We start from the raw sequence: 144,179 nt of genomic DNA, 5'->3' as shown, positions 1-144,179 counted from the left end.
CTTTTCTGACAAATTCCCAAATGCTCCCAGTGCTGCTAGTCTGCAGACCAATCTTTAAGTAGCAAGGCTTTACATCAAACTGATAATGCAGGCAATGAAATAACAAATCTTTTTTTTATCAATAACCAGAATCCTTACCTTAATCACAGTGGCAAACCACTTCTAGCAAATGTATCATGGTGTATATAAATGCTATGTATTTACATTTGCATGTAGTTGAAAAAGATACTGGATTATAATTGTCAGCACCTAAATCTAGCACTGGAGTATCATCTGACGCCAAATATGATTCTATCCTACATGCAACTTAAATACAACAATATTTATTTTTATATCAAGCGTATGCTTTACATGATAGGTCTGCCACACCAAAACTTTAGGCTGAATCTAAAAAAATGCTACTGCCAGGAGTCACATATTCAAAGGTATCAGTTTGGTGGTAGTATATCTATCATAGTACCTTTCAAATTCTTCATATTGTGTTTCTGTGTACAACAAATCCAACAGAATCACCAAACCCATTTTATTTTTGATTCCTGTTACTTTACCCCCACATTACAAGATTGCAAGCAGGTTTTTTTTGTTTGTTTGTTTTTGGTTTTGCTTTTGCTTTTTTGGTTTTTGGGGGTTTTTTGCAAGCAGGTTTTTAAATAGCATCTGCCTATCAGACTCTAATAGCTCCTACCTTAACACTAAAATATATCTAGAATATTTTATTTCTGTTATAATACATAAACTACTTTTTAAAACACAAAAACTCACACCACTACAAAGATCTAAAAGTGGCAGTTTATTCTAGTAATTGGGGAGATTTTTCTCCTAACTAAAAGGTCAAAGGAGTTCAATTACCACAATAAGTAGATGGCTACCATGATTCTCCTCAATAATAATGGCTTACTATGTGCCACACATCTGTTTTTGTTTTAAAGATTTATTTATTTAATTATTTGAGAGAGAGAGAAAGCAGGGGGAAGGGTAGAGAGAGGGAGAGAGAGTCTCAAGCAGACACCCCACTGAGCATGGAGCCCAACAAGGGGCTCGATCTCATGACCCTGAGATTGTGAGCTGAAACCAAGAGTTGGACTTCCAACTGACTGAGCTACTATGGTGCCCCAATGCATTTGCTTTAAATACTATATGTCTATATATCTACATATTGATAGGTACAGATACAGATAGATATATATTCTGAACTCTCAAAGAAATCCTACAAGAGAGATACCATTTTATATCTGAAAATACTGAGATACGGAGAAGTTAAGTAACTGACACAGATCAAAGAGTTAAGAGTGTTGGAGCCATGATTCAAGTCTAGATTTTTAGGATCCAGATCTTTGTTTTACCCACTCTGTTATAATGCCTTCAAGAAAGAGAGCAAACCCCTTCATTTGAAAGAAGATTGGAAGATACCCCAATCACTCTTCCACCTCTCCACCCTCACTCAGTAAAGCAGATTCTTTAATTTTCAGAATTTTAAGGAATTGTCCCTATCTAGGTACAAGGGATGCTTTTTGAGATGATCAAATGGCTTACCTGCTTCTCCACCTCCAGTTTTTCTAATTCCCTTACAAAATTTCAATTCCAAGTGGATAGGAGTCAGAGAACAGTCAGTTGGCCACAGAATGCCTAAAAATATTGGAGCCAGCAATTCTCAGATAGCCTGAGTATGGGCAGAGGAGTGGCCCCTCAGCCCTGAGAAGCAGAAGGTGGGAACTGTTGTTCTGAAGGACTCCTAATTGGAGAGAAGACAATAAAAAGAGGAGGACTTATTCCTCAGGAGTTCTGCCAAATGAGGGAAATAGGAAGTGTCTGATAACTGAGGAGCTTAGTTTTCTCTGCAGCATCTGCTGCATGTGGAACTTTTAGCAGCTGAAGTCTGCATTGATTTTTGTGGTCTGGAGATACTGTGGAAGAGTACAAAATTACCACAGAGAAATGCAAACTTAGTGGCTGCTGCCAGAAAGAATTCTAAGACATGCTTAGGAAGCTAAACTGTGGTTCAAGGCCCCATCTTGGTGTGTTGGTGCTGAGAGTATCAGAGTCAAAGATCTACAGGATTCCCATTGAAATCAGGAACTAGCCATTGCTGATAATAACTCATTGTAATCTAGATATAGAAAGTATTCTCACTGTGTTAAAAGGTTATTTTAGGAGCTCTCGATAAAGATCATTCTAAGTGGTAAAACACTAGGCCCCTGATCATTAGAGACAGAAACAAGAGATGCTCACTATCATTGCTATTTTTAACAGTGTTCTGGAAATCTTAGCCAATGCAAAAGGAGAAGAATAAGAAACAACATGTGCATACATATTGCAAAGGTAAGGAATAGGAAAGAGAAAACTGTCCTTATTCGAAGATAAGGTGATTAGAGGGAATCTTCATAAATCAATAGAAAAACTATTGAAACTATTAAGATAGTTCAGTAAATTAATATATTTAAATAAAATTTTCAAATCTGTGTATGCTGCAAACTATGAAATAAAAAGGCAAATAAGGGGGAAACAAGTATTACAAGCCTTTATACATGAAAAGCTTTTACAAATGAAGAACAAACCAGATCATGTTAATAGCACAGGCAAAGTAAGCAAGTATAAACAATGCACTTGCGTATATAAGAAATAGAAACAAATACCTAAATTTTTAAAAAGATTTTATTTATTTATTCATGAGAGACGCACAGAGAGAGAGAGGCGCAGAGGGAGAAGCAGGCTCCATACAGGGAGCCTCATGTGGGACTCGATCCCAGGACTCCAGGAACACGCCCTGGGCTTAAAGGCAGGTGCTGAGCCATCCAGGCATCCCTATATATCCAAGATTCAAAATACACAACAGCAATACTAATTTAATAAAATTAAAGACTTTGAAAGATTTTATTTATTTGTTTGTTTATTTGAGAGAGAGAACAGGAGGGAGGAGAGGGTAAGGGGTGGGGAGGCACAGAGAGAGAGGGAGAAGCAGCCTCCTCCCTGCAGAGGTGGGGAGCCCCACAAGGGCACTTGATCCCAGGACCCCAGTATCATGACTTGAGCCAAAGGTAGACGCTTAACCATGTGAGCCACCCAGACACCCTAATAAAAATATTTTAAGAGACAAAAACATTTGTCAAAATCTATAGAACATACAACATTGAGAGTAAACCCTAATGTAATGAATTTGGGTGATAATGATGTGTCAATATATGGTCATCCATTTTAACAACTGTACCACTGTGGTGCAATATGTTGATGGGGAGGAGATTATGGTGTGTGGGGACAAGAGGTACTTTCTGGAAATTCTGTGCTTCCTGTTCCGTTTTGCTGTGACTCTAAAAACAGTTTATTAATTTTAAAAATATAAAATGACCAAAGTACTTTTGTACGCTGCTATTCAAAAGTAATTTGGCATTAAAAATGTTAAAGATATTGGAGCCTATAATCTTGCTTCCAGAAATGAATTTAATTTGTTAAGAATTAGCAAAGATTTCCATATATAGATACTTCTATGATGATAAAACAAAAAATCTATAATGATAAAAGCAAGCAACAAATAAACAGAACAAAACTTAATTTTCAGTAAGGATTCCAGATTAAAGGAAGTGCATAGTCACTGAGGCAAAAGCATGCCTGGAATATTTAAAAATTTAAATGCTCAAGATAAGGACACTTGGGTGGCTCATTTAAGAATCCAACTCTTGGGGACGCCTGGGTGGCTCAGTGGTTTAGCGCTTGCCTTCAGCCCAGGGTGTGATCCTGGAGTCCCAGGATCAAGTCCCACATCAGGCTCCCTGTGTGGAGCCTCCTTCTCCCTCTGCCTGTGTCTCTGCAGGCCATGCTCTCAGTGTCATGAGATGGAGCCCCGTGTCAGGCTCTGTGCTCAGTAGGGTGTCTGCTTGGGATTCTCTCTCCCTCTCTCTTTGTCCCTCTCTCTGCTCACACACAGGCTTTCTCTCTTTCTCTCTCAAATAAATAAATCTTTTTAAAAAAATTTTAAATGCTCAAGATAAAATGTCACATAAACAAAGGAAGATGTATGTGGTTTTACTCTTTACTCTGTAAAAACATAAATACATAAATATGTCTTCAAAACGATATGGAAGTTCACTAATATATTAACATATTATCTCTGGGCGGTGACATTTGAAGTGATTTTAATTTAGTTTTTTTTCTTTTCTATCTGTTGAATGTTCTTCAATAAGCATATCTTACATATAGAATTTAAACACAAAACAAATACCTAAAATTATTACTCAAGGCTAGCTCAGTATTCAAAAACCAATGCAAACAGTCTTAAAAAAAAATAACCACGTGCTTATATCAATACATACAGAAATGTACTTGCCCAAATTCAGTAGCTCTTCATGATAAAAACCCTCAGCAAACTATGAATAGAAGGGAACTTCCTCAACTTGATAGGAGACATTTACAAAAAAAACTCCAGGAAACACCACATTCATGGTGAAAGACTGAGTACTTTCCTCGAAAGAAGAAGGCAGCTGAGATACCTACCCGATTTGCTAACAAGAGGTAGTACAATGCCTTGCTGCTGTAAGTGTGGACCAGGGACGAATAGCCATGGGCAATGCGTAGGAGTATGTGAGGAGTGTAGAGTCTCAGGCCATGTCCCAGGCCTACTGTGCCAGAGCTTACAGTGTCACAAGGTCTCAGGCAGTCTGTATGCCCACTTCAGGTGGAAAAACCCTTGAGTACTATACCAGGTGTACTTTGGAACCAGACAGACTTGAGTTTTGTCTCATCTCCCCTACTATGTGGCTGTGGGCGAGTCACCTAGACTTCCAGGGTCTCCGATTCCTTATCTGCAAAATATAGAAAATGATACCTCCCTTGCCAAGTGGTCATGAAGATAAAGACAAGGGACCTGGTAAAATAATGTTCCCAAATATGCTAGCATTAAAACTATTCTTCCAAGAAGCCCAAGACATATCTGCCATTTTCTTTGTAATAACCATAGTTTGCTAGTGGGTAATGAGCACAAAGGTGTAAATGTACAGAGAGAAAGCTAACGTTCCCAAAACAGATGGAGAAAAAGCAAAAACAAGAACTCAGTTCTCCTGAATGCCAGACTATCACAGACCATATTTGACTTTGCTGGGTCCTCATCACAAAGCTCACACTCCTTCCCAATCCCAAACCATTTACCAAATTGCTAAATTGCATATTCCTCGCCATAATATCACAGCCATAGGTCATATTAGCCTATGCATACATAGACATGGTACTATTGTCCTTTCTAAAGGTCAAAGTGAGAACTAAGTAGGACAGCTCTCTCTGCAATCTACCTTATTTATCTTTCCAAACTTTGCAAAAGAAATTCCTCATTTCCATTGGGTAGATAGCTATTGGTTTGCAAACTGGCCCCCCTACATAGGGAGCAAGGAGAGACTGAAAAGCAGACCATTCTAGACTGGTGGGTGCCAGTTTCCATAAGAAAGGGGACTTACTTCCAAGGCTTGTTTATGGTGGCTGCAAGATGAGTAGATCTCCACAACCCCCTGCCAGAATCTTAAAAGTTCATATAGAGGCGTGAATGGGGTCAGTCATGTAAACAGTCCTGAAAGTCTCAACAGTACCTTACTCTCTCAAGGCTGTCCTCAAAACAGCTCCCAGTGTGGAAACAGTGAGTGGGGCATACGCTCCAAGGATGAGGAGAAGACTCTGATTACCTTATCCAGCTCAGGGTCAACCTGTGGTCACATCCTCTTCATGACCTCCTCCAATGAAAGCTCTGAAAAGAAATGCAAAAATATTTTATCAGAACGAAAAATGCAAAGTGGCAAGTGGCAGAGACCTGTCCTAGAACTCATTTCAGCTGTAAATAGAAATGAGAGGATCAAAAGAATGAATTTCATTGTTCATATTGATCAACAGCTAAGAATTAATGAGGCTGGGGATCCCTGGGTGGCGCAGCGGTTTGGCGCCTGCCTTTGGCCCAGGGCGCGATCCTGGAGACCCAGGATCGAATCCCACATCGGGCTCCCGGTGCATGGAGCCTGCTTCTCCCTCTGCCTATGTCTCTGCGCCTCTCTCTCTCTCTCTCTGTGACTATCATAAATAAATAAAAATTTAAAAAAAAAAAAAAAAGAATTAATGAGGCTAAGGAGTTGGAACAGGACTTCTTACTCTTAATTCCAATATTTCAGGAACCTTACAGTCATCATGTGCTCTTTATATCTGATTTATTACCTTCCTGCTGCTATTTTAGCCAATGTCCCTAATGAGGATATAGGACATTTGGTCACCAGTCATCTTTGCATAAAGTTCTCATGTCCTTACTCCATAATCCCTCACCTTTCTCTTCATCAGCTTCGCTAAATTTCGTCTCATGAATAAGCCATTTTTCCTGTTGCCTTTCATTCATATAAGATACTAAATGTATGCCCTTCTCTTTGTATTCACCTTAAGTCCCTTCCATCCTTTGTCAAGACTCTGCTCTGGTTTTCTGAAAATGTTGTTTCAAGAAGGAGCTGTCTAGCTCTCACCTGCTGCTCTAACCTTGTGCCTCTCTTCACAACATTGGGGGATGGCCCCCTTAGGGTCTAATACCAGATCCCTCGCAATCCCAACAGGTGCCAGGGCCCTTCGTCACTGTTCAGTATACTGCACTGCCCCACACCAATCCCAGATGGTGCCTAGCAGCACCGTCCACAGTGACAGGAGAAAAATGAGGGCATTATAGTGAGTTTTCATAAAACTTCATTAATTTCCATGAAACAGTTGCTTTGTTTTCTGAGATTTTATCTTTCTTATTTCCGTTGTTTCAAATATTTCTTCTTTGTTAGAAGAAATATAATAACATCCTCTCTCCCCTCCCCCCTTTATTACCTGGTCTTACTTTGCAAAACTAAAATGCTCACAAAGCTAAGTTTCTTCATCTTTGTTACTCTTTGCTTTTCACTTCTCTGTGAAACCTCAGAGTCCTGAAGGGAGAGGGTAAGAACACACACCTTGACCTCTGTGGTCAGAGCTGGGTAAGAATCCCTGCTCTGCTATCTACTGAGGAAGTAACAAGAGGCAAGTGATTAAACCTCTCTTAACCTTTCATATTCATGTTATAGTGGAGATGACAGTCAAACAAGAAATAAGTAAGATAATATATGCCAAGTGCATAACATAGTACCTGGCGCAGAGTAATGAATCAATAAACAGTAATTACAATTATTATTATACTTCCTTGAGAGTTATTTGGCCAAACATTTAAGACAAGCTGCCATCTGTTGTCAAGGCCCCACTTTCATTTCAGGAGAGGAAGACTAGCATCTGGTCAATTGCAAGATTTCGTGTTTGAAGGTCAGTCCTATAGGACAGGGCTTTGGGATTGAAGTAGGTCCAGTGCATTAATCATGTTTTTTATTTTCTATATTTTATGATTCTTTGGCATCTTGGGAGCCCTGTGGACCAGAGGAGGGACTGCTCCTCTCAGGGTTAGCTAATTCCTAGAGATAGCATATGAGTTGCCTAGGAACTTGCTTTTGATACACAAACCAAATGATACAAAACCCATAACCCTAATCACCTCTTTAAATGAACTTTCAAACAACAAGGCAGTACTTCTCCTGCCTGAAATCACGTTAGGGTCAGATATTAGGAACTAGAAACCACCCCTATAACCCAGAGCTCACTGAAATTATTCAAACTATTCGATCCTAAACTGTTTACCATGTTCCACTTTGCCTTTCCTGCAGAGATCCAATAAAGTCTGGTGGCAGTGCTTTGCCCTTGCCTCCTCTGCCTCCCAACCTACTGGGCATGGGGTACTTCCCTATATGGCCCTACGTGCTATGGCTCCATTTCTAGGGACTGTGTGTAGATGCTTCTTCCTTGATGGCAGCTGTCTCTTGATCTGTTGGCCCCGCCACACCTGATTAAAACATATCTAGGATATATTTTAATGCGATCAGCAAATCAAAACTATCTCAGATGATTTTTTTTGGCCTAATACCCTCCTTAAACCATAAACCTTAAACCTTCATAAACCAAAATGTCACCATCAGAGTACAAATGTATTCCTTATGATAAACATCTCCCCACCTCCACTCCAAATCTACTTGGTACTAGACATAAGTCTCCACAATTACTAGAGAACTGATTTGGCTTCCCAAAGATAATTTCCAGGATTGATCATCTACACAGAAAGTTGGGTCAGGTTCACACCCACTGTTGCAGGATTTCTCTACCTTGAGTACCCATGGTTCTTGGTCAAAGTGCTTGGAAGAATGAAGAGATAGGCCAAAGAGTGATGGGCAGCAAAGTTTTGTTTTTTTTTTTTTAAGTAGACTGAGTTTATTTATTTTTTTCATTTACATTTTTAAATTTAAATTCAATTTGCCAACACCCAATGCTCATCCCATCAAGTCCCTCCTCAGTGCTCATCACCCAGTTACCAACCATCTCCCCACTCACCTCCCCTTCTGCAACCCTTTTGTTTGTTTCCCAGAGTTAGGAGTCTCTCATGGTTTGTCTTCCTCTCTAATTTTTCCTACTCCAGTTCCCCTCCTTTCCCTTATAATCCATTTCACTATTTCTTATATTCCATGTATGAGTGAAGCCATATGATGATTGTCCTTCGATTGACTTACTTCACTCAGCATAGTACCCTCCAGTTCCATCCACATCAAAGCGAATGCTGGGTATTTGTCTTTTCTAATGGTTCAGTAATATTCCATTATATATATATATATATATACCACATCTTCTTTTCCATTCCTCTGTCAAAGGACATCATGGCTCCTTCCACGATGTTTGGCTATTGTGGACATCAAAGCAAAATTTCTTGAGCAAGAGTACAAAGCTCACGGAGAAGGAGGGTGCCTGAGAGGGTGGCCCTTGGAGTTTCTAAATGTAGGGGATTTTATGAACTCTTTCACAGAAATATCCTAAGCAATCAGGGTGTGCTGAGCTGTGCCAGTTAGTGCTTTGGTCACATATCTGTCTACCTACTAGGTGAATGTCTACGTGCTTTAAGTGCCCCTTGCCCAGGATGGTGAAAAATGCTTTGTGGTTAATTGTTTTATTTTAGAACATTTTGCAGATGTTATTTCTGCAAAGGCTCCAAAGCAAAATGCTAGTGAGGTCCTGTCTCAGCTGCAAAACGGGATGTCAGTGCTGTTCTGGTTTAGCTGTCCTGACTCCATATTTTCTTGTTGGGGACCTTGCCCTTGACTGTCTAACTGTCCAACTCACTTCTAATACCACCTCTGAACTGCAATAAGAGGGTATTCACTTCAGAGAGTTTTGAACCCCAGGCCTCAATGATCTTTCCATTGTCCCTTTATTTTCCTGCATTCAGTCAATAACAATGCAGAACAAACAGCACACAGAGTTAAGAGAAGTCTGGTCACTGGTTTAAATACAGGCCACAAAGAAGCAAAAGTCACAGCTTTTCTGGGAGGAAACCCGGTTTCTTCTTTCTTTCTTTCTTTCTTTCTTTCTTTCTTTCTTTCTTTCTTTCTTTCTTTTCTTTCTTTCTTTCTTTCTTTCTTTCTTTTCTATGCTTTGATGATAAACAAGATTCCTTTCAGTTTTTAAGTTATATGATTTGATGCCTACTACCATCATTTTATGTTCTCACCACTTTTTATAGTTTGCTGAAATACCATTAAGAGGTATGAACTGACAAATGGGGCTGGGCAAAAGGTGTGTATCCATTCCATATCAGAAATAACTTGGGGAAGTCCCAAAACTTAGGGCTTTGTTTCTTCCTGTATCAGTGATTCCCCTAGAAAAAGTCTTCTTGGCCGAAGTAAAAGTTCCTTGTAACCACCTAAGAAATTGCTCACCCTCCGGAGAGTCTCCCCACCCTCCCGCAGCCATTGAGGATGGTAAAATGGAGCACAGAATCCTTTCCTTTCTTGATTCATCCTGGACATAGACCAGAATAACCTGCCAGGAGACCCCAATAAAAGGAATGCCTTTACAAACACTTTGCCTTCCCCTTCATTTATAATTGAGGTTGCTCTTGTCAATAAAGCTTTCCAAAGGCCATTCACCACAATACTCTTAGACAAGTATTTACATTCTTTCCTCCTCCCCTATCAAAAGCAAGGCTACTTTTGTTACCTCAAGAAATGAATAGGAGTAGAAGCAGACTTTAGCTTTTCTACCCTGCAATGGTTTTAAAAGCTACCTACTCAAAAAAAAAAAAAAAAAAAAAAAAAAAAGCTACCTACTCTAACAGAAATACATCGTGGACAATGAGAACTTGTCCCACTTTTTCCTCCTACTGTAGCTCTTGTGATGTGGTCTAAAGGAGTTTCTGAAACAGGGGTCCTGACGTCCTTTTGCTCCTTGCTTCCCCTGCTGTGGCTATTCTGTTGAGCATTCCATGGTTGGTTGTTTGGTGACAAAATAAGAAATTACTGGACTTAGGCTCAGTTTTGTTTCCCTCCCGAACATCTGTTGTTCTTACTGGGTTCCTAAGCTTGTGTTGGCATTTATGAAAACGACCTTTTGTGGACTCCTGTTTTAAAAAGTAGCATGAAACAGCTACACTAACAAGCACATTCCTTGTTTTCATCTTGTCAGTCCTTATCACTGTTTCCCCCACATGCACAGTCGCCAAATACTGAAAGTAGCTCTTTTCTATACTTGTAATATTTACTTGATTTTTCCTCAGAACTTATGCAAATAGAGATTAATTGTACACAGACTACGTAGATCATTTTTTAATTAGCAGAGTTCGCTGTGCTTAGAGAATATGGTGATTAAAGAGGACAGCAAAATGGCTAATCTATCATAAAATTTATAAGTTCCTTACCCCCAAAATTTCAACTTCAGATGCCTTTATTCATTTGAATAATCCAGCCTTGCAGTAAAAGACAAAAAGGTAACTAATGTGAGCTAAAGCCCCATATTTGCATTAGCATCAGTCAATGGAGGAAAACAACATAACCTATTTTTAATTACATTCAAGGTGCTCATCCTATTAATCTGAAAATTAAACATGCTAAAATGAATTCCATTGATGAACTACTACTTTCTAGCATATTAGAAAAAGAAATAAAAATCACTCTGGATATAAAGCAATGTGCAGTGGGTGAACCTTCATACAAACTCTTGCATGGTGGTTTCCCGGGAAACCAAAACTCTGCAGATGTACAAACTAAAATGCAGATGTGTGCGTTTGAAAAAACTATATCCCATTTTCACTCCTAATGAAGCCAATTTATTTTCAGTTATACATATAATACAATATTCCCCTAAATTGGAATAAAAATCTGATCTCCTAATCATAAACATTGAGGCTATTTGAAAGTTAACATTTATTCAATCAAATTTGATTTTTAAACCCATATAATATGTGATCTCCACAGACTGGCAACTAGTGAACCACTAGGTAACCCTGTTCTTTGGTATCTCACCAGGGGCCCTGCTGAATCATCGCCTTACAGGTCGTGTGCCAACTCTGGAACAAACACAAATGTATATTTCCTTTCCAAATGCCCCACTTCTGCCAGAAAACTAACAGATGCACCAACAAATGTTGCAAGTCTGCCTATTAAACATGGAGCTCATTGAATTTCTATTGCATTTCTCCAGCACAAGTGCATTTGGAGCAAAGAAAGAAATTAAAATGAAGTCAGGTGTCATTCAAGAAAATTACAGTCCCACGGAGGATAGTTTTGAGTTGCAGCTTTGAGTTGCCATGCTGTGCCTTTCACAGCTGCCTACAGTTCTTGTCATTAATAATCAGTAAATAAGATCTGCAGGTGGGCCTGGAAGGCACCCCGAGCCAAGAAGATGGTAGTTAGGGCTTCTGTCTCTAAGATGGGTGGCCAGGCTCATTTGCACAACCCAGCTTATGTTTCCGCACAAAAGTGCAACCCTACTTAGCATAGCTTCAGGGAAGCTGCCACAATATAGGGAATGCTAATTACTGTAACCAACTGGCAACGATGCATCCAAAATTAAATGGCCTGTGACTGAGCAGATGAACAATTTTTATGGCCCAAAGATCAGGGAACAGGGATAGTTTGTTAAATTAACTGACAGCCTCTTTGGTCTAAGTAGGTGAGTTGAAGTCATTTGAAAGCCGTGTTTGCACGCAGTTACATACCAGAGTCTCTCCTGCGTAAGTACAGTTCCCCCTGCAGTTTTATGTGGGAGTATGGCTACATTTAGTACATAAAATTCAAAAAGTTCCCCAGTTCAGTTCATAAATGACCAGGAGAAGCTATTCTGAATCCCTGTGGGATTGATATTTCACACACAAGGGTTTGATCTTTTAAAATTCACCTGAAACTAATTCAGTAGTTGCACAATTTTTTTTAGTAAACCCACAGAACCCTGCATGAACAAAAGCCTTTAACTTCTAATTTCCAACATTCATCACACTTAGAAACCGAGCCATTTCACTAGCATATCACAAGTTGCTGTTATCGTAAATTCATTCCCATCTGTGAATGTAAATCTAAAAATCTTCCTCCCCCCAAAAATAATATAGAGATGACATCACAGTCTCTAAAATTTCCAAAGCATTGTTTTTTAGCAAACTACACTTTTTCCTATCACAATGCGAAAGCCAGGATTTCTCCGCTTCGGCACTGTCGACATTCTGAACTGGTTAATTCCTGGGGTTGGGGATGGGTGGGGTAGGGGGGACAACATAGTCTGTGCTGTGTGCTGTAAGATGTTTGTCAGCATCCCTAACCTCTACCTACTAGATGTCAGTAGCAATACCCCCACTCCTCCCCCCAAGTTGTGACAATCAAAAATATCTTCAGGCACTGCCAAATAAACTCTGGAGGGTAAAATCACTTTCCCCCGCCCCGTGGAGATTTACTGCCCAATGGTTCAACAAACATTTATGGAATGTCTTTGCTATTATACCAGCCTCTGCACAGGGGGTGGAGGGGGATGGGTAACAGGTCAAGAAATAACTTGAGTCAAAACATGACACAGCTGTGACCTGGAGGAGTCTAGTTTAACCAGGGAGACAGCCACATGAACAGAACATTTCCACAATATATGATAGGGTAAAAATAGAAGTACACAGTGCCTTGAAAGGCAGAGGAAAGGCAACATAACTCCTGAGGGTTCTGATGCGATTTCCTAGAAGAGCTTCTGAATTAGGGCTTGAAGAACAATTTAAAGTTGGCTAAATAAAGAAAGAGTATTCCAGAGGGCACTCTGTATGAGTAAAGACACAGAGGCATGAAGCATTAGGTATATGCAAAGTACTATATCCAGTTCTCAGTAGTTCTATTCATTGATATTACAGTTTTAAAAATACATCAAAAAGAGAGACAGAAAAGAAGAAAGAAAGGAAAAGGAAAGAAAGAAAAGAAATGATGCTGAGAAGTAAGAGTAAAGTGTATTATGTGTTTTGGTGTTACAAGAAAATTCTTCCGAAGCATCAATTCAACAAACATGAATTTCCTGTCAACTAGGAATTCAGAGATAGACATGAGACTCCCTGCCATATAGATACTCAGCATCTGGTGAGATATGAGAAGTACAGGCATGACTCAAATATGTTCTAAACCCCAAATTAGAACACAGCTCTCTGAACTATTTTTTATTTATTTATTTATTTATGATAGTCACAGAGAGAGAGAGAGAGAGGCAGAGACACAGGCAGAGGGAGAAGCAGGCTCCATGCACCGGGAGCCCGATGTGGGATTCGATCCCGGGTCTCCAGGATCGCGCCCTGGGCCAAAGGCAGGCACTAAACCGCTGCGCCACCCAGGGATCCCGAGAACACAGCTCTCTGTGTGTTACTCTGGTGCCTAGAATCTTTTCCTTGTATATTGAATTTCACCAGGAAACAGTAAAATTGCCAGATTTCTATGACAACCTTATAGAGGAATGTGAAGAAGCTGAAGATGTACAGCCTACAGGAAACTTACAATTTGGTTGGAAAGAAAAAATTCATGAAAAGATAATAAATCATACAAATTCATGAAAAAAATGCCAAAGAAGAGGCACAGATTCTTAGAGTAGCAGAGGAGGCAGAAATAATGGTAGTTTTCCAAGGTCAGGCAAGAACTTGAGGAAGATGTGGGATTTATTCTGACCTCAAAATATGGATTGTGTTAAAAGAGCAGAAAAAGGAAAAACATTGTAGACAATGGGAAAAATATAGCAAGTACGATCCTGTGCCAGGAAAAGATCCTGTGCCTGGCACTGTGAGGACAGTGAGGAAACTTAATCTGGACAAGGCAATGAATTCCCATAGGAAGGAAGAGTTGAGAGTGTTCAGCCCCAAGATACAGAGGACGGGGGTGGGGGATGGTAATACAGTTAGGGGGTGCTTGGCATTTAAGTCTATCCTTGGAAGTTGGACAGAATGTTGATAAATGTTAGAAGATGATACATAGACAGTCATGAGAGGTGGGAAAGTACAGTGACTTTCAGTGCTCTAGTTTTGGCTCTGGATAGTCTCACTTGGTGGATAAATGGGATGTCCCACTTGTCTACAGTTTTTTGTATTTCATGATAAATGCCATTTCTTTCTTAGCATTACAAGAAGGTTTGTATTTCGTTAGGAAAAAATAAAATAAAAAGCCATTCTTTGACATGTATTATATCTCTGCAACCAAATGCCAAACCTCTAGGAAATGACTTCTGCTATTCTCCGCCACTCCTTCTGACTTCAATAAAATGACATCCATTTTTATCAGCCCCACAAAATAGCGAGTAAATAATGCCTTCCAACCACAGATGCCTCTGCCCCACACCCCTTAGGGACTCTGTTGCCTGCAGCCAATAGACTTAGGTGCATTCCTGCCTAGAGCAGGTAATAATCCAGCCCTGCTAGTTAGCATCCTGCAAGTTAACTCCTCCTCTTCCTGGGGTGGGTGTGGGAATCTCATCTTGCTTTCCTATACTTTCTCTAGAAGCACATAATCTCAATTATAAAAGGTATGAAACTGGTTATAAATTCTTCCCTCCTATGACCCTTTCATCCCAGCACAAAGGCCAGCTTTCATATTATATAACTGACCAAGCAAACAAGTAAAGATATTTCTCCCCAGTTTCCAAAATTTCAGTGTACATAAGAATTGCACAGAGACCCACAGACTAAACATTCAGATTCATTAAGTATGAGGTTGGAATTATCTGCTTTTACTTAGACGGTTCTGCTATAAGAACACATTTTTAGAAACAGTTCTTAGAGGATCATGAAGTATAGTTTTTAAAGTATATTCCAGGTAACTTTCTGGAAATTAAGATCAGTTATTCTTGGCTTTGACTTTCAACCTTCTCCAAGTAAATAAATAAATTTATTAGGCAAAAAGTAACCTTGTTGCCTCTGAAGTGTTTGGATGATAACTCAAATATATCAGGAGTAGTCAATACTTGGAAGTCATTTGAGGTGGCCTTTGAGGAAATCTACCACCAAAAGTCACAAGGTTCAGATTCAAATCTTCCTTTTCTAACCTAAGTCACATTTTACAAGGGATGCAAGGGATTTCAAGAAGACAGTTGTCAAGGACTCTGCTTTTAATGAGTAGAAGAGAAACTCCCTCAAAATCCTTTGGAATGGGTTGAGTGCCATTCTTGGGTGAACTGAAGATCTCATGATAGATAGTTCCCATAAAATCTCCACCTTACCCAGCCCTCCTTCACTCTATTCCTCTACTCTTTGCCACAAAAACCATGGAATCACAAAAAGGAAGGGGATGCCTGAACTAAACTCAGGAGCAATTTGACCCAATATGGCCCTGCTCAAACATCAGCCACAGTGAGCCAGAAGAATCCGCCTTACTCCTGCATTGGAAAGAATCAGGAAGATGGGGAGAAGGAGAAAGCAAAAACTTCATCAAAACTAAAAGCTTTTGCTCTTAAAAGATACTGTTAAGAAAATAAAAATAGAAGCACAAACTGGGAAAAACTTTGCAAACTATAGATGGATCACAACTTGTATCTAAAATATGTAAGGAACCTACCTTTACAACCAAAAAGAAGACAAGCATCTAACTTTTTTAAATGGGCAAAAGATTTGAGCAGATACCTCACTAAAGAAGACAAACAGATAGTAAATAAGCACATGAAAAGATCCTTCAGGGAAATATGAATTAACATGACAGCAGATACCACTACACACCGATTAGAATGACTAAACATTTAAAGCCTAACCATAAAAAATAAAAATAAAAAAATAAAAATAAAGCCTAACCATACCAACTGTTGGAAAGGTTGTGGAGCAACTGGAATTTCCATACACTGGTGAAGGGAATGAATCACCTCAGACAACACTTTGACAATTTCTTTTTTTTTTTTTTTAATAAATTAATTTTTATTGGTGTTCAATCACTTTGACAATTTCTTAAACACAAACAGATTAATAAACTGAAATCTGTCTATTGCAGAAGGCTGGCTGCGTACACAACAGTAGCATGTAAGACTGAAGAAACTCAAAATGGAGATTCCAGATCTCCTTGTGAAGCAAAAAGGATAATCTGCTGGCATATTTCCTCCCTGGGCAAGTGAAATACAAGAAGTTAACCAGCACAAAGAGCCTTGCCTCCTAATGTGTGCCTCAGGTTTGGCCTGAAAAGCCTGATGGCCAGTGCTTAGCCTTGCAGATTTCACGTCACTTCTCCTGGTACTGTGCCTGCCTGTCGCTAGCAGCAGCTTGCCGGCAGGGGCTGTCCGTTGCAGCTGTTTCCCAGCTGTTTATAGCAAGCTACATTGCTTCAGGCTGAGCTTCTATCCAGCCACCTGGTCTAATTTTGTCCATCTACCCTCTACAAATCTAATCATGATTGTTTAAGTTGTGATGCTATTGGGAATACCTGATAAAGCCTGATAGTCTCCTTGAGAGTTGCATTACAGTTTGGAGGCCTCCAGAGGGGAGGTAGGCATTCCTCTTGGCCTAAACTTGCTTTAGGATTAGGTCATGTGGCCCAGGAGGCAAATCCTGGCTCCTAACTCTACATCTTCGGTTGATTCCAGAGCCTTCTGAACCCTCAGATTGACTCTGGGGGCAATTCTGTTTATCCATTTCTCTGTTCAAAGGGCATATATCCTTTTATTCCTAAAATGACCAGGATCCTACTGAGAATGAATGCTATAATCTCATTCATCCTCATCCTAATTCACCAAGACCTCTCTTTAGCAAATCTGACCATTTTTCAAAACCCAGACCGAATAATACCTGCTCCAGGAAATCCTTCAATATTCTAGCCTATATAGAGCCATCTCTCTTATTCCTGACAACCTGCAGCTTGCATAATATTCGGCCTTTTTATTCCATTTTAATCCACTTTATACACTGTTGATATGTTGGATTTCCCAAAGCATAACTCTGATCATACGCTTCCTCGCTCAGAAAAACTACATAATCCTACAGAAAGCTTACATTTTCCCAAATCAGCATCGGGCATATGCTTTTGGAGTACATACATTTTTATACACTGTATCTAAAAAGTTTTAGACACACAGAAGCATTATAAAATTAGAGCAACTCAGTGACATCTCATTTAATACCACTAGGTCAGAGAAATTCCAGCACTTGCCCCTAACTAATGTCAAAGACACAACCTTGAGGAGGTCTAATTCTCAATGTTGTGCTATTTCCATTAAGCCACGTGCAGCAGACACTCAGAAATACTTGCTGAACCATATAGATTCTGTGACACTTGGCTTAAGGTTCAAAAGGCACATAAATTGAGGTTCCCAAGTCCTCAAAACCTCTTGCGAAGTTATAGCGAATGTAAACTCTAAGAGGGGGGAAACTTTGTGTCTATATTACTCTTTCCTGTGGACCCAAACCTAGATCTGTGCCTGGCACATAGTATGTGTTTAACTTGTTAAATGAATGAATGAACTTCAGCTTTCTCAAAAGTAAAACAGTAACAATCTCATAGGTCTGTACCATAAATTAAAGGAACAGAACTACTAAAGCTTTTGACCCTGACTAAAATCCAGTAAGCTGGCCATTATTACTATCATGAAAACAAACGTCTTAGCATTCCTTCATACTGGAGCTGGCTTAGAGGAGAGGACTCCAAAAGAAGGGGTCGTATAACCTGAACACTCAATCTTGGTTACTATAGTTTGCAAATCCAGAGAAAATTAGAAAGCACATTCTGACAAATGCTGGTTACCCTGAGATGTCTCTAACAAGCCAAGCCTTATCACCAAAGATCAGAACTTGGAACTACTAAATACAAACAGAGCTACAGAACAAAAGCTAGAGATCAAAACAGTAAACCAGAGAATGACAAGGGCTTGCTGATGACATATACTAACATATTTTCTTGATCTTTTTCTCAAACAAAACAAAACAAAAAGTCACCTTTTTCCTACCAAATGCCTAAAAAATTTAATGTAAAGGCAAACATATTAATAAGCTGGTAACAGGGCATCTGGGTTATATTCTTTTTGTATTAATGTGATGTTTTGTTAAATGACACATTTAGACTCACAGATAAAGATCAGTTATGAAATCAAAAGTGCATGTTAATGCACTTTTCACAAATATTCACACACAGCAAATTAAAATATAGTTAATTAGCTATTAGGTCAAATGAGAGTAACAATGTATAGCACGGAGGGATAACCAATATTCAAATAATATAATAAAATATAATTAACACTAATATTGACCTTGACATAATTTAATACAGCCTTGAGGATACCAGAGGCATCTCGAGATCCTTCAGAGTCACAGAATCATCATTAAGAATTCCAATTATAATTATGTGGTATTGATACTGGTTTTCTGAGATCTCCAGTTGTTTGAATTCTGCATAACAGACATTTGTTATATAGGTACATACAAAAGCAGGTATGTGGAGGGGGTGTACATGTGTACACATACAGCATGAAAATAGTGTGTATACAGAACACTGACATTTCCTTCCTGCCTTGCTTTCCTTTTCTAAAACATTGCCTCCATTTTTTCCTCTAAAAAGCACAGCATACCCTATTTTCCACCAGTTTAAAAAAGGGCTTTAGTCAGTAATTAAAAACGTTTTCTGGGGCACCAGGGTGGCACAGCTGGTAAAGCATCAAGCTGATGATTTCACCTGGGGTCAGGATTTCTGAACCCTGAGGTGGAGCCTCCCTTTCCCCCCCACCGCTGGGGCTCTGCACTCAGTGGGGAGTCTGCTTTTCCCTCTCCCTCCTCCTCAGCTCCTCCCCTCACAAGCTCTCTTTCTCCCCCTCTCTCTCTAAAATAAATAAATAAAATCTTTTCAAAATTTTTTTTTCCATTTAGCACATGCATTGACCTCTACAGACTCATACTCTCATAGTTTTAAAAGTTTACTTTTAGGGGCACCTAGCTGGGCTGGCTCAGTTGCTGGAGCTTGTGACTCTTGATCTCAGGGTTATAAGTTCAAAACTCATGTTGGGTGTAGAGATTGCTTAAAAATAAAATATGTTCAAAAAATATAATAAAAGTTTATTTTTAAATAATGACTTTGGGCCCTTGGAGATCCATCCAAATAATGATTAAAATAACAAAGTCGGGATCCCTTGGTGGCGCAGCGGTTTGGCGCCTGCCTTTGGCCCAGGGCGTGATCCTGGAGACCCAGGATCGAATCCCATGTCGGGCTCCTGGTGCATGGAGCCAGCTTCTCCCTCTGCCTATGTCTCTGCCTCTCTCCCTCTCTCTCTCTGTGACTATCATAAATAAATAAAAAATATAAAAAAAAATAACAAAGTCATGACAGGGCTATTCAAACATCATTGAATTCGGGGCACCTGGGTGGCTCAGTGGCTGCCTTTGGCTCAGGTCATGATCCTGGGGTCCTCGAATGGAGTCCTGCATTGGGCTTCCTTCAGGGAGCTTCCTTCAGAGCTTCTGTCTCTGCCTCTCTTTCTGCATCTCTCATAAATAAATACAATCTTTAAACAAACATCATTGAATTCAAATTTTATTTTTAACTGTACGTTGTTTTCATTCAACAAGATTATGTCTTCTGGTAATTCCCTGTCCATTATCCACCTACTGCATTGGTTTCTCAGGTCTCTATAAACATTCTACAACTGAGTTCTCTTAGCTCATTAATCTTTTAGGTATAGATTTTAAGTCAGGAGACAAGAGCCATTCATTGAAAAGTTTGCATATTCAAGTGTACCAAGATATATTCTTCTTTACCAAATAAATTCCACAACAACACTGATTGTGTTGAACAAAACCCCCTGATTTTAACCAGCTTTTCCCACACTTAGTTAATTATGACAAATATAAACCTAACAGTTTCAGAAGGGCTAATTCTGCTAGACATTGAATATCCATGTTAAGATCACAATACTGAATCTTGAGTAAACTTCTAAAATTCAGTAATTGCCTCTATCCCACTTCCCACCTTGCTGTCCAATTAGAAATCCTGGAATACTCCTCATTCCCTTCCCCTACCACACAGCCAAAGTTTTACATGCATCCTAATAACAGAAGGCTCTCTTTTGTCCACCAGTTCCTCTGCACACACTGTCCCCACTGTTCTGAGGAATCTTTCTGTCCCCTCCGACTACTGGATAATCCAACTATTCTTTCCCAGGGATGCAAAAGCTTACCTGATCCCTACCTTGACACAACCTTCCTCCTCAGGGTCCCCACAGCACTATGTAGATCTCACACATGCCCCCAGAATAAGTGTTCTATAACTGGTAGCTGTTACGGCTATATTATCTCATTATATTTTGATCAAGTTTTAAATGTATTTCTAGCACCAGAATGATTTAAGCTCCTTGAAGGCAGATACCATGTATCTCTCAGTTTAATATCCTCCAGGTATAACACATGCTTTCTTGAACATGGTTCAAGACATCCTTGACAAACTATTGTTGAATAAACAGCCACTGGAATAAAAAATTAGAAAATCTATTTATGGCATTTAACATCTATGTGGTTTTGCTACCTCTCTGAACCTCAATTTTATGACTATAAAACAGGAAGAATGGCAGGCTCTCTACCAGGGTTGTTGTAAGGAACATATAGTATGTAGACCAGAAATGTCTGCTGGACTGAAGCACCATTCTCATTGAGTTACTTTTTGTAGCCCTGCTAGTTATGTATCTGAGGAAGAAATTGCAATAAAAGAACTTTCCTGGGGCATCTAGGTGGCTTAGTGTGTTAAGCATCTGCCTTCAGTTTGGGTCATGATCCTGAGGTCCTGGGTTTGAGGCCTGTGTGGGGGCTCCCTACTCAGTGGGGAGTCTGCTTCTCCTTTTGCCCCCCACCAAGTGCCCTGCCACTTGTGTGTTCTCTCTCTCTCTCTTTCTCTAAATAAATAAATAAATAAAAGATAAAAGACCTTCTCCTTTTGCTTCTCCTCAATTTTTGTAAAACCACAGCAATGAGGTTGAGACTATTTTCTGAAAACATATAATGTCTAACTTTATGCTTTGATGAAGGGGTAAGAAGAGGAGACAATGGAGGCAAAGAAGCCTCTTCTGGAAGAGGACTAGAATATTCATTTCCCCCAATTTTACCTTTATCACATGATCAGTTGGTTAAGCATCTGACTCTTGAGATCAGCTTAGCTCTTCATCTCAGGGTCATGAGTTCAAGCCCTGTGTTAGGCTTCACACTGAGCATGGAGCCTACTAAAAAAAGAAATACTTTTACCATTACCACATGCAATATAGTGAGGTTTTTTTTTGTTGTTGTTCCATTGTGTGCAACTGAAAGTTTCTTAAAGTGTTGGTTACAACCAGGACAGATAGAGGTGAAGGGAAAGAGATGGAAAAAGGGGAGAAAGGATAAATGATTGAGGCTGTGGCAGCTAGAAGGGGCAATCACAAATCTCACACAAAAGATTCAGTAGGTTTACCCTGGCTGGAGGTAGAGAGAGTGAAAGAGTGTTTTTTACACTTTGGTTGCCCTGTTCTTCATAGACTAATTGATTCCATGACCCACTAATGGGGATGTGACCCATGGATTGAAAAGAACAAAAACAAAAATTTTACAGGACAATACTGCCTGTAGTGCCAGGAATTCATATTCTATGATAAATCCTATCATTATTTTGGGCAATATGGAACTAATTACATTGCACTGTATTTTGGGCTAAAAGAATTAATCTGCCAAAGGTAAATATTCAAAATCCTCCACAAAATTTGTGATACTCTATTGGCATTTTTTCACTTTTTAATAAACTGAAGAATCTTAAAAATAAATAAAGAGCAGAAATTAAAGTTGCCCAGCCTCTTGACCTCTGAATGGTCCTTCCTATTCCCAGTGACTTTAAGCAAAGAAACTAGGTCACACTCAGAAAGTTATGCTTGCACATTTGACATACCTGTTAGAAGAAGGTAGACGGTCTCCAAGGCCCACAGGAGCAGAGGTTGGCTGCAACTAATTAGTCATAATGGCATATCTATGAACAAATGGGTCACCAAAGGAGGAAAGTGGGGAAACCACCAACACAGAGATCCCTGGAAGCATATGTGTGTACACACGCACACACATCCCCCCCAACACACTCTCACTTTTCTTATTCTTTAAAGGTAGACATGTTGGTTGCAGACTGGGTTCTTTGGGAAGAAGACTCTGAAACAGTGCTGAATGTGCAAAAGTTTTGTCAGGAAGTGCCTTTGTGGTTGACACCTCTGGACAGGAAGGGAAAGAAGTAACATTAGGCAAAGGAAAAAGACAAGCTGGCGTTCAGGCCCATCCACATCTCTCCCATTTCACGAGAAGCTCTAGAGTTGAATTACCCAACAGATGTGTCCTTCATTGGCTAGGCCTTTATATCCCTACCTCCATCAGCTACCAGATGTGGGCCAGCCTAGGAGGGACAGGATATTGGTTGAGATGGTTTTCTGCAGCAGAGGCAAACCCTAAAGGGACTGAGAACTGAAGGAATTTGCGGACAATACTCTCAACTGAATCAAGATTTCCCTAGGGGCACCTGGGAGGCTCAGTTGGTTAAGTGTCTGCCTTTGGCTAAAGTCATGATCCCTGGAGCCTGGGAATGAGCTCTACATCAGGCTCCTTGCTCAGCAGGGAGAGTGTGCTTCTCCCTCTGCCCCTCCCCCTGCTCATGCTCTCTCTCTTTCTCTCAAATAAATAAATACAATCTTTTTTTAAAAATTCCCTAAAAGGAGAACGGAGTGGTTTATCTCTGTGTCCACTACACACGCTGTCCTGAGAAAAAGCTAGCCTGTGTTGGATGTACAGACATAGACAACACATGGAGTCTAACATAACGTGTCAGTGAGGTTGGGCTGGGATTTGCACCTGTTAACAACAGTAACAACAACAACAACAACAACAACAACAAACTTCAAAATCTCAGTGGCTTATAACAGCAAGGACTCTCCAGCTCATGTTTCAAGCCTATTGGACATGGCCTGAGGTTCTGCTCTATGTTGTCTTCACTGTGACCTAGGCATAGGGCACAGCTGCCCTTCCAGTACCAGGGCAGGGGGGAAAAGGCTTGAGGAAGAAAGCACAGCTTGTTGCTCATATAGCTTCAGTTGGGGGAGAGATCTCTATCACTTCTACTTACATTTCATTGGCCAGGAAAAATCTGGCCCGATCAAGCCCAGCTTCAGTGGAACTCTAAAATATAATCTCACCCAGACACCAGAGGAGAAGCCGATTTTGGTGAACAGTTCTACAATTTACCACAGTTACATTCATCTCAAGGAACACTCTGTGAGACTAAGAACAATACCACAAATCGCCATTTAAGTTTGTGAAATACAGAAATGGTGTGTGTTATCATTAAAAGTCTGTATCTGCAGAAAGAGAGGTAGGAGATTTGTGTGAGGCTCTTAAAGAGGCCATGAGAGCTGTGGCTCTCAGTACATTTCTATGAAATTGAATTGAATTGAGGTTTTCCTTTGAATTTAGTTCATTGTAAAGATAACCTGAAGTAGTGCATCTACTAAAATATACAGCATAATGATGCAAGCTTTGAAGGGTTTTTTTCATGTTAAATTTTTATGGTTAATAAAATTAATTATTTTTTATAGATTAGAAAAAAGCACAAGGAAAAATCATAATTAGAGTCTAAATAAGTACAAGTAGGAAAACATATATATCAGTATAACTAAGAAGAAAAAGTGTCTTAGTTGGCTCAGGATGCCATAACAAAATACCATGGATGGGGTAGCTTAGTGGCAAATATTTATTTTCTCACAGTTCTGAGACTGAAAGTTCCAGATCAGAATGCCGGATGTGGTTGGGTTCTGATGAGAGTTATGAAAGTTCTCCTCCTGGCTTGCAGATAGCCTTTGTCTTTTTTTTTTTTTTTTTTTTTTTAAGATCTTATTTATTTATTTGAGAGAGACCTGGAGAGAGAGAGCACAAGCTGGGGGAAGGGCAGATAGAGAGGGAGAAGCAGACTCCCCATGGAGCAGGGAGCCCAGATCAGGGCTTGATCCCAGTGATGATTCGAGCCAAAGGCAAACACTCACTGGGCCACCCAGGCACCCTACAAACAGCCTTTGTCTTTATGTGTCCCTACTTGGGGGAAGGGAGGGGAGAGAAAGAGAGAAATGAAGATAGAGAAAGAAATAAATTAGGGAAAGAGACAGAGATACAGGGAGACACATAGATCTTTCTCTTCCTACAAGGCCAGAGTCCAGTGGGATTATGGTCCTACCTTTATGACCTCATTTAACCTCAATTACCTCCTAAAGACAATATTTCCAGATACAGTCAGATTGAAGGTTCAGGCCTCAACATACAAATTTTGGGAAGACACAATTCAGTCCACAAGAAAAATAAAAATAAATCATATCCTCCAAAGTAATGGTATCCAGAAAGACTAGATCATGCTGTAGTAACACATATTAGTCACTCATAATAAAAAAGGTTTAGTTTTCTTTCTGGTTATTTGCCTTACCAAGAGTCAAAGCTCTGCTCCATGCTGCTTCACTTATGGGTTCCTTCTTACACATTACTGATTACCACAGCAGAGGGAAAGAGAATTCTCGGTAACCTCAAACAGACAATGAGAGGCTCCCAGCCAAGAAGTAGCCACATTACTTCTATTTGCATCTTATTTGCTAAACTAGACTCAAAGTCCCACCACAGACAGGAGAGCAGGGCAGAGCAGACCAACCATGTGGTCAGAAGGGAAGGAATTGGACATCACATAGGGTTCATGGATAGTATTATGGGTTGAATTGTGCCCATTCCCCCATTCATATGTTGAAGTCCTAACCCCAGTATGTCAGACATGACCCTCTTTAGAATTAAGATCATTACAGATATAATTAATTAAGCAAGATAAGAAGTAGGATGGGCCCTTAATCCATGACTGCCATCATTACAGAAAGGGGCACTTAGAACACAAACATGGATGTACGGAGAATGCCGTGCAAAAATGAAGACAGGGATCTGAGTGATGCTTCTACAAGCAGGGAACACCAAAGAGTGCCAGAAAAACACCAGCTAAGAGCCAAGCATGGAAGAAATTCTTCCTCACAGACCTCAGAAAGGACCAACCCTGTGACACCTTGATCTCAGACTTCTAGCCAGTCTTTCAACTTTTTAGCTTTAGCTTTCATCTTTGTGCTTGAGCCACAGTGGGTGTTAAATCAAGGCTTGTAGAATAAATTAATGAGGTAAAAAATTAGTAGATATAGATCAGAAGTGATTCAGAATTGAAAGTCAAGGGGGTTATGAGGAGGCTGGGATGACAAGAAAAGCATCACGAAAGAGGTGAAAATTGAAACTTGGTCATAATGAAGGCCGTGAGGGGGAAAAGAGGTAAAAAATCACAGACCAGGACACGTGGGTGGCTCAAGGGTTGAGCGTCTGCTTTTGGGTCAGGTCGTGATCCCGGGGTCCTGGGATCGAGTCCCACACTGGGTTCCCTTCAGGGAGCCTGCTTCTCCCTCTGCTTATATCTCTGTCTTTCTCTATGTGTCTCTCATGAATAAGTAAATAAAATATTCAAAAATAAGTAAAAAATTTAAAATCACAGATCAAAGAGTTGAGGGTGGTGAGGTATGGGGAAATGAAGCCATATCTTAAGCAACATTTGTAATAAATGATTCAGCTGCTAAAACAATGACTGAGAGTGTTGAGGGTGTAAAGGAGGTGTTGATGATGCTTTACCTAAGAAAGGTAAAGCAATTTGGCAAGACTGCAGCCAGTTGCTGATAACTTTATGGCCAAGTGCAGGATACTTTGTGAGAGAGGCGTCCTCAGAATGCAATTATTTATAGGGCTTGAGTAAATAATATGGGTCTGGTTTTCAGTTCTTAATGGAGGATCTCATCTTGGAAGTTCTGCTAACACCTAAGCTAAGGGCAAAAAGAAGAAGAATGTGGTCTGTCAGGCAAAGACAGAAGCAGTCAGGATCTCCGGATGGGGTTCTGTAGTCTGTTCTGCGGCAAATCCCACAACTTCTCTGTCTTTGTGGCTCCTGTTACAATATTCCTGGAGATAATATTTCCTTTATTTATTTATTCTCTAGCATTCAACAAACATTTGTGAAGTACCACTTACCCTTAGGTGGAACTAAAATATTCTTTTAAAAATTACCTAATTTAAAACAATCACCCAATTTGCAACTTTTTAAAATATTTAAAACTATAACTTGCTGTGTCACAATGCCAGAGGCTAACCTACAATAAGAACATCTGGAAGAGAAATTACTATAGAAATAGGCACTTCACAGTGAAATAGAAGAGTTGTACTCCATAGTTCCATTTATAAAGTGGCTCATTAATAATACAGTGGTGGAGTGCTGACTGGCTCAGTCCATGGAGCATGTGACCCTTGATCGCAGGATTGTGAGTTCAAGCTCACTTTTGGTGTGGAAACCTACTTAAAAAAAAAAACTCACAATAAAAAGTAGTACAGTGGCTGGGATCTCAATGATAGTCAGCAAAGTGGTTGTTGAATGAATAAAAGCAGGCAGGGATTCATAGCTGTATACCCAGCTCTTAGACCAGTGTGTGGTATATTAAAAAAAATAAATATTGGTGAAATAACAAATAACTAATTGTATTCATTCATTCATTCATTCATTCATTTTGCAATCACCTATACTGTGATTTATATACAAATTTGAAATGCAGATTCAGCATTAAAACCTCAACTGTTACTCCAGAGGTGTGGAGTAACTTGGTTCTGAGTTAATGCAGTATAACTTTCCCACTGTAAGGAAAGCTCCATGAGATAGAATGTTGTCTGAGTTAGTAGTTTTATAATGTTTTTAATAGAAATACATTAAGTGAATTCATGCTAACTTCTTGTTGTCTATCCTTAAAAAAAAAAAAAGACTCGCAGGAAAAATGCAAACTCTTCTGCTATAGTAACAAGCATATTTCATGCCACCATCCTGAGATATTTTAGCTCAGAATTCCCAGCCTATGAGAAGACTGACCCATGCTTGATGTCCATGCAGCTGGGTCAGTACCTAGGATTAATTTTTTTTTAATCTAACTTTTATGAGTTTCCTCAGTGACAACCACAGTCCAAGCGAGGGAGCATAAATTTAAAACAAACAACAACAAAAAAGATTGTGTTTCAGAATGAAAGATAAATGTAATCTGAAATCAATATTTATGAAGTTGTGACTAATTGACTGATGGCCAAATGATTACAAAATGTCTCTCTGAAACATCTACTCAAATTTATTAGCTTTGACCAAAAAAATTAAAAAACAATCTGAACTGGGTCAATGAAAGAATAATGCATGCCTAATCAATTTTTAATAGCACTTAAGATTTTATATTTTTTAAACTTGCTTTTAAATAATTTATCATAAAAATGAATCTGATTTAAACAAGGGGTAAAAGGTGTTCCATAGCTATTTGATGGTTTTCTTAGCAAAGAAATTCAATTATGACTGACTTTTTATTACAGAACTACTTTATTAATAATAATACATCTTTCACTTACACAAAGGCATTGGGCCAACAATCTCAAGGAATCCAAGTGAGGTCTAGGATTTGGCTCCAACTCTACTATTTTCTGGTAGTTTATCTTCTCTAGGTCTTAATGTCTTCATATGTGAAAGGAGAGACCTGCATAAAACCCCCTAAGATTCCTTCTAGTTCTAAAAGTTTAGAATTTTAAGAATTTAGGGAAGTTTACCCCATTCCAGGTGCTATATTCTGTGGGACCCCTCAGGTTACAGGACGCTTCATAAGGCTGCTAAGAAGTCAAGAAACAAATTAGGAAAACAAATGTTTTCCTATTAGAATAATGGCAACATTACTTAACAATTTTGGCCAAATGACATCTGTTTAGAACATGATTTGTCAACAAAAGGAAATGCTGTTCGTAGAGCAGAGGGAAAGGATAGTTCCTTGACTTACACTATTTGAATTATTAAAAATGAAGCCTGAGAATTGGCCTGTAATTAGTTTGGACCTAGAGATTCATAAACAGTTTGTATTGCTAACAATGTTATTTAGGTGTGTGTGTGTGTGTGTGTGTGTGTGTGTGCATGCCTATCCACAAGCATAAGTAAACAAAGCAGGTATGTTATGGTATGATCCTATTTGTGCTTATGTGCAAATATATGGATTTACTGTTTGTAAAGATATGCTTTAGAATTTAAATTTCTTTTTTTTAAATTAATTTATTTATGATAGTCACAGAGAGAGAGAGAGGGAGGCAGAGACACAGGCAGAGGGAGAAGCAGGCTCCATGCACCGGGAGCCCGACGTGGGACTCGATCCCGGGTCTCCAGGATCGCGCCCTGGGCCAAAGGCAGGCGCCAAACCGCTGTGCCACCCAGGGATCCCTGCTTTAGAATTTAATAGTGATAACCACATAGGATAGAAAGGTAAGGAAGGCATAAGCACAGAGGAACTTTTGCTTACTTTTTATATATTTATAAATGGTTTAATTTTCTTAAGATAAGCATTATTATTTTTATAGTCAGCAAAAAGCAACACAGCTTCCATTTTGAAGTGGAAAATAAATAAAGACAATGCAACCTGAGTCTGTAGCTAAAGAAAATATTACCTTCTGTGGAATAGTCACCCAGTACTATAAATCAGATACAATCTGACCTCAAGAAACAGTCTGTTGTGGAGGCAAACACATAAACAACCAACTATAATACGATGTGATGAGTACAGAAATAACCAAATAGACAAAGCACTATACCAGCACTGAGAAGCTGTGACAATGATAGTGATTACGGAAAGATATGCTGGGAATACTCTAGATTTTGACATTCTACTTAAAATGTAGGTTTCGATTTTTTAAAACTCAACTTGTGACTGAATATTAAAACCAATCACCAAGGTGACTAACCAGAAATGAATTTGCTCCATTAATGATGGAAAAGAATTTTTTTAAAAAATGTCTTCAACATGTCTCCCTGCTGCACTGTTTCCAGGGATGGATGTGAGAGGCAGAACTTTCTCAGTTCTACATCCCACTCAAAGGGTGGGAATGACAGGTCCTCAAATACCATCTTAGGTATTAGAGAGGTGAGAAGAGGGAATGGGCAAGTTGAGAGTAGGGAAGAATAACAGCAAGATGAGGAAAAAGTGAAACTTGAATGACCTGGAGCTATCTCATTCTGAAGTCTGAGAGCTCCAGCCAGGGACAGGAACGAAACGTGAACTCCAGAACCCAGAAAAATATGACTTCAAACAGCCAGAAAATGACCAAACCAGGTGACTTTATGCCAGGCATTTTTAAAAAGTGGCCATTATTATGCTGAGTGAAGTAAGTCAATTGGAGGACAAACATTATATGGTCTCATTCATTTGGGGAATATAAAAAATAGTGAAAGGGAATAAAGGGGAAAGGAGAAAAAATGAGTGGGAAATATCAGGGAGGGAGACAGAACATGAGAGACTCCTAACTCTGGGAAACGAACGAGGGGTAGTGGAAAGGGAGGTGGGTGGGGGGTGGGGGTGACTGGGTGATGGGCACTGAGGGGGGCACTTGATGGGATGAGCACTGGATGTTATTCTATATGTTGGCAAATTGAACACCAATAAAAATAAATTTATAAAAAAAGTGGCCATTAACCAGACAAGTGATATGACTATTTTGCCTAGTTCTCCAATTCCAAACCCAGGAGGCCTCCAATTCCCAGAAAATGAAGTTTTAAGCTGTTGGAAAGAATTCTCACTGTCATCTGTCAGCTGATATTGAACTGGACTTGGGCTTCTTTAGGTGAATTATTGTCTGGTCCAGTCTCATTAGTGTCTGTTTCTTTATTTTTGTTTTTTTACCTTCTATTTTTTATTATTTTTTTGTATATTTTTTATTGGACTTCAATTTGCCAACATACAGCATATCACCCAGTGCTCATCCCGTCAAGTGCCCCCCTCAGTGCCTGTCACCCAGTCACCCCACCCCCCCACCCATCTCCCTTTCCACTACCCCTTTTTCATTTCCCAGAGTTGGGAGTCTCTCATGTTGTCACCCTGATATTTCCCACTCATTTTCTCTCCTTTCCCCTTTATTTTCTTTCACTATTTTTTATATTCCCCAAATGAATGAGACCATATAATGTTTGTCCTTCTCCGATTGACTTACTTCACTCAGCATCATACCCTCCAGTTCCATCCACGTTGAAGCAAATGGTGGGTATTTGTCATTTCTAATGGCTGAGTAATATTCCATTGTATACATAAACCACATCTTCTTTATCCATTCATCTTTCGATGGGCACCGGGGCTCCTTCCACAGTTTGGCTATTGTGGACTTTGCTGCTAGAAACATCGGGGTGCAGGTGTCCCGGCGTTTCATTGCATCTGTATCTTTGGGGTAAATCCCCAACAGTGCAATTGCTGGGTCGTAGGGCAGGTCTATTTTTAACTCTTTGAGGAACCTCCGCACAGTTTTCCAGAGTGGCTGCACCAGTTCACGTTCCCACCATCTTTGTTTTGTCTTTAAAGATTTTATTTATTGATTCATTTGACACAGAGAGAGTGAGCACAAGCAGAGGGAACAGCAGGGGGAGAGGGAGAACAGACTCCGTGCTGAGCGGGGAGCCCGATGTGGGGCTCCACCCCAGAACTCTGGGATCACGACCTAAGCTGAAGGCAGATGCTTAACCGACTGAGCCACCCACGGGGCCCCTATTATCTGTTTCTTTGAAATATGATAGTTAGCATACATTGACCTCATTGAACACACACACACACACACACACACACACACTTTAGCAAGAAGGAAGCTAAGAAGCAGAGAGGTTAAATAGATGGCCTGAAGCCAGTAGAGCCCCAAGGTGTTGGCGCAGGGAATTCCACTCTCCTGGTGCAGGTCCAGAGCCCCTTCCTTTGACCGCTTGTTTCCCGTTTCTATACCGTCTCTCTTCCCCAAAAGATTACTACAAGTCGTTCCATTGGTTTTGTTTCTAAGTCTCCCTACTGACCAATTGTATCTGTTGGCATAATTACCCTGGCCCTTTGTCACTTAGAGTGAGTTGCCGTTAAATTCCAAATCTGTTACAGTCAGGATTTATGTAGGAACTTGCAGGGTTTTTCTGTCTCACTGGTAGGAAAGGCCGGCTTAGGAACCTCACACACCGTGCGTCCGAGTTCTGCAGCACAATGACACCCATCTGATCCAACGTGCCCCTGAAACGAAGGCTCTCAGCGCCCGTGCAAGTGTGCAAGCGCCTTCGGGAGCGCGGCGGGCTGGCCGGGCCGTCTGCAGCTTGCTCGCTGGTGGGCGTGGATCGGAGTCCGCGGCTCGCGACCCCCAAGCCTCGGTTAGACAGAAAGCACGCGAGGGCCCACCATAAGCACGTCTTCAGGGAAAGCGGCGTTTCAACGTATCCCAACGCCGTCCTCAAAAGGCCGAGAGACCATCCCTGTTTGCTGCTTTTTAAGTGACATTACATCATTTGAAAATGGAAAAAAAAAAAAAAGATCCGAGAGCGGCAGAAAGTTGTCTCGAAACCTTAAAATGTGTAGATAACATCTTTTCTCTTCCTGTTTAGACTTGCAGATTGTGTAGGGTTTGATTTTTAGGCGAAAAACCTCTCCCGGGGATCCCTGGGTGGCTCGGCGGTTCAGCGCCCGCCTTTGGCCAGGGGCGCGGTCCTGGGGTCCCGGGATCGGGTCCCGCGTCGGGCTCCCGCGTGGAGCCTGCTTCTCCCTCCTCCTGTGTCTGTCAGTCTCTCTCTCTATCATGAATAAATAAATAAAAAAATCTTAAAAACAAAAAACAAACTCTCCCACCCTCCAGTAGAGAGAGTAAGGCATTCGAAAATCGCCTTCCCCATCTTCCTCCGGGCTCTGCACTTTTACTCTTTCCTTTAAACTTTCAAGATTTTCCACTGATGCCTGTAGTACCGTAGTATCCTGCCTTCCTTCTCATTCTCAAGAATCTTGCAGCTCCCCAACCCGGGATTTTTTTTTTTCTTTTTTCTTTCTTTTCTTTCTTTTTTTTTTTTAATGGAAGGAGGAAGGAAAGGAAAAGCCGTGGTGGTGGGGCCGCGCGTTTCGAAAGCGCGTTTTCGTTTCCTCCCCCGGCGGGTTGTGGCCCTGCCGGGCTGCCGTAGCCGGCCTCGCGCGGCCCCAGACGCGGCGAGAGGCCGCCGTCGGCGGGACTTCCGTGTTGGCGGGCTTCTGAACGCTGCCATGGCTCAGACCGTGCAGAACGTTACATTGTCGCTCACGCTGCCCATCACGTGCCACATTTGCTTGGGGAAGGTAATGGGTGATGCTGGGCACTTCTAGGAAACAGGGTCGGGTATGAAGTCGCCCTCCGGGGCCGAGGGCGGTCCCCGCGTGTGGCGGGGACAGGGCGAGAGGGCGCCGAGATGGGTGCAGGCGCCGGCTCGCGTTCTCCTCCTGCGGCGGGAGGCCGCGTCCTGGGGGACGGAGGGAACGCGTCGCGGCTCCCGGGTTCATCCGTGTGCCCTTTTGGCGGAGGATGACAGCGGCCTGGGGCCTGAAGGGAGGGCGGCCAGGCGGTTGTGCCTCCGCCGGCGGCCTCACCGGGTCGACCCCGGCGTCGGAGGAGGCCGCGTCGAAAAGAAATCGCTGCAGTATTTTACGCCGCTTCGCCCCCCGTTTAGTGTGTAGTGCAGCCCCCTGAAGCACGTTTCCTGGGAGCCTTGCCCAGGATCCCCTCGCCCCCCTCCACAAGCGGAGCGCTCGAGCCCTTGGGCCCGCCTGCAGCGCTGGTTGGGGGGGGGGTCTTTTCCATTTCCAACCGGCCCTCCTCTTCTTAGCCCAGCCTTTAGAGAGTGGCCTTCGCCCTGGCTTCAGAATTTGAAGAGTAAATCGTCACCCGCCCCCAGTGGTGCTTAGAACGAGAGGCCCGGGGCTGGATTCCCGGGACGGATCGGTGATGAGCCAGAATAATACCCTCCCTTTGTGTTGCAAGAGGTGCCTAACGTGTTTGCGAAACTAGGTTAGGGGAGAGTAGTTCTGAATCAGAAACGGAATTGTGAAGGCTCTGAGGCATCCGTCCCCTCTCTCATTTTCCGTTTGTGCCCCTCGTTCGGTTTTTTAAAAGAGTATTTATGTTTATAACACATCAATCAAGAAAGGAAGATCCTATGCATGAACAATCAGATTTCTTTTTTTTTTTTTTCACCCACCACCCTGAATTGTGTTTGTACATTTGTGGTGTGTCTGTGTTTCTCCTAAAATGCAGACTGAAACGACAGCCACAGATTTAGAATTGAGACCTAAAAACTTCCTAGAGCAGACATTTGAGTGCCAGCCAACACGATCATCTATCTATCTGCCTTAGGTGTTTGGGATTCTGTGTGAATTCACTTGAGTTCAAAAAAAAAAAAAAAGTAGCAAGTCAGGCTTGGAAGCAACGGATAACTTGAAATCCTCAGAATGAAATGCCAGGGAAATAGCAGATGTGCTGTGAGAGCGTACAGGGGGATGGCTTGATCAGCTCTGACTGGGGAGATCAAGGATGGCTGCGTGGAGGGGGGTATTTGAGCTGGCAGTTTGCTACCACCGCCTACATACAGAGCTGGGAGGAGGAGGAGATGATGACTGTGTTTGCTGGGCTGCGTTTGGCTCCTGACATGAAGTTCCCACATGTATGTGTTAAATTCTGAGTGAACTTGCTCCCAGCACTTAAAACCTGATCAAGATATCTTCGGGAAGTAATTTTCATTTGTTTAGTTGCAGGCATTATACCTAGTTTCACTTAGTTAACAGGCTCTTGCAGCTGTGTTGAAAATGTGCTCTGCCTGGTTGATTTTCCATTCCTGTGCTTTTTTGTATGTAACAAAGATGGTACCTAGTAGAGCATAGTGCTTTGCAGATTGCAGAATGCTTTAGTATGTATTTAAGGACTTCATTTACTCCTCCCACCAGTGCCTGAGATAGGCTGTTTGCCCCATTTTGTAAAAAGAAATTTTTAAACTTAAGAAAGCTAAGGCTTACAGTCTCTGGTTTGAACCTCTGTTGTTACCATTTGTGTCTTTGGTAGATTACTTCCTAAAAACTCACATGAGCTCATCCATGACAGACACTCTTGGGGTCTCCTTCCCTCCCTCCCTTCCTCCCTTTCTCTCTTTTTCCCCCTGTATTGGTTAGCTATGTTCTAAAATGAAATATGCTGATAAAAGATTAACTATTTTTGTCCTTTTCAGTCTCCTATGGAGGCATAAAGGTGTGGTGGTTGAAGGCCTGAGTTGTATGTTCAGACTGCATGAGTTCTAGCTTCTTCCATTTACTAGCTATGTGACCTGACACAACTTATTTAACCTCTTTCATAGCAGCTTCCTTATCTGAAAGTTGGGACTGGTAATAGTAGCAACACCCTTCCTCGCATTTTGGGATGATTAAATCAAGTGATTCATATGATAGTGCTTAGCATAAGGTCTGGGACAGAATAATATTCAATACATGTTTACCTTTAGTGCAGGCACTGAGACAGACCTCATCTGAGGAAACCAGCCTTTCAAGTAACTGTTCTTCCCAGTTGCTTTCTGAGGCAGGGCACTCACTTGGTGAAGATTTGCTTTCCCAATGGAGTGGGACCCTATTTGTTCTAGAGATTGCCACAGTATGTCCAGAGGTCTTAACTAGTTCCTGTAACTGTTGCCTTTTGTATAGTTAAAGCAAATCTGATATACTTGGGCCATTTACCCTCCCTACATACCAGTATTTGAGGGGTATTTGAGATAGCATGACCTACGGTAGTAAGTACCATGTTGTCAATGTCACTTCCCCCTCCCTGACAGTATCTCTGGCCAACTCTGGGATATACCTAAGGTCCTTTCTGCCTAGCCCTCTCCCAGATAACATTGTTTTGCCACCCTCATTATAGTTCCTAAATACCACCATTAGCAAGATCCTTTCCTTTTGATTGTTCAACAGAATGAAGGGCCATTATTCCTGAAAGGTTACTGTAAACAAACAAACAAACAAAAAAGCAGTGCATATTATTTTAAAGGAGAAGGTGGGGATGGGAGAGATCTCAAATCTGAATAGATGTATGTATATAGATGCTGATTGGAATGGGGAAGAATGGAGAGGTAAGAAATTAGTGGAGATAGCCTAAGTATGCACATTGTCAGTATTTTGTCTTTTGGTTACACATATCCTTAAAATTGGACGTTCAGACATTTTGCATTTTCTGCTTGTCTGTACCTCAGTCTTAAAGATGAATTCTCTGTTCAATAATGTTTAGCAACCTTGCCAATATCACAAGAGCTCTATGTGGCTTGAAGAAGGTAGGTACACATCTTGTGGGATGAGTTATGTGTAATGTGTGTTCTTGCTTGTTCCTCCGTAATTTTTTCGCTTTGCCTTGGTCTCGTGGGCCAGCAAGCAGAAATATAGGAATGAACTAGTTCAGGGTATCGGTTAAATGATCTAACTCAGGATATGTTAAATGACATTTTGGTCCTGACACCAGATTGCTAGACCAGTTTCTCTCTAGATAATTCTAGTCATTTATCTCTTCAATTAGGATTCAAGCTGTGAAATCAAAAGATTGTCTGCATGTAATACATTTATTGACTATGTCTGCATTTTTCCATGAGTGACGTATCTCCCAATGTGGCCCATAGTTTTATAAAAGGATGAAGGAGATTCTGAAGTGGAGTGCCAAGCAACTAGATTTCTGATGCTGTTTAATATTAGTATATCGTGTTCAGTTATTCCTCACTTGGGAATGAGTCCAGTTTAGGATACCACATTTTAAGATAAATATAAATGAACTAGAGTATTTTGAAGTCATTTGAAAAGGAGTTGAATTTGAGGTTTGAATGTAAGTGGAATGGAATTGTGTTGGAATGAATAGACATGATAGTGAATCTTTAAATATAAACTGTCTTTCGTTTGGAAGGGAATCAAGCTTTATGTAGCTGCATAATATTAAGATTTGTACTTTTGTAAGGGCAAGCTCTCTAGCTGATATAATCTGAGATGAAATCAGCTTCTGTAGATGTGGGGTCTCTCTCTCTTATACAGTCCAGTAATAGAGTGGATTGTTTCCAGCTAAGAGTACTATAGGAAGAATTTTTTTTTTTCCTTCAGAGAGGACTACTTGCCCTGCTTTATACCCATATTGTTGATTAAAAATGTTGACAAGGTCAGTCTAGGTACAAAGCCTTATACAACTTAGAATCCTCATTCTAGGTTGACTAAATTCATTCATCAGTGTTCATCAGAGGCTGTTTGTTGATTGGCCAGCATGTCATCAACCTCGGTACACTGAGTCCAGGTTTGAGTCCTGATTGCCTCTCAGTTCCTAAGAGTGGATTTAAGAACCAGTCTTATACATAACTGTCACAAGTAATTTGCTTTGAAGAAAGCCATATGGACTACATTTTTTTTCTCTTTTCCAAATTAAGTTTGAAGAATGAAGATACTTGAAAAACTGTATAACAATATTGTGGGTTTTTTAACCTACTTAGAGTGTAATAAAAATTTTTTTATATTGATATATCCTAATAATCTTAAGGTTGATATGTAATAGCTGGCATATTTACTAAACAAATAAGATTCGTAAAAGCATTCTAGGTAGGAGAGGCAAAATGTATTATCTTTCCTTTTACCTAGACATAAATGAGGACCCAAGCAAATAGGCATTAAGCAACTTAGTTCAGGAGCACACAGTTTTAAAGTCTAGAACCTAAATTTTAGCCCAGAGCCAAAGATTTCTTGAAACAAAGCAGAATAATCCAAAAGTTTTACTTTGAAGTTTCCAAATTCCCAGAGTTTGGGGTGGGGTGAGCTATTACCATGATTTCTATACCTCAGTCTTCTTTTTCATGGTGTTTCTAGGTCTTGCCTCATGAAACCCATAAAATTTTGACATAGGTGCAAGAAATAATATTTTTTGAAGAAAGATTAGCACTAGTCTTTAGTAAAGATGATAAAAGACTGAGGAGTTGAGTTTAAGTGTAATTGCCAGGCCAGTTGGTTTAGTTGCCTTTCTGTCGCATCACCTCCATCAGTGCTCCTTTTCAATAGCCCCTACTGATCCCAGAGTCTTGATCCTAATCTCTTGGTTCTTTGAGCATGTGCCCTCTATTTCTTCCTCTCAGACTGTTATTTACTAACTCTGTCCTAAGGAAGAAAAAATCTATTTCTTAGTTGAAAGAGCACTCAATTTGCATTTGAGTCATATTGAATGTTGGTTGAATACTGGTCTGCCACTTATAACCTGTATTATTATTTCCTTGAGTCTCAATTTCCACAGCTGAAAATGATTTTGATACTACCAGGGTCATTAAGTTGTTAGGGAGATTCATGTGACTACCCTAGATCAGTGGTTCATTCTCAAAGGGGTGGGAGTGGATTTCGTCTCCCATATTTGGCAATGCCTAGAGATGTTTCTGATTGTCTCCAGGGGTGTGCTGGTTATGGTTAGTGGGTAGAGCTCAGGGATGCTGCTAGCTAAACATTCTACAGTATACAGGAGAACTCCCTACAACAAAAAGATCCTCAGTCCAAAATGTCAGTAGTGCTGAAGTTGAAAAACCTTGTCCTAAGCCAATGTATAATAATGTCTAGTAAGTGATCCTAGGATAATACGGTTAATAATGAATAATCCCCTTGACTTCTCTCAGGTACATCTATTTTTTAAGAAAGGAGCTTTGTTGGTAGAGTGGTCTCTTAAAACTGAAACATCTTCAAATAAAAGAAATGAACAGAACATAGTAGAATTACAGATTTAGAGTTAATCTTTCTGCACTTAGGACTGCCCCCTCAGGCCCATTCCAATGAGAAGAGCCTACTTTTCATACCTTGCTTTTCTCTTCTCTCCCTCCTCCTCACCAGCCTCAGGGTGCATTGCCCTAGAGTATCATTTCGACATGTTTACTCCAGATGCGTTTGGAATTGTACATGTCACTTGCCATTGTCATCTAGCATTTTTATTTTATAAGAATACTGTTTTAATGCCACAGATCTCATTTGAGAGTAAATAGATATACAGTCTAATAACAGGCAACTTATGACTATTTCTCTATCTCAGGAAGATTATATTAAGGAAAATTATGTGTGTGTTTAGGTACTGTATATACCAGGATCTGGGTAGAGGAAGATAGCTAGACAGGAATTGAGGGAAGGCTAGATTCTTTGCATTTTGCTCCTGAAGATTACAGTCAAACAGATAACAGGTAATTTGTTTTAGTAGTTATTTCTTCTTTGCAGATTTCTATTCTCCTAAGCTAAATTTGAACCATTGTTTAGAAATCGTCATCTGGTAAGTGCTTGGTCCAAAGAACTGAATTAGTCAACTGTTTCAAAACTCCAACACAATGACAGTGACAATATCAGGTATCAAACAGTGACACTGATTCTCCTGTGGGTGGCATTGCCAATGGTCTTAGCAGAGAGAACTAAGTTATCTCCCTGTGGTGGTTACTCTATAGAATTTGGCCATTAAATGGGAAAGTTAAACTTTTGCTTTTTCACAGTTTGGCAGTGGCCATTGACTTTTTGCTTCTTGAGACACTTTTAGGAACATTATCTTAGTCTTTCATCTTACTACATCAAAATTCACTTTTTAAAATCTTAGAGTGTGCAGAGCATTAAATCAGGTGCTGTAGTTGGGTACAAAAATGAGCATGCTCATCCCCTACCCCCAAGGAGCCTGAAATCTAACAGGGAAGCACGAGGTAAACACCTTTTAAGTACAGCATGGTACAGAGAGAAATGAACATTAAATCAATGCTTAAGGAGTACCCTTATGAAAATCAGACAAAGACCCTATTCTACAAAGGATTCTAAAAAGGATTCATGAAGGCCTTGCAGAAGAGGTAACATTTGATTTTCATCTTAAAAGGTGGAAAGAATTCTGTTTTGATTGGGGAAGCTGGAGGCCAAGAAGATTTATTAAGCTAAGAAATGAGAGCATGGTAAACAAGAAGCCTCCACTGTTCTTGTTAATTTGGTGAACATCCAGTAGATCTGTGTGGTTGAAGTGTAGGTTATATCAAGTATTGAAATAGAAGATCAGTATTGAAATAGCAGATAAAAGGGCTGTTTAAGAACCAGATTATGTTGTTCTTTGAATGCTATTCTTAAAACTGTGAACAGGGAAAAATCATTGCGTTTTGCAGGAGAGCAGTGAACACTGCTGATCTATATTGTAGAAAGATAGTTCTGCATCAGTTTGAAGGGTGGACAGAAGTGAATATTTGGAAACCAGGAAGCTTGGGAGGAGGTCACTGCAATAGATCCATGGCTGAAGGAATGAGAGCCTGAACTCATTATTGAGGTGAAGATGGAAAAGAAGGGATAGATGATAGGTAAAATAAAACAAAACAAAAACATTTAGAGGTAGATTTGGCATATTTTGACAATCCTAGGATGTAATTTTTTCATATTATAGCTTTTTTGAAACCTGGCTGTAGCTTACAAATGATGGCATCATAGTATTTGGCAGCATTTTTCATTCTTTTTTCTTAGTGGTACATAAAATAATGGTGCATCTTAAAATCTCTGGCTACTTAGACTTGATATATGATACCAGGATTTGGTGACCAATTGATTGGATGGTGAGGCTAAGTAAAAAGGGTGAGTCAGAGATGGTTGTATTTTAGCCCAAGTAATGAGGTGGTAATGCCATTAACTTAGATAAGGAGTGCCAGAGGAGGAGCAAATGTGTGGAGGAGGCCAAGTTTGGGTCTGGATATGTTATGATTGAGGCAGCTCCAGGATCCTTACAGGAGTTGGCTCTGAGGCACAGAGATAATGATGATATTATCTTTTCTTTGTTTTTTCTTTTTTTGAGAGATTGCTATGTGGAACCCTCTATGTTTATATATTTACATTATTAAATCTTAATGCCTGAATGAAAAGAGTATACTAAGTTAAGCCACTATCTTTAGAGACTGAAACCTATGCTCATTGTAACTAAAGGGCTTACCCAAGGTCAAACAGCTCAAGTGGCAGAGCTGGAGTTTGTCTCTCAAAGCCTAAGCTTTGCCATTTACTGAGGTCCAGTTACAGAGGATTCTCAGGAGTTGTCATAGAAAAGATGTTAACATCATGCGATACATGATATTAAGAGAGAAAATAGAACTATGCCAGATAAGATGGCCCAGGAAAAAAACATTAGAGAAAGCAGCTGTACCACCTCCAGTATTTTGACTGTAAGCATCTCACTCTGATCCTCTTTTCATCATACCTACTCTCCAGCACTACTTTAGTCTTATCCAGACCAATTTGTTGACTTATGAATATCACTTTTTCACTGTCATCATTACCATTCATATACTCATGTCCCTTGTTAGCCATGGTCATTTATTATCATCAGTTCCTTGTCTCTCTCTTTCTCCTTGGCAAAAATCCAACTCTGGGTAAACCCAACTATTCATTTGCTTCCCACCTAAAACTGCACAGGTAAAAATTGGTAAGAAAAATACACACTAGGGCAGCCTGGGTGGCTCAGCGCTGCCTTCAGCCCAGGGCCTGACCCTGGAGACCCGGGATCGAGTCCCACGTTGGACTCCCTGCATGGAGCCTGCTTCTCCCTCTGCCTGTGTCTCTGCCTCTCTCTCTCTCTCCTTCTGTGTCTCTCATGAATAAATAAATAAAATCTTAAAAAAAAAAAAAAGAATGACTTAAAAAAAAAGAAAAATACACACTAGTGTTAATTTGGTTTTGGTTTATAGTCAAAATCTTACATCTCAAATAAGAACTCAACAATGTTTGGTAGTCCTGCTACATATAAATTTCTAGTAAATTTACCATCTTTACAAAATAGCTGCTTTTTCTGTTTTCTCAAGTTGATAGCCCTACCCACTTCTCACTTTCAGCTGGTAACCTCACCTCATATTTAACAAAATATAAGCAAATGGAATTTTAGAACATGAGTTCTCTCATTTTTCCATCAACAGATCTTCAGCTCCTTTGCATTTTTTCTCACTTCCCTGGCCTTCCCTTTTGTTACACTGAAAGATAGATCCTCAATCCCATATAAGCCAAAACCTCTGCTTTGTGCTTTGGATTTCATTCCATCTTGACTTCTTAGGGACTTTGCTGCCTATGGCTCTAATCCTCTTCTTCCTCCATCATTAATATGCCCTCTTTACTGTATCATTCTCATCGTCATTTCTTACCATGGTCTTTATTTTTATGCTCATTCCTTTACAGCAAAACATGAAGGAATTGTCTATATTCTGTGTCATCACTTAACCATTCCCTCTCTCTCAGCCTTCAATCAAGTTTCTATTCCTACCATTTCCTGAAACTGTCAGTGTTTGTCAGTAACAGATCACAATGACTTCCATGTAATTAAATCCCATAGTTATTTCTCTGTTCATATCAAGCTCATACTCATTCTCTCTCTCTGTCTCTCTCTCTCTCTCTGTCTCTCTCTTTTAAAGAGATGGAGAGGGGTAGGGGCAGAGAGATAAGGAAAGAGGGAAGCAGGCTCCATGCCTAGCCAAGAGCCTGATGCAGGGCCCCATCTCACAACCCTGAGATCATGACCTGAGCTGAAATCAAGAGTCTGACACTTTGCCAGCTGAGCCACCCAGGCGCCCCAACCTCATTCTCTCATTATTTGACATGCTTGGCCATTGTCTTCCTCTTCGAAAACTTCTTTTCTTGGCTTCTGTAAGACCATACTCTCCTGTCCTCTAGCACAGGCCCCTCCTTCCTAGTCCCCCTTTGCTGATTGCTTTTCCTTTTCCTTCCTCTGCTTGCTGAAGTGCCTTGTCTCCAGCCACTCTGCCCATGGAGGGATCTTCTTAGTCCTGTGGATTTAAATGCCATCATTTTGTATGCTGGTGATTCTCAGACTCTGCCTTATCTATTTACAAGTCCACCTGGCATCACAGTTTTAACATGATCAAAACAGAATTCTTGATTTCTAGCACATATGAGACCTCCTCTTCCTCCATCTTTCTCACCTTAGTTAATGATAGCACCAATCACTAAGTTATCCAAAACCACTTTTTAGATTGGGGAGATAATCTTTGTTGTGGAAGGAATTACATGGAAAATACTGATTCCTATATTTATATATTATTTTTAAAAGATTTTATTTATTTATTCATTCATGAGAGAGACACAGTGAGAGGCAGAGACACAGGCAGAGGGAGAAGCAGGCTCCAAGCAGGGAGCTTGATGCAGGACTAGATCCTAGGTCCCCAGGACCATGCTCCGGGCCAAAGGCGGTGCTAAACCACTGAGCCACCGGGGCTGCCTGAAAATACTGGTTCCTTTAAATGTGCTTCTAATGAAGGAAGCCTATAAGGGTAGGAGAGCATCTTGAATCTTTTTAGATGTGCAGTTTTATGTTTTGACCATTGGTTTTCATCCATTTTAGATGAACTCATGACTAAAAAAATAAAATAAATCACTGCTTCTAAAAGTCCAAGGAGATAACTTCTCTTTTTTTAGTTGAGTTTCTTAATTTAGGGGGTATATCTACCTCTAGGAGTATTGTAGGAATTAGGGTGTGTGTGTGTGTGTGTTGAATGAAGCTCTAGGACAGATATGGCAGTATCTTTCTGGTACTTAGTTTGATAATTTTTTTATTTTTAAAAACATTAAATGATTTTATTTTTAAAAATTTATTATTCTTTTTTTTTTTAGATTTTATTTACGTATTTGACAGGGGGAGAGAGGCAAACAGAGAGAGAGAGAGAGAGAGAGAGAGCCCAAGCAAGAGGAGTGGCAGGCAGAGGGAGAGTGAAAAGCAGGTTCCCCCGCTGAGCAGGAGCAGGATATGGGTCAGATTCCAGGACTCTGGGAGCATAACCCCAGCCGAAGGCAGATGCTCAACAGACTGAGCCACCCAAGCACCCCTATTTCATGACTTTAAAGATGAAATGAAAACACCCATAAATGTATGATGGTTTAGACTTGGACAAATCACATGACTTTTTAGGGAAAAACAGAACTTGTAAAGGAAATTTAGACTTTTCTGCCTTTTGAGACTGACCAGGAATACCTTCTAGATAAGCATTCACTCCTTGTTGTAGGTAGGAATACTTTGGAAGAGTTTGAGAAGCTGTCCTTCATGATCTCATTCATTCATTCATTCATTCATTCATATCAGCTCTGTCAAATCAGCTGAACTGAATGAATTAGAATTGATTTCTCCAAGAGGAAGTCTAAATGCATGCTAAATTATCTTCTCTGTTTAGTTTTCATATGTTAATGTTCATAATCAAGGAGCCATCTCCGTGTTTGGAAAGCCAGACTAAGACCAGGAAGTTCTTTACATTGAGACTTAAAATAATTACTTGCCTGTCGTGGATTACCATACATCTGTGATTTCTTTCAAATTAATGAATACTATCTTTCTGAGGCAAGACGTACAACAGCACAAGCATTTTCTCTGCTGAAAGAGATGCTTTGTGGTGGTTCTGTCTCTTCCCTTCTCCCTCCACTTTCTTTGCCTCCTCTTGATCTTCTGACTCTAGTGCAGAAAGACTATAAAATGGTATTTTTATTATCATTAGGACAGGAAAATACTGACAATGCTATAAAGTGTTCTGAGTCCCACAGTAACATTACCTTGTGAATCAAGTGAGAGCCTAAGCATTTTTGTGTCATTTTGGGTTTTATTTTAAAATTTTTGCTACTTGAAGAATATTAAATTATTGTTCCTTCTGGCTATATTCCCTAATTCATGTTAAATACTGAATTAATAGTTATTTCAACTAATTTTTATTGAGTACCTACTGTGTACTAGGCTGTCTTCTTAGGAATGAATGAGATGAAGGAAGTTCTTGCTCTCATGCAGCTTCCTTTTTAATAGAAAAGATAGACATTAAATGTGTAAACAAACACAATATCAGAAAACTAAAGTAACTTGTTTCTCCTATTTTCTGTCTTATAAAACAACCACACACAGTCAGAACACCTAGTTAATCCTGACTGAGCCACCTAATTTCTTCACATTTTGGTTTCCTTATTTGTCAAGTATATTTACTGTGTTTACCTCACAGGAGGACTATTTAAAACAAAAGCAGAGAGAGAAAGTGCATGTGAAAGCCCTTTGTAAAATAGAAGACAGTATAAATCTAAAGTAGTAATATTTGTGCTTGTTAAAATGGAGTCAAAGATTTTTCTATTTAGCATATGTCAGTATTTCTGTCAGCATTGTTTGATGTTTAAGTTATAAACCAGCATTTTTATAAATCCTGGATAATTTCCTCTTAAAGCACTTACTCTGCTATACTCTAGAGAAACTATTTGTTTGCTCTAAACTAAACCAATTGAGATTCTAACTCTGACTATTGCCCTGTACTAAAAGTAATGTTTCTTTTTTCAAAGGTACGCCAGCCTGTTATATGCATCAACAACCATGTATTTTGTTCAATTTGTATCGATTTGTGGTTGAAGAATAATAGCCAGTGTCCAGCTTGCAGAGTTCCCATCACACCTGAAAATCCTTGCAAAGAGATTATTGGTAAGGGCCTATTTTATAAACACATGAAAACAAATTTGAAACTATTTCTAAATAATGTATATTTGGAGGAAGACTAAAATAGACAATTTTCACTGATGTCATTTTGCCAATATTCTGGATGGATTGGTCATTTTGTATAATCTATAAGTGAAGCACATGAGGGGCGCTAGCCACTATGAGAACTCTTAGAGCCTCCTGGAACTAACATTCTGGTAGAGGCTGTGCATGTGAACCAAAATATTAATGGTTTAAAGCAGCAGATGCTAAAGGTCAAAAGAGGCCCGTAGAGTTCAGGCAAAGAAGTTCAGCTGGGAACATCAAGAAAGGCTTCATAAAGCAGGTAGCCTTAAGAGATTGAAAGATGGATAAAATTTCAACTGGTAAAGATTGGGGAGGGCATTTCATACAGAGGGAATAGCATGACCTAAAGATCAGAAGTAGGAAAATACAAAGCATGTTTTTAGAAATGATCAGTAGTTTAGTTTGGGTCTAGACTACTGAAATAATAATGAAAAGATAAATTTGAGACTTTAGTGCATGGAATCTTGAGTAATAAACTCATTCATGGACTGGCTCTATGGGTGAGAATAAGGGTGAAGTGAGCTGATGGTTTTGAACAGGGAAGTGGCAAGATCCAAAATGTGCTTGAGGAATATTACTGGGGTGATGATATGCGGGTTGGGCTGAAGGGGAAAGACATTGTCGTGTAGGAGGCTCTAGCCAGTTAAGGGAGAATGTGAGTCTGGTTTAAGGATAAAAAAGAACATTCAGTGCCATACCAGTGTGGATAAAAGGGACAATAAAAGTTGAACTAGAAGATCCTTGAAAAATTAAACATTTAAAGAGCTCATTTAGTGTTTGGATTTTATTCTGTTCATATAAGTTATCTTACTTAGATTGCAGAAATTAAAATTATTTGTTCCTGCTTTAGGAAAAATTTAAAGTGAATCTCTCATTTGCTATGTATAGAAAACACTTTTCAGAAAACATAAGACATTTTAATAGTCCCAATTTAGGGAAAATGGACTTAAGATTTTTACAGTGGAAATGGAAAGGAAGATGGATACTAGGATAAATGAAGAACTAGTAGGACTTTGGGACTAAGAAATCTGAAGGGGAAATCAGAAATTGTGTCAAGGTTTCCTTCTCGGTACCTGGGTGAAATCTGCTGGAGGAGTATTTTTCTGCAGTGAACTTTGATGATTAAAATGAAATCTGCTGGAGGAGTATTTTTCTGCAGTGAACTTTGATGATTAAAATAATTTGAATGTGTACCTCGGCTTTTCTTCACATCCTTTCTCCTGCCTTTATTCATTCATATCTAAGTGATATTTCATAAATTCTCTTAAGTAAAATAGTTAAGTAAATTCTCTTAAGTAAAATAGTTCTTTCACCCTTCGATTTGTATAGAACATCCTGAAAAAGAGCATCTGTAAAATGCCTTTGCTATGGTGATACTAAGAAGTACAAAGAAAGTAACCACAGCATAAATGAAGAGCTCTCAGGAAGAATTCATTTTAAGTATATTTGTATTGAATTACAGGCATACAGTCAATGCTGTGATTCATAATCCATTGCAACTGGGTTGTTAGATTCAGTAAAAAGATGCATTAATCTTTTCACTTGTGTTACCAGTAACTAGATATGTTTGAATACATTGGTTATAATAATATATATTATAATATATGAGATCATTTTAAGATATATATAAATATTTGACAACTGTGAAATTTAAATTGATAATATGGATTATATATATATATATATAATTATTGGTTAAATATAAATAAAATCATTGGTTTTATTATCATTTAACAGTTGTCTTGTATTCAAATTTGTAGTAGTCCAAATGTGATAATTAACAACATACAGCCTTTGCCTTCATTGCGTTTATTATAGTAAGATACACAGGTAAGTAATCACCCAGATATTTTACTGAAGATATTTTTTATGGTGTTATTTGATATTTATCTTTTCTCAAGGTTGAGATAGAGAAAAGGACTAGGTGATAGCCCCAAGTGTGTATATAAGGGAAAAGGTAGAAATTAAGCTGGAGAACTATACAAGACAATAAGAAAACCATTTATCTTTCATACTGCCTAAATTGGAATGAAAGTTAGATTTTTTTCCCCCCTTTAGGAGGAACAAGTGAAAGTGAACCTATGCTAAGCCATACAGTCAGGAAGCACCTTCGGAAAACTAGACTTGAGTTACTCCACAAAGAGTATGAGGTAAATAATAATTATAATTTAAATGAGGACAACATTGAACTCAAGGTAAAACAACTATCTCAGTCTCTGGACTTTTATAGTACACATCCAGTGAAATCTTACTTTAAATGCCATTTAAGAAATATCTTATTGGAGGGGTACCTGGCTGGCTCAGTCAGTAGAGCATGTGCTTCTTGATCTCAGGGTCCTGAGTTCAAGGCCTGTGTTAGGTGTGGAGCCTACTTAAAAATATATCTTATTTGATATTTTTTTTCTTTTTCCCTTTTCTATTTCAAATAGAAGATAGGAACAAATGTAAGCATTTTTTTTCCTTTTTTTTTTTTTTTTTTAGTTTTAGATTTGTCCTCAGCAGACACATCATTGTGTAGGTATTTGCTCCCTCAAGTTGGGAGATAAACCCTCTTGTGAAAGTCAGTCTTCAACCCCCACAGGGCATTGTGAATGCTCTGGTAAATAGTGACTATAACTTTCATTCCATTTTGTTTGTCTATAAATTGCCTCAGAATTCTGTGCCTGTTTAGTTTTTGTAAGATAAATATACCTATGTCAACTGCCAGCAAAATGATTTTGGTGTGAAATATGCTACTTTCTAATTTGTTTTTTTCATGTTAACCAGTGCGGGGTTTTTTGGGTTTTTTTGTGGGTTTTTTTGGTGTCTTTGTTTGTTTGTTTGTTTGTTTTTTAAGATTTTTATTTATTTATTCATGAGAGACACAGAGGGAGGGAGGGAGAAAGGCAGAGACACAGGCAGAGGGAGAAGCAGGCTCCATGCAGGGAGCCTGACTTGGGACTCGATCCTGGGTCTCCAAGATCAGGCCCCGGGCCGAAGGTGGTGCTAAACAGCTGAGCCACCACGGCTGCCCCTGTTTTTGTTTTTTAATAAAAATTGTATATATTTGGGGCACCTGGGTGGCTCAGTCAGTTAAGCATCTGACTTTGGCTCAGGTCATGATTTCAGAGTCCTGGGATGGAGCCCCATTTAGGGCTCTCCACTCAGCGGGGAGTCTGCTTGTCCTTCTCCTTTTGTCCCTCCTCTGGCTTGTGTGCACACACGTCCACACTCACACACACACACACACTCTCTCTCTCTCTTTCAAATAAATAAATAAATGAATAAAATCTTTTATAAAAATTTAAAAATTGTATGTGTTTAAGGAGCACAACATGATGTTTTAATATACATATCCAAATTAACTACATATATTATTCTGAATGGAAAGTGGATGGATATGGTATACAGTAAACCTATATGGTATAGGGATGGATATGATATAGAAATGTAAACTCCTACTTCAAATGCAGAAACAAAAATGTAAACATCAAACAAAACTATTGCGATCTTGATCAACACTGTTTTTTCAATTTGCTTCACTAAAACAATTAAACATCCTTTTCTTCAGAATTTTCTTCTGCAGAATCTGCTTCCTTGCTGAATTCATGTGACTTGTCTTGTTTTCTGGATATCTTCAATAAAATCAAAGATTTGACTTACTTACTTACTTACTTACTTATTTATTATTTTTTTAGTAGGTTCCACACCCAGCATGGAGCCCAACATGGCTTGAACTCACATCCTTGAGATTAAGTTCTGAGCTGAGACCAAAAGTCAGATGCTCAGCCTATTGAGCCACCCAGGCGCCCCAATGTTTCTATATTTTTTTTTAACCACGAACTGTCACTGAATTGAAATGAAAGCAATGGAAATCCCAGTTTTTATCAGAGTCAAATACATTTGAGAATTTCAACTGTATGTGACTTTCTGCCCACACAACTGTTCTGATGCATAATGAATCTGTATACCTATAGAATTTGGGAGTATAAAATTTAAAAACACATTGACTTCAAGTTAGCATACATATGTGTTTAATCTGTGTCTGTCTAATAATGGCCATGCAATTCTTTTTCAGGATGAAATAGATTGTCTGCAGAAAGAAGTAGAAGATCTTAAGAGTAAAAATCTCAGCTTGGAGTCACAAATCAAAACTATTCTGGATCCTTTAGCTGTGATGCAAGGCAACCAAAATGAAGACAAACATCCAGTTGCAGATAATCCAAGTAAAATTGGCCCAGAAACTGAGGCAGAGTGGAAGAAAAAACTTAGAACAGCTAATGAAATCTATGAAAAAGTAAAAGATGATGTGGATAAGTTAAAGGAAGTAAGTTGTGGTTGTTTTTAAAATTCTGTATTTTAAGTATAAATAGCCATATTATCTTGACTCATTAGAAGATTTTTGAAAAGTACAAAAATCTCTGGATGAGCATTTATAAGCAGTGGCTAAACTTTTTTCTCCTTAAATATCATTAATTGCCAAGAAATATCAGGTGGTTCCATTTGTGACTATAATTGGAGACTGTAGTGCTTCTGTATGAGTTTGCATCTTCTTGTAGAAGAGTGACATCAATTTAAAGGATGTGTTTCTATTTCTCTGCTTTGTGGTTTGCCATGATTTTTTCTTAAGCTTATGTCAGTGACTGCCCTATATGCATAAGAAAAAACATGTATCCAATTCCCTGCCTATAAAATGGAAGGTTTGGAACATATTTTTTCTAGTACTACCACGCTCTGATTTTTAAGATTGTAAATAGTTAAGGACTTAATGACTAATTCCAAAGAAGCCTTTGAGTAGCTATTTTAGAATACTCTATGCAAAAGAGTATTTTTAAATTTTTCTTTCTTTCATCCAGCAAGATAAAGCATAGGAGAAAAAGGCAAATCTCTAGGATTTTTCAGTCTAGGAAAGGAGATGAGATCCATGCCAGCAGTATGAGAAGTTGTTATAATCAGGTGCTGTAGAATTCTATTGGCCAAAGGGACTACTAGCCTTTGGCTTTCATTTCAGGTTTATCTACAGTGGAGCCCTGCTGTGCTGAATGGAGATGGTTTTGTGGTATCCATGTCCACAACCACCCATTAACCTGTCTGCATTCCCTTCAGTTATTGTTAGTGTGCTGAATTATTGAATCCTGCCTCCTTGGAATCATTAATGAGCTCCTTAAAGAAGTACCACTACTGACCCTCAGATCCTCAGTAAAGCTAAGTAGCATAGAAGTCTGAAACTTTAGTGTAAATACTAAGCCATCTTTGTATACCCACCTATAAAATAAATGTTGTTTAAGCTCAGGAAAGGCCAAAATGAGAGAAAGAAGGGAACATAGTGCTTTCAGAGAGAGAAAAAAAAAAAAAAAAAACCAGATATAATTGCCCTGAGTTTGTTACAAGTTTAGAGGAATGTACTTTCTTTGGGTATTGAAGGCCAACATTAGCCTGTTGATTTGTCCGAAAAGAGGATATGAAAAGGAAAGAAAGCTGGAAAGTTATAGTAATGTCCCCTTTAACTTCTTGACCCATCATTAAGTTCTATGTGGTTTCCTTTTTATAGTTATTAAACTTGATTTAAATTTTTGGCAATCTGTATCAAAACATTACTCTAGAGCTTGTAAAAGTGGTATAAGGGGTATATGTGAAAGAAAAATACATAAAAAAGTTTTTCTTTGCTCTTTTAAAGATCAGGTGTTAAATTCAATATCCAAAGCTACACTGAGACCTCAGAATTATTTGGGATATTTGATAAGCCCATTTTGGATGTCTAGTGGTAGTATTAGGTAGTACTAGGCAATATACTGGGGCACAAATGAATTAAAACTGTAGAAGCAAAATTTGAATGTGAAGTACAAAATAACATACAATAAATCAAATACAGGAGCACAAAACATTCAGACTACATAGAATGAGTGAAATAGACTTGTTTACTGATGTTTCCAGGACTAGGTGAGTTTTGAAACCATTATGAGGCCTGTATCAATACCTAATCAGTGTTGCAAATGCAAAATAGTTATCTCAAGTCTTCATTACTCTTAGGTGCAATAAATGGGCAGAACTTTGCTCTTTGTAATCTTTACCCACCTAAACTAAAAATACCTCTGATTGTTGAAAAAAAAAAAAGAAAAGAAAAGACCTTTGATAGTTGAGGAACCAGCCAGTCAATAAAGAGGATATTAGAGAGCCACAGGACTGGTGAAAGACCTTGAAATGTAGCAGTACAGTATGGAAGGGATGAGGAAAAGAAATCAAATGAGTTTCTAATTTAAGCTTGTCATCATCATCAAAAAGCATTCACTAAGTGCTTCCTCTTATGGTGCTATGCTTGAGAGCTTTATTCATTGTCTATGTGTATGAGGAAGTAAATGACTTTCTTTATATCTTCAGAGGGGCAGTAATAGTATTTATCAGTCACTTAAAGAATTAACCCTCTACAGTACTGGTTTGTTTGCAACCATGAGGGTGAGCACCTACTCAGGAGCCCAAAAAAGAACCCTGATGAGTCTGAGTACAAGAGCTAGCTAGGCTTTGTACCCAGAAGAGTGCTTTTTGTCCTTCCTCTCTTGTTATCCTCTTGGGGTATTTATGTGTGGGTGGACAAGTAATATAGTCAGAAGTTCTGGGAATTAGTCAAAAACATTGGTCAGGTTTTTGAAATCTTTAAGTCTTTTGGTTTAAGCCTTTTTGTTGACAGTAGTTTTTGTGACCCATTCACTTTAAAATGTTTTAAATGTCAGTGTTCTAGTCAAATACGTTTCTCTGATCAAGTTAGTGAGATTGGTTTGTAGGCTAGGGAGTGTTAGTTATTGGAATTAAAAAATGCTATGACTGAGGAATTTAAATAGCTTTTAAGAAGACTCTAAAATTGAGGCACACTACTTTTTGTCCAGAATCAATATCCAACTTCTAAATTTTCTAGCAATTAATATTCTGTTAGACAATGTGTAGGTATAGGACAATTCAAAAAGAAAGTCATAGTTGGATTTTTTTTTTTTTTATCAAAAGAGAATCCTTAGAGTTTATTAGAAAATATTGACCCAATTTTGAGAGTCCCAGAAGTTTTGAGCCAAGGCATTTGGGAAAGCCTTTTGAAGAAAGAAAACAAGTAGTTTAATTATATTAGATTTGTTATCACTAAAAAGCTATTTTTAAGTAGCAACCAGAAATCAATCTCATAGCTCATAATTCATAAGAATTAACTCTTAGCATTAGTTTTGCAAATAACTGCATATAGTATAATGCTTAGAATATTCATTTGTGAAAAAAGGAAAAAACTTATTTGCCATTACTATAGTCCCTTAATGACACTAAGCTAACTAACATAGCTCTGTTTATTTCCCTGGATAGGAGAATTGCAAAGTGCTTGGGGAATATGGATTAAAAATGCTTGGTTGTGTTCACAGTTTCACAAGTCATTCCCAGTGGTGATTTTAAGTTTCTGAAGGCCATGTTCTAGTATTCTATTTTCTGGTAGCACTCTCAAAAATACAGATGGCTCATGACATAGTTTTTACAAAGTACTTGTTTTAGCTCATGCTTAATTATTTTCAACTCTTTTTTAAAGGCAAATAAAAAATTGAAATTGGAAAATGGTGGCCTGGTGAGAGAGAATTTACGACTGAAGGCTGAAGTTGATAACAGATCACCCCAGAAGTATGTATTTTGCTCACAAAGCAATGTTTCAGATTACGTCAGTGTTTTAGAAAAAGCTGCTATCATTGTGTTTTTCATTTGACTCTTTTCATTGAAACGTAGATTTAAATAGAGTGTCTTGCCTCTAAAAGTGAAGCATATACTTATGTTATTGGGTGAAATCTTTGTGTCAGTTAAGACTGATTTTCCGGAAACGATTTCATTCTTATCCTTTTTCCTTATCCGATTAGCAAGAGAATTGCTTTATGTGACCTAAGACAGAACTTTCACTTGATTTTACATGGAACTGTGTAATAGGGAATGCCTAGGTGGCTCAGTGGTTGAGTGTCCTGCCTTCAGCCTAGGGCATGATCCCGGAGTTCTGGGATCGAGTTCTACATCAGGCTCCTTGCATGGAGCCTGCTTCTCCTGTCTCTGTCTCTCTCTGTGTCTCTCATGAATAAGTAAATAAAATCTTTAAAAATAAATAAATAATTAATTTTAAAACTGTTTAATAGTACTAACAAAGAGGGCGATTAACATAATGCCCTTTAGATAGTCTCTGAAATAACCTTAATAGTAGTTAACACGTGTATAGTGCTTTCTCTTTGCTAGGTACAACAACCTGTTATGTACTATTAGTGTTCTCCATTTATAGATGAGGAGAAAGAGGCATAGAGAGATTAAGTTAATTTATCTAATCAGCACAGCTAGTAAGTGGTGGAAATAGGATTTGGATTTGAACCCAAGAAGTCCAGGCCCAGAGTCATGCTGTATTGCTTCACTGAGAATCATTACACTATTACATTAACCATTATACTAAAACACCTACCTGAAATAGAATTTAAGGCATTATTTGTTGAATTTTAGACTGATTTTAATTATACAATTAGGGAAATCTATTCTTCCTTTATGATGGAAAAGTTTTCATTCCATTCCAAATAAGAGAGTACAAGTGTTGACCTGTAAGAGTTTGTTTAAAATTATAAGAAACAGTTGGAAGTTGAGAGTTAAAGATGGAGAAAAGATGGGACATAGCACTTGAAATTTTTCTTCTTTAGGGGAAAAAAAGACCAGTAAGAAGAGAGTATGGCCCTTCACTCCCTCTCTGAGGAGTGGATATCAGAACTCCACATTTTCCTTCTGTAACCACTAGACTTCATTTCTTCCTACTGGAAAAAGGCAAGGCAATGGAAAAAGCAACCAGTGGAAATTTATTCTACCAGAAGTAGCTCTCTGCTTATCATGTGAAAAAGAGAAAACATTGCCTTTAGTAAAACCAAGTGTGGTATCATGAAATGGTAGAAGTATACCATAATTACTCAAAGCAGAGATAACTAACCAATAGAGAAAGAAGCATAGCTTTTACTTTTAAATAGTTCCTTCCCCTGTGCTTTCCAACCTCATTTTTCTTTCACTTTAGATAATGTTCTACTTTGACAATTAGTGAAATAAGCTTAGGAAATGTTGCTGTTATGTGGTGGTTTGAATTTCTGCTCTTCTCATTTATTGGCACCTCGCCTTGCCAGTCACAGTAATGCTTGTCCATTAGCTGCATTTCCCACAGTATGTTCAATGGAGCTAAAGCTATTTTGTTTGTAGCTTTTATTTCTTGAAAAGTTGCCCACCAGAATTCAGATTTAATGCCAGCCACTAGGATGTGTTTTTAAATATCCATGGCTCCAACCTGATAAATAACAGGAAGAATCTCACCTAAACAAACTTGGCCTCTGTCTTTTCTAATAAGCAGCCATGCTTCTGAATCTCACATAACTTTAGGACTTGCTATCTTTAACTTCCATTTCTTTCCTTCAGGGGAGGGGAATAGTTTCACTTAAAAAATGATTTGAACTGACCCCTATTCCAGATCAATTTGCAATGCATTGAGGTATTAAATGCATTGCATTTGATTTATAGCCTTGTTTACTCTGCATCACCAAACTCTAGTGGGATTCAGAGAGAAGCTGACCACAGCTGAAAATACCCAGATCTGGTTCACCTGAGAAGAATTCCTATTTGTGTTGAAAAAATATGAAATTTCAAGAGTTTAAAAAATGCAAGCAAATAAAACCATCTGTTCCATCTTGTTCCCTTCATTGGGAAGAGCCTTAACTGATTATTTTTCTTCTGTCTTCTTGATTAGGTATCAAGGTATGTTTTTTATACACATAGCTTTAGTTTCTGATGTATCCTTCAAATTGCGCATATTCTACAAGTCATGCAGAATAGAGAGCTTTAAAACTCTGTTACTAGAAAAGAATTAAGAAAGTGTAATTGTCAGCTTAGGATGTCATAGCAAAATACTAAAGATAAAGTGGCTTAAACATGGAATATTTATTTGCTCAACAATCTAGAGGCTAGAAGTCCCAGATCAAGGTTTAGCAGTTTTAGTTTTTGGCACGCACTCTCTTCTTGCCTTGCAGACAGCCACATTCACACTGTTTCTTCACATGTCGGCAAGAGAGTTTTGGTGTCTCTTCCTCTTATTTTTTTTGAATTTTTTTGATTTTTTTTTTTGGTGGGATTGGTGGGAGGTTGAGGGAGGGCAGAGGGGGAGAGAAAATCTTAAGCAAGGCTACATGCCCACACCCAGCACAAGGCTTGATCTCATGATCCTGAGATCATAACCTGAGCCGAAATCAAGTCATATGCTTAGCCAATTGAGTCACCCAGGCACTCCTTTTTTTTCCTCTTCTTATAAGGCACCAGTTCTGTCAGACTAAGACCTCAACCATATGATCACATTTAAACTTAATTATCTCCTAAAGACTCTATCAATATATATAGTCACACTCAGGGTTAGGGCTTCAACATGTGAATTTGGCAGTGGGTGGAGAATACAGTATAAGCCATAGCAGAAGGTATTTGCTCCCAACAAGACTAACATATGGTGTGGACAAGGGTGACTTAAGCATTTACATTGGTCTCAAGTAGATAGTGCTGTATGAAAGTTATGTTTTGTAATACTTTAAAAATAGTGCTGTAACCTTTTAAAATGAAAATCTGGATTATCATTAATCTCCTCTGTTACTGTTTTTCTGTTCTGTTGGTTTCCATTCATTCTAGCCAGTCTTTTTTTTTTTTTTTCCCTAGCCAGTCTTAAAGTGTGCCTGGGTAGTTTTCCTCCCTCTTTAACCTGAAAGCCCTTTTGAGCAATATGGCAGGAATTCTACTAAGCTTGTTCTTCTAGGTTTCAATAATATCCATTCTGTTCCTTGTCAAAAATGTCCTAATATTTAAACTAGTGGTCCATAAAATGTGGTCTTTTTCTTTGACTTGATATGCATTTCTTGAATTTTTCTTCTCTTCTAAAATAGTTTATTTCACCTAGGGAAAACAATTTGTTTGCCCTTTCAGCTTTCTTTAACATGGACTCCTAAGAATCAGTTTTGATGTTCATAACTTCAGAGATGGTGATGTGTCCTTTAATTTACAAGGCTGATAATTTGAAGAAAATTTACTCTCCCACCCAGCCTGGGAGTACTGAATGTTTATTTACATAATACTGTACAAGATGCATTGAACTATATAAAATAAATACTCCTGCTGACCCCTAAAGTAGGTTAGGTTCCCTTGCTATAATTTCTCTTACTACTATGTGCTTTCCCTTCATAGCACATATTATAATTGCTAATACTTAATATTTTGTATGGCTTTCTTCTGAGCCAGGACTATAGTTGTATTCACTGTTGTAGCACTGCATTTTATAGAGTTCTGGCTCATATTCTGCTCCTAATGTATACTTGTTGAGTAAGTGCGTGATAAACATAGCTTTTAAGACTAGGAGGAAACAGACAAATCCAGAATGTGGTACACTTAATAGGAAAAATGGGTAGATGGTTATTATATGCAACTGATAAGTCACTAAACCCTACCTCTGATGAAACAGTAATACATTATATGTTAATTAATTGGTTTTAAACTTAAAAAATGAATAAAAAATCATTGGCAAAATGGGAAGGGGAGGTATGCTTTACAATAAAAGAATAAGGGATATAATAATCAGATGCAGTATATGGATCGTCTTTGAAAATTGATTTATAACAAAACATGTCAAGACATTTTTGAGGCAATTGCATAAATTTGGTTATAAACTAGATATTAGGTAATACCAAGGGATTACTGTTAATTTTGTTTAGGTATTGTGGTTGCCTAAGAAAATGTTCATATTTTCTTTTAGAAATGAATACTAAAATATAGACTATAGAATATTTTAATAGAAGAAAAGGGATGTATATGTAAGGAAAATGAGACAAATCTTGATAATTATTGAATGTAGGTAATGAATATATGGGGGTGATGAATATGAATATATTCACCTACACTACACATATATATCACCTTCACTACTCAAACCCCCATATATTCACCTACACTACACATATATATCACCTACACTATTCTACTTCTGTGAATGCTTGAACATTTTTGTAATAAAAAAATAAAACCCATAAAACATGGTCTCTGCCTCTAGGAAACTCATAATCTAATGAAGGCAAGAGACAAAAAGACATAAAACAGACACTAAACAGATACTAAGTAAAATAGCAGAGATAGCCATAGGAGTTGAGAATGACTAGTGTGCTTCAGTGGAAAGAGTCTTCATCAAGAGGCAGGACTGGAGCCTGGCTTTGAAGGATAGAGGTTTCTATTAGGAGGAAAGCATTCTGAGCTGCAGGGAAACAGCTTGAGCTGTTAGAGATACTAAGTAGTCCCTTTAGCTCCAGTTATGCTCAAGAAACATGGTGACTTCCTTCTCAAACTCATCAGAAGTCCTCTATGTAATTTGCACATCTCTCCATTGTGGCCATCATTACCCCCACTTAAATAGCTGGTTAGCATGACTACTACCTCCATTACTCTGTGCTTTAAACAGAAAGTCCTGTTCTTCTTAGTCTCCTGTTTAGTGAGCAATGCTAGGAGTCACACCTCCACATGGTGAAAAAGCAACAAGAATGAGAAGAAGCTGAGGGAAGACTTTAGTGTTAACATTTCTCATTTTGCTGAATTCCCTTGGCTTCAGTTACTGTTCCTAAACTGTGCCCAGGAATGTAGATAAACTTGTCCTTGATAGAATTAGGAGTACTTTGGTAATTTTTTTTTTATTTTTAGCTTGAAGAGATATGAAGAATTGACTTGTAAAGCATTTGAAAGTTTCATGTCCTCTGTCTGAGATCTTTCTGTTCAGTTGTGCCCCCCCCCCCCCCCCCCGTGGGCAGGGATTGTGCCAGCTATTATGAGCCTTTAGTGGAGCAACAGTTCTTGCCTTTGGCTACTAATTTACCTTAACAGCAGAGGGTGTTAAACTCCATGTACAAAACTCTGTAGGTCATTAATATCAAACTTGGTTATAGTTGGATTAATGGCTTTCCTTTCTATAAATATGTATTCAGGAATGTTATGTGTTCTTGTCATTGTGTCTTTAGTGAGATCTATGGATTTGATAATGTCTCCCTGCATGCAGCTCTTTTACTGCACAGCAACCCCAAGGCTTGTCATTATGGACCAATCTTCCCCCATGCCCCTGCTCCTTCTAGGGGAAGATAAAGGTTCCAGATTCTCTCTGGATAGTGAACAGTATTTCCTGTTATTAGTATAAGAAAAAACGTATTCTGAAGAGGAAAGAATAGATTTCATAGATTATGACCTGGGCTATATTCGTGTTCCTTGATGAACCATTTCATTTACTCCTATGGCTTTAGTAATCATCTACATATATGTCAGAGATAAAAATACAATCTAATAAATCTTTGTTTGGCCTCCCCTTTTTTCCTCAGCTGTAGATTCACATTTCCGTCTGTTTTATACCTTCACCCAAGATCCTATACCTTAAATTCACCATAAAGCATAGTGTTTAAATAAATGCTTAGCTCTGGAGACAGGCTACCTGAACTAAAATTTCCCTGCTTCCACTCTGTCCCTTCTTCTTCTACCCAATTCATTTTCACCATACTTGAAATTACCTTTTCATAAAATATAAATCAAGTTATATAAGTCTTCTACCTAAAACTGTCCTGTTTTTTTCCTAAAATAAAATCTAGATTCTTTACAGACTAGTCTATGTTTGCCTGTTCCACTTCATCTCATTCCTGCAGCTCATCCTGCTCCAGCCATACTGGCCTTCTGTTTCTAAAATATGCTGGACTTTTTCTGTCTGCTTAGAATGTTCTGCTTCCAGGGGCACCTGGGTTGCTCAGTGGTTGAGCGTCTGCCTTTAGCTCAGGTCGTGATCCTCAGGTCCTGGGATCAAGTCCCACATTGGGCTCCCCACGGGGATCCTGCTCCTCCCTCTGCCTGTCTCTGACCGTCTCTGTCTCTCATGAATAAATAAAATCTAAAAATAAAAATAACAAAAGGAATATTCTGCTTGCAGATCTTTATGTGGCTGCTTCCTTCTGTCTGTCATCAGATTCAGAGAGGCCTTCCCTGATCATTCATTCTAAAGCAGCCCTCTGCTCCAGTACCTTCTAAGTCCTTACTCTGTCTTATTGTGATACCGTAGTAATAAAATCATAGTATGACAAAGCAGTATAGTGTGTGATTATGAGCACAGGCTTCAGAGCCAGACTCCCTAGGACTGAACTCTGGTTTTGTCTACTTACTAGCTCTGTGATTTGGGGGAAGATAACCTTTTTGTATCTCTTGTACTTGTCTTCTGTGAAATGAGACCAACAGTAGTACCAATCTTATAGGTTGTAGTAAGGGTTAAGTGAATTAAAACTTGAAATGTGCTTATAACAGAGCCCACAGCTAGTGCTGAACTGAGGTTATAGTATTATTGTATTCCTACCCCTAATCAGGAATTATCTCTTTGTTTAATTGCTTGTTTGTTGTCCGACTTTTCCATTCTAAACTCTAAGCTCCACAAGAGTAAGGATCTTACTGCCTGTTCCCTTCACTTGCAAAACCCCAGCACCTTAAAGGCATCTGATAAATATTTGTTGAATAATTAAATGAATAGATAAATAACACTCCATAAATTACTTAATCCCTTGGAGCCATCATTTTCTTTATATAAAATGTGGATGATGTGGTATTGCGAGGATTAACGGAAATAATTTTATGTCCTTGGAACAGTGTGTAGCACAAAGAACTGATAGAGTTGTGTGTCTAAATAATTGTATCCATTATCCATTCTACTCAAAAGATTGTTTATCCTCTTGCTTTGTTCCTATCCTCCTTAATGGCTTTACTACTCATCTGGTTGCCTCAGATAAAAACCTCAGTCTTCTGTTTCTCCACGTCTTCTCCTCATCCCACACCTAATTGTTTAGTATATTCTATCTATCCTACCTCTTAAATGTCTCTGTAATCCATCTTCTCATTCCCACTAGTTAGATCCACATGATTTCTTGCTTAGCCTATTTTAAACAACCTTCTGACTGCTTGCTCTTCTTTTCCACTCTCAGCCCTAAAGCATCTGCCTTATTGTTGCCAGGATTGTAGAATATAAATTTAATCATCTCACTCCCTTGCTTAATAACCTTTGGTGCTTTCCCGTTGTCCTCAAAGCCCAAATTTCTTTGTAAGTATGTGAAGCTCTTTACCATATGACAAGCTTTGGCCTTTTTGTGTCCTCTCCAATCTTCCCTTTCTTACACCCTGCTTTGGCCATGCTGAATTTCTCACTGAACCCAGATTTAGCATGTTATGACATGCCTTTGCACCTTTACTCATGCCTTTTCCTTTGCTTTCCCTGGTCCTCACCATTAGCCTCTTTGTTTTTATTCTGCTTTGTAAATTACCTGCAGTTGTCACTCTATCTGTGAAGCATTCCATGATTTCCTAAAACAGAGGAAACACTTTTCTCTTGTTATTCCCATCGTTTTTATGTTATTAAGGATCACGTGTTATACTCTCAAGTTCCATGACTGTCATGCCCAGTTAATCTACCAACTAGCTTCTTGGAGCTAAGACATATTTTTAAAAATGCATGCCATATGGGTATCTGTATAAAATACATGTGTGTGTGTGAGAGAGAGAGTTCCTTCTCTAGAGTCTGGCAGAAGCAAGGAGTCCTTATATTCATGCCACAATATGGAAGGAACTAACCAGGGAATTAAGATTTTGAGCTTCCTTGAAGCTTAAAGTACAAAGAGTTTACAAGGACAGGAAATCCCAAAATTCTTGGCATTTTCTCCAAACGAGGAGAGCAGAGGGATTTCCTGAAGTTTTCCTGAGTCGTATTAGAGATTGCGAGTTAGAAAGGGGAGAGGAGGAGGTGATGTTGCTGGGCTACTGGACAGGATTTCTTGTCTGAATCTCCTTACTTGAACTGGGTTTTTCCTGCCTTTATCTACCTCCATGCTGTGGCTCCTTCGTGGCTCCCGCTCTTCCTAACCCGTATCTCAAGACATGCCAGTACCACTCAGATTACTGCTGTCTTTTGGCTTCTTCAGCAACACCTCTGGTCTGCTGGCCTTGGCTATTGTCCCTTCTTGACCTATTCTGGCCTTTTTTTTTGCTTCTCATGATTCTTCTCTGACAAATGCCATGATTCCTGGTATTTGACCCCAGCCTGATCTGATGACTGATTCTGCTGTGCCCTTTGGTTTTCCCGGAAGGGGAACTTGTAGACTGTCAGGGGAGCCTGATGATACCCTGGGGCCAGACTGTGACAGCCAGGTGTGCTCAGGCCCCTCAGCTGCCTGAGGGGCCCTTCTCTGGGCATTCAGCTAATTGGGGATGGACAGTTACTGCAGTTTCTGTCAAGTTGTCTTTATTGTATTGATAAGATATTTTAGGAGCCTGCAATGCATGCTAATGACTAAGCAACAAGGTTGTCAGAAAGATTAGGAACTGCTTGAGAACAAAGACGTCTTCTCCTCCTTTTGTTTTCTTTTCTCATATTTCCTCAGCATACTTTAAGTCCTCAGTAACTGTCATCAGAGTAATAATTACAGGGTGGCTGGATCACAGTTTTTTTGTTTTATTTTGTTTTGTTTTAGGTTGTTTCTCATGTTAATAAACATTCCCTTTGGAGTTGGAAGAATAAGAAAATAGATTATTCCTCATGGTGAGAGAGAGGTTGATTTAACTATAGTGAAAAATGTGTAGATACTAGTCCAGAGATTTTTAAGTATGCTTTTTTCATATAACAGTAATTGTCTTCTTACACTATTGAGATTTTTGTTGTTGTTAAGATTATTATATTTTGGAGAAAGATCTAAATCCTTTATTCCTTTTAGAACTGTAAAAAGATATGAAATAGCATGTCATATGTTATTTCTTTCTACAAAAGATTAGAATCCCCACTGATGTCCTGTAAATTTCAAGGCTGATCTTTTCTATTGGGGCAGAAAAATAGGGCATTTCTATGTGGAATTGAAATATATTTATCAAATAAAATGGAATTTATTCCATAGTAAAAAGAGTAGTCCACCTTCACAGGCAGTTAATATATACATATGTCAGCCCTTTTTAGAGACCACGAAAGGGAATCTGTTCATGGTCAATTTCCATATGCAGCCCAACACTAAGGTCGTTTGTGTTAGGAGTTTTTAGGTATCTCAGCAAGAATTTTCAACATCACAGTTTTTAACTACGAATGCATGGTTAGTTTAATGAAATAAACACATGCACAAAACTTTCTTTAAAATTGTATTGATGCCTGGGTGGCTCAATGATTGATTGAGCCCTTGGGTCAGGTCGTGATCCCGGGATCCCGGGATCAAGTCCCGCAGCAGGCTCCCCACAGGGAAGCCGCCTTCTCCCTTTGCCTATGTCTGTGCCTCTCTCTTTCTTTCTGTGTATGTGTGTGTGTGTGTGTGTGTCTCTCTCTCTCATGAATAAATAAATAAAATCTTTAAAAAATATTAATAAGGGACACCTGGGTGGCTCAACGGTTGCGCATCTGCCTTCAGGTCAGGGCATGATCCCAGAATCCGGGATCGAGTCCCATGTTGAGCTCCCTGTGAGAAGCCTGCTTCTCTCTCTGCCTATGTCTCTGTCTTCTCTCTCTGTGTGTCTCTCATGAATAAATAAGTAAAATCTTTAAAATAATATTAATAAAACAAAATTGTATTAATAATGTGAGCTGTTATTTTAAAACTCTGCTCTTCATTCAAAAGCTTGCAAAACACACTATACCTTAATCTTTAAACAGTACCTTTGGGAGGTAGAGGGAGGAAGAATGGCTGCCTGGGCCTTAATTCTTTACCTAGTTCCACTGTCTCTGTGAGACCTTTGTCTTTAAGGAGGAAATTGTGAGTTTTATTTATTCTTACAAAGGTTGAAGCACTTTCTATTTTATGCTAAAACTAAGATGCAGCATAATAATAGCTTGTATTTTTTTTTTAATTCCTCAGAATTAGACCCAGGGACAAATACATATGTAATGCTTAGGCCCTTAAATTTTGCATTTAACATTTTGCTCATTTCAAGTAAATATTGTTTCCTTAAAGTTGAAGATGCCTGCTGATTATGCATAAGGTAGACAAGATGATCATGTATACTTTCTGTTGTGAGCACAATTAAAGATGGAGCTTTCAAATTTATGGTTCAGGTTCAGATTTAGTCTTCATATCTCAACCCAGAGCTAACCTCTTTGGGTTGGCATTTGTCAGGGTGATGTGTCTATGCTATAATTTCCTGCAAGGCCACTTTAATAGAAACAGTGTCTAAAACCATAGTAGGTGTTTGATAAATATCAATTTTGTGAATACATATGTGTACATACATACATACATCTTGTTTCCTTATTTCCTCTCCATGTTTTATTAGCAAATGTAGGTATTAATAAATATTGCAACAGTCCTAGTTACTTAACAATGTGTACAGACTGTATACCCAGCAAACCTAGCTTGCATTTTACATTACTTTATAGTATAAAGAGGTGCTTATGTTTATTGAAGAAGGGATCTTACATTTAGGCACTTCATATAATGTCAGACATGGTGTTTGGACTCAGACATGCTTGAATTCAAATCCCATTCCTGCCACTTTCTGCAAATCCTTAAGCAAGAGACGGTCTTTTTCATTTATCATCTTTAAAATAAAAACAACAGATTTTCCATCATTGGGTTGACACGACAATTAAATTAAAAAGATAATATGTAGTACACATATATAGCAATGTGCTTGATGCAAGTAAGCATTGAATAAATTGTGGTTGCTTCTATTATTTTTGTCAGGATCATTATCAGTAGTCATCAGGCTACTGTTAAAGACTTACTTGTTACACTTACTCTTGGTAAATTCCAACACAGAAGTTCACTTCATTTATTTATTTATTTATTTATTTAATGAGGGGCTGTTTCTTTCTTTTGTTTATTTGATGATGGTCCAGAAAACAGAAGTGTCTTGAATCGTCAGGGGGGAAGAATTTCTTTCTGTTCTCTTAGTATGGCTCAGATTACTTCACATATTTTTGTGGAACCATTGTATGGCTAGGATCGGTCATAGACAGTACTCTTATGATTAATAAATTAAGAATTAATAAATTAAATTAATTAATTAAAATTAATAAATTAAGAATGTAGCATTTTCATAACTGAGTGTTTAATTAAAAAAGAGAAAACTCTTGAAGAAACACTGGCAAGTCATACAGTTCTGCAGGAGATAAAAATGTGTAGGTCACTTCCAAAGCTTTTCTAGGCGTTTAAAGACAGAATGCCCCCCACTATCCTCCTGACACATACACAAGGATGAGATAGATACACAGATCTATCTATAGATACAAGGATGAGGGTAAATACACAGACAACTTCTTGGAAGCAGGGAAAGAGAAAGGCCCCCATCACCAAGTACAGCTTCCTACAGTCCTGGTCCTCTCTGCCTTTCCCTGAAATATGCCCCTCTACGTACCCTGCACACATAAGCATGAGGCAGGACATAGCACTTGGGCCTCTCCCTTTTCTTCCTACTCGCATCAAAATTCATGTTTCTGAAGAGTTGATATTATAAGCTACTCACTTCAGTTATATGTAATAAAAAAGAGGAGTTTGCAAATTTAAGGAATCTCCAGCTGGTGAATTTTGCTTTAGGAGAATGTATTTAGGAAAGAGAAAGGAATAATGGAATGTTCTTCCCTTGTGAAACCTTACCTCTCCTCTATGTTTAAAATAAGATACTTTTCTATTATCTCTGAAAGTCTGGGAATGAGAAGATATGCAACTGCAGTTGTATAAACCATATAATAAAATTCCCTCTGTGAATAGGTTATTCTTTCTTAGGGTAGGTAAAGTGACAGCTCTTTTAAAAAATTTCAAGACTCACTTAGGTTTACTTGGTTTTCTTACATATCAGCTATTCCTTTAGTGAAGTAATTCTCACTTTGCAGAGTTGTATAGGACCATAAAAAAGGCCATTCAAGTAAAAACCATGAAAAGTAGTCTTAATAATCAATGGGAAAAATCAAGTTGCTTTATAAACTTTAATAATTTTTGTCAAAACATTAAGTCTTTTACTATCAGTTATAAATGTATATGGAAATGAAAAAAGAGTAAAACTAATATTTAGTACATTAATGTTTATGTAGTATAATTTAAAACATTAGAAACATTGAGAAGTATTTAATTTATTTGTAAAAACCTTGTGGAAAATAATCTGAATAGTGCCTGTCTTCCTGTCCTATAATGCCTTGACGAATTGTCATACTTCTAAGTTTGCATCAGCTTCCAACATTTTATCCTTAATGCTTACTATGTTGTGAAACATCTCTATATTGCTCAAATGTGAAGGTTTTTGCTAGCCTGTCATTTCTAGACAGCTTTATTCTTTTCATCACAACTACTTTTCTTTATCAGTAAGTTTACTGCTCCCAGGTTCTCAGGTGTTGCTAGAGTCTCTGGAATAGTGACAGTTTCAACATTTCCATGGTCAGTTCTTCAATAATTACATTTACACTTGGTTCCAGTTTTACTTGTAGCATTAATCACTATTCAATTATTTGCTGCACCTTCATTTTTGTTGGCCAGTTCTGTCTTTTGATTATCCATTCTTTTAAAATGTATGTGATGGGACTGCATGTTTTACTGTCTGTGTGTGAACTGAATGACTGATGCAGAGTGACCAGTCACTTTCAGACTTTGAAAGAAGTGACCTGATTGGTCACTGATGTACATCTGTTATTTATGTAGTGTTTTGTGAACTGAAAAGCGAGTGTTGAAATTTTTATTTTATGCAGTTTCATGCATAAAATAGTTATGTTAATATAATAATAGTTAATATGTGGTAAATTTGAGCTACATTGTTAAGTAATTGGTATTATTTAAACTGTAGCAACTGAAATTTATGCATATTAGAAGCATGTACAGCAAGGATATCAACGCTAGAAAACTGTCACATAGACCAGATCAGAAAAGCTGGTCCAGATCCAAAGATTACTTTCATTTTGTTTCATAATTAATTCCTTACCTAGTAAGTTAAGGAAAAGATATGAAATCAAAGATAGGTGGGGGGGGGGCAGGTGAGTTCACTTTCCTGATGTCCCTCTATGTCCTGAAGATGTTTCTGAAGTTTAGTAGTCTCAGCAACCCCCTGGGCTGGCTGCCTTTTTCTGTCTTGTTGGGGATCCATTGAGAACTAGAGAGGCAAGCTAATCGCTAAAGTTCTCACAGCTTGTTAATGGCAGCATAGCACTAGGTTAGGTCTTCTGATACTTGGTTCTGGGATTTATTTTTTTTACCGCAGTTGCTTTCTTTTGATCACCTCCAAGCACATCTTGTTACCCCTGTTTGATGGGCTGTGAGAAAATGTGGACTGAGGAGCTTTTCATTGTTAGGGAAAATCTGCTCTAGGTAATACCTCAGAGGTCAAACTAGTAGGGCTTTCATTTCTCTTACTGCTAGTAGGGACAGGAACAGTCTTCTACCTCTGTAGCTTTTTGGACAAGGGGAGCCTTAATCCAGAGTGTACATATAGGTTAACATTGTACACTGAAAAATTCTTTAAGCTTCTCCCAGATTCTAGCACACTTCCGATATATCAGTTGCAGCTCCCAAACTGCTTTACGATGTTTTCTCTGACATAATGAAGCCTTTGGCCATCACTGCTACTTTCAAAATCAAAGCCTTTTGGTCTCTAATGGAATGTTTATAAAAATACTCCATTTTGAAATTTGCTCAGGAAAAGGAAGTATGGTAAATGATGTTAGAATTCCCTCCGGCTTGCCTTGGCATTGATTCGTTTAATGTTATGTACTCTGGAAATATCTGGAATTAGTGTGAATAAGAGTATTAAAATCCAAAGTTAAATAAGCTCTTATCTTCATTGTCTTCTTTTATGGAAGTATAGCATCAGATAGGCAGCCCTAATTGTTACTTCTATATGACTTGATTAATTTCCTTTGCCAAATCTAATATAGTAATCGAGGGTTAGCTTAAAATCCCTAATAGCTATGTCAAAAGTCTCATATGTTTCCATTCTTTTGCTAAAGTTAAAGTGGAAGGTTTTATTTAGAAGGAGCAGTATAGGATGGCAAGCCTGTAGTAAAACAAACAAACAAACAAAAAGCCACAGAACTATACTCTGTATAGGTTGTTCTCTGTTGCTTTCTTTGGTGTCAATGAAAAAAAAAGGAAGAAATAAAGACAGAAAAGAAAGAGAGTCAAATGTATGAAACATTCAGTTTAGTAACATAGTAAATCAGAATACTTACATGTAGAAGAGACCCAAGGACCTTTGGCTTATCTGGTGCTATGGTGGTGGTTCTCTCTTGATGTAAGGCATCGATGGATCTTAAAGTAAGAAAATAACATTTATTCAAGAAGTATTTAATAGGACTCCTATATGCCAGGAATTGTTCTAGGGAGCTAGCAGTGAAATATAAGATAGTCAGACTCCCTGCTTTCCTGGAGCTTATACTCTAATGGGGGAGAGAGAGACAAAAAAAATTACATGGATTGATTAATTAATTGATCAGTTCCATGGTTTCACCCTACATTTCTGTTAGTTTGCTCACCAGCACAGGCCTCTGATTAGCATGGTAAAAAGGTCTGATCACTCAAAGTATTATAGACTTGTAAAGTATTGAAATGGAACTTTGGGGAATTGAGGGCAGTGACCTTTTAGAAAACAGCTGGCTCCATCAGTGACTTCTGCTTGCTGTCCCTGTCATATGTGCTCCGTTGCTGACCTTTGTTGTTAGTTCTCATAGCATTTCAGCTTTCTCTCTGAAATAACACAAAAATTACACAGTTGGGACTGTTATTTTGACTTCCAAGGAGAACCATTTGTTAACTTCTTTTAAAGACATAATAAGATTTTGGGAAACTTTTGGGAAAGACTATTTGTCATTAGTCTTTTCTTATGTAAGTCTCTGAGTTCCCAAGGACATACCTTGGTAATAGCTGACTTATTATCTAGTAACAGTATTTGATTCCACATTGTTTGATTTTTTTTTTTTACCTTTATTGTAAAAATAGCACTTAAGGAAAAAATAAGTTTTATCTTGGTAAGCAAATTTAAGGCTGTCACTTTTGCTGTTTGCATGAAATAAACATGCTACACATTTTTTTTCCATTTAAAAATATGTGGGTTATTTGATTATAGAGTAGTTACAATCAAGAACTCACAAACATCTTTGCTGATATCCTTACGATCTTTATCTGCTCTTTAAAATTCCCTTGAAGAAACTACAAATACATTTACAAACCAAAACATTTTTCTCTAACAAAGAAGGAACAACTACCATCATTGACTTAACTTGATACTCATAGTAGTAAACTTGGTTTTAATATAGGGAGGCTTGTTACTGTAGTTGATTTTGTTTTTGTTATACCTGTGGTTTTTGCTTTGTTTTTTAGAGGCTGAAGGGAGTGTGCTCTTTCTGGGAGTTCAGTTAATTGTAGTGAGTAGATCAGTATTCAGTACAGTGTCTTTTAAGGCCCTTTCTAACTCTGAGATTTTAAGAATCTATGTTTACCTCTGCCCTGCTTTTTTCCCCCTAATGACCAGAGCTGGGATTGTGTCGGAATGAGCTAAAGCGTGAATTGGGCTGGAGTGTAGGAGGAGGTGTTGGGCATTGAGTGAGAGTCATAGCACATACAGTGGTTGTCTCTAAAAGATTATTACTGTTGGGTTTCTTCTTTATAGTTTTTTTAAATACCTAGTATATTCTCTTCATTGTAATTACTTTTTTAAAAGATTTATTTATTGGTTTCAGAGAAAGCGTGTGATTTGGGGGTAGGAGAAACAGAGGGAGAGGGAAAGCAGATTCCCTGCTGAATGGGACCTGAGGATACCACAAGCCCTGAGATCAGGACCTGAGCCAAAACTAAGAAACCACCCAGATGTCCCTTAATTGTAATTACTCTTATAATTAAGGGGGAAAGGAAGAAAAAGATAAACCCATAGATAAAAAAAAAAATTTAGAAGTAACCTTCTCAAGTACTTTCCTCCAAATAGACAATCTGTGAATTCTTCAAGATGATAGAAAGAAGCTTTTTAAAAGAATTTTTGTAGAGAAAAGTATTTTCCATGGGGTTAGAATGCAATGCTTATGTTTATTGGCTCATAAGAAGCAATTTCTTAAAAGATGGAATTTTCTTTGATGTTCAGATGGAATTTAAAGGTAGACCTTTTATATCCATTGGAGCTGGGACAGTCTTATTGATCTTTGTATCCCCAGCTCCAGATATAATGTCAGCCCATACTAGGTGCTCAAAACTGTTTTCTGAGTTGAACCTAATACCCAATTCTTTTTTTTTTTAAGATTTATTTTTATTTATTTATTTTAGAGAGCATGCATGTGAGAGTGAATGCAAAAGGGGAAGGGCAGAGGGAGAGTATCTCAAGCAGACTCCACACTGAGGGCAGAGCACCACATGGGGCTCAATTTATGACCCTGAGATCACAACCCAAGTAGAAATCAACAGTCAGCTGCCCAACCAATTGAGCCACCCGGGGCATCCCGCCCCCAGTACCCATTTTAAGGGAATAATGAAAACAAGATAATCCTGAGTAAAAGAAGTGAATTTTTGATATGTTCTTTTTCAGTTACTCTCCAAAATGTTCCTTTTCAGAAAATGTGAAAATGTTTTTATTTGTAATATATTAGAACCACAAGCACTGACTTTGTATTTTAAAGTTGGAAGAAATCAGATTGATGTTCCACACAGTTGTAAAATGCCAAAAATAAGTAGAGCTAGAATGAATTAAAGCCCAGTGTTCAAAAAGGCCAAGTAAAAGCTTCAGATCAAGGGTAGCTATAATTGAAAGGGTCCAAATAAGTATTTAAAACCACTCCTGCTGGGACTGCTAAGATTTCTGAATTTCAAATTGGCATTTTATGTTTGACAAGGTGACATTGTATAAGAAATGTATTGTAAAACACTGCTGTACGATAGGAAAATGATTGAATGTAAATATTTCAAGATGTGGACCACTGTTCAAATGTTATCATAAATCTTTGCCATTGTTTTAGGGGATAACCCTGCATGCATATATGAGCTGAATTGATAGAGCTAGCTCTCGGAAGGGAAATCAGCCATGAGTTTCTGCATCTCTGCTACTACTAATCTGATTTGACCACAAAATCAGATCTATCTATCTATCCTATTAGATCTTTGCCATTGTTATCACATGCGTATTATTACATAAAGTGGAAAAAATCTTTTGTGAAAATAATACATCTGGCATTGCTTTTGACCTATTCTTTGAATGGTCTGAGATGTCACTGGTAGGTGAAATTGGAATGGGTTGGGACAGTTTGTATTCTTAAACTTTGAAAAGTAAAGAAAAAAGCTCGAACTGTAAAGTTTTAACTATCTTTCCATTCCTTGCAGGTTTGGAAGGTTTACAGTAGCTGCTCTTCAGTCCAAAGTAGAACAGCATGAACGTGAAACCAATCGCCTCAAGAAAGCCCTGGAACGAAGTGATAAGTATATAGAGGAACTAGAATCTCAAATTGCACAGCTAAAAAATTCAAGTGAAGAGAAGGAAGCTATGAATTCCATTTGCCAGAGAGCACTTTCTACTGATGGCAAGGGGAGCATAGGTAACGAGGAGGATATGGCCTCAAAGAGTCAAGGTGATGGTGCCAGAAAGCAGGTTGGCTCATCCACCTCAAGTTCTCACCTGGCAAAACCTTCTAGCAGTTCTGCGAGGCAGGAATGCACCAGCAAAACAGAACCAAATTGTTCCAAGAACAAAGACCTATATCAGAAACAGGTGGAAATAATGTTAGATGTCACAGATACAAGTATGGATACTTACTTGGAAAGAGAATGGGGTAATAAACCAAGTGATTGTATACCCTACAAAGATGAAGAACTTTATGATCTTCCAGCTCCTTGTACTCCTTTGTCCCTTAGTTGCCTTCAGCTCAGTACTCCAGAAAACAGAGAGAGCTCCGTGGTCAAAGCAGTAGGTTCCAAAAAGCACTCAAATCATCTCAGAAAATTGGTGTTTGATGATTTTTGTGATTCTCCGAATGTTTGTAATAAAGATTCATCAGAAGATGATAGAAGTGAAAATGAAAAGAAATCAGAATGTTTTACTTCCTCAAAGACAGGGTTTTGGGACTGTTGTTCCACAAGCTATGCCCAAAACTTGGATTTTGAAAGCTCAGAGGGGAACACGATAGCAAATTCTGTTGGAGAAATTTCTTTAAAATTAAGTGAGAAATCAGGCTCATGCTTATCCAAAAGGTTGAATTCTATTCGCTCTTTTGAAATGAATCGGACAAGAACATCCAGTGAAGCATCAATGGACGCAGCTTACCTTGACAAAATCTCTGAACTGGATTCAATGATGTCGGAGTCCGACAACAGCAAGAGCCCTTGTAATAATGGTTTTAAGTCAGTGGATCTGGATGGATTATCCAAGTCATCTCAAGGCAGTGAATTTCTTGAGGAACCGGATAAGTTGGAGGAAAGAACTAAGCCAAACCTTTCCAAAGGTTCTCTAACTACTGATCAGTTAGAAAATGGGAATGAATGGAAACCCACTTCTTTTTTTCTCCTCTCTCCATCTGACCAAGAAATGAATGAAGATTTTTCTCTTCATACTAGTTCTAACCCAGGAACTAATGAAATCAAACCCCCGAGCTGTTTGTTTCAGACTGAGTTTTCCCAGGGTGTTTTGTTAAGCAGTTCACACCGGCTATTTGAAGATCAGCGGTTTGGGTCATCTTTGTTTAAGATGACTTCAGAGATGCATGGTCTTCATAACCACCTTCAGTCTCCATGGTCTGCCTCCTTTGTGCCTGAGAAGAGGAATAAAAATATGAATCAATCAGCGAAAAGAAAAATCCAGAGCAGTCTTTCCAATGCTAGCCCATCAAAAGCAACTAAAAGTTGACTCATTAGAAAGGTGTCATTTATGTTTTTGTCCTGAGAGGAATATAAGTTTTTAAAGTTACTTTTTTCCCCTCGTAAAAGTTCTATATGATTTTGAATTGATAATCTGTAGTCAAGTGTCAAGTCAGAGTGGTGGTTTAGCCTGTACCCCAAATACTTCTGTTCGTTTTAAAGAATTTGTCCTTTTTCAGTTTCATTTGGGCATCTTTTTAACTAGAAAAGATAGTTTCTTTTCATGAATATTATATGTATCTGGTTTGGGTGTATTTTGTTTTCTTGAATCTTAATTTAGCTGTTAGATACAGTGGCCAATTAATGAGCCTTGGTTGTCTTCAGAACTTGGATTTCTTAAATAAAACTTTTTGTGTTGTCTACACACTGCTCATAAGACACTTGAGTTCTTGAAAGCTTTCCTAGGGTAAAAATAATTTTGCTTGCCCTTTTTTATTTATGTTTAGTGGTGGCCCAACTTTTAGGCAGGGCCATGGTGGAGAAATAGCACTCTAACCTTAGTCCAATACTTATTTACTTTTTTTTAAGACTTTTTTGTACGTATGTTTGCATTTTTAACATTGTGTTTTGTACAATTTTTGCGAAAACCTTTTGCTAAAATGAAAGAATACATTTTCTATATGAAAATATTTGTTTTATGTCAGGTAGCTTTCGTTTCCTCATCTTTTTGTATGTGTGTTGAAAATCAGAAATTGAGCCTACTACTCTTACTTTGGAAAGAAGGCATAGAACGGTTGGTTGGGTTTGGAGGAGCCTAAACGATGTAACTTCATTATTCCAGATACACAGGTGCAGAAGTGCTCTTTGCCAAATTCTTGATCCACTTTCATCCCAGGGGAGCTTTTTTTTTTTTGGAGTGAAGTTCTTGTTTGCATGTTACTGTTCTTTGTGGAAACTCTGTATGCATGGTAGTGTTCTTGCTTGCACTGTTTTCCTTACTTAAGAAAAAGAAGTTTTAGTTGGCTAATAGCATATCTTTTATGTAGGACAGAATTTTTTTTCATAAAGAGTGTTGAGATGAGAATAGGTGAGCTAAGCACAATTTTTAATTTAGGCTCTGAAAAAGTATATTCTAAACATGTTTGGTATGCCAATATAGGCCTTTAAAAATGGTTTGTATGCTAATGACTTGTTTATCTAATGTGCACTGAACATTTTACATTAATACTGTACTGTTTTACATTAATACTGCATGCTTTTCTATGTGAATTGAATAAAGGATGTCATAAGCACTGTAATCCTTGATGTTGTCTCAGATTTTGAATTAGCCTTTAAAGACCATTAAAACTTACCATTTTTAATTGATCTTATAAGGGTTGAATGATTTTTACATTCTTTAATGATTTTTAAGAATCCAAAAAAAATTCCATATTACAAGAAAATGACATAAAATTCAAATTTCAGTATTTCTAAATAAAGTCGCATTAGAACACAGCTACACTCATTTGTTTACGTATCATCTATGACTACTTTTACATTGCAGTGGCAGAATTGAATAGTTGCCATTGAGACCATATGGCCCACAAAGCCTAAACTATTTACTGTTTGGCCTTTTACAGAAAAATTCGCTGACCCCTGTTAATAATAGACTCTAGGATTCAATGAACCATAAAAGTATAACAGATCATTTTTATGATTTAGAGAATCATGCCCTCCACTTTTAGAAATAATAAGGGCCAAAAAGAAAAGCTAACAAAGCATAATTTTTGTTTTATCATAAATATTTTCCAGTATTTGTATTTTTTTTGATGTGTTAAAGTTAACTGATACTTTATGAGATACCAGAGGTTTAGATATCTTTGACAATGTAATATATTTGAAATTCTATTAAATGTAGAAATCCACAATTTTTCTGAGTAATCATAGAGCAAGTTGGGGGTAAGCCTCACTCTGATTCTATCTGTAACTCATCTTTACTATGAATGTGTCAGTTTTTAATCCATTAATCCAAATACACACTGACAATGTGCCCTTGAATTCCAGAACGTGTAACCTTATTTACTAATGTCTAATCAGAGTGCCTCTGTTGGACCGGAGTCTTTCCCAGCTGCTTCAGAAACATTGCTCTATTCTTCCCAAAACAATATTTCATATATTAATCAAGCCTGTGACATTTCTCAGTTGAAGGGAATAACCTGCAGGATTTTATTTTAATCACATATTTTCACGTGTACTCTTTACGTCTTTTACGATAATCTGATCTATCATGATAAATGTGGTGGTTTCATATATCTTTTAAGTATATTTATTATATGCACACTTTAAAAACAAAACAAAAACTTATTTAAACCAAGTACTTTGGGACGCCTGGGTGGCTCAGTGGTTGAGCGTCTGCCTTTGGCTCAGGGCCTGATCCCAGGGTCCTGGGATCGAGTCCCATGTCAGGCTCCCTGCATGGAGCCTGCTTCTCCCTCTGCCTGTGTCTCTGCCTCTCTCTGTGTCTCTCTCATGAATAAATAAATAAAATCTAAATAAAATAAAATAAACCAAGTACTTTGCTAACTTCTATTTCCTTTAATCATCATTTCAAACTCTGTAAGCCAAGAACTGTTATCCTCAGTTTAAAATAAGAGATTTGAGGGGTGCCTGGGTGGCTCAGTCAGTTGGTTGAGCATCTACTTTCAGCTTAGGTCATGATCCCAGGATCCTGGCATTGAGCCCTGCATGGGCTCCGTGCTCCACAAGAACTCTGCTTCTCCCTCTCCCTCTGCTTGCCCTTCCACATGCTTGTGCTCTCTCTCAATCTCTCTCTAAAATAAAATATTTAAAAATACATATAAAAAAATAAATGATTTGAGGATTAGAGGTCACACAGCTGGAATGGGATAGAGCCAGGTCTTAGAGCTGGGCCTCGGACTCTAGAGTTTACCCTTCCTCTCCTATGCTGAGAGTTCACATTTGGAGGCCAAAGGATGAATGGATTTGAAATTTCCAAGGATTTTTTTAAATTACTTTAGAAATATTTCTAAACATGTTTCTAACATGTTTCTTTCCAAGTAGCATTTAATTCCTGCCAATGTTCCAGGGTCTAACTCCACTACTAAGTGGAAGCTCAGTGATGAGACTTGTGTGCCACTTAGACATTTAGAAAGTTTGTATTTGCTCTGACATTTAGATGAATCTAACCCTTCCTTATTGGGAGGGTTAGCACTAAGGCTGTGTTAGAACAATATGCACTTGTGATAAGAGAAGCAGACACGAATCTGTCATGTCTCTAAAAACAGCATCTTTTGATTGCTCCTCTTTCTAAAATGTAATGGGTAAGGGAATATAACATGATGCTGGGCTTTTTGTTTTTTGTTGTTTTGTTTTGTTTTACATGCCCTTTAGTGTTCATCTTTTAATTTTCAAAATCTTAATCCCATCCACAATGACATGACTTTTTCCTGTTTTAATTGATCAGCTGTGACTAAAAGTGAAAATGGTAGTTTTTAAGATGTATAGCTCCTTAATTTCAAATCTGCTTTATATTCTTATAGTTTCTTTTCTATTTACATTGGTTTAGAACTAAAGTTACCACTGAATAGAGGAAGAACTTTGGTCTTAAACCCTAAGATGTTTCAGGAACTTGATTCTGTCTACTTGAATTGTTTTCAATTATTGTGTATAATACATATACCAGGTTTTGTACCTGTGAGTGATACTTGTAGAACATCAAACTGAGATGAACAGTTTAACATTTATGGAGTGTGGCCCTATTAGATTTAAAGTGTTTCCCAAAGCTTCATAAGGTCTTTCATTCCTATTTGTGGGAGTCCTACAACACAGTCTTTGCTGTGATGATGTAACCCAATCCTTTTAATAATACTTGGCAGGGAGAAAACCTTTTAAGCAATGATCTCAGAGTGCATAGTGAACATTTATTGTCTAATTCTCGGAACCCCGCTCTGAGCGAGGAAACATCTAGTAAGAAAGATGCAGATTTCTTTTAAGAACCCATCTGGAGCTCAAGCTACGGTGATCTTCAGTTCGATAGGACGGGAGCAACCCAGAATACTTTGAATTGGAACTCCACTTCTTGAAATGGCAGATTCTTAGATCTGCTGTGTCTTTAGAGGGAGCAAGCCAACTCCCTGTAATAAATGTTAGTTGGATGACCCCAGTGTGGAGAAGTGTGTGCCTTGTGCAACGCTTGTAATTTCGTGGTGTAAAGATCTGGTTACCAAAGGCAAGGATTTAGGCATTTACCGAGACTTTCTGTTATGACAGAGAAGCTAGTTCTGGCCCATTTTGATCCTTAAAGCACGGTGAGTAGGAAACGTCGGTGCTGGGGATAGCATGGAGCAGAGAGGAAGTCAGGCATCTCCACGGAAGCGCCGTTCGCCTTGGGTCTCTAAGGATGAATAAGAGCTCGGTGTGGGGAAGGACGCGTCCTCGAGGGGCCTGTCGGTTGTCCTTGTAGGGGCGCCTGTTCCACGGGCGTCTCAGAAGAGGTGCCCAAGGCACCACTGCCTAAGGTCAGGGCATCCGGGTGAGAAAGGGCTCTAGATTGCTCCAGCCTGACCTTGCAAGTTTGGCTTTTGCTCCGCCTCCTCTTTCTAGGCGTCCCCCGAGACTGGAAGGAAGGAAGCTAGCCCTGGCCGGCGGGGCCGGCGGCCTGCTGGCGAGACGGCGGCTCCCTGGGCGCGGGGCGGCTCAGGAGGCGGCCGGGCTGGCCCAGCATCTATCTGTCCATTAAGCCGAGGCTGGGCGCGGCGGGGCCGGAAGGCGCGACCTCCTTCACTCACGGGGTCATCTCTGCGCGGGGGGCGGGGAGCTGAGGTCCAGCCCGCTCGGCTCGGCTCCGAGCCCCCTCCCCCCCTCGGGCCCCGGCCCGCCGGCCCCCCGGGAGCGCAGACCCGCCGGAGCCCCGCGGCCCGGGATTTCCCGCGCTCTCTCGAGGGCGCTCGCAGCTCGTCTCGCCCAGGCCCCACCCCAGGACTTGCCACGCGGTTTCCTTTCATTTCATCACCACCCGCGAAACCTGGCGATTAAGACGCGAAACCAACAAAGAGTTTTCTTTCCACCTTAACCTTGCACACAATCCTTTAACAAATTAATTAATCCTAATGAATTAACACTTCATTTATTTAAACGCGCTACAGTCCATGAATTAAATTTTCATGCAGTGATTAAAGGCTGTTAAAATATGCATGATTTCGTTAAAATTTTATAATAAATCAGGGCAATGTGTTACATGACAAGGCAACTATTTCCCAGTCCCTCGCAAGGGGCTTTGATTTGTGCGGGCGGCCAGGAGGAGGGGCGGCTGGCGGGCGGCGGCGGCGGCGGCGGCGGCGGCGGCGGCGGGGAGCGCCCGGGCCCGGCGACAGGACCCCACTCCGCGCGTCTGGCGGCGGGACTGGCGGCTTCGCGCTCGGCTCGGCGGCTTCTGGGCGCTCCGGGGGATCCCGCTCGGGCGGGCGGAGCTGGGCCTGCGGAGGGCGCCCGCCTGCACGCGGCCGGGGCCGGGGCTCCTCCGCTGCCCGTTGGCGCCCGCGGGGCTCCCTCCGACCCGGGCCTGCGGGCGGGCGGCCACTGTCTGAGAAGAGGGAAGGCGACTGAATTCCTGTGTCGTCGCACAGTCACTGGCGGGAAAGCCTGCTGTAGAGTTGCGCTGTGCGTTGCTTTAAGCCGGGCCCCTCCAACACCTCTTTCTGAACAGCGCGCTCTTCCGGTTTTGAAGGAGCCTGGGTGGAGCGGGGGGGGGTGGGGGTGGGGGTGGGGGTGGGGGTGGGGGGACTTTGCTCCTCTTAGGATCTCATCCCTAGGGCCTCGTGGCCTTGTTTAGGGGTACAGCGTGGTTCACTCGGACGGCGAAACTGGGACTGGCAACTAGCGGGCGGGGAAGGCCATGCCCCAGTGAGGGCCGAGACGTAGTGGCCCGGCTTCCCCCGTAGATGTTCCACAAGGTCGGTTGGCTTTAAGTCCATAGAGAGATGCAGGTGGAGAGAGAGACAGAGACAGAGAGAGACAGAGAGACATCCACGTAGGTAACGCCAAGAGTGGTAAGGACCGGCGGTGACCTTGACTGGGGCGCAGCATCTCGGGGTGGGCTGGTCCACATCCCGGAGAATGTTCCCAAAGGAAGATGCACTTAAATCAAGCGGCCGGCGGGAAGAAGACAGCGGGGCACCTACCGGCTTACCCGGGAACCCCCTCCGCAGGTGCCACCTGGAATCCTGGCTGAACGCGGGGCTGGAGCCCTACGGAGATCGCCGTGGGGCCCAAACCTCACTCAACCTCAGCCCTGGGGAGGGCGGCGAGCAGCCCCCGGGGCGGGGCGGGCCGGGCCTCCAGCAAGTCTCCGAGCTCCCGCCGGCCGGAACGGGGCTCGGAACTGGCGGCTGCGGCAGGGCTGGGCCCCGGGGCTGGCGGAGGGCAGGGCCACCGCCCGCAGTGCGACGGGATGGGCGCTGCGGCCCCGCGCTCCGCTCCGCGCGAGCGACCTCCGAGGACCCGGGCACGAGCCGCGGGGAGCCCCGGCCCCTAACGGGAGCAGAGGAGACGGGATCGGCCTGCGCGAGGGGCAGCGCTGAGACGCCTAGGATCCGGGCAGCCCGGGCCCGGCCGAGGCAGCCAAGGTGCCGCGCCAGCAGCTCCCCCATTCCACCCCGCGGACGGCCAGTGTGGGAGCGAGAGGGCGCCGCCGGGCCCACCCAAGGGCAGCTCCGATTCCCGAGAACCGACCCCCGCCCCGCCCTCAGGGCCTGCTCCTCCCCCGCCTGCCCCTTCACTCCGGCGCCGGCCAGCTCCGAGCCCCGGGGGCTCCCCCTGCACGCGGAGCCCCGGCTGCGGCTGCTGCGCTGTGGACTGTGCCTCGTTCCAAACTGGGCAACTGCCCGCGGGAAACGTGACGTCCCGAGTCTGGGAGGTGCAGAGCTGCGGCTCGGGCCGCCAGAACCCGAAGGGGCCGGCCTGCAGGGAGGGCCGGATCCCTGGGCTCAGGCCCGAACTGGGGCCGATGCCCTCCTCCTGTGCACACACGCCAAGTCCACGCACCCAAGTAGACATTCTTCAGGGCCAACCCCCTGGCCCTGAATCCGAACAAATAACTCGGGTTCCGTCCCTAAGGTGTGTGTGTGTGTGTGTGTGTGTGTGTGTGTGTGTGTGTGCGTGTGCGTGCGCGCGTGCCTGGGGCTGTTGAGTCCAGCGCTGATTTTCCCCGCGCCCCTTAGGAAGGAGAAAGGCAGCCCGAGCGGGCAGCAGCTGTCGGGCGCGCTCTCCGGATCTATCTGTAGAGGTGGGTGGGTGTCTAAGGTTAGGAGACTTGACTCCCAGCACCGCCGGCCCTTGAACGGCCCCTCTCTTGCCGTTCACTCCAACCAAGGAATCTCTCTGCTCTCCGGGAAAAGGCAGCTGCCAAAGGAGATGTGAAGTGGGGCCTGCCAAAGGAGGAGGAGAAAATTAATTAATGAGGGAAAGAAATGTGTCTCTGATCCAGATGATAGACTCCCTATCCCTGGGGGCGGAAATTCCTTGGAAATCAATAGTTGTGCATTCATTATCCCCCTCTTGATAAAATGCAAAGCTATGAGATGGGGGGAGGGGAGAATCTCTGTTGGTCATTAAACAAGAAGAAGGAGTGGGGGCGGGGGGGGGAAGGGATGCTTTCCAGGAATCTATGCCAGGGCTCAGACCCCATGTGGTCATCATTAGCACAGTCAGGGGCCAACTAGTTACTGCACTTGCCAAACCAGAAAAACAAAGCAGTGACTTATTGGCCAGCCTCAGTCCACCACCCTTTTCTTTCACCGCAGTGGGGTGAGTAGAGAAAGACTTCAGGAGGTCCCAGGAACTGCCAGCAGATCTGCCACTGTGCCTCGCTCTCTAGCCTGGGGCTGAGGCCCAGCAGGGATGTGGCAGGATAACTGTCCCAGCATCATCTCCCACCCCATCCCATATTTCTCTACACCTCCCTCTCTTCGAACCTCTCAGTATAAAAACCCCTTTCACCTGGGGCTGCCCCACTCTTATAGACTGCTACCTCCTGGAGGGCAGATACCCATATTTTATACCTCATTTTCTCTCCAATGTCTTGCCCTGGCTCAATCTGGTGATTACTAAGCATTTGAGGAGGGAAAGAAAAGTAGAAAGTAAATGAGGGAAGGATGAAATAATTGAACTCCGAAAAAGAACAAGCTACTATCAAGTTTCACAGCTCTGCGTGGGGACGACGTACCCCTCTGGTCCAGTGTCCATCTCCTTTTTAGGAAGAAAGGAGACTCTTCAGTGATCTTCCTGCTTGCTCCCCATTAACCTCTGGTTTGCTGAACTCTCTGGCTTTTTCTTCTGGGCCCTCCACATCTGCCTTCTCTTCCTTCCTACATACATGTGTTGTTTGGTGGCACATTTTTACTCTGTGACAAGCACCTTCTTAAGTACCATGGTGGACACAGATGAGCCCCAAATGGGCTTGCAGTCCATTGGGTTAGGGGTGGGTTGGGAATTGAACCCCACAGCCCTCATATTTCTAACCCCAGGAAAAGCTGAAATACTCTCGGCAAAGGTCTGGCCCCATCCCAAGGTGTTGCTCAAAGAAAGGTGTCCAAAGAAACTTGAACTATAGAAGGAATCTTGGCAGGTGAGTGCACTCCTGATCTCTGGCAGGGTGCCTGACTTCTGGGTTTCCTGGTGCCCTCCCAGCATCATAGTGTAAACTGAGATGAGCTTCCAGTACTTTGGGGGCCCACCCTGGAGGAACCTGTGCTGTTTGCAATTCTGTCTCCCATGGACCCTTCCGGGCCCCTAAAAGCCACCCTTTCCCTGGGGAGCGGGCAGGATCTAGACTCTCACCCTCTGCGGGACCCTTCCTTCGCCTAGAGAGACAGCTCAGGGAACCGCTGCCGTAGGTATCAGGAAGGATTAGGCTAAGCCTGGGCACCCGGTGTGAGAACTACCTTAGGACTTACTCGCTCCCTCCAGCGATGTCCTGCTTCTCGTCTATCCCCCATAGAGATAAAATTGCATTTAGCACTCCCAGGGGACCACGTAATGGATGGAAACGCAGCTCCTCTCACACCAGCAAGTGAACATTTTTCTTACTCCCGTCTCTGGCTGCAACGGGGGAGGAGTGTAGAGAGAAAAGAAATGAAAGAAAAAGCCATGGTGACGCCTGTGGGCTCTTCTTGGAATTTGAGCATTGAGTGGGTATGCTAAATATGGACACGTTTATCCTAAGAAAAGATCCACACATTCGCAACTGAGGTTTATTGAAACGAGATCTGTTCTTTGGTGAAAATACAGTCCTCTTTGGTGTGGAAGAGACCAGAAAGATTATTTATCTGATCTCTGCCTCCCATAAGTAGCCTCTCGCCGCTCTCCAGCTCTCTTGCCACAGATGTGATAACATCTGGGCTGTTATTATCACCCGGGGCAAGCTCTGTGTCCCTGGGGACTTGGCACCTGAACTGTGGTTCTCCTGGGAGGCCCTTGATCTGCCTGCCACACAAGGGCCATAAAACAGGTTGGCTAATTGATTCATTCTTCTTAGGTTTTGATTTCACAATAAGAGAATACATAAAAAATAAAGTCCGGACCAGAGCTGCTTAGGTTTCTTTCTTTCAAATTGGTTTGAATTAATATTTTAATCACACTTCCCTATAAACTGGCTTGATCCTGTCCCCTATTGGAGAAGAATATATGTGTGTGTACATATATATATATATATATATAGAGAGAGAGAGAGAGAGAGAATATATTTTTGTGTATATATATATATATATATATATATAGAGAGAGAGAGAGAGAGAGAGAGAGAGAGAGAGAGAGATAAGAGGCAAAGAAAGCAAAACAATGGGAGAGAAAATAAAGTTCTCTTTTCAACATCTTATTATTTTTTCTCTGAAGTGAGCTCCTCTTCCCGGAGTATCCAGCATAAAGTGTGTGTGTGTGTGTGTGTGTGTGTGTGTGTGTGTGTGGAGAGGAAAGGATCCCAACAACACCCTGTTAACTATTTTTCCTTTTGATTACTAGAAGCCTCAGATCACCCGGAGCTCGTTTGAAATGTGGGTTTGTACACGGTTAAAGGAGACAAACAATAAGAGAAATGCACAATTTCATTTCAACAGCGGTTCCCTAGTAGAAAGCACACGCTCCTTGTGGCTCCTAAGTGGCTGTCACTGTCGGTGCCTGACACAGTTATATTCACAACAACAACAACAACAACAAAGTATGCAGAGGAAATTAAATTATATGGAAATCAACAGCGTCTGACTGCTTCAAACAAACGTCTGTCACCGCGATTATTCTCCAGGAACCTATTCATAAACCTTGAAAGAAACAGGTTCTTGCAGCAAAAGACAGCATCTTCTGCATTTCTGTGTTGTTATTTATACTGTATACAGAGGAATGCGCGGGCATAATTTAACATACAGACATCCAGCTGTATACATCATATAACAGCTTGTTAGACACCCCGGAGTGGAGGTGTGCCTAAGTAATGCGCTTCTTTCTATTCGGGGCCCGCGATGGAGACGGGGGAAGAGTTTGAGAGAGGGAAAGCACCAAGGGGCTCGCGAGCATCTGGTCTTCCTCCCCCTGGAAGCTGCGTACCCCGCCCGAGACAATAGCTAGCCCTCTCGATCTTGCCAGAGCCGCGGTGGGAAAGGTGAGGCGTGCAGTGCGCATGCCCGGGTAGCTACAGGTGCATCACCTGCGCTGTCCTTGCTGGTGGTCACTATAAGAGCGGCTCCCGAGCGCCTGCCGCGGCCGGGCGAGCGCGCGCGCGCGCAGACGCACGGCGCCGCGGAGAGGGAGCGAGCGCGCGTCAGACAGACAGAGACAGCTGATGCCCGTCAGCGCGGCGGGGCCGGGAGCTCTCGCGAGAGCTCCCCGAACCGGCCGCGAGAAGTGGGGCTCAGGTGTAAGAGGAGCGCATCCCGTCGGCGCGCGGGGCTAGAGCTCTAGGAGAAGTGGGATCGCGAGGCCGGTGCGCGGCGCTCCGCACGGTCAAAGGGAGCGCCGGGCGGCAGCGGCGGCAGCAGCAGAGGAGCAGCAGCAGCAGCCCCCGGCGCGGCCGCCGCCTCCGCGCCTCCGCGCCGCCAGCCGCCGCGGCTGCAGCCTCCGAAGGGAGGCTGGGGGAGCCGGCGTGCGCACTTTCCCGCAGACTTTCGGAGTGTTTGTGGATTTACATGCCAAGCCAGCAAGATGATGTCTATGAACAGCAAGCAGCCTCACTTTGCCATGCATCCCACCCTCCCTGAGCACAAGTACCCGTCGCTGCACTCCAGCTCTGAGGCCATCCGGCGGGCCTGCCTGCCCACGCCGCCGGTAAGCGCCCCACGCCCGCGGCCCCGGCCCGCGCGCCCGCCCCCTCCCCGTCTCCGAGACACTGCATGTCGGGTGCCGGTGTGCGCACAGGTCCAGGTGCGGGGATTTGCGGGCAGGGATTTTTAGAGGAATCCCGCTGCGAGGCATGTTTTGTCCGGTGGCGCTCACTGTCGTGTACCCGTCGCCTCTGCCTCTGTGTCGGGCGCCTGCGATCAGAGAGCGGAGCGCTGGGGCCATGACTCTCGACTTCCCTCCACTTTCTCCGTTAATTTCACGCCTCGGAAAGGCGGCCTCTGTGCGTGCTCGGGTGCGTGACACGGGTCCCCAGCTGCGAGTTACATCTCCATTTCTTCTTCTTTCCCCCTCCTTTTTGGTCTCTCTCCCACGCCGGTTCCCGGAATGTGTTCTTGTGTTCCCGTCTCCCCTGCGCCTGCCTCTCTCCCCACACTCACGTCCCTTCTCCTCTCTCCCCCCTGTCTTGTCCCCAACGTGCTTCCTATTCCGTCTTTCCCGGTCTCCACTGTCCCCACCTCCCTTGTCGTTATTTTGGTTGCTTTGTGCCTGGTTTTGCCCTTTGCTCGTGCTCTCCGGCTTGTGTGTGGTTTTGTTTTGCGCTTTTGCTGCTTTTCTCCTCCCCTTCCGTTTTGTGGCTTTGTTTGTTTGTTTGTTTGTTTGTTGTTTTGGTTTGGTTTGTGTCGCCTGCAGCTGCAGAGCAACCTCTTCGCCAGCCTAGACGAAACGCTGCTGGCGCGGGCAGAGGCGCTGGCGGCCGTGGACATCGCCGTGTCCCAGGGCAAGAGCCACCCTTTCAAGCCAGACGCCACGTACCACACGATGAACAGCGTGCCGTGCACGTCCACGTCCACCGTGCCGCTGGCGCACCACCACCACCACCACCACCACCACCAGGCGCTCGAGCCCGGCGACCTGCTGGACCACATTTCGTCGCCCTCGCTCGCGCTCATGGCCGGCGCGGGGGGCGCGGGCGCGGCGGGCGGCGGCGGCGGCGCCCACGACGGCCCGGGGGGCGGCGGCGGCCCGGGGGGCGGCGGCGGCCCCGGCGGCGGCGGCGGCCCGGGCGGCGGCGGCGGCGGCGGCGGCCCGGGGGGCGGCGGCGGCGGCGGCCCGGGCGGCGGGCTGCTCGGCGGCTCGGCGCACCCGCACCCGCACATGCACGGCCTGGGCCACCTGTCGCACCCGGCGGCGGCGGCCGCCATGAACATGCCGTCGGGGCTGCCGCACCCCGGGCTGGTGGCGGCGGCGGCGCACCACGGCGCGGCGGCGGCGGCGGCGGCGGCGGCGGCCGGGCAGGTGGCGGCGGCCTCGGCGGCGGCGGCCGTGGTGGGCGCGGCGGGCCTGGCGTCCATCTGCGACTCGGACACGGACCCGCGCGAGCTCGAGGCGTTCGCCGAGCGCTTCAAGCAGAGGCGCATCAAGCTGGGCGTGACGCAGGCCGACGTGGGCTCGGCGCTGGCCAACCTCAAGATCCCGGGCGTGGGCTCGCTCAGCCAGAGCACCATCTGCAGGTTCGAGTCGCTCACGCTCTCGCACAACAACATGATCGCGCTCAAGCCCATCCTGCAGGCGTGGCTCGAGGAGGCCGAGGGCGCGCAGCGCGAGAAAATGAACAAGCCCGAGCTCTTCAACGGCGGCGAGAAGAAGCGCAAGCGGACTTCCATCGCAGCGCCGGAGAAGCGCTCCCTCGAGGCCTACTTCGCCGTGCAGCCCCGGCCCTCCTCCGAGAAGATCGCCGCCATCGCCGAGAAACTGGACCTCAAAAAGAACGTGGTGCGGGTGTGGTTTTGCAACCAGAGACAGAAGCAGAAGCGGATGAAATTCTCCGCCACTTACTGAGGGGGGGGGGGAGTGGGAGGTGCAGGCGGGGCAGAGCGGGAGCCCAAGGGGCTTCCGGGGGGCTTTCCCCGAGCCCGTGTCCTCCTAGATCTGCTTGCTTTTGGGGAGTCCCTCCGAGCGCACTCTCTTCCACCCCCTCTCCGCTCTCCCTGCCCTTTACCCTCCGCAGAAAAGCGGACTGGGGTGCTGGGTGTGGGCACCCGAGAGCCAGGCGCGGGGGGGAAAGGGGGGATATTTGGGTGAGAGGGGAGTTTGGGGGAAGGAAGACAGAGATTGGAGGAGGGGTTCAGAGGAGCAGATTGGTTCTGGGGGTTAGGGTGGGGGGGGGAGACTCGGGAAGAGTAGGGAAATGAACTGTTTTTGACCAGAGACACTTGTCAAAATCTCCTGGGGACCAAGGGACTATGTACAAAAACAAACCTACCAACCACCAAAAACCAGACAAATAAAGACAAACTAAAACAAAACAGAACAAAAGCAAAGAAAAAAAAATGCTTTAGAAACTTAACTCTGGGGAGCCGTATTCTGCAGCTTCATTACCCCCTAAGGAAGAGAAAAAAGAGCACCACTATTACTACCACCAACCCCAACCCTACATACCTGAACTGAGTTAAAAACCGAAAACCAAACACACCAGAAGGTGAAATTCTGGGTAGCGAAGCTAGCTGTTCTGTCTCTGTGTTTACTTTTTCCCTCCAAGTCTCACCTCCACCCCATCCGTGTCCTCTTTGATTTATTTTCTCCGTTCCACTGAGACCCCATACCTGTTCTCCACTGCCAGAAAGTGAGGGGGGTGGGCACAGCTGAATGGGAGGGAGGCAATTCGGGAGTCCCAAGTTTTCCTGTGACCTGGCCTATACTCCTGTGGCCTCGTCACTGTCTGGTGGGGACGTTTAGAGAGACACACAGGGCTTTTGAGCTGACTAAAAGGCAGAAAGGCAGAATTTAGGAGCTCTGAAATAAATATTTTATTCCAGGAAAATAAAACAATTTAACAAAGTTTTTCTCTTTTCATTTCTGCTCTTATATCTAAGATCTGGAAAACAGATTACTTCCAAATAAGCTCCCCCCTCCTCATGGAACTTGCTTGCCCTTTCATTTATTTTTCCCAGTGTGGTTTATTTTAAACTCTCTACCGACTTTTCCCCCTATTGATTCAAATACACTGATGGGGTGGAAGACGGTAGGAGAAATACTGTGCCCTATTTTCTCTCCAGAACAAGACCCACCTTGCTCTTCTAGGTACCCTTTCTTTCTCTCTTTGAAGAACATGAAATCTTTGAAATACTGGAAAGTTTCTGCTTTCAGTTGGAGCAGGACTTGGCTGGGAGAAAAATCAACTAAATCCCAGAAGAGAGGAAGAGAGGTTTAAAGCCCTTCCGTTTGTTTCAAAGGGGTCTGCATGTTGGGGGGGGGGGGAGAGCAAAACAACTGTTTCATTATTATTATTATTATTATTATTATTCAAAAGTAATTTATTGCTGGGGATAAATGTTGGGTAGGAAGAACTTTAATTTGCACTATCAGTCTCCCAAATAGAAAATCATGTATAGTATTTCATAGTAATAATCAAGGTACTCTATGAACTGCTGCTGGATTTAAAAAATGAGACAGTTGAAGGTGGTTAGGTAAAATGCCTGCTTGGTGCACAAGATACTCTCTTGATCTCGTGTGGAGATGGTTTATTACCATCCTTTAATAAGAACTAAAAAATTGAAAACAGAACAAATGAGAAAAAAAAAACTCTGCCATTTAACAAGACTGAAATCATGCATGATCTGAAAGGTGCAGAAAGAAACACAATTAGGTCTCACTCTGGTTAGGCATTATTTATTTAATTATGTTGTATATCATTGTTTGCAGCGCAAACATACTATGCATTTGAAACTGAGCACTAAACTGGGCTAGCTTTCTGATAGACCGTTTTGTGGATAGTGTGATTTCACAGTCTACTGCCTGTTTTCACCAAAAACACAACATTCTTGTCATATTCTTGTATTTAGAGGAAGAGGAAAAAAAAAAGAAAGATTACTGTAAATATTTTCTTTAATGCACACACTCACACAGTGGTTACAAACTGCCAGTGTTAATCCTGAAATGTCTCACGGATTGATCTACCTGTCCATGTATGTCTGCTGAGCTTTCTCCTTGGTTATGTCTTTGCTCTATTACCTTTTCCCCTCCCCACTTCTATTAGAACCATTTCTGTGCGCCAAAATACAACAGGGGGATGTGTCCCGGTACGCTTACAAATAAAACATAACTGAAAGAAGAGCAATTTTATGATTTGGGTGCATTTTTGTTTATACTGGGCCAAGTCCTGGTAGAGCCGGTCAAAAAATGAAACTCAATTCAACCACAAATACAGGGGAGGATATTCAAAGGGGGATAAAAAGTGAGGAAGGGGTGAGAATGATGTATTTTTCTGCTGAATCAGAATTCACTTTCAGATAACTCATGTGAAAAGCGGTGCTCTGAATAAAATAAATTCTATATTAGTTGCCTGTGTTTATCAGTTTTTTTTAAACTACAAAAACTCTTAAACCACAGCCCTCACTTCAGAGTGGTGGAAGGTTGTAAATAACCAGGTTCCCCCCCACCCCAAATTAAATTGAGGTTCAGGGAAAGAGGCATTTGGAGGTATATATGTGGTTTACTAGCCTATAAACATTTCTTTAAACATGTTGTAACTAAATGACTTTTCTTTAGAGGTTAAGAAATATATTTTAAAAAAAAATCATCCACTGATCTGTCCAGCCACCATGTCAAATGCCTGTGTTCATTTGGAACATTTAGTGTGCCACCTACTGCTCCAGAAAGGCCAGAGATAGTTTATTTCTTGGTGACCTCGGACTAGATTAGATGCCAAATGTACAAAGTTTCTTAATAGCTGGGATTATATCTTCTGACATCATCCTATTTTAGCCAAATCTTTTTAATTTCACCGGCAAATCTGTGAAACAAAACACTTGATGTTCAAAAAAGGATAATACATTTAAAAAGCTGTGATTTTAAACAGTTGTTAATGTTTTAAACAAAAGCACTAGAGGTATTTTTAAAAATAGATCTCTTCCATCAAAATTGATTTGTTTCTGTTGTTATTGACTTGAAATGTCATCAAAGTTTTTAATAAAATGCATTTGTAAAAAAAAAAAACAAAAACCCAAACTGTTATTTTATAGGAAAAGTACGACCAGATTTCATTGTTGGAGAATCAGGAATGAACAAATGAAAAGATTTACAAAGACTGTCTTTTTTTTTTTTCAATCTGCTCCAAACAGAAATGTTGCAGGCAAATACATTTGTATTATATAATGATGACCTATGTATGTAATAAGAACTTAAGCATTTGTTTTGTATTAAAATCCTTACCAAATAAAAAGAAGACAATATTATGTTAATAAAACACCATGAAAACACATGCTTTGCAGAGTTTCCTATTTTATGTAGTAGGAAACTGTGCAAAACAGAAATGCTTTGCTCTCTGGTGAGTGAATCTGTGTACCTGGGAAGGAATAATAAGACTATTCTGAGACACCTTTGTCAATTTAGGAAGAAACAAACAAGCAAACGTCCTCCTGAAGCGAGTGCAAAGGCTTTTCACTCAGCGGTAGTTGGCCTTTCAAAGTTTTCTGGTTCTGAAGAGGAACTACACTCTAAGCAGTTTCTGAAACCAGTCGGTGAGTGGAAATAGTAAAACGCGTGGCTCCGGTACTTTAAAAGAATACTCTCAAGTTGGAGAGAGTGGGAAAAGTGTGCTCCGTTTGTATTTCAGCTTCTCAGGAAATCCAGGCGGTCGTGGAGTAGGAAGGGCAGAAGAAAAATAAGCATGAAATGCACCTGCGACGTTTATGCCATCCATTCATTTTGAACTTCTCTTTGTCCCAGCCCTAGCTCAGGGTCCTGCTCCTTCCATAGGTCTAGGAAATGATGTCCTCAAGACACAGCAACCAACTTCCGAATAGATTTTTGTGTGATGCGTGTTCTGAAATTGCCCTCAACTTCGATTACACACACTCTCGTAAATAAATCGTAGGCACTCGCTGCCATGATCGTATCCATTTTTACGTTGCTCGTGATATGAAGCCTTCTTCGGCCCTGTTACCACGCGTAGCACAAGGCAGGGCGCCCTAGCCCCTACGACTCACCTGGCCAGCCCCCGCCCGCGGCCCTCTGGGCGGTGTCGCCTGGGCCTCTCCCGTCCACCTTGCGTGAAGCATCCTCGCTCCACCTGTGGGGGGAGGCGGGGCGGGGGCGGGGATGAGCTTTCATACGTTGAAAGTCCACGAAGTTGGAATTGTGACTTCGGACTCTGGCTAAAAAAGCAAGTGTTCCGCACTCCACTTGAATTGCCTTGGTGGCCAGCGGGATGATAAAGGTGAGGACCACAATTATTACCTGGTGCGGTGCTGCTTATCGGTGTTCCTGGCGCCGCGGTCGTAGCCCCACGACGGGAGCCACACACAGCTCGCGGGCGGTTTCAAAGGAGACCGCAAGCTTAATTGATTTTTTTTTTTTTAAATAGCAGCCGAATTCTAATTCTCGCGGGGAGCCTCTTTTCCACCTGCGAGATAAGCCTTGTCGCAATAATTACGTTATTTAATATTTGATCAAACCTTCGCGCCGCCGCGGCTGGCGGCGCCGGGCCGGCTCACGCCCTCCGGGGCGGCGGGCAAGCGGCGCTCCCGGAGCCGGGCCGCGAACGTGCGGCGGGGGCGCGCGACCGCCCCGCTCCGGTTGCCTTGCCCTTTGAATAATTCATGGCCTGAGAGTTCTGGAAATTAATGAAATGAATGATAACAAGAAGCTAATTAAAAACTTTCGTAATTGTTGTCAACTTGATGGGAGACAGGCAGCCCTCCCAGTCGCCCTGCCCGAAACGGGAGAGCCTCGCTCGGGGGGTGCTGGGCGCGGGCCGGGCAGGGCCTCGAGAGTGGAGCGGACCAGCGCCCCTCGGACTCGGGGAGTTGCTCCCTCCCCTGCAGCCGCCGCCCGCGGCAGCTCACCTGTCACCCGGGCGGGACTCGGAGTCCCCAGCGGGTGGAAGGGCGGGTGCCGTTTCCAACCAGAGGCTGAGCTGATTGGGTCATAATTTGCAGCCAGGAGGGACCCGCCCTCCCCCGACCCGACTAGGATTCTCCCCCAGCCTCGGAAACACCCGCCCCCCCGGGGCCGTCCGCGCGGGGAATCCCAGCGCCCCGAGCGCGTGAGCCTCGGCCTAGCGCCTCCTGCCCTCCGCCTCCTGCCGGGAGACTCGCGGCCCGAGGGCGTCCAGCCGCCCGAGACCGACCGCAGTTCCTCTCGGACAGCGGGACAGCCACCAGCCGGCGGGCCCCGGCTGGCACCCGGCCCCGCCGCTAACCGCCCCGCGACCGGTCACGGTCCGAGGCCCGGACCCCCCGCGCGCTTGCGCGGCGGGGGCGGGGGCGGGGGCGGGGGCGGGGGTGGCAGGCGGGGCGCCGCCAGCTGGGAGCGCCCGGCGGACGGGGCGCGCACGGAGCGCGCGGGGCCCGCACATGCGCGCTGCGTGCTCCTCGTCCGCTCCGAGAGGGGAGCCGGAGTTCCGCAGCTGGTAATTAGGAGCCCCGGGAGGGCCGCTCCCACCGTGTAAGTGCCTCGGGGGACGTCCTGAGAGGGAAGGGACTAGCAGCTCAGCGAGGTGCAAAATGCTGCCCTCGCTGCAGTTTGCCTAGGTCAAGCAGACGCCTTAAGCACCACGAAACTTTCAAAACTGGTTTACGCTAAAAAGAACAATAATAATAATAAGGGGAAGTAAGATCTCGGTTTTTGTTGTTGTTGTAGTTACGGTGCGCACCACCAAAGCCCTGTCATGGGGGTTTGTATCCCGGTGGGAGGAAGGCGGGCCACGCTGCTGCTGTCCGGGAGAATTCAGTAGAATCCTGGATCGCAAAACGGGGCTTGAAAATCTCAGTCCAAGAGAAGCCGGCCAAGCACAGGTAGTGAGTGCAGAGCCCCGCTCCTGCAGACGCGGGAGTGGAGCAAAAAAAGCGCCCCGATCCATCCCCCAGCCCCAATCCCCAAAGCCCCGGAGGTAGCTGCCCTCCGATTGGGGACGGCGGGAGGATGGCAAAAGGAGACGGGGAACGGGATGCTGAAAGAGGGCTCGGACCGGGAAGTGGCAAAAGGAGGGAGGGAGGAGGAAAAGAGACGGGCCGCCCGCCTCGCTGAGGCAGAAATGAATTACAGACAAAAGTTTGGTAACTCGGACTCGTGGCTTCAGTGCAGCATAATGTACACAAACTTTTGTAGGCATGGATCGGACTGAAAGTGTTGACAGTTTCCAGCCGAGGAAATACACTTACACCAGTCTGTCCCCACCCTCTCCCCCCTCCGCCCCCGCCAAGTGTTGACAATAAACATTTAATGAAGGCAGGGACCTGGCTGTCTCCAGTCAGTGTCAGAATACTTTAAGCAGACCATTAGCACGGCTCCTTCCACTTCAAACGTCGCGCTCCACACTCTTAACATTATATTTAAAAAAAAAAAAAAACAAAACAGAACAAAGTGTGAGACGAATAATATGTTTATATGGATATCTGAAGCGGTCTGCGGTAGTTCTGATACCCCCTGTGTTTATTAACAGAAAGTAACTCATTGTAGATTACTCGCGCTTACAAAATGTTAAATACAGTTAATGCAATATTAATCGCCCTTTGGTGATATAAAATGCAATATTTTCAGACAGCTATCGAGCTTTTCTAGAGGAAGAGCTGATGAAAAGAGTCACAGCTGAATAGTGGAGAGAAAAAGCCCGGTATTTATTGCTTTTGTTTGGCTTTTGGCTACAGAGACAGGAACCTTCTAATGGGGTAAGGACATTTATTTTATCTGCAATCTATTGCTGCGAGAGCAGGGGCGGCAGATGGGGCTGGTGCGATATTCGCAGTGTAATTTAGACCAAATCCTAATAACTAATAATGATTTATGTTAATTTTGATCATTTATGCGACTTTACGAAAGCATTGTCATGAAAGAGAAAGAGAAAGAGAAAGGAAGAAAGAAAAAGAAAGAAAGAAAGAAAGAAAGAAAGAAAGAAAGAAAGAAAGAAAGAAAGAAAGAAAAAGCAGCATGTGAGAAGGGGCTCCGAGGCTGAGATTGGAGCTCTCAACTATCCTGGTTAAAATATGTTTTGAGATAGCAATGGAAATGCAGGCATTTTAAAAAGCAGGTAGGATCTATTTAACTTGGGCAGAGAGTTATCTCCCTGGGGTTTGCATTTCTTCTGAAAATATAGCTAAATGAGAGGAATTGAGACGCCTTTGAGCGAGAGGCTCTTTCATCCCAGTTTTAAAGAAAACAGATATGTTTCGATTGTTTCATTTGCTTATATTCAACTAAAGGGTCCTTTGCGCACTTGCGTGTGTGTGTGTGTGTGTGTGTGTGTGTGTGTGTAGTGGAATCAAGTGTGTGCGAGTAATGAGTGCGCGCCGGGGTCTTCCCTCCAAGTGTAAGCTGAGCCCGGTGTTTGAGATCAGCCTTAGCGCGCGGGTGAGCAAGCAGTTGCACACTGCCGCCACGCCTTATGCAAAAGTTTTAATACTGGCTGCTTTAACAAGTTGCTGTATCTTAATCTTCACTTCCCATCTGATATTTGTTTGCCTAGAATCAACTTTTGAGAAGCTTTGCAGTGGCTACCTCCAGTCTTTCTCCTCCCCCAAGGGATCCCAGAGCTTTTAAACTTAAAAGTGCTTCCCCCTCTCCTCATCCCCCCTGGTAGCGTGGCGCGGGTTCAGAACCCCAGGGGCTGCCAACGGGACGTAGTTCTGCCCAGGAACAGGCGATTTTCGGCTGCCACGCAGTGCACTGCAGAGGGTCGGAGCGATTTTGAAAGGGAGGGTGCGTCTTGCTCGTGGCAATTTACTTTTTCGGTTACCTTTTGCGCGTTTCAACGCCTCAAGGCTATAGTTTGAAAGTAAAACAGCATCAAAGCACCTCCTTATTAGCTCTGTATTTGAGAAATCCGAAGATGAAACTACCTAAAAGGTTTAATAGGGCGGAACAGCATTTATTTGCCAAGCAAACAGCCAGAGTACAGTTCAAAAGGGGTACAGTGGTTTACCAGCAGGAGGCTGGAATAAGAACGTTGGGTAAAGCGAATTTCAAGCTTCAGTTATGCCGTTAGACCGTTAAAGTGAATGAAATAAGCTTCAAGTGAGATGCCTTCTTTGATTTTGAATATCATCTCCATCACTATATATATATATATTATATATATATATATTTCTGTCTCCTGGAGGCGATCCCCACCTTCAGTTATATAGAGTTATTGTCAAGACTTTTGTTTGTGTACTTTCAGATTTTGTAGAGCAAGAATAGTTAGTTACCTTTCTAGGGATTTGATCTGCAAATGTATCTAAAATATGATCACATCTTTTACAGTTAGCATTTTTCATGATTTTCTTCCTCTTTTTCTTATTTCAAAGCTGTAGATGTAAAAATACAGTTCATTTCTTCTACCAGGGAAAAACATGAAGCTACACGAGTCAAAGAAGTTTATTTCTTAAACGTTATGCTTCGTTTTATTTTTGCTTTTGAATCCTCTCCATCAGTAACTACTGTTATTGCATTGTTAGTATTTTCGGTATAAAGAGGACTTTAAACAAAATAAATGTTTAAACAAAATAAATCCAGGCAGGTGACACTGCCTGTTTACTGTTAATACTCAGGAGCTGGTGTGTGTTTGTGAGCTTGAAGCTGTGCCTCCACGTGTATATCCATATACAAACAGATGTAGGCACTATTTGTACTGTTGTTGACTGTAACCGAGTTTCATTTCTAAACTTTATTCTGGTTCTGTCCCAGTGTTTCAGCACTAGACACAATGCTTAAAATTGAAGAGTGGTGCATTATTGAAACTCTTTATCAAACAGCTCTGGGGTGCAGGCTTTCTGAAAACCCCGGCTCTGGATGAGGTCTGACTGTCTGACTGCACATAAGCCCCTAATATGTTAATGGCCGTAGGGGATGCCTAAGGTACTATCTCAAGCTGCTTCGCACACCATATGTCAGGCCGTTAGCCACATGGATCTATTAATCAAAAAGAGCTGGAGAGGGAGGAGAGGGTCTTCGGAAGGGGGAGAATGAGAGCAATGGGGGAGGGGAAGAGGGGAAGAGAAAGCATTTTAAACCCCCATCATTTCTCATCTCTTTTATAACAAATGAATAAAAATAGCTAAAGAAGAGTCAACCAATGCAGATTTCCTTTCTGTCAAGTTAAAGACTGTTCATAAATCTCTACTAGAAGAATTGGGGGAGTATCTGGTTCTATCAAAATAGAAGGAAATTTTACTTGAAGGGTCTTGTTTAGGGTTCCTTTATTGCAAAACTTTTATAGGTACGACCGGATACAAGAAATGTTGTTTTGTTAGGTAGGTTGTTTTGTGGATGAGCTTTATTAAAAGTAGAGGGGGAGGGGCAATGGGGCAAATGTGCATTTAGGGGATGTAAGGAGGGCATGGAGGGAGGCACCTGGAGGATTTGTAATGACTATATAATTTATTAATATATATCTCCATGTACAGTAGCGTCTTCACCACCTTTAGTTTTTCTGATAGTAAATATAAAGTGTTTACATTTTTATCCCTTCCTTTAGGCTAGCTTTATGATAAACTGCAAAGTCTACAGGGTACAAAAAAAAAGTATTGTTTTAAGAGAAGAGGAAATGAGAAAGCATTTAAATCTCCCATCTTTCTCATTTCTGCTTTGTTTAAAAGTATCTCTTGCCCTTGAATGTCGAAAAAAAAATTTTTGGTTAGATAAATAGTTTAGAAAGTTTGCACAACCTTAGAAGTAATTATGTCCTCAACATGGAGAGGGTATAAATGAATAAGTCTGGTATAAATGAATAAAATGGTATAAATGAATAAGGCATTAAGTCTATAAGAAAAAAATTTACATTCTTTCTTGAAATGGTGTATATATTTTATGAGCCATAAACTTAACATCAAAGTACTGATTTTAAAATATCAGAAACAGAGCAATGAAAGGAAAACATATAGGCACTTAAAATTAAAAGTTTTATTCTTTTCATGTGTGATTCTACCTGGGGATACAGAAAATATAAAATCAAATGTCAATTAAGATACTGTTGTTGTTTTAATTGGTAACCAATGTTGATGAACCTTATGAGTACTTAATTTCTGGATTATTAAGTTTCAAAATCTATAATTAATGATAAAATTTAGGAAAGAATATCCTTGAAAATGAGTTTTAATGTCATGATTAGTAGGCATGATTTACAGTATTAATTCATAGGATAATGGAATGACTGAAAAGTTTATTGATCTTAGTTTTTAAATATATATGCAAATGATTGACCACTTATATATATTTGAGAGCACAAATTATACAACTGTATCACAAAACCTCTGTCATTAACATAGATTCACAGTACTCTATTACATTGGACTTACAAAAGAGAGAGGGAGCAGGATGCTCTTATGTATGATAAAAAAAATACATTGAAGAAGATAATTGTGAAATTGTGCTTAGTGATAAACAACAAGTATATAAATGGCATCCTTTACATTATTTATAGACTATAAGTGGAGTATTTTATGTGCTATATATTAGGTTGAATATATTAAATATTCTTTATTTTTACAAAGGCAATTATTTGTGTTTATATAGAAGTAAGGTTCTCAGTTACAAGGAAAGGTTAACATTGGCAGGTGCCAAGAACATTACATTATTTGGTTTAGCTGGAAAATCATCTGTAACTCTTTTAGAAAAAAAAATTTAAAAATGGAGAATTGTATTATGGAGAACTGCAGTGAATGTGTAAATATGAGAGGTTCTGAAGCACTGTATTTCATCTAGAAGATGATGAATACATAAAAACAAGATCATCTTGAATTTCAAGAGTAGCTGGGTAGAGAGAAACACTTATTATCTTTAAATTTTGGTGCATGCCACACTAGCCTTCATTTCTTTCCCTGTAGTTAAAAGGTAGCCCATATATCTGTCGCTTTGGGTTTCCAAAGACTCGTAACTTAATTCCTTCAGGCTATTCATCAGCACAGTAATTAAACTAGCAAATGGATGTAAATAAAGTGAAATTGGTTTCATGACAGATGAGGCGAAGAGGCCTCTGACATGAAACAAGGCAGGACAATAATGATTTCGGCAGCATCAGGCTATGGAAGGAACCCCAGCTGGATTTATTAGGTGCTGCAAGTGATTTGCTGGAAGCGGGCAAGACATGAGCACTCTTTAATTTGACAGGAATTTTGCATCCTAAGGAGCATATTGAAATATAAATCCAGAAACAAGTTCAGGCAAACTGTAAACAGATGCGTTATTGAACTGAAGATACTCCTCAATATTAAAAAAGAAAGAAGCATAGAGAAGTAGTAGAAGGGCTTCAGTTGCACAACTTACTACTTAATGCTGGGGAAATGGCAAATAATTATGAAACATTTCTTTCTACTTATGAATTCTATTGCTATTTTAGAATTAGCAATTTTGTATTTTCGGGTTTATTTATTTGGGAAAACAACTAATACAACAGATGATTTTAAAAACCAGCATGATGAAAACATCTGTAGAAATTATGGGTATATGCATATGTGGGAGGAGAATATGACAAACTGGGATGGCAACTTATTTAACAGAGTACAATTATTACTGCATTTAAATTAAATCTGAGATAAAGATCTGGTACCAGTTTATTGCCTCTAGCAGTCTGTGCCTGGATATTCAGAAAGCAAATTTCTAGTTACAAAGAGAAATTGTGTCAAGCCCTTGATCAAATGAAAGCCTTGGAATTAAATGTGGATTTATCCTTGCAAAATAAGCAGTTCCACAGACCAGGGGGAACCAAGTATAGCTGAAAATTGATGAATATGAGAAAGAGAATGTGGAAGGAACGAGTTCTTGGCTGGCTCAAGAAGGCTTAAATGGAAGTTAAGTCACCAATTCCACTGGAATAAGGAAGTCCCACATAGAATAAATAAAAGACATGTTCACACTAGGAGCAGATTAGCCCCTCTCTCCATGAAAAGATGAGCAATGAACTGTTTTATACTTAAATGTGATCTCAATAATTTAAGTCCCTTTTATGAGGAGCACAAGCCTTCCATGAGTGGTTGCCCTCCCCACAAGATTCACGGAAGATTTTCAGCACCTTGGACAGCACCCCACCAGCGCAGGGATGGGGGACAGCGGGGGCTGCCGCAGTGGGGAGGAGCGTTGATCCCCCCCCCCAAAGGTGAAGTCTAAATTCTCCTGAAAGTCTACGGTGGGTTTAATTATTTAACAGTGGATTCAGATCCGCGAGTGGGATACTAACACAGCCCAAGTCTTCAAATCTTTTAGAAAGCGGTATTTTAAGAGAAAGGGTGCAAAGGCTGGGCAGTAGGTTATCAAAATTCTTAATGAAAATAAGATCTTTAGAAAAAAAAACTCAGTACGCACTGCATGCTCTCTCCCTTTTAATTGTGGGTGACTTTCAGGCCACGAAGGAATTTATAATGAAACTCAATTGGCTTTCTCTCTGAGCCTTTTCTTTGTTGTTGTTGTTTTTAGCAGAAAAATATGGCTAATTATTTTAAAGTTATTTTCCAATCGCAAGGCATAGGCAAGTCCTTTAATTAGAATACAGTCTGGATAGGGGGAGCATATGGAGGAGAATGTCAAGAAGAGGGTGCCAGGGGCAGATCCTCAGAAATCTGTATTCATTTCTGGCTCTTATTTGTTCAGTAATCTCTACCATCATAACTAAATCTTGAAGCACTGATGTAGTTCGAGTTGTTGTTGACTTAACGTCAAAATTCAATCACTGGGGGTTTTGCATCAGCCGGGCTACTTATTTGTCTAATAAATCCGTCATTTTGTAAGAAAAATATTTGAGCAGCCGTACTTGACCTCTTGGTATCCACAAGTCACATTTATTTCTCCCAGTTTACAAATGCAAAATCGAGATGATCATCTAATGCCTGGAGGAACTGTGTTGATTTCTGATTGGATTTTAGATGGAAATGTCTATTTTAAATACCTTGTGATTAAATTGTACGTATAATAGAATCCATGCATTTTAAGCTGATTCCTGCTTGGAAACTTAACAACCTGCACTGCTAGTCACACATACCGATGTCAAAAAACCAAAAACCAAAGACCAAAACCCACCCCAAACCCCACAAAATATGAAACCCACTTTTTCCAAACGAACACCTAACAATTCAGCCTCAATTGTAAGATTTTATTAAAGCCAGAGTCTTTTTTTTATCTTAAAATAGTTATTTTATGGATGGTTACTTTATGGATGGAGCCTCCCTTTCCCCCCAAAAATGTTCTAATTCCTGGAGGATAGGGCTTCATCATCCCAGTCCCAGGGACAACACACACAGGAGAATTAATAGCTGGCATTTCAGTCTCAGGGTCCAATCTGAGTGTTGAGTGTATTGTCAACCTCAAGTCCAAGGAAATCCCTATCCCTGAGTATTCCTTGTTAAGGAAAATAATGTGTTACGTTTGATTGAGTTAATTTTATTCTCCTGTATAGTAATGTGTTTGGAGATGCTTAAAAATATTTCCTCCACCTCTCTCCTACCCCTTCTCCTTCCAGCACCTTTTAGTGCAAAGACCTCTTCACAACTGAAGAATCTTTCCGAAATATTTGACTAAAGCACAACGGTCTATTGAAGAGTTTCTCTGTGCAGTGTTGGGGGAGAATGTGACACCACCAGGATCCCATCTGTCGTACTTGACTAGAAAGAGGCGTCTTCAGAAGTCAGGCTGGAGAAATGACTTTGCCAGTTGGTGATGCATCTAGGCTGAGGCCTTAGAAACCTGGAACAACTGAGCGCTTGCATTTGCCCACGTGGCGTGTCCTTTGGACGCAGTCCCGCCTTCTTGACAGGGAGGCTGCAGTGTAGACTAACTGCACCTTGGCGGAGGGAGGAGCCGAGCCTGGCAACCCAGTCAAGTTTCAGACCCCCTTTGCTTTTACTGTCTTGCGGGAGGGCGTGTGTGTGTGTGTGTGTGTGTGTGTGTGTGTGTGTGTGTATGTGGAGGGAGTGCTGTAGAGAAAGTCTTGCTCAGGCTTGTTTTCCTCTGAAGCCATCGCGATGATAAGAGGGGTGCTCTTCTCGAATGTCCCTCAAACTCGATCCCAACGCGGGGCCCTGGAGCCGCCTGCACGCGGGGCCGGGCTGGCGGGCGGCTTGCTGCGCTCCGGGGATGCAATGGTCCTGCTCAGACCCCCGTCGGAGAGGAGCTTGAGCTCGGCGCGGGGACGACAGTCCGGGGTGTGCTCCTGCACCTGTCCGGTTCGCCCCGAGAGCTGGAGGGGTCGCTAGTGAGCAGGCAAGCTTCGAGCACGGCTCCGAGGGCAGGGCTGCAGCGACTGCAGGCCTCAGGTTGCCTGCCGTGAGCGTGCACTCTCGAAGCTTAGTAGGCACCTGCTACTGACCAGTCTTGGAGAGAGACTGCTGGCGTCCGGGGAACTCGGCCCGTGATATTTGTTTCTGAGCCTTTCTCATAAACATTTCACTTCCATTTCCAAGCCCCCCTCACCGGCCCCTCCCATCTGGTTAGTTCGTTCCCCTCTCATAGGATCTTAAGGCATTTAATACACTCAGAGGAGGACACTAAATAAAAAACCCCTTTAACTCTAGGTCCGCCCTTCCGCGTGAAAGCAACCATCCACAAGACCCTGCTCCCAGTTCAAGGCTTCTAGAAAGTGAAAGGACCAGATTATGTCTCTCTTTGCTCTATGCCAAATCCAGGTCTGGCTGGATTTACAGCTTAAGTTTTAGGAGGTGAAGGAATACATTATTAATACATGACAAAAACAGATCCGATGAATTGGCAAATTTGCCCAGTATTTGTTCCTGTTACAAAAACATATTGCTGGGGTTTTTGGAGTCCTTAGTCCATCCTGCTTTTTTGTTACTCTTCTTGTTCCATCTTCCCCTTCAGTTCTTGAGAGAAACAGGAGGAGGAGGTGTTACTGTCTGTCTACTAGGACATCTGTCTACTGGGGCTTTGCCTTCAGATGTGGAGATTTCTGAGGGAATTCTAGTACTTGAGTGTGGTTAATATGAGGAGACAAGAGAACCCTGTGTTTGGTTATGGAGTCAAGTTTGCTTGGGCCTCCTCTTGGCTTCCAGATTCTTCTCCACCTTCCTTCCCCCCCCCACCCCCCACCCCCGCTGCATAATATTGAGGAAAGAACTTACGCATTTCCATTCATTTCCTGGAGTCAGTCACTCAATCAGAAGCTGGTATGATATGCAAAGACTGTACTAGCTAGCTAGGAAGGCTGGTGGTGGGCTGGATAGTTAGAGGATGGAGGAGGAAAGGTGTTTCAGAGAGAGAGGTATGTTTTTTAAATCTAGATGACCCTAAAGTTACAAATGCATTAGACATCATTTCTTGGAGAAACCCTATTTAAATACTCAGAACTTCTACTTAGAGAGTTTTGAAGTTAGCTTTCATAAAGTACTGACAAGTTTGCGAACTTTTCATAACAAAACTGGAGTAAAAAAGGAGGAAATGCCCTGGCATTTGAAAGTATTAATGTTAACTTGAGGAAATAGATGTACTGCACTGCAGTTATTAACAACTTATAAAATCTTAAATCAATACAAATTAATTTAATTATGATTTGTAATTGCATTATGCATGATCAATTTGAAACACTACATTAAAGATAATTAGAGCTGGGCGCCATCACTCGTCACTCCCCTAATAGCTTAATGAAAAGGAATGTCTTGTACAACCTTTGGGTTAAACCTGTAAATTAGGATAAATGCTTGTTTTCCAATAAAAATGTGGTAAAATAATTGTACATTTAATAGACATTTTTACGACTCAGTTGTGAATATATAATGGATTTTTTTGGGGAATTGTATTATTATTTTTTTTCCATGGACCTACTTAAGTATTTATTAGGGTTGATTGAGCTGTCAGTGTTTTTTCAGGATCAGACCTCGAGGATTTGAATGAAGACTAACTTTTATGTAAAAATATCATGCTGTCCTCGAAGCTTGTGCCAAGAGGTCACTGCAGATGGAGGTCCTAACTTAGCATAATGGGTTTAACATTTCCATGACATCATCAGGGAATCTGAAAGGAGTCTAAGGATAATCAGAGTGGTCATTCAGAAGAACAGTAAATATTTTATGAGGATATATAGAAGACAGGAAAGATGGTCAGAAAGGTGATTCTAAGCTCCTTAGAGTTCTGTGAAAGAAGCTTCTCAGTTACTTGTCGTTAAAAGAGCCACTGCATATCCTTATATCAGTGAGACACATTCCAGACACTCAGAATAGGACCCAGAGTAGGTATTAGTTGGTACGTGATAACTTTTGTTTCCCAAACTCTTCATATTTTGTCAGGCCACCTGTATTTATACTTTATATGCTGGCAGGCAGGAATACACAATTCTTATTCTTGAGACTATTTTGGTTTGTTGATTTCCCAATATCATCTAGTACTGCAAGGTAGTTTAACATGATTAATTGAAATTACCAGAAGCAAGCTAGAAGTGCTTATGAATTAGATGATTCAGTAAGCTCTATTAATTATTTGTTTTATTTTCTACCCTTTATTAAATAATATTTGGATCCCATAATACTACAGGTGTCTTGATGAGATTCACTTTTATCCACTATCAAATTTCCACCTCCAACCTCAGGCATGCTTTGAAACATACTGGTTATCCCCTGAGTTTCAAAACTTCGTATTATGCTACTTTGCTTTTACGAAAGACCCGTATTAGTACTTATTTTGCTAACCAGAAGAAACTTGAAGATTTTCGATTTTTGAAAAGGTGAGAAGCAAAAATAGCATTCGGTGTTTTGCAGTGTGCCCTTATATAGGCAGCATACCCTCCCCAAGCAGTGAGAATTGCACCCCCAAGCTCCTTCCCCAGAAACCATACCTAGCATCTCAGCATCAAGCTGCCATAGGCTTTGAGCTGTGTCTGTGAGCAGCTGTGCTTTATCTCAATTTATTGTGTGTGTCCATTAGCAAGATGTGTCCTAAGGTATCAGAAAAGTCTAAAGAGGTAGTTTTTTGGGTCTGGGGACTCTCAAAAAATTTTCCATTTGGATTAATGGCAATTGCATCTTTGCCTTACACCATTTTGGCTCATGAAAGCTGTCATAGGAATGCCCTGCTTTTGAATGGGGGGAACGTGCGTGCGCGCGCGCGCGCGTGTGTGTATGTGTGTACTGAGAGAGAAAGAGCGAGGGTGGGAGGGAAAAAACAATCCATGAAACTGCACAATTTATAGTTTCAAACATTTTTCTCTAAATTGTGATCATTTTTATTTCCAGCCAGATTTCACATGAATAAATCTATTTTGTTATTTGAAAAAGTAGACACATTTTTTCCAGAACATATTTAAGTACACTTGCTCGGGTTTATTGGTTTTTGTTTTTATCTCAGTATTAATTAAATAATTAAATTTAACAGGATTAAATGCCTGTTATTAACCATTAAATTGGTATTTTAGGCTCATTTTTAGACACATCAACTAGAATGAGCACTGAGTCTTTCTAAATTTATTTGTTTACTGTTACAAAAAAACATTTTGAGGGGCACCTGGGTAGCTCAGTTGGTTAAGCGTCTGTGTTTGGCTCAGGTCATTATCCCTGGGTCTTGGGATCACCCAGCATCAGGCTCTCTGCTTGGCAGGATCCTGCTTCTCCCTCTCCCTCTGCTGCTCTGCCTGCTTGTGCGTGCGCGCTCTCTCTCTCTGTCAAATAAGTAAATAACATCTTAAAAAAAAAAACACCCTTGTGAAGATAAAAACTTTTCTCATTCTCTGCAGAGGATACAAAATGCATTAAATGTTGGGAAGGGCAGATAGAATATTTTAAACTCTAAAATTTAATCTTCTCTCTCCCTATTTTGACCTTCCAACATCTTACCCCTAGTTAGAAGCCCAGATGTTGTCATTTCATGAAACCTTCCATAATCTTCCAGCAAGGAAATTGGCTTGTGAGTTCTTAGGCATGTTTCTACTCTCTTTATGAACTTACCTCACGGGACGCCTGGGTGGCTCAGTAGTTGAGCATCTGCCTTTGGCTCAGGGTGTGATCGGGGCTCAAGTCCCACATCGCTTCTCCCTCTGTCTATGTCTCCGCCTCTGCCTATGTGTCTCTCACGAATAAATAAATAAAATCTTTTTTTAGAAAAAGAATTTATCTCCTATTGTTATGAACACATTTGTGCTTCTGTTTTTCTACCAGAGTAAAGGCTTCTCAAGAGAAGAGAGTCTTATCTTTCTTATCTTTGTATTTTCCCCGAGTGTTTAACACAGTATTACAATAGTGGATAATAAAACCTCATGAATACATAAATTAAGGAATGCACAAAGTTCTTTCTCCTGATCATCATGAAATACATGTGAAAGTGTGAATAATCTATGCATGTGTAAATAATGCAGTCTCTTGTGCTTCTTTCATATGCAGTTAATCTGTTAACAGCACAGGGTTTAGAGATACCAGCCCCCTGCTCAGTCAAAAATCTGCTTATCTTTTGACACATGAAACTGAACTACTAATAGCCAACTGTTGACCAGAAGCCTTACTGAGGGACACCTGGGTGGCTCATCAGTTGAGCATCTGCCTTTGGCTCAGGGCATGATCCTTGGATTCCAGGATCGAGTCCCACATCGGGCTTCCTGCATGGATGGAGCCTGCTTCTCCCTCTGCCTATGTCTCTGCTTCTCTCTGTGTGTCTCTCATGAATAAATAAATAAAATCTTAAAAAAAAAGAAGCCTTACTGATAACATAAACAGTTTATTAACACATTTTTGTGTTATACATATCATATACTGTATTATTACAATAAAGTAAGCTAGAGAAAAGAAAATGTTATTAAGAAAATCATAAGGAAGAGAAAATACATTTATAGGCCTGTACTGAATTTACTGAAAAAAATCTGCATATAAGTGGATCTTGTGTTGTTCAAGAGTCAAATGAGGTTACATTTTAAGCTGGTGACTTCACATGTGGATGAACAAATGGCAACACTGACCTTTTCAAGCTGGAGTTTTTCTCATCTTTATATTTTACCTTAAAATTATGTTGTATTGGTTAGAATCTAGTTCCGCAAAAACTCACTGTAGTTTTGTTTTAAAGCATTTAAAAGAACTTACTACTTTAAATATTGTAATTGTCTTCATATAATTTGTGGAAACAAAATTTGTGCAACTGCCTCAGGTCATTGCATGGTTATGAGCTATCCTCATGACAAAAAGCCCTAACCCTCTTGCCTTAACCTCCAACATACTCTATTATTGGTCCTATCGTCTGGCAGATCTTGCCTTAAAAATCTAGCATTAGATGTCCCCAGATATTAACTTGGTTTATCCTTTCCTTTTCCTTTGCACATTCACTGAATATTGCCATGCAATGATTTTTGCAAGTGGATCAGTCCAAAGTCAAATAAATCATTTCTTGATGCAAAGTTTAAAGCAGCAGTTAGTAAGTTTTGACTCTTGGCAAGAGGGCTCAGCAAATTTTACTTTCTGACACATTTCATAACACTTCAGAGCAGGTACAGAAATTACAAATAACTCAACCACCACACCCCTGTTGGTGCCAGGCTCTGCTCTAAGTCTCTGAGGAAGCTTTTGATTACAATGGCAATTTTTAATGATTGATATTGCAAGTTGATCAATGCATCAATTATTACCCTGTTATTTTATGGGACTCTGATGCTTATTGGTTTCCAATAGGGAAGAAATTATTAAAGAGGAAGATGCAAAAAGTGGGTTTTAGTAATAAAACCTAAGTGAGGTTGACCGTTTCTGTTTTTAAATATAAAATCCATAGTGCATTTTAAAGCACTAGGGAAATTTTATTTGCAATGACTGTTTTAACTCTAGTTCCTGAATGGAAGGAATGTCTCTCATGTTCAGGTTTTTCTTTGTCTGCAAGAGACAAGAAAACACAACATGTCTAGGTACAATCCTTCTCACATTGAACAGACCCCAAAAGGGACAATGTATCCATTCAGGGACCTGCACATTACATTTTATGAATTGAAGTCACAGCAGCCAAATATTTTGTCAATCACAATCCATCTTTTCTGCACGTTTCGAGCTGTTTTCCAAACAAAGAGAAGGCCAAAACTCCACACTTACACATTTCTACATTAAATGTAGAAACATTAAAAAAATTAGATTAGGAAATAGATGAATATAATGACCTTACTCTCAATCATATGCTGCCAGCTAAGTGTTTGAGGCTGAAAAATTGCACTAATGAAGCTATTTGAAGGCTTTTGTGGACAACTGCTTCCTCTTTGAAGATTAAATGAATGATGTTGATGTGATTAATCTTAGTACAGGGAGTGATGCAGCAGCTAGAAAATACCTTGGTGATTTTCATAATTAAACTGAATCAACATTTCAAAGAAATGCCAGTGTTATCACTTGTATATTAGAATTACATTCATTAGACAGAAGAAACAAATAATTTGAGCAAACAAGATTTTCCTTTTGGTGTACTGAGACTTCTGTCATGTCTCAGAGTATCTTCCTATAAATCATCATTGCTGTTTAATTTTGTCCTCGCCTTTTCAGCTGTTTTTGTATCTCGATGTGCACGCGTAGGGCTGGTAATGAGTCAAAGCGCCTTGCTTCTCCATTACTTATTTTTCAAACCTTTGCACTTTATCTTTTCTTAACTCCCCTTCCAAGGTAGCTATCACCAGGAGGAGCTTTGGGAGATAATATTTAAGAAACCCAATTTCTAATAAAACGAGACTTCTTGGAATTGCTTTGGTTATACCTTGCAAAGAATTGAGGAAATCAGAGCTCTGGCATTTCCATCCATCTTCGATGTATTTAGATCTTGCAGTGCAGTATTATCTTGATCCATTTACTACTTTCCTCTCTCTCTCTCTCTCTCTCTCTCTTTTTCCCCCATAGGAAAGTAATTCCAGCTTTTTTTTTTCAGTGCTTTGTGGATAATTTAAATGAGAAAATCAGCACCATCCCCAATCAATTAAACTATGGGAAATTGCCTTGGTAGAGCAACTAGACACACTTCTACTGACTACTTGGTGCAAGTACAAGTTAAGTTCAAGGGGTTAAAGATAACTGCATCAATAGAAACACACTGTGTTACTTGTTCTATCATCACTTTAAATTATTTTAAAGGTTTCTGGGTGACTCTTGGTAACCCTGGTATTTGCAGCACCCTTCCCATTGTTGCACGATCTTTCCTTTCCTGATTGTTTAATAGAAATAAGAAATGTTTCCTTTAATGTACTGGACAAAGGATCCCATCTTTCTTTTCAGATACCCCAATTTGAGTTCACCCTACAATCTTAAATTGGAATGATTTTGGTACCTGTTATTGAGTCACCGGGGATTGAGAATACTCAGCCCCAAACTTGTTTTTCCTTCAACTTTGTAATGCAGAAAATGCTGGGATGATCAGGTACCCAACAGTTCTAGAACAAAGCTTCTAAAACAAACAATGTGCCACAATTGATCTAAGATGCTGGTACACATTCCCTGCTAGAAGAACTCCACTAAAACATGACCCGATGGGCTGTAATCCGTTGGCATTCTTCATGTAATTGTCTGCGTGTGTGTGCTTGGGAAGCCAGACAGGCACCCCATGCCTGGAAGTTGCCAGTTAACCATGACAGCAGATGAAAAACGAGACCAGCTCACCACATTTGGGACTGTAGGATATTCAGTTGAAACAGACTCTTCAGCACTCTCAGGCTACCCAAATCAAACCTGAGTAATTACTGAACCAAAAGCACAATTTTTCCTAAGACACTGCCTCCCAAGCTTGTCAGCAGTAATCACAATGGACAAGAGTAAGTGGAGACTAGAGATTCTGGGGTGTGAAGAGCCCTATTAGGAGAGAGGGGCCCAGAAAGCTTTCCTTTGCAGGATATTTGCCACGAGGCAGAAGGGGAAACCCAGAGAGCATGGCTGGAGGAAGAGGAAGGGAAGCCGGAGCAGCACATTTGCTTGCAGAGCAGACAGTCTAGAGCAGGACCAGCAGGAAGGAACAATGAGGGAAGCTGGAAGGGAGCCATCACTTTGGACACACATGCAGGGGGTGAATGATAACAGTGGCAGGTGCAGTAAACCCTCCTAAACCAGGGGGAAATGAGCAAGGACTGAGAAAGGGACAGAGAAGGGTAAGTGAAAATAGCAGAAACTGTACAGCAAGCAGAGCTGCCTCATGACTAGCTGGAAACATGTGCATCCTTGAGAGGAAGCTCTTCCGGAGAACTCACAAATATAATTCACCAGACTTTGTCTGCTGTCCAGTTCCAGAGAGCTGAGGGCGGAAAGAGGTTAATTGCTCAATAAATCATTCTTATCAAGCACACTTTCTCTTTTCTGGAAGACCGTAGGAAGTTGGAAGGATTGGGAGGTTATGAAACTGTCCCCTCTTCTCCTTCCGGTAGTCTGCCATGTTCCTGAGCCAGCTTACTTTATTCACCTTCTTGCTTAACTTTTCTGGTGGCACATTCAGACCCCCTGCTGTCTTCAGCTTCACTTGGTTTTTGGCAAACTTGTCCATAGTATCCTTTCTCCCCTAGGGATGGTTCAGATGTGTTTGTTTCTCCTCTCTCACCTCCCTTTCTGCCTTTTGCAGGGAGGCCGCAATTTCTCTTTGCCTCTCAGCTGATTTTCCTTTAGGAACGATCTTCCAAAACCAGAAGGTGGCATTGCGAAAATTTCATGCTGTGTGCTGTCCTTCAGGTGGACCTCGTGGCTTTAACCCCGTACCAGCTTAAATACAAGTCTGTATATCTCTTGTGGTCAGAGGTCACAAAGATGGAGTCCAAATCAAAATGTGCCATGTGGGTCAGTATGGAAAATTCTCGCTCCTTGGATGCCGTTCTCCCGTGCTACCTAAACGTGAACGTGCATGGATTTGACTTTACCTTGCACTCAGTATCTTCCCCTATTCAATTTTGCCAAGAGTGAAATGGTCATTAAGAGATCTCTACACCTGGAGAGGAGAGCAGTTTGATTTGTGTTGGAATGGAACAAAATATGTTTCTGAGATAATGTCTTTTAACCTAATTATAACTTTACCTTCTTAGGAATTCAGTTGTCACTGGAAATGTTCTGGATTTCCATAATATTCCCCATCCTAATGGTCTCATCTAATTTCTCCTCATACTCACTCGTTCTGGTCAGATTGGTTTCTCTACTCCCCTGAGGACACTTCATGCTCATCGTTCATCTTCTTGCCAGAATTCCTTGCCCCTTTCCTAGCCATGGTCTCCTTGTTTGCCAAGTTCCAAGTCCATTCTATTTTATCCATGAAGCTCTTTAGCATCATTTACCTTCTTTTTCTGTAACACTTGACTGTTTCAAGGTTCAGTAGAACATGCAGAATACGAGCATGGATTGGGGCATCAGAATGCCTGGGTTTGAATCCTAGATCTGCAGTTTATTAGTTTATATAACCTTGGGCAAGTTATATAAATTCTCCATGCTTCACTTTTTCCATCAGTACAGTGGAGATAAAAATATATCAACACAGGTTTGAACTTCACTTACATGTATAATGTATATTTTTTGGTAAATACAGTACGATACCATAAATATATTTTCCTTATGGTTTTCCTAAAAACATTTTCTTTTCTCTAGTTTATTTTATTGTTAGAATACTGTATATAGTACATATAACATACAAAATATGTGCTGATTGACTTTTTATCTTATTGGGAAGGCTTCCGGTCAATAGTAGACCATTGGTTAATTTTTCGAGAGTGAAAAATGGTACAGCACCCCTAGCCCCTACATTGTTCAAGAGTTAACTGTTTTTTTACTCCATCGGCTGGTAGGAGAATTTAATGGATTAGTACAATCAAAACAGTGCAGTGCATATTTAGAATAAGTACTGTCTTATATGTTTGTCTTAATTTGTATTTTGTATTTTTGTTCAGTCATATGTTAAACAATAGAAAGTAGAGGACAGTCTTTCTTCTTTTTAGCCATCCCCAACATGCCAAGAGAGAACTAAGAATAAAGAGGCATTTAACTACTGCTTATGGATTGATTGTGTCACAAAACTAAAATGTCTCTTCTAATCTGCTAAACGGCAAGAAAAATTTCCAATGAAGGTCAGTTCCAGAGTTAGTCGGTTAGAAGGATGTTGTTGAATCTAATGAACATCTTTAATCTCTAAGCAGAAGTCAACAGAAAAATGGGTGTCTGCACAACTCATTGTTTCCGAGACTTAGAACTCTTGCCCATAGTCCACACTGCTGTCACTAGATAGGTGATACAGCACCCACTTATCTCTGATTTTGTCTTTGGCCTCTCTTCTTACTAGCAAAGAAAAAATAAAGGTAAACTAGGTCAATGGAATGTGTAAACTAGGACCGCAAAAGGGAATTGCATAGGGGTGCCTGGCTGGCTCATTTGGGTAGAGCATGCGGCTCTTGATCTTAGGGTCATGAGTTCAAGTCCCATGAGAGCTTACTTAAAGAAAAAAAGGGCGAATGCCTGGGGGGCTCAGCAGTTGAGTGTCTGCCTTTGGCTCAAGTCCTGATCCTGAAGTCCCGGGATCGAGTCCCACATTGGGCTCCCTGCATGGAGCCTGCTTCTCCCTCTGGGTCCGTCTCTGCCTCTCTCTTTCTCTCTCTCTGTGTCTCTCATAAATAAATGAACATAATCTTAAAAAAAGAAAAGAAAGGGAGTTGCACTAAATAGAAAAAAACTCAGCTTTCATGTTTGATAAGAGTCATTTCTCTCTGTCTTTTTTTTTAACTTTTCCCTGAATATTCAAGGATTTTGTGGCCCTTAGCTTCATATCTGAATTACAAAGATTTCATGCTTTAAACTAGTTTGACATGGTATGATGTATTCTTGGTTGTCACTCTTTTCCAAAAATTTCAGATGAAAACTAAGTTGTTATCCACCATTATAACAAAGAGGTGTAAACAGCCCTTAATTTTAAGCCACTTTTTAATGTTTTACTGGTATGTTAAATGATTTCTCATCTTCCTGAATTTCCATGGCTCCAAACACAGGAGTAGAAATGTAGTACGTATGTGTAAACATATTTTTATTATTCTCACAACAGATCTCTTTGTCAATGGTAGTGATATTTTGATATTCCAGTGCTGCCCTCTGATGTACTTTCCAGAAACAGGAAGAAATAATCTAGGCTGAGACCACTACATGGGTCCCTTTTTGTAGGAGGCCCAATCTTGTCGAGTTAGTACCTAACCATCAGCAAACCATCCTTCATCAGGACCACCCAAAAATGGGAGAATGAGTGAAAAATGATGAGCCTTGTCTATTACTAAGAAGTTGCGTGGACCTTCTTTTATGTCGGGACAACTTCTGTCATTTTTTCATTATCCTCATGATACAGGTGGAGAGGATTAGAAGGTAGAAGTCATCTAAATTCCAGAAATACAATAATATTTTAGTCCTTGAAGGAGTTTTAGAAACCAAGCTAATCTGGGAACTGATCTGGCCTGGAGTGAGTCATAAGTTTGCTGAGACAGACGCTGGAAGAGCAAGTAGTTGGGACAAGGGAGTGGATAAGTTAGGGTAAAGGAAAAAGATGGAAATTTGGTAACATAGCTATTATCATAATTGCTTAAAATGTGTTATCTGAGCTATTAATATTATTAGTTATTATAACAACTTCCTTCTACATAGCAGTAGCAAGATGACACCTAGGATCCTATGAGTTTACACAGGATTCTACTGCTGTATTTCTTATTCTCACTGGAAAATTAAATATAATTTTGATTTTATATATACACACATATATAATAAAAATATTACATATACAAATGGATAATAAATATACATACAAATAAATATTTGTATATATTATAAATCTACAAATAAGATAAATACAATTACATCTATAAATAAAATTTTATATATAATGGAAAAAAGAAACCCCAGTCACACCAATGCAAATCATGGTCTTATTGTCTACATCAATTTCTGTAGCTTCACATAGATATTAGAAGAAGGATATGTACAAGAATTATAATGACTTTTCTGAGATAGCTTAATTTAACTGAACAACTGATATAAAAAATAAGCCTCATGTAAGAAAGTCACACTATTCTTTGGCTCAATAAATCCTGTTTTAAAAAGAATTGTTTTCTATGGACCCTGTCCTAGAACCCTCACATACTACAACATTTTCAATGTAATTCCATTTAGATCCAGATTTTTAATGTTAGTTTAACCGCAGTTCAGAGCTAATCTCATTTCTCTTTTAGAAAGCACATATCAAGACAATTTTCTATTGGAGCAGCTTCTAGAGGTCACACAACAAATTCTGTTTCTGCTCATTCTCTCCTTGTTCAACCTTATTCTTTGACCTAAATACACTTCTGTTGGACTCTAAGATTCAGAACATCTGTCTACAACCTTTTGCAGATTCCCTCTGGAGGCCCATTTTTGCAGCTTATTGTATATTGCTAACCACAGTAGAAGCCATGAACACATCTAGTTTCCCTACAGGTCCCAGACTCCCTGATTGTCAGTGACAGCGATTTATGCTCTTATGACCACTCACTGCTATAATGCATTTAGATTTTATGTCATTAACTCATGGATCCAGTGATGTTTGTATAATTCAACTGAGTGGACAACTGTCTTTGTTTAAAACATTTTCAAAAACTTTTTTCTCTTTACATTTTTCAGAGCTCCAGACGCCTGAAAGTCATAATGCTTATTCATATGAATTGGACCCAGCAATGTTACAAGCTGAGGCAGATGTGGTGTCAAACACCAGAAAAGCATCTTGTATGGCATTTTATATTATCATGAAAATATTGACTACATAGCTATATAAGCCTCTTTAACTATTTGCTTTGTAACCTTTACCTTATCATACTATCATATAAGACATGATAGAAATATAATTGAATTAATTTATGTGGGTGGACTATTAGCATGGCATATTATTATAATTCTCCTTAAATGACTTTAAGGGCCAACTCTGACTTAGGACCCAAGTATCTTGCTTCACTGAATGTCATTTTGTCTGAAGATTCTCCCATTATCTGGTTTCAGACAGGGAAATAAGCTCTGGAGATAGTGGACACTCTACTGTGAATGTTTGGAATGGCCATGATTTTGGTTTGGTGCATGGAGGTAAAAGCTTGAAGTCCTTTACTTTGGAAAGACATTGTTGTCAACTAAGAGAGACTTAATTGGAGCCACGCTGATGACAGTACCACTAAGAATGAGAGTTCCAAACAGCAAAAGCACCTCTGACATGGATTTTTGGAAGTGGTTCAAAGATTTAGTGTAAAGCACAGTGTGTTTGGAATGAAAGAGAGCTAAGGAACAACTGTGTGATTCAAAAGTTAAATGCTGTGAGGCAAAGATAAGGGCAGGGAAAAGCTGAAAGGGGTAGATTATAGTAAGTCAAGGGATAAAGAAGCGAGAGAGTAAAAATAAGTACATGAGTAGGTTTGTGAAATTAATGATTCTAACTGGCTTGTTGAGCTCAGAGAAAAGTAATAATCCTTGGTGAATAGGGAAACGGATAGCCATTCAGGTACGACAGCTTCTTTTACTCCATTATCTGTTCTTACATTTGTGGCAGAGAACAGGCAACCTAATTCTTTTATGTGTTAGTCTGTATCATTGTAAACTGAATCTATTTATTTAGGGAATCTACGATCCAGGGAGATATTGACACTTCAGTGCTTTGAAGCTCTTCGGAAGAACACAATTAATTGCATATTTATTTAGTAGGGTAATCATTCCTTGTTTCAACAAAACAAAACAAAATCCAAATAACTAAAACATTTAAAAAGATTTTCAAAGATCTGGAAATAAACAACGAAGTTCAAAATTAAAACTTGAAAACAGAGGCTGTTTCTCTCTTTGTGCAGTCAGTACCAAGCCCAGTGTCTGGCACATTTTAGGCACTCTACTGTTTAGGAGTTTGATCAGAGACAGTTTTGGAAATGACTAAATTAGTTTCTTTTGGAATAAAAATTCACTTCATCATAGGCATTTTGTGAGTGGAGTTAGTCATGTTGAGCATGGTGATTTTGTTTCATCAGGAATAAACTCATCTGTCATTGCTTTATATTTTCTAGACTGATCTAAGAATGATATGTAATGCTATCTAAGCCCCTTAACTGGGACTGGGCCTAGTGCCTTGCTTCTAATGACTAGACTATGGCAAGAGTACAGAGATATCATTTCTGAAATTATGTTACTAAGAGACTGTGATCTCCATTTTGGTGTTCTCTTGCACACTCCCTGGGATCACTTGCCCTAGGGAAAGCAAACTGCCATGTTGTGAGCAGTCCTATGGAGAGACCCATTGGGCATGTTGAGGAGCTGAGGCCAACAGTACAGGCGGATCTTCAGCCTGGCTATAATAATTGTAAGTGAACTTAAAGCCTTCATCCCCACTTGGGGTTGGGGCTTACCATATTCCAGCTGACAGCTTGACTGCAAGCTCATGAGAGGCCCTGAGTCTGAGGGACCCAGCTAAACTATACCTGGATGCCTGACCCACAGGAACAATGAAAGAATAAATGTTTGTTATATTAAGGAGCTAAATATGGGAGTGATTTGTTATACATCAATAGATAATAAATACACTGTTAAGTAAAAAAAAAATTGCTTGGGTAAAATGTTTAAAAAAAATAGAGTTGCTTTCCTCTAACCTTTTTAATTGTTGTTCCAGAGGGCTCTAAAGACAGAGAAGGAAAGAGAGGAGGGAAGAGAGAGAAGGATTGATTCTGTTTCCTCCCACTCCATCAAGGACATAATGCTGTATCTCCCCTGTCTCCTAAGATAGCAGTTTGGGAAAGCCAAATTGAGTGCATGGTTGCTTCCAAATGTGTCTTCCAGTATATGAAGGCTAGTTATGTAGAATAATATAACAAATTAGTCTGTATATTCTTAGTGTACAGGATAAGAGAATATAGGCTTATAAAACAAAAATTGTAGTATCCTAAATCAATAACAGGTGGCACATGAATATTTTCAAAAGAATTTGGAAAAATATGAGAAAAAACTATGAACCAAGGACTAAATTTACATTTTTGTAAAGTTTATTGTATATCATTTCATTTTATGTCATTTTACTATTTTATAACAATCTGTTTCCACTAATAAATGCAAATATCTGCTAACATAGTTATACTTGGTTGTGACTATTTTAGAAATCCATATTGCATTTCACCTGCCTATATATACCAATTTTTAAAATACATTTTATTTTTATTTATTTAAAAAATTTTAAAATACATTTTGAAAGATTTTATTTCTTTATTCATGGGAGACACAAAGAGTGAGAGAGAGAGGCAGAGACACAGGCAGAGGGAGAAGCAGGCTCCCTGCAAGGGGCCCGATGCGGGACTCAATCCTGGGACCCAGGATCACACCTTGGGCCAAAGGCAGATGCTCAACCACTGAGCCACCCAGGCATCCCGAATTTTTAAAATATTTGTCCTGTATCTCCTCGTAGTAAATTAGCAGTATTCCACAGGCTTTGGTGATACTAGGGAGTTAAATTCCCCTCAAAATGATACTGTTTTTGGGCCTTTACTATCTGAGGGCATACTGAATTTTATTAACTCTGAAACTTCTGAAACTTTTTGGAGTAGACAGAAATATTTTGTTTTTTTTTTTCCTTTGTTCTTGCCACATACGGTAATTTCTCTGAAGCAGTTATTTTTATGGCATGCCATTTCAATATGAATATTCTAGAAGTTAATTGCAAAGATCATAAATTCAATAGCTGTGAAAAGCACACTGAAACTGATGGTATCTTTCTAATCAAAGACAGAATCTGAAGAAAACATTTTTTTCTTCTTATTCTACTCATGACAATCCACACTTATTTGTTACAATCTATAGGCACTGTCTGAATATCTCTAATGGCCTTTTTATTCATTCAATGAGGGGTTTCCAAATTCAACTAGTCCATGAAGATTTAATAGAAGTAATAATCGTTGTCATCCTTTAAACTCGTAGAGTGCTTTATAGTTTACAAAATATTTTTACATCCATCATTCCATTAGTGCCTCCCAATGGCCCTGGACTTAGGAAGGGCATTTGTTATTATTCTCATTTCATGGAGGAGGAAACTTAAGCTAAGAGAGTTTAGGTGATTCCTCAAATCACAGCGTTCGAATGTGTTATGCTTGGGTTCCAAATCCATCTACTAACTACTAGCCTAGCCATCATTCCACAGAGCGGTTTTCTTATATAAATCTCTGACAGGAACAGTCCTACCACATTTGCGGTTAATAATAGGTGCCCAACTACAGAATGATTCACAGAAGAGCTCTAGCTTTTGAATGGCTCAGATGAAGTGTCAATGAGAATACAATCATTTAAACTAAGACCCAAGTTTTACTCCACCTGCAACTATTAATGAGACTTAGTAAATACATGTATTTAATTCTCGTTGGGTTTGTGACTCCATTTACTCACCTCCAGTTTCAGTTCAAAGTGTATTTAGTATTAGAGGAATTGGCATGCTTATTTTCCTAAACCAGAGAGTGTCCAGTTAAAATTCAATCCAGGACTTGATTGATTGCTTTATTGGTAGCAAGGAGTCAGTTTTTGCAAAGATGTGCTCGACACTAAGTGCTTTGAGAGTTGTGAGGACCAGGACAAGTCAAGCACCCAGGGGAGACATAATGTTTATGCAGCCTACCCTCCCTACCACCTGGCCCTGGTGCGAGGTTGGATGTATCTGTAACATGACTTCCCTGGCTATGACAGGATTCCTACTGGCTGAGCTGTAAAGGATTTCATTCTAATGTGCACATTTTAAGTGTTTGGCAACTATTTGTTAAAAATAAATAAATACATACTTTCATAATTGAAAACCGCCACAGACCCAGAGGAAATGTGGTTTACACATCCCTGCGGCTGTACTTGTTACTTTATCAGAATTTCCTTGGAATTGAAGTGTCTGGTAAGTACGAGTTTGAATACCCTTCACATTTGGGATTCCTGTGTCCTGATTAGTGGTAGGAAAACACCTGCCCTGTGGTGACAGGCAGGAAAGGATTTCATTGGGTCTCTGGAGGAGCCAGGTTTTGGTGTGGGGTGGATTTTTGGCTCAGAAGTGTCTGGTTCAGCCAACATTTTTTTTTAAAGATTTTATTTATTCATGAGAGACAGAGAGAGGCAGAGACATAGGCAGAGGGAGAAGCAGGCTCCATGCAGGGAGCCCGATATGGGACTCGATCCCAGAACTCCAGGATCAGACCCTGAGCCAAAGGCAGACGCTCAACTGCTGAGCCACCCAGGTGTCCCTCAGCCAACATTTTTGGTCATTTACCCAAGAGGGAGTGATTGAGTGGGAAGCACCAAGATTGACCAAAATTATAATTCAGCATTTACTTTTTCAAAGTCCTTTGTGATTGCTAATGAACTGTTCCTCAGAGTGGGCCTGAGAGGAAGGTCAGCATCTCTGTCTCCATTGTACAAGTGAGGAAACAGACTCAAGATGTTAAGTGACTCATTCAAGGTCACATGAGAAGTTCACTGAGGAGGAGGCTTGTGTGAACTTTAGGAACTGGCTGTCTACAGCTGGGCTTAGGATATTAAGGAAGGGGTGAGGATTCCCAAGGGGAGTTCACTCTTCCTGGGGCTCTGTTCTCTAAATGTGAGTTGATGCAGGTCTGAGATCTTCTGATGAAATGAGTGCAAACATCCCCACCCCTGAAGGATGTCAAAATGGCACTGACGGCTAGAAGAATAATTCTGGGAACACACCAGTCTGGCCTGTCCTGAGCTGTGATTGTGCAATTCTGTTCATGAAGATAATTTCTAGAGTTCCAGGGCCTTTGCTCTCACTTTTCAGCAAATCTCCCAGGAAACCTTTTCCTGCAAGTCAGGTTCCTATTAACTTTCCTTTTAGATTCTCCTTTAATTAAAATAAACATAATGCCATAACCTGTTTTTGTTGTTTCAAGGAAATGAAGCAACTGTTCCTCCCTAATCAGTGCTTATGAGAGACAGAGAGCTTTTGGAGTCATGGTGCTGAGGATATTTCTTCCTCTGAGCTCCCCAAACCATGTGCAGACCTTTATTTTTGCATTTACATTATAATGGCTACTTTCTCTGCACTTTCTGGGGAAATTTTCACTACTTTTTGTCTCTAAGATCTTGTACCATACCATAGGCACTTAGTATTAAGTGCTTGTTCCTAGAAAAATAAATCTAGGTCCCCTCCCCTGCTTTTGTGTGGTGTTTGTTTAGTTTTTATACAAATGGCCAAACTGCTTCTTTCCAGGAAGGAATAATAGGAGAGTGATAAAGGGGAAAAGAGGAGAAAGGAAAAAATGGAATTGAAGTAAAGGGGGGAAGTACCAGATACTATCTGGAAGCTTTTTTTTTTTAAAGATTTTATTTATTTATCAATGAGAAATACACACAGAGAGACAGGCAGAGACATAGGCAGAGGGAGAAGCAGGCCCATGCAGGGAGCCTGATGTGGGACTCTATCCCAGGGACTCCAGGATCCCACCCTGGGCCAAAGGCAGATGCTCAACTGCTGAGCCACCCAGGCTTCCCTGTCTGGAAGCTTTATACACTATCTTCTGTAACTTGAGATGCTCATATATTTTTTTAATTTAAATTTAATTTTAAAAACATTTTTAAATTTAAATTCAATTTGCCAACGTATAGTATAACACCCAGTGCTCATCCCATCAAGTGTTCTCCTCCTCATTGCATGTCACCCCATTACCCAATCCCCCGCCCACCTCTCCTTCCACAACTCTTTGTTTCCCAGAGTTAGGAGTCTCTCATAGTCAGATGTTCTTATTAATAAACCTACTTTGTAGATGAAGCAAAGAAGAGGCAGAGGGAAAGGAAATGGGCAGATGGAGATAGTATTGGCTGACGAGGTGCAAATATATCCAACATTTGTAGTTTTAATTAATTATAATAGAACAAAGTTAGCTTCATGTCAAACAACACATCTTTCCCCAGCCAAACTCTGAGATGGCCCCAATGCCAATAAGAGAATTACCTGGAAATTCTGTAACTGCTGGTTTCAAGGGACTTGGTCTACAAACTGTGGCTGGGTCAATATCCCATTTGCCTCCCTTCCAAGAGCATTCTAGATTTTTTAATGTGGTCTTTAGTTTTAGAGTGTGGGGTGAGAAGTGTTGTCCCCATTACTGGCCAGCCCATCATCTATTTTTATTTTTCATTTATCTTAGCCTAGCCCCTAAAACCAATACTGGAAACATTTAGGTATTCATTCTTGAACTTTTCTAATGGGAGGCTTAGTCACGGTTCCACAGCAGAAGTATTTGAAGAGAAAGACCTTTAGTAATTAAGAGGTTGAGCAGGTGCTTCATATGAGGTGAGCCCGCATATTATGAAGTAACTGTGATATAATTAGCCACTATATTGGAAGAGGAGTGAGATCTGAATTCCATGTTTGTATCTGTCATTTACTAGCTATGCTGAGCAAGTTACTTCTTGTTCTTCAGTTTTTTTCACTTGCAAAATAGGGGTGATATTTATATTAGAGAAGTTATGAGGACTGAAAAATAAAATATTAAAAATAACCATCAAATTGACAAGGGAGTGAAACAAAACAAAGCAGAGGAAAATCCTTCAGAAAAAAGTGCCAACGAATAAACATGGAAAAAAGGATAAAATTAGAAAAGCCCCATTTTAGAGTCCTTAATGTCATAATCGATTCATGTGAGTATGATTTGTGGTTGCTAAAGTCACTGGGTGAAAGGGTGTTGAGGAAGAGGGTATTTTTATCGTTCAAACTGAAACCAGAGAAGATGTAAGTTTACAATGGAGAGGTCAAACGGTCTCTACCTTTACCAAATGGGCAGGCTTGTGACTTCCAGAGGGACAGAGTGGCCTTATATGTTACTATATGATCAATCATGGGGTATCCAGTACCACCTGTGCACTATTCTGGCCAAACATGTTTGATCTAACTCTAATAACGGAACCTCTCACCTATTTGGCAGTTTAAGGAAATACAAGGTGATGGGGGGTACAAATTAAACTGAGCCTTGCGTATACAACTAGTTACATCTAGAATATGGGATAGTCTGTGTAAGACAACTAGACTTGAATGCTTTAAAGAAGTTCAATATTATGGAAAAAAAAAAGCCGGGGGGGGGGATCGTTCTGAATTAAAAGAGAATAAGGAGCTATAACAACTCCATGAAGTATATAAAAATAGCAACAACGTCAGTGGCAAATGAGCTATCGGATGACCTTTTTTTTCTTCTTTTTTTTTCTTTTGGTAAGGGCTATTAGGAAAATGTGAATATAATTGGATCTGGGTGATATTTATGGAATTTTTGTTCTATAAAAATTCAATAACAATGAAAAAATTTTGGTCATAAAATAACACTGTGTTATATTTGAGAATGTTCTTATGCATACATATACACACAGAAAGAGAAAGCAAATGTGGAAATATATGAATCATTGTTGAATCTAAATGGAAGGTATATGAATGTTCATAATGTTATTATTTTCAAGTTGAGTTTGGATTTTCTCATGAGCTAGGAAAGCCAAAAAAAAAAAGAAAAAGAAAAAGAAAAAAGGAAAAGGAAATATATGTAAGACACTCAAATTATAAATCAATGAAGAATATAAGCTATATTTAATGTATCAATATATTTCTAATGTACTATAATGGAAATTGTTGACTAATTTGTTGAGAAAGACAGGAAAAGCTTATCCCACAGGAAACAGAAATCACATAGAAAAAAAAAAAAACCTCAACAGTTCAAAGACTTATCAAAGGAAATATATAAAACTATTTTCTTTTTGAGTATAAATTTTATTAGATTTACAAATTGGTCTGTCATCCTGTTGGTCTGAAGGCAAATCTAGATAATGATTTTTTAAAAAGATTCATTTATTTATTTTAGAGAGAATGAGGGAGAGAAGGAAAGGGGGGGGAGAGGGAGAGGCAGAAGGAGAGGGAGGGAATCTCAAGCAGTTTCCCTGTTGAGAGCAGAGCCCTACCAGGGCTCTATCTCATGACCCCCAGATCATGACCTGAGCCGAAATCAAAGTGTCAGACACTCAACCAATTGATCTATTCAGGTGCCCCTAGATAATGATGAAAAACACAAAAACTTATATTAACAGTACAATGTGTTAGTAAAGCGTTCCTTATTTTCTTAATCTGAATGCACCCACAGTTGCATAGATATCCACACCAAATACATCTGATCATCTGACTATATTCACACTATTTTGGAAGGTAAATAAGCCAAGAATTTCTGCTTCAATAAATCAGTGAAGAAACTTGGTCTTTGATGGTATGGAGGTTACAAATGTAGAACTAGAACAAAGTATTACTTTCTGCTTAATTATGGGGAATGGAGAAAATTTTGTTATCAGATTTACTTGCCAAAAATACCCTAGATTAGTAATCCAATCTTCTATATTATTATAAGATATTTTGAAATTGCTTATGGCAAAGTTGTGAAAAACCAGCTTGGGTTTATTTATTTATTTATTATTATTATTATTATTATTTTTTTAGCAGCTTGGTTTTAAAAGTTATTAGCTATGGTGTCCTAGTAGAGCATGTTATTATGACATCCCTCCATCGAAGCTGCCATATTGCCTCTATAAGAACAAATGCAATAGGGCATACGCTTGTAACACGAAGCTAGATATTTTCCCTGAGGAAAATAAGGAAGAGAAGAAGTTGAAAAGATTTTGTGTTGCAAATATTTAGGTGGAAATCCAAACATTTATTAATTTTATGCTACCATTTATTGAAAAAATTAAAGGGTTGGCAATATTTCAAAAAATGAATTACATAGATATACTTCAGAGTTTTGCTAAATATTGATTTTAATTATCTGTATTTCTTTCTTATGATCCTCTCTTTTTTCTGTTTTCCATTAGTTTTGTGTGATTTGGGAAAAAATGTGCTATGGATATGTCTATGAAGTCAAGTTTTTTGTATTAAATTTTATTTTTATTTTTATTTTTTCAAAATAACAATTTATTTTTTATTTATTTATGATAGTCACAGAGAGAGAGAGAGAGAGAGAGAGAGAGAGGCAGAGACATAGGCAGAGGGAGAAGCAGGCTCCATGCACCGGGAGCCCGACGTGGGATTCGATCCCAGGTCTCCAGGATCGCGCCCTGGGCCAAAGGCAGGCTCCAAACCACTGGGCCACCCAGGGATCCCCTGTATTAAATTTTAAAAAGTGAAGTGAAATATAAATATATTAACGAACAACTAAACAAACCTGAAATACATCAGTATTTGCACAGATTTTGTTTTCTGTGTCTATCAGTCAAAATAATAAATTCTGTTTTTCCCTGGAACTTGCTAATTGGTACTATTATGACACTTCAAGAAAATCAGAAATCTAAGGGTCAGAATTACCCATAGCAAAAAGCTTTCAAATAATTATCATCAGAAATATTCTCTTAAAAAATGAAGGGTGAGCACATTAATCTGGAATCATCAGACATGAGTTGCTACCACATAGGTGACTTTTCCAAATAAACTTTTAAGTGTAATGAACTTTAAAGGAGATTATCACTTTGAATGGAATGTGTGTATATCCTTTCATATAAGATTTAATATGTGGAATACAAGATAATGTTTACCAAAAGAGTCAAAAGATTCAAGGTTATCATTAACAGTATGCCTTTAATCTGCATAACATTTTATGGTGTGTAGATGGTTTTCTTCATATACATACTTTCTCATTTGATCTTTACCCCAGTTTTATGCTAGAGGTGGAGTGGGTATCAGTATTCCTGTTTTATAGAAGAGGAAACTGAGGCTCAGGGTGGCTACGTGACTTTCTGAAGGATCTCTCATAAGTGACAGAACAAGAAAGCAAACAAAGGTCTTCTGGCTTCAAGCCTAGTATTCTTTCCCATAAACAGCACTGCCTCTCTGGACCAGTGATTACACAGCAGTGTTTGCAAAGATAATGAAGTGGTAACATGGACCATTTTTTCTTACTCTAAAAACCCTCAGACTCCTAAGGTTTTATGTTCTTGCATTTGCTTTTTATAGTTTTTGCTGCACACTGCCTGGCATATAATAAGCATTTAGCCATTGTTCCTATGAATCTGTCAGCTGTCTTTTGTAGTATACCTGGCACTAGAGGCTTATCATCTTATTAATATTCATTCAGTCAGTCATGCATGTGTGCCTTCATTCATTCATACATACATTCAACATATACTTATTAAGAATATGTATGTGCCAGGGCACCAGACTGGCTACTGAACCCATAAGAAAGCTTAAAATTTAGAAGCTTATATCAACCCATTGTCACTCAAATGTGAGACTTCTTGTCCCCCTCAAACAAAGTTACTTTGAAGAAGATGGCAGTGAGAATATGTATTAGTTTGCTGGAGCTTCCATAACAAAATAACACCAGGTTGGGTGGTTCAGACAACAGAAACATATTTTCTCACAGTTCTAGAGGCTAGGAGTCCAATAGCAAGGTGTGGGCAGGTTGGAGTCTTTCAGAGGCCTCTCTCCTTGGCTTGAAGATGGCTACCTTCTTGCAGTCTCTTCACATGGTTGCCCTCTGCGAGCATGCCCCTGGTGTTGCTCTGTGTGTCTAAATTTCCTCTTTTATAAGGACACCAGTCATATTGGATTAGGTCCCACCTGTTTGACCTCATAGTATCTTAATTACTTCTTTAAAAGGCCCTATTTCTAAATACAGTCATATTCTGAGGTACCAGGGGTTAGGGCTTTGGCATATGAATTTTAGGGTGGGGGCATAAGATTCAGTTCATAACACTGTTAAAATCACTTTCCATGGACAGCATATTATATGTCAGCAATTTCTAGGTACCTGTATTAACACTAACCCTAACAACAGCCCTATAATTTAGGGTACATTTGAAGACATGCTCAAAACAACTAAGTAACTTCTGTGCAGTGCAGTTCATATGTGGCAGCGCCTGGATTTGAGCCCTTCCAATGTGACCTGGCATTCTTTGACGTTTATTTTACGGTGTGGAAGTCTTTTCTCATCCCGGTTCTTGCCTTTCTGGATAACTGAGCTTCTGGGATATGTATCCTTCCTAAGCGGTATGAGGCAGACTAGTAGGATATTAGTACACACTCATGTTATCATTCTCACTTTTTTTAAAAAAAATTTCTTGCAGAATATTTTTTTTTCAACCAGAAATTATTGTGTGTGTGTACCATGTGCCCAACAAGGTATATGAACTTTTATAGGCAATGACAGCTGTAGATTTGCTTATTTCCTGCACAAAGGATTGCTTAGTTAATTGGCCATCTGGCTTTAGTTTTTGTTGCTGTTGTTGTTGTTGCAATGAGGATTGAAACAATCCTTTACAATTCGTATTTTTATCCACATCCCTGTGGTCCAGGAGAAGCAAAGTATGAAAAGGATCAATAAATGTTTGTGGAATGAATTATGATCATGTTAAGCAGAATTTCCAGTTTATTTTATTTAGCAGCTCTATGATCGTGCTATTTTTTATGTGATGTATTTGTGAAATCGTCTAGAACCTCAGTCTGCATTGTAGTAGTCAATATGAATGTGATTTTCTCCAGTCTTGTCCGCCCTTTAGCCAGCCAACCCACCACACTGCAGCCACTGGGCACCAGTGCAGCATAGCAGCCTGTCCAAAATGTAAACTGTGACTACAGGAAACCCAGTTCTTGGCAGATAGCTAAGACCATCAGAAACTGTCTCTCTCTTCTCATCTCCTGTCCTTTGTCACCTCAACATTGATGCAGAACATTTTTCTTGTTTCTTTTCCATAACGGTGGCCTCTTAGTTCATAGCTGGCACAGAATCATTCTTGCATTTCTCTCAATTTGACATTACTATCAACATGCTCCCATTTAAAAGTTTTTTTGGACTTACTTTATGAACAACTGTAGTATGTAACACAACTAAATATATGATAACTAATGTTGGCTGACTTGTCCTACCTCAGTTAATGCCCATAAATTCAGACAGTGAAGAAGTATTTTAGACAAAATACTCAACGCCTGATGTGAGCAGAAATAACTTGAAATATTTATTTTATACTACATAAGGCAAATATAACCTAGTTAAGTTATCTCAGATTTAAAATAATCAATAAGTATTTTCAATTCAGAGAGAATGTTAATACATCATTTTATGTTGTTGGATAATGTGAAATCTAATATGCTTTGCCATTTCCCGAATTCCTCCCTGGGCTCCTCTGAAGGAACTCAGTTATTCTAGTCTGATGGGTGGACCTAAAGCAGTGTTGTAGTTGGCTAGTGGCCAGTTGTATTTCCTTACACGTCCTCCACTACTCAAAAGCATTTCTCCAGTGATCTACATAGTAAATAGACGCTAGTTGTCCATCATCCTAAGAGAACCTGTCTTCTCAAGGAACACTTTAGATTTTCCTCTCTTCCCTCTTCCTATCTTGATATTGATTTGTATTTTACTGGATGTTAATAATTAGAGGCTTAGAGATAGTTGCACTTCCCTGATAACTAGCTAGACATTGTCTTTGTTGCTATTAGCAAATCATCTAAGTATACCAAAACACTATAGTAAAACTTCAATAAGCTATAATGTTTAGTGAATAGTTAATTGATTTAATTTGTGAATAAAACAGAAATCCTTGCCCTCTTGAAAAAAATCTGGTTTAGGCTTTGCGTTTTAAATATTTTGTATAACTTTCCTAGTTCTCGTTAATAAATCTATAGTGTCTATATATATATATGGTACACACACATAGCATGTAAGAAATATAACAGACTTGTCTATTCAAGATCTTTGTTCAAATAGCCTAAGCATAAATTCTTAAATTCCTATGGCCTGACTGAATGGATGAATGAATGAAGGGGTGAGACACTGAGGGAACACAGCTTAGATGCATTTTTATTTATTTTTGAGGTTAAATCTCTGTTGTCTTTGGTTTTGGTTTGCTCTTCCTAAGTAGATATCAGGGAAGAGAAATTCGGTTGAGTAGTCAGTTATTTGGATTTAGATGTTAGTAACTGAGATAAGAGATTTGACTTAATATGGTCTGAATGATAGCTTTGCTGCATAATGGATAAACCTGGGTAAATTACTCAACATCTCTGATTTTTTTTTAACTTTCTGTTGAAATGGGCATGAAAATGGTACCCGTCCATAAGGTTTTTGTAAAGATTAAGTGACGGAAAGTAGTTAGAGTCTTAAGCCAATGCTGTCCATATATGGCAGCAATCATTATTATCTCGCACAATGATGTTTACAATAGAATTTGGCAGGTTTAGCTTGTCCCTGTTTCGTTTCCTTCTTTGTCGAGCACTGCCGGGGACCCCACTAAAGGCTGCCAGCTGGCTGGCACTCCTTCCTGCTGGGCTGGACCCAGGGCAGCTGCATCCCCAGCTTCCTTTGGGAAGTGGCTGTTGGTTGGAGAGACCAGCTTGGTTAAAACTGTTCTCATAGCTCAGGAACTTGACACATCTGCAGTTTTCCAGGAGGCAAAGGGGAATACACCTGAGGTTACTTGCATTCCTCCTCTATAACTTAATTCCACATTCTTATTTTGCTCTCCAGCTAAAGATACTGGAATCTTAAATATCCGAATCACTTCTATGGTAAGAGAGGATCTCTTGGACTGTACGGAAACCCAGTACTCTAGATAAGGTTAAGTCTAAAACAGACTAAATCAAGAGTAAGGAAAACAGAAATCAAAGAAGTTGAACATATAACCAACATTCCAGGTGCCATATTTCCTTAGGTGATTCTTTTCCACCACATCAAAGCTAGGACACAGAGGACGCCTGGGAGTACTTTCTGACTTTTTGGTGATCAGAGAGGCAACACCTTTTTCTTACTTCTCATCTCACTCTATAATGCTACTGGGATCAGATTCTGGCCCATTAGGGTTTTACTTATTCCAGTTTTCTTATATATGTGAGGAATGGGTGTAGAGTAAGCATGATATTCACAAAAAATGGATTTTAGAATGAAGACTGAGGTGTGAATATTAACTCATATTAGTTTCCATTTTCTTATCTGTGAAACATGGTTAACAATAGCACTTGCCTCCTAGGGTTGTGAGAATTAAATAAAGCAATGCCTAGACAAATCGAGTCAGTCCATTCCTTTCTCCATTCATTCTGCCCTCCTCCATCTCTGTCCATCCCTCCTTCCTTTCATTTTTCCATTCTTCCCTCCCTCTCTCCCTCCATCTGTCCTTCTGTTTATTCAGTCAATATTTCTGACAGTTTCCTTTCACCTGCCCTTGCAATTCTGTAATTAAAATACAAAGTTTTAGCCAAAGAAATGATGTTTTTGACCCTGGAATAAGGAACAACATTTTAACCAGAATCACTGCCCTTCTGATTGCCCTATTCCTCTTGACAGCCCTGGGCAGTGTTGACAAGTTTTCCAAGTCTTAGTCACAGGAATTGAAAATTTCCTGTGTTATCAGAAATCTCCCCTCCCTGCAAACCATCATCCACATGAGACCAGAAGATGGAAGCATAACTGAATGGGACATCAGCACATTTTCTGATGTTTTCCCAGAGCGAAGAGACTGGGGAAATAAGCGAGGGAACCCTGGGTGTGTTGATAATCCTGAGGGAGGGGCTGTGCAGAAGCGTGAAGCTTTTAGGCAAATCTGGCCTGGGGCAAAAATGTGAATTTGACTGAGATTGTCTTCTACCTGCTGGCCTCTGAGCCTGGGATCTTGCCCTCTCCAGTAGTGTCCACTCTTCCCATCAGCTTTCACAAAGTGCTGCCTGTCATCCTTTGTGGAGCCCAGAAGAAAGTAAAAATGCTCCCCCTCCTAGGTGCCATGCATTTTAAAATAGGCATTAAAACAGTAAGTTAAAGGAAATTTCAGTTTGGAAATGGCTGACAGCGCAGGGCAGCCTCTGCTCTGGATTTGCCTGAAGTCCAACCTTCCAATACAGAGAGGAAGGCTAAGTTGTCAAGAAGGCTAGGAAAAGAAAAGTAGATTAAGGAGGATGGCAGGCTCATGTTTCCTCTGCCCTCTACTCTCCCAGCACTAGCGGCATGGCACAGTTTTAACCCTGAGCCAGAGTTTCTGTGGCTGCTCCTTTCCTTTGGGACTTGTTCACCAATTTCCAAAGAGTGGCAGCTACTGTAGCCCCTCCTGAGCCTGCACCTCTACTCTTTTTTGGAGAGCACAGAAACAGAAGATCAGAATGACTACTCCTTTGCTACCTCTTGAATGACTCTCTCTGCAAAATACCAATGGAATCATCTTTAACTAAGTCACTCTGGGGAATGTTTATCTTCTCTTTCACATCTGAAACAAATCATTTCATGAAATTCTATTAAAAGAACATTTAACAAGATATACCAAATTCCAATGAGATCATTCAAAAACTTACTCTTCTACTCTCAAACCATCCATCCTTTACATTGGGAAGATGGGCAAGAATGTATTTGACTCTACTTCTGATGGAAGGAACAAGCCAAAAGACCACTAGCTGTAGGTTTTATGTTCCCCTCACTGTGCTGGGTAATGTCAATGTGTGATGGTGACTTCCTCTTGAACAAATTTGATTAAAGCAGATTATGAGTAAAAGAAAAAAGTCTGAGAAAAGAACATCTTTTTATGGTAACTCACTTGTGGTTTTGAAGTGTGCTTTAAATGGTAAGATCACAGTAAGTAATTTAGCTGAAGTGTAATAATTGGGTTCCAAGTGTTAGGATTGATACATTTCATTGAAAATAGCACCCTGAGGTTTTTCCAAATTAAAGATGAAATCTAAATAAAACCTTAAATAACCCATGTGGAAATACTTTATTGTAGTTAATAACCAAGCAAAAATATGCTTATTTTGTCTGTAGACTCATTCCAACAGATTATACCTATTGTTGCTTCCATTTGAAAGGCATCTCACTTGGTTCATGTAAAAATAATAGCATTCCTAACTATTAATAGCAAATAAGAGAGACTTTTATGGACATTCATACATCATTTATAAATGACCCTTATGAATAAAGTGTTACAATGATTTCCATTAGCATAAGTTCCACAATTATGGCCTGCAGAAGAGATACATTTTTCTTTCTTGAATGCACATATAAAAAGATGTCATTTACTTTGTTGAAATTTTATCTATAATGCTTCAGTAAATTTCTATGCTATTAAATGACTATAAACCTAAATATATAGACCTGGATGTATGCTCTGGTTATATAGACATCCATGAGGCCCTTAAGAATGTCCTTCATCTGGACCCAGGGTGCATGACTTTGAGTACCCCTTGAGCGGTCCAGTTTAGAATGAGCTCAGATTTCCAGGGCTAGCCTGGACAATTGACTAGAAAATTAAAACCCCTGATGGGGATCTTTTTTCTTCTTTTCCTTTTTCCTGGCCACTCTTAATCCAGGATGTGGGGTACCAGCTTCCCTTTTATTGTATGGATGCCCCAACTTTGGAGTAAATTACTTAGGTCAGCTTCTTTAAAAAAAAATAGATTTTAGTTATTTATTAATGAGAGACAGAGAGAGAGGCAGAGGCACAGGCAGAGGGAGAAGCAGGCTCCCTGCAGGAGCCCGAGGAGACTCGATCCCAGGTCTCCTGGGCTGAAGGCGGTGCTAAACCACTGAACGACCTAGGGATCCCCCCTTAGTTCAGCTTCTGATGGAAAGGGTAAATCGAAAGATAATTAGCTATAAGTTTTATATTCCCCTCACTCTGCTGGATACTATGATGGTGGTAACTTCCCCTTAAACAAATTTGATTAAAGCAGATTATTAGTAAAAAAAAAAAAAGGTTATGGCAACTCATAATTTTCAAGTGTGCTTTATATGGTAAGAACACAATTAAGTAATCTAGTGGACGAATAATAATTGGGTTCCAAGTGTTATGATTGATGTACTGAGAATAGTATCCTGAGGTTTTCTAAGTTAAAGGTGAAATCCAAATAATTCTAGAATACTTCAACTTTGGAGCAAATAAGGTAGTATTTTCCCTGGTGACCTAGTGAGAGAGGCATATCTGTGCTGGGAATGGGAAATTGAGAATGGATCATTATTGAGCTCCTGCTTTGTGACAGGCACTGTATACCCATTATCTCCTCATAACCACCCTATGATGATGTACTTATGAGTATGTTTTGTTATACTTTTTTCAAGATGAGAAAACCAGAGCTTAAAGAGGTGACATAAATTTCCCAGGACTACACAGAACATGGCAGAAAGGGTTTGATCCAAACCTATGCTTGTCTCACCCTATACATCCCTGAGATCGAAGTACCAGGGCTCTCGAATCCTCCCTATTAACTTTCTGAAGATGTGGAATGACTTTAACAGAGGTGTTCTTTATAGAGTATATTATCATTAATTTGGTCTAACCTTGCCAGGAGACAGCCTGGTGGCTTCTGAGTTAGAAAGTGTTTGCCAAGGACCATGCCAGTAAAGAAGTTAACAGTGAAGCATGTCCTCTAGCTATGGATATGCCATATACTGTTATTCCTTGTCATAGCTACATCTCTTTAGCAAGGCCATTTAAAGTGGGTTGGATGTTCTGGCTGCAGCAGGCGTCATTATCATTAACTGTTGCCATCACTCCCTTGTTCTATTTGCCAAGATTCTTGAGGGGAGGGCAGTGAGCTGGCTGTGATGGCCTTTCTCTCAGTGACTTTCCTACATGCCTTCCTTCATAGTGACTGGAAGCATTTGGTCAACAAAAAGTAGCTCCTCCATTAAACAAAACAAAACAAAACTTTGGGGAATCCTCTGCTCGGGAGTGCATATAAAAATGTGAAGATAGGGTATGTAGTCAATGGTATAGCAGCAGTGTTGTATGGTGACAGATGGTGAGCATAGCATAGCATAACATACACACTTGTTGAATCAGTGTTGTCCTGCACCTAAAACTAATATAACATTGTGTGTCAACTATACTTCAGTTAAAAAAAATCAGCAGCTAGTGGAGATGTGGAAGAGCTTTTAAACAAAAGAGGAATGAAGGATTTTAGAAGTGGAAGGTGGCCATTTGCTCCACCCTCAATATTTGTACAGAGGACACACATTTATTATGATTAAGAGTCAGCCAGACCTGAGTTTCAGCCTCCTCGACTCTGCCACTTACTAGATGTGTGACTTCAGGCAATTTATTTATCTCTGTGCCCTCAGTTTCTCATCCACAAAATGGGAATAATAATGGCACCTGCCTTATAAGGTTCTTATGAAGATTGAATGAAATGATCTCTGGTTCGAAAAAACTTCCAGTAAATGGTAGCTCCAGTGATGATGAAGATGATGTCCAAATTAGATCACATAGCTTGCTATAACACTCTGGCACTTGTCCTAGAATCCAGGCCTTCTTCCTCAGACCATCTCTTTTCCTTCTCTATTTCAACCCAAGATAGATTTAGACTTTTGATACCAATATTGATATCAAAATAGGCTAACTGCATTATATCACTAACTTTGTTGCATTAGAATAGGCTGTGTTTGCTAGTTTACCATTGATTATCTCAGCATTTAATCAACTCCAGTGAATGTCTGCTGCTGTACATATCACCAACCAGTAACCGAAATAATCTGTTCTTCCTTCTTGTCTCCATTTTCAGGCAACATGTCAGCTTGATCCACCACATAATTCTCTCAGAATTCGTCACCACCAGATTGAATTTTTCCCTCTGAGAACAAACACAATGTAGATAATGGTCTGTTCTGAGGAAAGCAAACGGGAACATATGGGTACTGATGTACTTTGCGGTGGGAAAGCCTTGCTGATACATACAAAATAAATCCTAACTTTACAAATAATTTATCCCGGAATATTGTTTACTTTTCTTTTTGAGATGATCAGCCTTAGCCCTAAAATTAATCCAAAGAAATTATAGTTTTTAATGAGAATCATTTTTTTCTCTATGAAGTTTATTGATGAGTAAAATAAGATCACGAACAAAGAATGATTATTTTTTCCCCATAAAATATAACGGTAACATACTTTAATGTCTTCAAAAAAATCTTTGAGACTAATGACTCCTAAAGCCAAAATACCTCTTTTGTAAAGAAACAGGAATCAGAATAGCATTTTAAGGTTAACTGTGTTTATATGCATGAGCGATTATTGTATAAGGATATTAATAATAAATTACAGAGATTTATAAATAAGTTATCTATGGTAAACCAAGCCAGGAGTTCTAATTTCCTCTTTTACTTTGCATACACTGAGGTATTATTTAACTATAAGCTGTTTAGCAATTAACCACGGATGTTTTTGTAATTTTGTGGACCTCCTCTGGAAAAATATTAACTCCGTAGCTTTTATTTCATAACCAAAAATTCTTTAGGGATTGCTTGGCTGTTTGTTAAAAATTACTTTAGGAATATCTGTTTACAACAAGCAGGCATATCATAATTACACTCAAATATTTGAACTGAGTAGTGTGAAAGCCCTTATTTTTATAAAATCAAGGCAAATTGCATATAAATCACACCAGACCTTCAAACAGTTTTGGAAAACCATCAAACCCGAAAAAGACCATTTACTTCACATAATTGAAATTGAACTGCTTGCATTAACCTGGGCCTCTCTCTCTTCCTCACTTGTTCTGATCTCAACATCCCTGAGAGCCTGCTTGCCTCTAGCATAGCCTGTCAAGTCAGGATTTTATGAAAATGTCTTAAGGAAGAGATAGAAAATCAAAATATTGTAATTATTAATAATGAACTCCAATGATCTGATACTTAGGAGGTCTCCTCTGACTTATGGTAGTCATATTGTGCAGAGGGACCAATATTTATTGTTACACTCGGATTCCTTTATGAGATAGAAGGTTGCCAATTTTGTAGTAAATTGAGTGTGTCAAAGACTTGGACAGGGTCCAGGATCAAAACAGTCACAGAAAATGTGTTCTTACTGCAGGTGAGAGGCAGCCTAGACAAACTTGCATTGTTTCTGTCAGCTCCATGATAATTAATTTCAACCATATTATCTGAATTAAAAAGTGACATTTATTCCCTGGACTGGTTTCCTGGAACCTTTCCAATTTTCCTACCCTATTTTGGAATCAGGTTGGCTAAAATGTGAACTAATCATTAAGAATTGATGCGCATATGATGTACATATTCATATAAAAATGATACCTTTAGAACATGATTTTTAGACATTAGGAGAAAAGGAAATGTATGAGAATGGGCCATAAGTCCCCCTGGCACAGCTGGAGTGCCATGTGATGAGAATTAGGAAGAGAGACTATTAGCAGACCTTTTGGGCCAGTGGTATGGATCTCCATTCTTCACATAAACCCGTGTTGGCTCGTTTGCTGATAGCTGTGATTGACTGTTGGGTCATATTATCCCCTGCTGTTCCCCCTCCCTCACTTCTGCAGATACCAACAGCGGGAATCGTCCGTCAGGGCTCAATTGATTATCCTCAAAATTTGCTCCTGCTATTGACCATAATGGGAAAAAAATCATGCCTCTGAATTATTCAGAATGAAAATATACACAGAAGAAATCGATAAGGCACATCTGATATTAAAGACAAATTAAAACAGGCAGTAGAACGAGGCTTGAGGCAGCCACTACATACAAAGAAGAAGGCATTTTGGAGATAAAGGAAGAGTGTTTTTGATTTCTTAAAAAAGATGTTACAGCTGTCAAAGCTTTTCAAAATTAATAGCTTTATTAATGGAGGCATTAGGACTTCCTGGCCAGATAGTTCCTTATAACTGCTGGAATTGTGCTTGGATGTCAGGTCTGAAATTTCTTCCTAATATAAACCACAGACTTTTTCACTGAATAACATGCTCTGCTGGAAGGGTCAAATTATGGGAAAAAAAAGTTTAAGGTCAAAACCAGGATATAATGAAGAATGAAGGCCTGGTGCTAAGTCTGGATAGAATTAGACAGAAATTAAATGAGGTAGAAAAAAATGCCCTTCTCACTATCACAGTTGTGAGAAACACACCTACCCTGTATGTCCCACAGAAAACCAGGTTCAGGAGGCAAGAAGCAGGTGGGGGTGGAGGATGAGATCTCTGGGGTAGAAACTTTGCTTAACCTGGATTTCTGAGGGGAGATGACTTGATTCAGAGCTATTTCAGCGACGTTGAAGTGGACAACTTGCAGTTACCTGGAGATCTATTTCCTTTGGTGAGCTCCATAGATCTAGCCTCCTTTACCCCTTCTACTTCATTAACAGATGTATTTAATCCAAATTATTAAACATAATTGTGTAGCTTTGCCATCTCATCCATCTGTGAAGTTTAGGTCTTAGCTATTGTCTAATCTCTGTGGGAGACATTTGGCCAGCCACCTGGGGAACTTGAAGACCCCCACACCCCAAGGGTCAAAAACCAGCTCGAAGATCAAGGGGCTTTATTAGGTTGGCAGTAACAATCCTTCTTGAGTGTTGGTTGAAATGTCACCCAATCAGGAGTCTTCCCCTGGACTGCTGAGTGGAGACAGATGATTCTCCTGGGATACTTGTCTTTTCCAACCCTACTTCTGCGGTGAGGCCTGCGAAGTGGGGAAACTTGCCCTTCCTATGAAGTTAGCTGGGGTACTTAATATCACTTTCTCAACCCAAGATAGAACTTTTTCCAGTTTTTTCAGCTCTCCTCTTGGATTTTCTATCCTTAAGTAAAGTCACTACTTAAACAAATTACGTATTTTAAAGAATTAAATGAGTATATCTGTGAAATGTAGCACCGTCGGCTCCAGCAGGGGAATGTGCAGCACCATCTGACTTCTGCTTCCCAGCAGCTAAGATAATTCTCAAGGAAGGTTGTTCAACATTAGGTTTGTGAAGATTTTGGTAATGTTTATGGCGATACTAAAACTGTAAACATGGGCTGTGGCATCGCCTCAGAAACTTTCCTTGGCACAGCCTGTCAACTGGAATTACTGCTACTGCTACTGATCGGAAGAGAGATGAATAGAACATCGGCCAGTTCATACCTGCACCCCCAGTCCCAGGTTTTCTTCCTTATGTGTGTGTCCTTGCTTTCCAGCATCTCAGACGCTCTCACCTATTCTCCCCCCTTCTCTCTAAGGTCATCTCCTTTTCTCTCTCCCCAAACTCCAACAATCCTGTACTTCTGCTGCCACTCTGGCTCTCACCTATGACCTTGCTTCTTTTCTCAGGGAGAAATCTGAGGCAATCAGCATTGCCCGTCTACCTGAATGCAGTGTCTGCACTCTTCCACCTGCCCTCTGGTGTCCGGGACAGGCAAACAAGGTTGCATCCTATTTTTCCTCCTCAAGGACAATGCTTCAGAGAGAACTCTGGCCAGTGTGGTCAGTTTTTATCTTTCTACCAGATGATTCCTGCTAGCTACAGGCATGTTTTTTTTTTTTCTTCTTCTTCTATCTTAAAAGAAACAGAAACCAAATCAACCAAACAAATAAAAAAGCTTTTTTGACCCCGTTTCCTCCTCAAGCTACAATCCGTCTTTTTTTTTTTTTTTCAGAATTCCGTGAAAGAGTTACCTATACTACTGCCTCCAAATACTTTTTCTATGTACTTTTTCCGACTTATTATTTGGAAACAGTTTTAACTGTACAGGGAAGCTGCAAAAATAGCACAGGAAATTCTCATACACCCTCCACTTAGCTTCCCTTAATGTTAACGCCTTACATAATCATAGTATAATATCAAAAGCAGGAACTCCCATTTACTCTTGAACCCACTGCAGTTGTGGGCTACTCCAAATAAAGTCACAATGACATCCTTTGCTAAATCCAGAGGTCAGTCCTCAGATTTGATCTTTTTTGACCTATCAACAGCTTTCATTTCTGATAATTCTCTCCTCCTTAATACACTTTCTTTCCTTTCAAGTCACTACCACCATATTCTCCTCCTTTTGCTTCATTGTCAACACTCACCTCTTCTGGAGCTCTTTGCTGGTTTGTCTTCTCTTTTTGACCTCTTAACAATGGAGCATGCAGCTGACTCCTTGGACAACCTCTTCTCTTTTCCTACTGTTCAAACTCAGTGACTAATCAACTCTCATTGATTTAAATACCATATATGCACTGAGGACTTAACACTTTTTCTGTCTTCTGTTTTAACTTCCTCCTTACATGGTAGATTCTTATGTCCAGTTGTCTCAACATTCATTTGGGTGCTTAATGGGTACATCAAACATTACATTTCCAATGCCTAGTTTCTGTCCTTGTGCCCCATACCCCTCCCTCCTGATCATTTCTGGTATCAGTAACTGGCAACTTAATCTTTCCCTCTTCTATGGCTCTCTAGAGTGGAAACCAAAGTCCTGATGATGGCAGATGAGGCTCTATGTGACCTGATCATCTTCTCCATAACCTATCTGATGTCATCTCTTACTACTTCCTGCTGCGTCCCTTTGTCCCAGCACACTGGCCTTTATGCTGTATTTTGAACATTCCATACTGTTCCTGACTCAGGACCTTTATGTGTGCTATTTCCTTGTCCTAAAATGCCCCTTCTTCTGATATCCTCATGAATGGATCACCTTCACTCAAATGTCCCTTCTCAATAAGGCCTGTTTTGGTCACGATATTTAAAATTGCTTCTCCCTTCCAGGAGTCCTTGTCCTCCTTCCTGTTTATTTTTTTAAATTATACTTATAACCATCAAAGTATATTTTATTTTATTTTATTTATTTTTTTGGTGTCTTTTCCTACTAGAATGCAAGTTTCACAAGAGCAGCAAATGTTGCTTTTTTTCCTTGACTTTTGCTAATTCCTAATTCTTTTTTTCTTATTTTAAATTTATTTATTCATGAGAGACACAGAGAGAGGAAGAGACATAGGTAGAGGAAGAAGCAGGGCCCTCACAGGGAGCCTGATGCGGGACTTGATCCCAGGACCAGTGTGTCAGGACCTGAGCCAAAGGCAGATGTTCAACCACTGACCCACCTAGGTGGCCCCTACATTCCTAATTCTTATACATTGCCTGCAGTATGGTATATAGGCCCTCAAGTAATATTTGTTGAATGAATGCATGATCCTTTCATATCTCTGTGAGACAGGCCAGGCAAATACTACTGTTCCCTTTTAATCGGGGGAGATTAAAGCATTTGAGGAGTTAAAAAACTTATCCAGAGTAAAAGAAGTCTGAAATGACAGTCCAGTTCTCTGACCTCCACATGCTTGGGCATTTCACTACTAGATTTCAGGATAGGCTGAGATCTTGCTGAACTTTGGCAGGCAAGGGTTATAAGAACAGAACCAAGGCCAGAAGAGTGCACTAAAGTCACTGGTGGTCAGCTAGTTAAATTCATTGGATCCAAACTTCTTTTTACAAGACAAGAATTCCAAGTAAGCTTCACTGCAGGGTGACAAGAAGGAGCATTAATCTGCCAAAGCAGCTGTTTGCTCTTATAAAATACATCAGTCTTCATAATAATGGAAAATCCAAGAGGCAGCTTTGCTGATTGAATTGAAAGTCAATGGGAATCAAGGAATTGTCCATGTTGAATTATTGAGCAACTATTTCTAAATTAAGCCTTTTGGATGAGCAGCAAACTAGACTGTAGCTTGCACAAATGTATGTTTTCGTCACTTCCCTATTAGGAGAAGTTACATTAGAAGTGTGCTGGCACATCAATCAAAGACCCCGAAACAGGTGTGTGAAATGACCATCCATCAAATGGGATCCTTGGCCACTCAACAGCAGAGTGATTTGGAACTTGTTCAATGGATAATGCACAGGAAAAGAGAGAGGCTATGCAGAGCTATTAGCTGAATTCAAAAGAGCATGGAAATTATTCTGATGCTGGAATGAAATCAGGAGATATACTCAGCAGTTTGCTTATTCTGATTTATACTGCCAGTTTGAGAAATGGAAGAAATAATTCAGGCATATATAGAAAAAGCCTATTTTAAAAAACAAACCTTTTATTGTAGAATACTTTTAGATCAACAGAAAAAATTCAGAGATCCTACAGAGGGTTGTCTTACAGCCCTCACCAATCTCATCCATTGGTTGTATCCTACATTAGTATGGTACATTTTTTACAACATTGATTGATACATTCTTATTTACCATAGTCCATATTTTATTCAGTTTCCTTAGTTTTAACATAATGCCCCCCTTTTCTTCCAGGATCCCACATTACATTTAGTTATCATATCTCATTAGCTTCCTCCTGGCTGTGACATAGTCTCAGGTTTTCCTTGTTTTTGATGACCTTGACAGTTTTGAGGAGTACTAGTCAAGTGTTTTATAGAATATCCCTCAAGTGGGATTTTTCATGATTAGACTGGAATAATGTGTTTTGGGGAAGAAGACCATAGAGGTAATGTGCCATTCACATTTTATATCAAGGGGGCATACTGTCAATGTAACTTATCACTGTTGATATTAATTTTGATGACCCAGCTGAGGGAGTACTTATCTATCAGATTTCTCTACAGTAAGATGTCTCTTTTTACTTCTTTCCATACAAGGAAGATTTTAGTGTAGTCTCCACTTAAACAATGGGAAGTTATATGCTACCTCCTCGAAAGTTGAGTATTTGCATAAATTATTTGGAATTCTTCTGCATGGGAGATATTTATTTATTTATTTATTTATAATATTTATTCATTCAGTATGGACTCATAGCTACATATTTTATAAATAAAATATTAAATAAAATAAGATTTTTTTGGCTCAAGAAATGTATAACATATTATACACATACATATTTTTATTTTTTATATACATGTATGTTATATATATTAACTATCTCCTGACTTTCTGGGACTACAGGAGGCTTTAAGCTCATCTTATATATTTCCTGTGTTATTTCTGATTTCTTTTACTGGAACATGATATTAGAAACTAAAATCTGAAAAGAGTAAAGAAACCAAGATCTGAGTTTTAGGTATGCTCATTGCTACTGGGGTGTAGTTCATTCCACAGACAGAGCAAGGAAATACATATATGCATACTAACCTGTGTGTGTGTGTGTGTGTGTGTGTGTGTGTTTGTGTATATAATACATGCTACCTGTATCTATATTTAAGCTAACTGTATGTTTATACTGATATGTCTAATTTATTCCCACGTGGATCATAGTAGTCTCTCTTTCCTTATCTGTAATCTTCCATTCCAACAATGAGAATTTGGCTCTCACTATCCATCATTTGCCTAACTATTCAACTTCTGTCTACATGCATAGTGAGTCTCGAACTGTTAACCTATGCCTTTATGGGAAACCACTTTATCACCCACGGTACAGTGCTTATGTATAGTGTTTTTGCATTTAGTCTTACAGACTTTACTCACTTTGAAAGTTACTTAGTTTAGCGGTTTCTCCACCAACCACCTTCACTGAAGTTATTTCATGCATTGGTTTATAGACTTAGATTCTTTTGTCACAGTTGCATCTCATTCTGACATCTTCCAACCTCCTAAATGGTTTTTTAAAGTTGTATCATTAAAGTCCATTCTTAGTGTTGCCAAGTTCTAAAAATGCATTGTGTCATGCATTCATCCTTATAGTATCATACGGAATAGTTTCACTGCCCTAATAGCTGGATAACTTCACCAGTTCAGTCCTCACACTCCCTTAGCCCCAAGCACCTGGTAACCATTAATCTTCATACAAACATATCTATAGTTTTGCCTTTTCCAGAATGTCATATAATTGGAATTATACAACATGTAGCCTGAAAGACTGTTTATTTCACTTCATAATATGTAGTTAGCATTCACTGATGTCTTTCTGTGGCTTGATAGTTCATTACATTCCTTAGTGCTGAATAGTATTCCATTGTGTGGATGTATAATTTGTTTACCTAGTTATCTATTGAAAGACATCTTGGTTGCTTCTCGTTTTGGGTGATTATGTAGCTAATATAAACATTTGTGTGCAGGTTTTTATGTGGACACAAATTTTCAAATCAGTTCAGTAAATACCTAGGGCTTTTTACATGCTACATCATATGTTAAGACTATGCTTAACCTTGTAAGAAACTACCAGACTGTCTTCCAAAGAAGCTATATTGCCACCAGCAGTGAATGAGAATTCCTGCTGACAGTATTCTCACCAGCAATTGGTGTCAGTTTTTTTGGATTTTAGCCATTCTATACAACCTGTAGTGGTATCTAATTGTTGTGTAAAGTTGCATTTCCCTGATGACACCTCATGTTGAGCATCTTTCCACATGCCTATTAAGAAAAGGCCTCTTCTTAAGGATCTCCAAGCCCCTTACCTGACGTAGACTGGCTTTCCTGTGCTGGGAAGTTTTACTGTCCAGTCTAAAGGTCTAGCAGTTGAGAGAAGAGAATTTTTAAATGGAAGTTTTCTTCTTTAAAATTTCAAAATGGCTGAAAATAGTTCTGACATTTTTACAAGATGGATAACTGGGAGATGGCAATATCTTTGCTGACAAAGAGCCTATTCTTTGCATAATTATTTAAAATGAAGCTGCTTTGTGTTCCAGATAATATTATTTAAAAATTTTTATGTAAAGACCACGCCATTTCAATGACTTCTGCCAAATGTTTTTAAAAACTCTGCCTTATTATCTGACAGTCCTTTATCCTCTGATTAAAGAACACTGGACAGTTGCAAGGACCACCTCATAGACTTCAAATGCTTCTGGCTTTAATATTCTGTGCTAGACTCACAGAACTCTTTTACAGATGCTAAGCATTCAATCCTGGAGGCTCCACTCCATCATCAGGTAATTAGTATTTTCATTAACTTGCTTATTGTCAAGGAAAATGAGCCTTGATCATCTAATTTTTCCTCAATGAGTTGAATATTGTAATATATCTATAATTAATGTGCTTTATGCCACAAACGTGTAATGGAGTGGAAATCTGAGGCTGCTCCCAGCAGTCACTGTCAGTAAATGTTTGATGAATAAACAGAGACTTTCTAATGGGAAATGGTGGCGACTTTTATAAGCAGACACAATAAAGACTTTATTAACATACTTAAGAAGCATTCTGGGAAATAGAATTGAATGCATTATTACTGTAGGCTCCTTTTGTGAAAAGTAAATTTTACTGTCCCCATAACAAATGTTTACTTGTTTGATGCAAGTTGTAGTATCAGTATTTTATAGTGTGTTCCACAATTTAATACAATGAAGCTTAAATTAGCTACATATTCCTTATGGACTTGAGATCATGAAAAAAAGTTCCAACCCCAATTCTGTCTGTTAATCATCGGCAAACCTGGTTTACATGGAAAGGAGACAGTGCATCTATTTTAGGCTTTGTAAGAAGCCAAAGACAAATTTCAGGATATTTAATGCTAGATCATAAATAGAAGAAGCAAGTATGGGCATATGCTTATTTCTGCATATAAAGAGTGCAGTTTTACAGGACAGATCTGAAAAAGGCAGGTAGATTAAATTTTAGAATCCCTATGTTCACATGTTCAAATGCAGGATCCAGAGACATGAAAATTTCAATCGTATCAACATACTTCTCTTTGCCCATGGATGCAGATCGTGGTTTGACTTAAGAAGTGCTCTTTCTTGGGGGCACCTGGGTAGCTCAGTGGTTGAGTGTCTGCCTCTGACTCAGGGCGTGATCCTGGGATCGAGTCCTGCATCTGGCTCCCCACAGGGAGGCTGCTTCTCCCTCTGCCTATGTCTCTGCCTCTCTCTGTGTCTCTCATGAATAAATAAATAAAATTAAAAAAAAAAAAAGAAGTGCTCTTTCTTCATTATTTGTTAAATAGAATCAGGAGCACAGAAGGGGGCCTGCCCATTGTTCTGCACTCAAAAAATGAGGTGCCTGCAGTGGGAAGATTTTAAATCATTTTCCCATGGTTTTATACCTAGAAAGTGGCAGTCAGAGAAGCATACCCCAAGTGAACTCATTTTTCTCATTGCACACTCTCCACTAGGCATGGATTTGTAAATGGTAAACTCTTCCATCATTGTCACTTGAAGAACTCTCACTCTGTTGTCCCCAGTACCAGGGGAATGGCAGCATGCATCTTATATGGACAAACATGAATTGTTTCCAAGTCTGCCCTAGCTTGGCCCGAGCCTGGTTATAAGCATTCTGCTAAAATGAAGAGATGAGAAAGTCAATTTGGGCAAAGAGCAGCATAGGATCACATTTTAACCATGGCAAGAAGGGAGCCAATCTGTCCTTTACATGGTATGCAAAATGGATTTCCGAAAATGAAAATCAGGTCATGTCAACTGGCTGCTCAAGACCCAGTGGCTTCCCATTGTTCTTGGTTTGAAGACTAAACTTTTTTTTTTTGTATTATTCACTAGAGAGAGACAGAGAGCACAGAGAGAGAGAAAGAAAGAGAACACATGAACAGTGGAGAGGGGCAGAAGCAGTCTCCCCACTGAGCAGGGAGCCTGATGTGGGGCTTCATCCTAGGACCCTGGGATTATGACCTGAGTCAAAGGCAGATGCTTAACCAACTGAGCCACCCGTGTGCCCTGAAGACTAAACTTTTTCATGGGGCCTATAAGCCCTGTTCACATCTCCAGCACCTTCTTGCAACATTCCCCTCCTCTACCTCCTTGTGCCCTGCCACAGCCTCACTGGGCTCCACAAATGCATCGTATTCTCTCTTGCTCGCAGGGCTTGCTTCTGTGCTGTTCATCAACCATCTTCTGTTCATCCTTCCAAATTTGATTCAAATATCGCTTTCCTGGGAGAGGCTTGTCCAGGACAGCTTCTCTTCTACATACTCCTAGAACTGTGAACTATATTTCTCTTCTTAGGGTACGTGATGTCATCTGTTGGGTTATTTGAGTGAAGTCTGTCTCTTCCCACTAACTGGAAAGTTCTTTGAGCTTGATTTGTGTTAATTTTTATTTATTCTTATAGTCCTAGCACCAAACATAGTGCCTGGCACATTATAAATGCTCAGAAACAGATTTTTTAAATAAATAGAATTATTTACACATAAAGGATTGAAATATTCCTCTTATAAACAGAGTATTTAAATTACAAAGATGGTTATAGTTTTCTGGCCACTGCTAGTATATAGTGTTCATGAGGAGGTTATGATTATACCAGTACTCCTCTAATATGTGGAGAGAGAAACTATTTGGAAGAGAATGTGTGATGTGAACACAGGGTGATGAAAGAGAAAGAATCAGCAACTTTTTTTCAAAGGCCTACGAGCATCTGGGATTTTTTTCAGAGCAAAGTGTACCACACCAGTTATTGAACATACATTCACTGTGAGCTCTGGATTCTTACTTTCAAAGGCCTCCGAGACACCCACCTGTACAGCTGTACATTCTGCAAGCAACTCAAGCATCACATACTGAATGCAACGCCTTCCCTCTCAGACCTGGTCCTTCTTTCTGTAACACAGTAATTATTCTTTATTGCTTCTGCCCTCTCAGCTCACAACTCCAAACCATTTAAAAAAAAAATTCTTCTCCTAAATATTTTCTCAAACCATTCTCTCCTTTCCATTATGCAGCCAGCGTCCTACATTTGAATCATTTTACGACTGGTCCCCAGCTTTCTGATCAGTTTCTCTGTTCGCAAAGATTGTCCCCATCATGGGATCCCTGGGTGGCGCAGCAGTTTGGCGCCTGCCTTTGGCCCGGGGCGCGATCCTGGAGGCCCGGGATCGAATCCCACGTCGGGCTCCCGGTGCATGGAGCCTGCTTCTCCCTCTGCCTGTGTCTCTGCCTCTCTCTCTCATTCTGTGTGACTATCATAAATAAATAAAAAATAAAAAAAAAGATTGTCCCCATCAATCTATCCTCTATACCATCAGAGTTTTCCTTTCAAAAATTAAATCTAAGCATGCCACTCCCTTATTTAGAATTTAAAATCTTTTTCCTTTCCTTTTTTCTTTTCTTTTCTTTTCTTTTTTTTCTTTTCTTTTCTTCTTTCTTTCTTTCTTTCTTTCTTTCTTTCTTTCTTTCTTTCTTTCCTTTCTTTCTTTCCTTAGCCTCTAGGATAAAGGTGGAACTCCTTAAAACTGCAAATAAGGTTGGGGCACCTTGGTGGCTCAGCTGGTTAAACAGCAATTCTTGATTTTGGCTCAGGTCATGATCTCAGGGTCCTGGGATTAAGCCCCTTGTCAGGCTCCCCGCTCAGTGGGGAGTCTGTTCATTTCTCTCCCTCTGCCCCTCCCCCCACTCTCTCGCTCAATTAAATAAATAAATAAATCTTAAAAACAAAAAAGGACTGCTAATAAGGCTTTCCACAGCATCACTACAGCATACTTCTCCAACTTCATCAATAGTCATCCTGAATGCACACCTTGAACCCCCAGTCCTTTTGAGCTGCTCTTTTTGTTTTTAACATGGTCTTTTACTTTCAGGAATCATGAAATATTCCTGCTTAAAACCCTCCATTAACTTCCACAAACTGTCAGAGTCAAGTGGATCTAAAGACACTTTATTTTGAAAGATTATATTCATCAGTGAGAGATAGTTTAAGCTTGGGGTCTTATGAAATAAAAGTGCTTTGTAAAAAGCATATTTTCAGGATATGATGGAAGTAGTATAATAAGGTGATAGGCTTAGATGGCAATTTCAAATATACAGTAACATCTAAATTAATTCCCTTTACCCTTGATGCCCTTAAGATAGTAAAACAATACTTTCTGAAGGTTGGGCATTATGTATATGAGATTTTGAGTCAGATGGCCTGAGTTAGAAATCTTCCTTCCTCTGTCTCTGGATTCTGACTCTGGGCAAATTGCTGTTTTCTTAATCTTCGTGTTCTCATTTGGGCATGTGGATAACAGTAATTGACGTGTGTTTTCAGGGTCAGGTTGAGGTATAAAGCACTGTACAAATAAATTCAATCATATTAGGCACTTGAAATATCTCCATCTCCTTTCATTTTTCTCCAGACAATAACTTATCTTATTTTTTTAGAAGCTGAAGTCTACATTTTGATGGGTGTGGTAGGGACCAAATGGATGAAATCGTGAAAATTTCTGAGTTACATTGACGTGGAGTTTGTGAACACTACTGTCAAGCATTTGTGAGCTAGAGCTTCCTTATGTTGGATGTGTTTTAATCTTGGTCTAAGTTTTTTCTATCTTATTTATTCTTCATCACCTTTTTGGTCAAATAAGCTGGGTATTCCTTGTATCCTTACTGTATGTCCAGTGTGTCTTTCATTTCTCTTCATTTTCCATAAAACTTAATGCAGAGTTAACCTTCAGAACACACAAATTGTTTGAGCTGAATGGAAAGATAATAAAAATATTCATTTGGGATTGGGAGGAGTTACTGGATTAGGGATAAAGCATTTAAATTTTAATTATATTTCTTAATGTGTACAATAAATATGTTTTTACATGTGATCATGGGCACAGAATTAGAGAGGAAATATATAAGGTGGAGAGTTTATTTTTTAAAAGATTTTATTTATTATTTATCTGAGAGGGGGAGAGAGAGAGCTAGAGAGAGCACACATGTGAGCAGAAGGAGGGAGAGGGAGAGAATCCTGCCCGCCTAACATGGAAGTAGGAAGCAGATCTCAAGACCCAGAGACCATGACCTGAGCTGAAACCAAGAATCAGACACTTAACCAACCAAGCCATCAGGTATCCCAAGCCATGCTAATTATTAACAAGAATTGTGCAGTTGTTAATTTTTGTTATCCTTAATCTTGTCCACCCACCTTTTACCAAACCAGCCCCTGGGG

At 40.3% G+C, this 144,179-nt stretch overlaps 2 protein-coding genes across 2 annotated transcripts; both read left to right on the top strand.

Moving 5' to 3' along the window:
- The first annotated feature begins 32,396 nt into the window (after positions 1-32,396).
- On the top strand, positions 32,397-72,830 carry OBI1 (ORC ubiquitin ligase 1). The gene is made up of 6 exons (XM_055335584.1): positions 32,397-32,499; positions 44,521-44,656; positions 46,796-46,887; positions 48,795-49,043; positions 52,272-52,360; positions 70,066-72,830. Exons 1-6 carry the CDS (start codon positions 32,428-32,430, stop codon positions 71,579-71,581), a joined length of 2,154 nt encoding a protein of 717 aa, XP_055191559.1. The 5' UTR covers positions 32,397-32,427; the 3' UTR covers positions 71,582-72,830.
- A 9,889-nt stretch (positions 72,831-82,719) lies between these two features.
- POU4F1 (POU class 4 homeobox 1) lies at positions 82,720-84,696 on the top strand. The gene is made up of 2 exons (XM_055336159.1): positions 82,720-82,842; positions 83,548-84,696. Exons 1-2 carry the CDS (start codon positions 82,720-82,722, stop codon positions 84,694-84,696), a joined length of 1,272 nt encoding a protein of 423 aa, XP_055192134.1.
- The last annotated feature ends 59,483 nt before the right edge of the window (positions 84,697-144,179 follow it).

This window comes from Nyctereutes procyonoides, unplaced genomic scaffold, assembly GCF_905146905.1.
Source record: "Nyctereutes procyonoides isolate TBG_1078 unplaced genomic scaffold, NYPRO_anot_genome, whole genome shotgun sequence".
NCBI lineage: Eukaryota > Metazoa > Chordata > Mammalia > Carnivora > Canidae > Nyctereutes > Nyctereutes procyonoides.
The sequence above is the reverse complement of the archived record's forward strand: the minus strand, read 5'-3'. Positions and strand labels throughout refer to the sequence as shown.

Excerpts from the sequence above, each read along its gene's own strand:
- OBI1 (XM_055335584.1), top strand. The coding sequence starts at position 32,428 with ATGGCTCAGACCGTGCAGAACGTTACATTGTCGCTCACGCTGCCCATC. Across the intron at positions 49,044-52,271 it reads ATGTGGATAAGTTAAAGGAA|GCAAATAAAAAATTGAAATT; the intron begins GTAAGTTGTGGT and ends TCTTTTTTAAAG. Across the intron at positions 52,361-70,065 it reads GATAACAGATCACCCCAGAA|GTTTGGAAGGTTTACAGTAG; the intron begins GTATGTATTTTG and ends CATTCCTTGCAG.
- POU4F1 (XM_055336159.1), top strand. The coding sequence starts at position 82,720 with ATGATGTCTATGAACAGCAAGCAGCCTCACTTTGCCATGCATCCCACC. Across the intron at positions 82,843-83,547 it reads CCTGCCTGCCCACGCCGCCG|CTGCAGAGCAACCTCTTCGC; the intron begins GTAAGCGCCCCA and ends TGTCGCCTGCAG.